The 113,765-nt window shown below is 43.2% G+C and overlaps 2 protein-coding genes and 1 pseudogene across 4 annotated transcripts; 2 read left to right on the forward strand and 1 right to left on the reverse strand.

The window, feature by feature from the left end:
- Positions 1 to 6,033: 6,033 nt before the first annotated feature.
- BPIFC (BPI fold containing family C) lies at positions 6,034 to 52,333 on the forward strand. The gene is made up of 15 exons (XM_025399980.1): positions 6,034 to 6,157; positions 10,289 to 10,409; positions 15,896 to 16,024; positions 17,246 to 17,401; positions 17,536 to 17,599; positions 20,191 to 20,251; positions 25,402 to 25,493; positions 27,154 to 27,330; positions 28,893 to 28,946; positions 30,121 to 30,291; positions 31,243 to 31,310; positions 46,748 to 46,790; positions 49,020 to 49,083; positions 50,181 to 50,257; positions 51,761 to 52,333. The coding sequence occupies exons 1-15, from the start codon at positions 6,034 to 6,036 to the stop codon at positions 51,881 to 51,883; spliced, it is 1,524 nt and encodes a 507-aa protein (XP_025255765.1). The 3' UTR covers positions 51,884 to 52,333.
- A 1,635-nt stretch (positions 52,334 to 53,968) lies between these two features.
- Positions 53,969 to 80,912, forward strand: RTCB (RNA 2',3'-cyclic phosphate and 5'-OH ligase). Of its 3 annotated transcripts, none has more exons than XM_025400757.1 (12): positions 53,969 to 54,187; positions 57,406 to 57,484; positions 59,481 to 59,548; positions 60,944 to 61,043; positions 66,408 to 66,564; positions 67,470 to 67,626; positions 69,152 to 69,311; positions 70,993 to 71,168; positions 72,039 to 72,227; positions 72,938 to 73,048; positions 74,536 to 74,655; positions 80,396 to 80,912. In XM_025400757.1, exons 1-12 carry the CDS (start codon positions 54,095 to 54,097, stop codon positions 80,501 to 80,503), a joined length of 1,518 nt encoding a protein of 505 aa, XP_025256542.1. In that variant the 5' UTR covers positions 53,969 to 54,094; the 3' UTR covers positions 80,504 to 80,912. The 3 variants fall into 3 exon arrangements, 2 of the variants coding, with proteins under 2 accessions (XP_025256542.1, XP_025256543.1); XR_003121588.1 differs by having other exon boundaries at positions 53,981 to 54,187; positions 72,039 to 72,231; XM_025400758.1 differs by having other exon boundaries at positions 53,981 to 54,187; positions 74,536 to 74,659; positions 80,396 to 80,489.
- Positions 80,913 to 93,147: 12,235 nt separating this feature from the next.
- On the reverse strand, positions 93,148 to 94,555 carry LOC112633792 (annotated as a pseudogene).
- Between the last annotated feature and the right edge of the window lie 19,210 nt (positions 94,556 to 113,765).

Consider the following 113,765-nt stretch of genomic DNA (forward strand, 5'->3'; position numbering starts at 1 on the left):
TAGGCCCATCTGCGAGTTTCAGGTGTTTCCTAAACTGGACTGGCATTTTCTTATTCCTAGTTGTCAGGATGACTCACACAAGGACCATTTAATTTAAGAGTATTATTCTGACTGTATATTTGTATAGAAAAATAATGACTACTGAGATTTTGAATCTTGGAAAGAAGCAATTCACCAGAAGCAACAAAATAGATAACTTGCTAGCAGGGTTTTTAAGTGATCCTGGATCCTAGTAACAGGCAGCTAGCCCTGCCTGCACTTGTCAGCCAAATTACTTAACCTTTTAGTAGTCATCACCTTGCTTGACAAGGTTCCTTTCCTCCCCTGCCCACAAGTTATCATCCTAACTGAACAATTCAACCAAAAGTTAGGTACAATTCACCCCTTCACACCCCAGTAATTTATTTCACTCACAAAATTTCTAGAGGAAAAATACGTTTTCCTGTCTGCAATGGTGGATTCCTGGATCTCCATCAAAGTGTACCACTTCAGAAACTTTTTTTAACCAAGAAGGGAAAACAGGTTTTACTGCTGGCAGGGAATTTAAAACTCCAGTTGTGTCCGAGAAAATAAGAAGGGATTTGCACTGTGATGCTTGAACGTTTCTAGATGCTTATTGAATTTTTCCACCTTGAAAATGGCGTCAAGCAACTTCTATTTAAAATTCCCAGATGAAAATGAAAGCCCTCGCATATATAGAGTCATTCAATAAAAATAAATTCATCAACACTAGAATTAGGAACCAGAAGAACAAGGTTGGGTTCCCAGGTGCCTCACTTACTGTGGGATCCTGGACGAGTCATCAGATTCTCTAAGCCTCCATGTCCACGTGTCTAAAATGGGAGTAAGATAATAATAACATCTACTTCAGACAAGTGTGAGTTTTGTAAAGGGTAAAGAAATAAAAATGTATTATTTTAGTTGTTATTCTATTCACAAGTAATATCTCTTCTTTGGTTTATTATGTTCTTTTTCACTGTGGAAATGGAGAGCTCTATATTAAAAATATGGTGGTTTGTTTTTTCCTCTATTTTCCTAACCATTTGTAGAACCCTTCTTAGTTAACTGGAATCTTTTAAGTCACTCAGTTGATCAGTTAGCACATATTAATTGGGGTTCTTCCATGTGCCAGGCAGAGATATCATGTCTGCCTTAATTTGTACACAATCTAATAGGTACAAACATTTTGGTCTTAACATTCTTTCCCATTGCTTTCCATTGCTATGAAAATATTTTGGTTTGTTTGTTTGTTTGTTTGTTTGTTTTTTGAGACGAAGTCTCGCTCTGTCGCCAGACTGGAGTGCAGTGGCACAATCTCGGCTTACTACAAGCTCCGCCTCCCGGGTTCAAGCGATTCTCCTGCCTCAGCCTCCTGCATAGCTGGGACTACAGGCGGGCGCCACCACGCCTGGCTAATTTTTGTATTTTTAGTAGAGACGGTTTCACCGTGTTAGCCAGGATGGCCTCGATCTCTTGACCTCATGATCTGCCCGCTTTGGCCTCCCAAAGTGCTGGGATTATAGGCGTGAGCCACCGCACCCGGCCTATTTTGCTCTTTTAAAACAAAAATCTCTCTAATGCCTGTCTTGGCATAACACACTCATTTACAATTTTTAGCCAGCAGTGATATTAGCAAGACTGCTTTTCAGTTTGGCCTCGCCATATGTTAAAATGTGGAAATGCTTCTATACCAGTTGGTCAGTAGCCACTAACCTGAGTCCCAGAAGTGTTCTCCTCACTCGCATAATTCATCTCTACTTATCCCCCTTTCCAGGACACCTTGACTAACCCCCAAGGGCAACTAAAGGATCAAGAAAGGCCCAGCACAGCAGAAGACCAACTGGACCTAGCAACTGCAGGAGGTACGTGCATCCATTCAGAGTGTTAAGATGCTGTTACTGTCACTCTGCCTTCCAGGACTTCGAGGGCTTTACACCCCCTTATCCCACTCACCACATTTCCTCCAACCTTCAGATCACTCATTGCTTGGCCAGAGATCGTCTTCTCCTACCCAAATCCCTTCCCCTCGGCTCTCAACCCTCCCATTTCCCTGTGCTTCCCTTAGTGCTGTCTGCACTCTGACCATCCTCAAGTGATCCTTTCTTAGCTCTGCTCCCAACACTGCTGCCCAGGTTCCTTCTGTAGCTTGTCCTGTAGAACCCAAACCAACTCTTCAGGGTGGAAATATCACACTGGATTCATAAGGCCATATCGGTGGTAAAATATTGAAATGCCTTAACAGCTAAGGGTAAGAAGCCATTACTCTGAGTGTCCCCCTCCTATTCCCAGTGCCCCCAACTACTCTGGCCCTTCCTGCAAGATATCCCCTGTCCTCCCCAAGATCTGGCACTCAACTTCCTGGCCCCTGCTCCAGGAATGTGGCCAACATCTGTTTTGATGGATGCCTGCAGTTTACTAGTACATAAATACTTTGTTTACCATCTCTGTGAAGAAGTGTAATACATGATAGAGTAAGGTAAGGGATATTCCTTCATTTATTAATTCATCAATTCGTTCTACCAACACTTAACAGTCACTCACTGTATCCCAGGCACTGAGCCAGACCTAGGACCTCCAAACCAGATGCAGTCTCTGCCTTCATGCACTTATATTCTGGCAGGGAAGGCAAATAATAAACCAAAGAAGAAACACACACACATAAAAAAACACACACACATAAAAATATATATATTTTTATCAAGGGTTCAAGAGGAAATGAAATTAGCTCAGAGAAGTCATAAATGGCTTTAGAAAGAAGACAGTGTTTTAAATGGGCCTTAGGGATATGCAGGGTTTCTGCAGACGTAGGTGGAGGGGAAAAACATAGGCAATAGCATTAGGCAGAAAACGTGGCATGTGTTTAGGGACCAGTAGTTCAGTTTGGCTGGATGGTGGGGTGTAGAGGGGGCTCCTGGGAGATCAGGTGAGGGATGTAATTAGGTTGACTCAGCCAGCCTTCTCAGACCTGAAGATGAACTTATGCACAGACAGGTTAAGACCTTGTTTCTAAACCTTTTGGCCTCCAGCAAAATACCCACATGAGCATTCACTAATCTGAGCACAGGCCCCCTGTATAAGTTGGGGAGTTTTTGCACTAGACAAAATTCCAGCCCGATGGGTACATAGGATAGCCCTTCCACCTCCCACCCAGCTGCGTACACTGGTGTGGGGTTTTCCTAAAATGCTTTCCACTGGCTCTACTTTGTGCCAAGAGGCTAGCATCTCTCCAGAGGGGCGCCTTTTCCCATTTCACACAAAAGCCCAAAATAGGCTAGCAGTGGCCTTGCCTGGACACTTCCATCCCTAATCAGACTTCTCTGTTCTTATCAAATAAATTCTCTAGAAATTCCCTTTGTCTACATTGCCCCGCTCCCACCTCCATGGCCTCGCCTTAAAGCCTACCCACCCCCCTTAATCAAACCTCTCACCTACTTTGGCCAAGTGCTCCACCTCTTACAATGACTTCTTTTCCTTCACCCAGGGTGTGCCTGAATCCTAGTCCTCTCTGAATCCTTACTTGGCCACCTGGCCGGACCCTTCCCTCTGTCTAAACACATGGCCTTCACAGTTTCCTCTTTTATTTTATTTTATTTTGAGACAGGATCTTGCTCTGTTGCCCAAGCTGGAGTGCAGTGGCATGATCACAGTTCACTGCAGCCTCCACCTCCCAGACTCAAGCAATTCTCCCACCTCACCCTCCCAAGTTGCTGGGACTACAGCTGTGCACCACCACCCTCAGCTAATTTTTTATTTTTATTTTTTATTTTTTTGAGACAGAGTCTCGCTCTGTCACCCAGGCTGGAGTGCAGTGGCATGATCTCAGCTCACTGCAAGCTCCGCCTCCTGGGTTCACGCCATTCTCCTGCCTCAGCCTCCCGAGTAGCTGGGACTACAAGCGCCCGCCACCTCGCCCGGCTAGTTTTTTGTATTTTTAGTAGAGATGGGATTTCACTGTGTTAGCCAGGATGGTCTCGAGCTCCTGACCTCATGATCTGCCTGCCTCGGCCTCCCAAAGTGCTGGGATTACAGGCGTGGGCCAACACGCCTGGCCTAATTTTTTATTTTTTGTAGAGATGGGGTCCTGCCATGTTCCCCAGGCTGGTCTCAAACTCCTGGGCTCAAGCAGTCCTCCTGCCTTGGCCTCCCAATGTGCTGGTATTATAGGCATGAGCCACCACACCTGGCCTACTTCTTCCTCTCTGACCACATCCACAGGGTCACCTTCCTGGGCCTTCCTTGATTTGTTTCATGTTTGTGTGTTAGCACAGTGGTACCTGCCACCTGTGAATCTTTTACATGTGTAAATGCAGCAGTGATAGCTTACCCAGATTGTAACTTCCAAACTAGAAACAAGGCCTGTGAATGCATTACTCACTTGATTTTCATTAAAAGAAACTCAAATTACTGCTGCTGTTGGGGGCCCGTGCTTCATCTCTCAAGAAAATATGATGGCATTAATTTGTTTGGTCTATTCAACAAACATACATTAATCATTCATGTATGCCAGGTATGGGTGATATAACGGTAAAGAAGATGTGGTCCCTCTCTGCAGAGAATGTTTATTTAACCAAAAATTTGTTGTGTGCCTACTATGTGCCAGATATTGTACTGGACTCCAGAGTTATCGAAGTAAGACACAATCCCCTTGACAAAGGGATAGACAGGTAAAAAGACAGTCACAATACTAGATGGTGTATACTAAGATCCAGGGCTTCCCCAGATGCTGGAGAACCCATAAGGCACACATGGCCCAGTTCAAAGCTTGTGAAAGAGACTTCATTCATTCATTCATTCAGTCTGTCATTCAGTAGTTCCCTAATGCCTGCTGTGTGCCACTTGCTATTCAGGGTGCTGAAGTGACGAAGTCCTTCCCCACGAAGCCTAAAAATTCCAGTAGAGGAGACAGACAATACACACATCAGTAACTGGAGACTACACTAGATGATGATAAGTGCTTTGGAGAAAATAAAGCAATGGTGGTCATAATAACAGGGCCACAGGGAAGGTGTCCGTGTTCTGCATAGAGTGGCTAGGAAATACTTTGCTGAGATGACACTTGAGGAGGTATCTGAAGAAGTGCAAGACCTGGTTCTTTGAGGAAGACTAGGCCAGGAAGAGGGGAGAGCAAATACAAAGATGCTGGCATACAGGCTACTTAGATCATTAAAGAAAGATCAAGTTAGCCAGTGATGCTGAGACCATGAGAGCCAGGTGTATGTGTTAAGGACAGAGGTCAATGAGGAAGTAGAGGCACAGGGTCATTCCATCAGCTACAAGGCCCTCTACACCTTGTAGCTGATGAAATGACTTTGGCGTTTACACTAAGATGGGAAACCACTGAAGGGCTTTAATGGGGGTGGGGAGTAACATGATCTAACTTTCATTTTAAGAGACTCACTCTGGCTGTGATGTGGAGAATGGCCAGAAAGGAGCAATGGCCAAAGCAGGGAGACCAGTAAGGAGGCTATCACAAAAATCTATGTGAAATGGTACTGGCTTGAACCAGGGTGAGAGGAGGAGTCCTGCCTGCAAACAGACAACATGGTGTGTCAGATGTTCTAATGGACGCATATGCATTGTGTAAATTGTGGTGGGATCCCAGAGGAGAGTGTGATAAGCCCAGGGTAAAATGACTTGGTGAGGGAAGTTTTCACAGAGAGGGACATGGAGCTGGCCCTGAAGGATGCATATTCACCACTAGTCTGTGAAAAGCTTAGGTCAGGGGCCATGTATGGGTCAACACTACACCCTCAGCACCTAGAACACATTCTGGTGTGTTCAATAAATGATTGCTGAATGAATGGATGGATGGTTGGGAGAGTGGATAGATGGGTGGATGGATGGATGGATGGAAGGATAGATGGATGGATGGATGGATGGATGGATGGATGGATGGATGGATAGATGGATGGATAGATGGATTGAATTCTGGAAGTAAACAATACAAATGAGAAAACCTAGAAATGTTGGATTTCATTGACCAAAGAGAAAGTCAAGAATAATAAAGGAACCATAACTGTTGCTTAATTTCAGATGTGTACAAAGACAATCCCAGTCCTCTGGGGATGTTTCCTCCTGTGGCATCTCTGCCTCTCATCCTCTCAGACCATTTACCCTGGAATCAAGGCAAGGATTACTCAGAGGGCACTTGACTATGGTGAGTTGGATGCTTTCAGAAGCCAGACCTCAGGCCCACTAGGTGGGGTCTGTGACCCAAACTCAACAGCTCATAACTTGGGCTGTCTCCTGACTGAGACAAGCTCTACTGTGGGGTGATCCAGTACCTTATGCAGAAACTCCTAAGATGGCTGAGAAGAAAGTGCTGCCTAAAAAAGAGCCAACTTGATGGGGGGCATGTCCAAACACAGCACAGATCCTCTCTCTCTCTCTTTCCCACATATAAACATAATGAAAATCTAAGGGTTTCAAATAAGACACATTTATGGGATAGAGGAAAGGAGATTTGGAAGTAAAAGCAACACCTTGTAGCTTCAGAAAGGGCTTGGTTTCAAAAGGGACTTAGACTTCCCTAAAATTGGGTGAAAGTGTAATATGGGTGACTGTGTTTTTCTCTCTCTCTCTCTTTTTTTTTTTTTTTTAGACAAGAGTCTCGCTCTGTCACCCAGGCTGGAGTGCAGTGGCGCGATCTCAGCTCACTGCAAGCTCCGCCTCCCAGGTTCATGCCATTCTCCTGCCTCAGCCTCCTGAGTAGCTGAGACTGCAGGTGCCCACCACCACACTAGCTAATTTTTTGTATTTTTAGTAGAGACAGGCTTTCACCGTGTTAGCCAGGATAGTCTTGAGCTCCTGACCTCGTGATCCATCCGCCTCGGCCTCCCAAAGTGTTGGGATTACAGGCATAAGCCACCGCGCCCGGTCTGACTGTGCATTTTTCTGAGGAGAGGCTCCATAATATTTATTGGATGTGCAAAGGAGTCTGAGACACCGAAAGGTTAAAAGCCACTCCTTTAGAGAACGTTTATAAACACTAGAGAGAGGCAAATGTTGGGATGTGATTTTCCTTGGGCTTAGATGAGGTGGGAGCAGATTGTGGAGAGGGAATGGACTGCAAAAATCAAAGTATATGGACCTATTTTCTCCTGTGAAATTTTTCTTGCGATTAGCTAAAGGTAGGTTGATGGATCTTTCTCAGTCCTCTTTAACTAAAGCAGTCAACCTAAGCATTGCAAGTCTAACCAAGAAATACCTAACTAAGCCTAACCAAGAAATGCTTCTTCTACTATACCAGCAAAAATAAATAAAAGAGGGAAGGAGGGAGAGTAGGAAGGATGGAAGGAGGGAGGGAAGGAGGGAGGGAAGGAAGGAGGGAAAGAAAGAAGGAAAGGAGGGAGGGAGGGAAAGAGGGAGGGAGGGGAGGGAGGGGAAGGAGGGAGGGAGGGAGTATTTGAAGGCAACTCCTTGTTTTTCCCCTAGTACATCATCTAGTGCAGGAGATCTAAAATTGAGCCATTTTGCACAAACGTTGTGTGAACAATGATGTGTGTAGAAATACGTACCAGGAATATATGTGCGTGTGTATGCATGTGTGTGCATCTTGTTACTATACTGATATGCTGATGTGCATAGAAATATATATCAGAAATAGATACCCTGTAACAGTATTAAAGTTGTGCAGTTTGGTTTTCACCCTCTAGAGCAGAGTCACTAAAAGAACAGATCTGAAGTCTATCCACATGGCTATAAAGGTCAGTTCTGTGGTTTTCCTTGATATATGGCCTTGGGCCAGTGGATTTTCTCATATGGAAAATGGGGTGATAAAAATGGTGCCTACCTACCTACACTTACTGTGAGGTGAGGATCAAACAGGATCATCCATGGGCTATATTCCCATCCACAGGAAATACGGCAAGGGCTAGTAGAGAAGGGCAGGCTTTGAATTCAGAATCATTTCTTGAGCATCTACCATGGCCAGGCTCTTTCAGTGTGCTTTCTGGGCTGTATGTTGATCTAATTCCACCCACAACGCTACAAAGAAGCTGTTGTCATTTTATAGAGGAGGAACATGACATTTCCCAAGTCTCACAGCAGTAAGGGACTCAGGCAAATGACATTTCCCAAGTCTCACAGCGGTAACGGACTCAGCAGAACTCAGGTCTGTCCTGCCGGATCTTGAAACCTATGCTCTATCATCTACTCCCTGTTCCTCTAGGCTCTGGATAATGCTGCTCACTAGCTGCGGGCTCTTGGGCAAGTTGCTGAACCTCCCCGAGCCTCAGCTGCCTCCTATGTGAAACAAGGATAATAACACCTTCTCAATGGGTTGCTGTGAGGATCTGAGAAGAGAGGAGAGAAAGTGTGTGGAGTCCTAGCATAGATAGGCACTCAATACAAATTAGGTATTTTCAAAATTTTATCAATGATTTGTGTCTCCACATTTTCTAGAAAGAGATCTGATGTGTCTGTTATTAGTAGTATCTGCAAGATATTTTTTAAAACCGAAGGCTAGGTGTGGTGGTTCACACCTGCAATCCCAACAATTTGGGAGGCCGAAGTGGGCGGATCATGAGGTCAAGAGATCAAGACCATCCTGGCCCACATGGTGAAACCCCATCTCTACTAAAAATACAAAAACTAACTGGGCGTGGTGGCGTGCACCTGTAGTCCCAGCTACTTGGGAGGCTGAGGCAGGAGAATCACTTGAACCCGGGAGGTGGAGGTTGCAGTGAGCCGAGATCACACCACTACACTCCAGCCTGGTGACAGAGCGAGACTCTGTCTCAAAAAACAAAAAAACCAAAAAAACAAATGGAGATAAAAATGAAAATTATAGTACCTACCCATAGGATTGTTGTGGAAAATACATGAATTAACATATGTAAAGCACTTAGAATGGTGTCTGGCCATAGCAAGTATGGCCCAACAGGTATCAGCTACTGTCATTTTCACATGTATAAACAGACCCCTCCAACGTTATTATTGTCCCCACGTCATAGATGAAGAAAGTAAGGGACAGCGAAGCTATGTAACTTGCAGAGTCACACAAGCTATTCAGTGGGAAAGTTGGGAATCGAACCTAAGCTCTCTGGTAGTACCTTTGGCTCTATCTTCACACTGTTTATATCTATCTTTGCATCACCATATGGCAATATTTTTTTCTGGCATTTTAGAGGATAAAACCTGCTCTTCGTCATCCCCAACAGGGATGGAATAACTGGAAAGGAACTTAAACTGCAAAATAAGGGATAAAGGCAGTATTTCCTCCTTGAAAAGGGTGAAAGTAAATGTTCTTCATTAACTATGGAAGTTACTTTTCTCAAGCTCTTTAATGTGGGAAAGGTCTCCTTTCTCCAGTGAGCTCAGAGAAATGTGTTCTGTGATGCTTCCATATAAAGAAGCTGATGGGTTATTCCAGGATGAAACAAAAGCAGTGGTTAGTAACTTTTTAAAAATACCAGGAGAAATCTGGTGAAAATGTAGATTCTCTCCCCCCAAAAATGAGACACATATGCACACACAAGTCACCCACAGTTTTTTATTAGAATTTCAGGTGGTTCAGGAGTTTCCTACAGCCCATGAACCTCAGGCCAAAAATTCTTGAGCTTAAAGAATCTGAAACGAAAGAAGAGTGTAGAATAACCTTCTGGGACTGTCCATAGCACACAGATTCTGGAGCCAAAGTGTCTGAATTTGACCACTGGCTCCCCAGTGGTCTTTAGCTGTTCTTTAGCTGTATGATTTGGGCAACAGTGAACTTGTCTGAGGCTCAGGGTCTTATTCTACTGCCCAGGCTAGAGTACAATGGTGCAATCATGGCTTACTGCAGCCTCGACCTCCAGGACCAGGCAATCCTTCCAACTCAGCATCCTGAGTCACTGGTACTATAGGCACGCACCATTATGCCCAGCTAATTTTTAATTAATTTTTTTTTTTTGTAGAGACAGGGTCTCAATGTTTCCCAGGCTGGTTTCGAACTCCTGGGCTTAAGCAATCCTCCCTCCTCAACCTCCCAAAGTGCTGGGATTACAGGCATGAGCTACTGCTCCTGGCCTGAAGAAAATGTTATACTTTTCTTCTCACACTGTCCTGTGATAAAACTCTTTAGTCCTCCCGACATAATGAAAATTTCTCATGGTCTTGGACAAGTTCCTTAGCCTCTCTGAGAACCAGAGTTTTCATCTGTAAACCAGGGACAATAATACCCACTTTGTGGGGTTGCCGTTTTCTAGGTTATCTAAGGGCTTGTCTTACTCAATAAATTGTATTTGTGTGGTTAATGTTATTATGATCTTTGTCATTATCAACAGATACTGTCTTGTTTCCTTCACAGGTGTTCAAGCTGGAATGGAGATAATTGAGCGAATGCTAAAAGAAAACAACCTCCCAGATTTAAGCGGTTCTGAGTCTCTTGAATTTCTAAAGGTTGATTACGTAAACTACAATTTTTCAAAGTAAGTAAAAGAGAAGAGCATTTTGCCTCTTATAAGAAACTCAAAGGAAACAGTGAAGGAATCCTATGGAAGCCCCGCGATTTCATCAGAATCCAGCCTTCTTATCTTTTTCTGTTCTGCTATCCTTAGCTCTGGTTTCTATTCTCAAGTTTGCCTCATGGCTCAATATGGCCACTGCAGTTCCAGCCATCAAATCATGTGTCAGGCAGCTAAAAGGAGGAAGAGACGAGGGCAAAGGGGTTCTTAAAAGCTGAGTCAGTCTTCTTTATTAATGAGTTTTTCTGAAGCTCTACCCTAATAAGATCCTGCCTAACCAACAATGGACAGAACTTAATTATATGGCCACATTTATTAGCAAGGGAGACTGGAAAACTAGTTTTCCAACCAAACAACTTTGTCCTTCCCAATAAAATCAGGGATGTTTAGGGAAGAAAGTGAATTGGAAGTTCAGACAGCAACTGACAATCTCTGCCGTAGTCTCCAGCAAAAGCCCCAAAGGCCGTATAAGGAGAGGGTAGCTTTGTCCATCTGGAGCTCAGTCTGAAAGGTCAAGGGAGAGTCGAGCTTTTCTAAGGGGTTCTCTGTGTGACTGTGATTCACAATTTGCCCCAATTGTTAAAGATTTTAACAATCCAGTGATAATTCCCTGCCCTCCGACCCTTTGAAGTGATCATTCCCCTGCTGTCAATGATAAAACCAAGAGGGTTGTTGTTTTTTTTTTGAGATGAGATGGAGTCTCACTCTGTCGCCCAGGCTGGAGTGCAGTGGTGCTGTCTCTGCTCACTGCAAGCTCTACCCCCGGGTTCATGCCATTCTCCTGCCTCAGCCTCCCAAGTAGCTGGGACTACAGGCACCCGCCACCACGCCCGGCTAATTTTTTTTGTATTTTTAGTAGAGACGGGGTTTCAACCTGTTAGCCAGGATGGTCTCGATCTCCTGACCTAGTGATCTGCTACCCTTGGCCTCCCAAAGTGCCGGGATTGCAGGCGTGAGCCAACACACCCAGCCCAAAACCAAGAGGTTTTGACAACAAGGAAGAGAGATGGTGACTTAGGGAAAGTTCCTGGCTAACGCTCTGGTCTGTATAAAGTTAGCCATTCAACAAGTATTTATTGAGCACCTACTACATACCAAGCCTTGTCCTAGGAATAGGGGATATTAGGCTGGGCGCAGTGGCTCACACCTGTAATCCCAACACTTTGGGAGGCCGAGGTGGGAGGATCACTTGAGCTCAGGAGTTTGAGACCAGCCTGGGCAACATGGTGAAAACCCATCTCTACTAAAAATACAAAAAAATTAGCCGGGCATGATGGCGCACACCTGTAGTCCCAGTGACATGGGAGGCTGAGGTGGAAGGATCACTGGAGCCCCAGAGGTCAAGGTTGCAGTGAGCCATGATTGCGCCACTACACTCCAGCCTAGACAGAGTGAGACCCTGTCTCAAAAAAAGAGAAAGCAATAGGGGATATTGTAGTGAACAACATACCTGCCCTTAAAGTCCAGTGGGAGAGATGAACATTAAATATATATTTACAAAACATTCAATTACAATCATAATGCCACAGCAGAAAAGTACAGGAAGAATTGTATAGTATCATGTGTAGGTGGAGACGGGGAGAAACAGGTATTTTCATGCATTGCTCGATAGGGTAGATAAATCAATAGAACAGTTTTAGGCCTGTGCTGTCTAAACAGTAGCCACTAGCCGCAGGTGGCTATTAAACACTAAATGCAACTAGTACAACTGAGGAAATATATTTTTATTTATTTAATTTTCATTAATTTTAATTATAAAAACTGATGCTCAGTTTGACTACTGAAAAGCTTCTAAGTATGTTTGCAACAATTTTGTAAGATTACTTTTTCAACTGAAAATGTTACCAAATCTAAATACGGGTTGAGTATCCCTTATCCAAAATGTTTGGGACAAGATGTATTTCAGATTGGTAATTGTTTTGAATTTTGGAATATTTGCATTATACTTCCTTACCAGTTCAGCATCCCTAATCCAAAAATCCAAAATGCTCCAAGGGGCATTCCCTTTGAGCATCATGTCAGCTCTTAAAAATTTCAGATTTGTGATGCTAAACATACATAGGTCAGTATCTCTCATAAAAGCCAATGTTTGAATTGAGGTGTATCATGAGTATAAAATACATACCAGATTTTGAAAATTTATTTTTTTAAAAAAAGAAAATATCTCATTAGTAATTTTTATATTGGTTACATGTTGATATGACAATGTTTTAGATATATTGGCTTAAGTAAAAATATTAAGAAAATTAATTTCACCTCTCTTTTACCTTTTTAAAATGTGATTACTACAAGATTTTAAATTACTGTCATGCATTGCTTAACAACAGGAATATGTTCTGATAAATGCCTTATTAAGCGATTTCATTATTGTGCAAACGTTATAGGGTGTATTTACACGAACCTAGATGTTATAGCTAACTACACACCTAGGCTGTATGAGATAGCCTAATGCTTCTAGGCTACAAACCTGTATAACAAGTGACTGCACTGAATACTGTAAGCAATTGTAATACAATGGTAAGTACTTTTATATCTAAACATATCTAGTCATAGAAAAGGGACAGTAAAACTACAGTAATCTTATATATATGTGTGTGTGTGTATCTATGTGTATATATGTGTGTGTGTGCTTATATATCTATCTATCTATATGCTCTTTGACCCAGCAATTCCACTTCTCAGCATCCTCCTTAGAGAAGTACATGTACACGGCCGGGCGCTGTGCCTCATGCCTGTAATCCCAGCACTTTGGGAGGCCAAGGTCAGCGGATCACAAGGTCAGGAGATCGAGACCATCCTGGCTAACACGGTGAAACCCCATCTCTACTAAAAGTACAAAAATATTAGCCGGGCATGGTGGCAGGTGCCTGTAGTCCCAGCTACTCAGGAGGCTGAGGCAGGAGAATGGCATGAACCCGGGAGGTGGAGCTTGCCAGTGAGCCAAGATCATGCCACTGCACTCCAGCCTGGGCGACAGAGTGAAACTCCTTCTCGAAAAAAAAAAAAAAAAAAGAGAGAGAGAGAGAGAAGTACATGTACACAAGCAGAGTATGTATGAGGATGTTCACTGTGACATTGTATATAATACAGAAGTGCTAGAAAGAACCTAGATGTCCACCAACACAGGAATGATTTTTTTTGAAAGGGTACATCCATCCACAGTTTGAAATACTCTGCGGCAGTTATAAAGAATTGGTTAGACCTGCATGTATCAAAATTAAAATATTTCCAAGATATAGCAAATGAATCTCTGCTTCCTCTTCCCACAGTGGGACTCAGGATGTGTGACAGAGACTAGGTAGGAAAGGATGCATAGAACAGGAAATATTATGAGTAAATAATTGTTTCTTATCAGTTATCACATTTATGTTTTAAATTTTTCCTAATCTTTGTTCACAACAATGCCTTTCTTGGGTGCAATAATTCACGGATGAACTCATTTTGTCTCCCCCACCTACCTGTGAGTAGCACTTCTTCTGAGTGATTGACTGAATGTGGTTAAGTGTCTTGCCCAAGTTTTTACAGCTGGTACTAAACTTGGCTCCAAGTCAAGCACCCTTTGCGCAATCTGTGAAGTGGCATAGCCTCGTGGTGAAGCGTACAGTCTGAAGTCAGACTAAGGAGGGTTCCAGGTCTGGTTCTGCCACTTATATATGACTTCAGCCACTTTTCTTATCTTCTTATCTCTGAAATGGGGATTGCAAAAACAGCAACCGCCTCACAGGATTACTGTGAGAGTTAAAATGAGCTAATGCATGTAATGCACTTACCACAATGCCTGGCAGGTAGCAATCACTCAATAGATGTTCATAATAATTTTTTTTTTTTTTTTGAGACGAAGTCTCACACTGTCACTTGGGCTGGTGTGCAGTGGGGAGATCTCAGCTCGCCACAGCCTCTGCCTCCTGGGTTCAAGCGATTCTCCTGCGTCAGCCTCCTGAGTAGCTGGGACTACAGGCACGCACCACCACACCCAGCTAATTTGTATATTTTTAGTAAAGATGGGGTTTCCCTGTGTTGGCCAGGCTGGCCTCGAACTCCTGACCTCGTGATCTGCCCGCTTCAGCCTCCCAAAGTGCTGAGATTACAGGCGTGACCCACCGCACCCGGCCGTTCATAATAATTTCTTATAATGCATGTGGCCATCTACCTTTGCAGATTACATGCAACTCACTGCCTCCTAGTTACCCTTTTGACAGCCCAGAGAATCCTAGGGGAAGTCAACTCTCTAAGTTTCTCCACTAACAAAGATACTGTCCACATAGAGGACCTTTGGAAATAGGAGGAAGGCACATTTCTGATTGTCCCAATGACAGGTGGGGAGGGACACTACGACTGGCATATGCACCAAATGTCCTGTAATGTGTATGACAGTCCTCTACAAAAATAGCTGTGCCAAGGGCTGGACGTGGTGGCTCACACCTATAATCCCAGCACTTTGGGAGGTCGAGGTGGGCAGATCACGAGGTCAGGAGATCAAGACCATCCTGGCTAACACGGTGAAAGCGCATCTCTCTAAAAATACAAAAAATTAGCCAGGTGCGGTGGCATGTGCCTATAGTCCCAGCTATTCGAGAGGCTGAGGCAGGAGAATCCCTTGAACCCAGGAGGCGGAGATTGCAGTGAGCTGAGATCGTGCCACTGCACTCCAGCCTGGGTGACAGAGTGAGACTCTGTCTCAAAAAAAAAAAAAAAAAAGAAAAGAAAAAGAAAAAAATAACTGTGCCATGCAAAATACGAATATCACCCCTTTTGTGAAACACTGGAACTGCTGAAGAAAAATAATGATGGCAATGTTGTACCTTCTTTTTGTCTTTAAATAAACTAAACAAGTAGATTGTTTGATTATTTACAAATATATTTCTAGGCCAGGCGAGGTGGCTCATGCCTGTAATCCCAACACTTTGGGAGGCTGAGATAGGAGGCTTGCTGGAGGCCAGGAGTTCAAGACCAGCCTGGGCAACATAGTGAGATCCTGCCTCTACAAAAAAAAAATTAGCCAAGTGTGATGGCACATGCCTGTAGACCCGGCTATTTGGAAGGCTGAGACAGGAGGATTACCTGAGCCCAGCAGTTAGAGGTTGCAGTGAGTTATGATCACACCACTGCACTCCAACCTGGGTAACAAATGAGACCCTGTCTCTAAAAAAAAAAAGAGAGAGAGAGAAGAAAAATTACATATATATATATATATATATATATATATATATATATATATTTCTAAACTTGCTCATTTCCCTCATCAACTGGATTCAAGGGACTTCCTGGTAAGAGTTTGAGGAGAATTAGGAGGCAGTTCCCAGAGACAGCCCTGCAGACAAGAGGTTCTTTTCTCTGTAGGAATTCACAATGGCCCCAATGGTAAGAGTTCTGCAACTGTGTTCCCAAGTTTGCTTGATTGAAGAGAGAAGCTGGAAGAGTTGCCCTAACTTCTGTTTCTGGTTTTACAGTATAAAAATCAGGGCCTTTTCATTTCCAAATACCTCATTGGCTTTTGTGCCTGGGGTGGGAATCAAAGCACTAACCAACCACGGCACTGCCAACATCAGCACAGACTGGGAGTTCGAGTCTCCACTTTTGTGAGTATTCCACTGAAATGTCTGCAGCTGTTCTGGGGGAACGTGAGCAAAAATGGAAAATGTAGAAATTCACCAATGTTTTTGGCAGTAGACTTATTTCCCTCACTATTAACAATCTTTCTCAAGAGAATTTTTTTTTTTTTCCAGGTGAGGCTTAAATTAGGAAATCCCTGCTAGGGGATCGGGGTGAAAAACATTCTTCCCTTAAAGGTAGAGCATATGATCAAATGTCATTTCAGATTCTCTAAGAACTAGAAGTCCCTGACTATCAGAGAAACAGATGCATGCTCAACCTTTTAGATCACCCACAAATCACTGCATGATCTTGAGCCAGCCATTCAACACACTTCCCCATCTGCAGGAGTAACTGATGGGAAGTGGAGCCTTTCTCCCTCACACAGAGGTTGAAGGTTGGTAGTCAGCGTAAGCCCAAGCCCAAGTGGAAGGGCCTTTGCACCCTTGTGTAGAAGGAAGAAATCAGATTCAAAGTACTTTTACAGGCCAGTTACAATGTGTAAATCACTGTTCTGGGCGTAATGTTTAGGTCTGCCTTGGTTGGTGCCACAGGAAAACACATTCTTTCATCCACTAAGTCAGTCAACAACCATTTATTGAGTGCCTACTATGCATTTACCCCCATCTCAAGAACTCCAGTCTTGTAGATTGTAGAGAAATGACACGTTCCCCACAGCAACATAGATTCATGTATTCATTTATTTATTCAATGACTCGTCAACCATATATTGAGTACTTACTCTGTCAGGCCACATGCTAAGTCTTGGGGACACAGAAGTGAGTAACACACAATGCACTCCCTCAAGGAGTTCACAGACTACATCTAAGCCTCCCTTTCTCATCTGTGTCCCTCCTGAATAAAGTGTTGCCAGTCTTACCCTTGCTTTTCTCTCCCCAAACAAACATTGTATATGAAGGGTGCTCAATGCAAGCTCAATCACTGTCAGGGCCAGAGCACTCAGGGTGAAATCATTAGAATATCCCCATAGCTGTTAGCTTTCACATATTCAGTACTTCGACTGTTCTGTGAATATTCAATCAGCACCCACTCTGCTCCTACCTGTCATAGGTGCAAGGAAGTCAGAGGTGAACATGACAAAGTCACTGCAGTCCAGGAGCTACCCAGTCTCTGGATGATCAGAGAAACAAGGTCCATCTCTGTGCCTGACTCAGGCTTGGATAACTTTGCACTTTTTCTCTAAACAGCCAAGACACAGGAGGAGCTGATTTGTTTCTCTCCGGAGTCTACTTTACTGGTATCATCATCCTAACCCGAAATGACTTTGGTCATCCTACACTGAAGCTCCAAGATTGCTACGCCCAAGTGAGCCATGCCCATGTCTCATTTTCCGGAGAACTCAGGTGAGTGAGAGCCCTCGGTTGGGCAGTGGCTAATCAGAGGCTGGATACTCAGGCATCGCCTAGGGAAGGTTTATAAATGGCTGATTATGGTCTCTGAGTAACTTCTTTTTTGTTTGTTTTCATTTTTTCCTCAGTGTTCTGTATAACTCCTTTGCTGAGCCCATGGAGAAACCCATTTTAAAGAACTTAAATGAAATGGTGAGTCTTTAGAGGTTAGACAGCCACAGTAAAATGCCATTAGTAGCAGTTCTACCATCCTTTAATTAATTAATTTTTTTTTTTTTTTTTTGAGACAGAGTCTCGCTTTGTTGCCCAGGCTGGAGTGCAGTGGCGCGATCTCGGCTCACTGCAAGCTCCGCCTCCCAGGTTCACGCCATTCTCCTGCCTCAGCCTCCTGACTAGCTGGGACTACAGGCGCCCGCCACTTCGCCCGGCTAATTTTTTTGTATTTTTAGTAGAGATGGGGTTTCACCATGTTAGCCAGGATGGTCTCGACCTCCTGACCTCGTGATCCGCCCGCCTAGGCCTCCCAAAGTGCTGGGATTACAGGCGTGAGCCACCACACCCAGCCAATCCTTTAATTCTTAATCAAGAAAACTTTATTGAGCACCTACTCTGTGCTAGGTACTATCCAAGGCACTTTCACACACATTAAATATCCTTTGCAGCTTAATAACAGTTTCTCAAATCCCTACTATGTGCCAAATATTGTGGCAGGTGCTTGGGATGCAGAGATAAAGAAAACAACAGCACATCTCTCAAATTTCTTACCATAGGGTGGGCAAACAACCAACAAGAATTTACTTATTATGTGCCTATTATTGCATGCCCATGTACCATGGACTGGGGTCTGTTGGGAATAGGAAAGAGGGATACACTTGTCTATTCAAAAACGCAAACTCGGGCTTGTGAAACAATAACTAACTGAGTACTTGAACTTAGTACACAGTTACATGATCATTAGATTGAACAGGACAGCTTCAGAGAAATGGAAAATTGTAAAGAAATAGGGCCTGGAAGTGTCCCGGGAGATAATTTTTAGAGGATACAAAACTTGAACTAGATCTTAACATATAGGCAGGATTTGTATATGTAAGGAATGAAGGATAAGAAAAGGCATTTCCAGGAAATACAATGGGAATGAGTTAAGAAAATACAATAAATTAAGATCACTTCCAAAGCTGTAAGTATTCCAGTCTCAGAAGTCAGTGTCTGAAGAAGGGAAAGATGGAATTGGCTATGCACTGTCTTTCCAATACTGACCACACCTTCCCTGAACCCTTTATCTGTATTTTGGGGGAGATAAGGACAGGGATGACAAGGACTAGAAAAGAAGGAAGACTCTTCTGGAAAAGAAGGGACAAAGACAGTGTGTGGCCACCTCCATCTCTCTAGTGCTCAGCTCAGTGCTTGACAGACACTAGGTGCTTAATGAAAGTCAGTAAGGAAATCAACACTCAGAAGCATCAAGCAGCTCATCCCAGGAGGTGGCACAGCTGTCCAGGACTCTGAAGCCTTGTGGTCCTTCTCCATCATTCCCTGACAGATGCTGAGTGCCAATGAATGTGCACATTAGAGAGTCCCTGGCAAAGTGCACTGTCATTCTCAAGGACCCCAAACTTGATCATTCCTCTGTTTGAAACAAGGCATGGTCCTTTGGCCTCTGACAGGAGGCCAGTGAAGAATGAGTTATGCCACAGAAGCCAATAATTAAGTTTGCCTGAAATTGATATATGGCTTAAAGATAATAGATGCTTCTGTGATTCTCTCTGTGCCACTGGAAGATAGAAAAGAATGCTGAGACCACAGCTGTCTAGCTGTGTAAAACCAGAGTTCAAATCCTGGCTATGCAACACCTGGCAACTCACTTAACCTCTCTAAGCTTTGGTTTTCCCATCTGTAATTAGGGGACAGTCATGCCCCCGTCTCAAGGCTGTAGTAAAGGTAAAATGGAGTTAAACCAACAACAGCTGACACTTACTCAATGCTTACTATGAGCTGGACAATTTTACATGGATTACTTCCATTTCTACTCACAGCAACGTGATGAGGTGGATACAATTATCATCCCTGTGCAAATGTTGCAGGATGTGTAAACTGAGGTCAAAGAGTACAAGTAACTTGCCAAGGGATTAAACCTTCGGCCCCAGGCACCCAAGCCTGTGCTGCAACTGCTATGCCAAGCACATCAATGAGCACACAACAGGCACACCAGTGCTGATACCTCTGCCTCTTCCTAAAAATATTAATCTGACTCAAGACTAATTTTCAAATTCCAAAAAGATGGCAACAAAATAGATCTCTAAGTAGATCTCTGATATAATGTGCTCTCCAGCTACCCCAGGGGAAAGGTAAAAGCTCCAGCTCTAACCATTCCAGGTAGGGCATGCAGGTGCTCCTAGAGGAAATGGCAAGCTGGCGGCACCCCCGGCAGTCAGGAAAGACACAGAAGCTCCAGCAGCAGGTTCCTCGGATGTAACAGCACGGACTGGGACGCATGCCCTGTCATATCACAGAAAGAAAAGCCCAGGGCTCACTCACTCTTTACAGGGCTGATTGGATGTAGTCCCAGTTGCTACGAAGTTCAGCTGGCATTCAGTGACATACCACCCATATCTACATAAAGCGAGGCCCATAGACATCAACAAATTTAAGAGAAAGTCTCGATGACCAAAGGGATAATGACTGCTAACCAGAAGGCCTTTGTTTGCAGGGTCTAGGCCTATCAATAAGGGTTTCCAATACAACATGATAACTTGCTTTTTTTCTTTTTATTCTTTTGTGGCCAGCTCTGTCCCATTATTGCAAGTGAAGTCAAAGCGCTAAATGCCAACCTCAGCACACTGGAGGGTGAGTCTTAGAACTGTCTTTTCCAGATGGTTGTCTTTCCACCTTCAAAAGCTGGTACTGTCTGGGTTTGCTTTTCAAGGCTGTATAGCTCGAGCTCTCCATCCTGCTTCACATTCTGCAAATTAGAGCCCCAGGAAGGTGCATGGGAGGGCGTGCCTTGTGTATAGAGCATGCACACTTTGGCTAATAACTAACTTCACTGCTGCAAGAGGGGCGGCTCCAGGGAGATGAGATGTAGGTTCAGGAATTAAACCCTCACAAGCACTAACCCAAGCAGTGGCATTACATCCCTTCTCTTCAGAGAGATTAACACTAATCTTGACCAGGTTATTCTAGGGTTCTCAGCCTGCAGTGGCTGCCCTGAGCATCAAGTCCACGCACCTTAGCATGGACTACAAGATTCACCACACCCCATCTCCTACTTTCCTCTCTCCGCGTCATCTTTCTCTTTACCTTTCTCTGCCTGGGCAATCAAACTGTTTCCACTGCCCTCCTCACCCCTTGCCTTTGCTTTTGCTGTTTTCTCTGCCTGGAAGAGCTTCCTCTCCCCTCCATCCTTTCATTCCTTTAACACGGGAGTTCCCAATCCCTGGGCCATAGACAGGTTAGAAACTGGACCGCACAGCAGGAGGTGAGCAGTGGGCAGGTGACTGAGCATTACTGCCTGAGCTCTGCCTCCTGTCAGATCAGTGGCAGCATTAGATTCTCATAGGAGTGCGAACCCTATCGTGAACTGCGCATGCGAGCCATCTAGGTTGCATGTGCCTTATGAGAATCCAATGCCTGATGATCTGAGGTGGAAGAGTTTCATCCCGAAACCGTCCCCCACAACCCCAGGCCATGGAAAAATCATCTTCCATTAAACTGGTCCCTGGTGCCAAAAAGGTTGGGGACTGCTGCTTTAACAGATATGTATTGAGTGCCCATTTCTAAACCTGCAGAGCTTAGCCAGCACTGTGCTAAACCCTGGAGGATTTAATCCTTTCCATTCTCTACCTCTCTTTATATGTTGTGTTCTCTCCTCTTCGTATTTAAGACCCAGCTCAGACATAGCCTCTTCCAGGAAACCTTGACAGTCCCCACTCCATACAGTTATGCCTCCTCTGTGCTCACATGATACTTTGGACATCTCTCTCTCTCTCTCTCTCTCTCTCTCTCTCTCTCTCTCTGCACTGCATCCATTCATTCACCAACGGCGTGCTGAGCACCTGAAACAGACTGAGCACTGTTCTTGGTGCTGGGGATGCAGCAGTATTCCTAGGCAACACGCATACCTGCCGTCATGGGCCTAGTGGGAAGAGACAGACGGCAAGCAATATAAATAAGTAAAATCTATGGTATGGCAGTGATAAGTGGTAAGAAGAAAAATAAACAGTGGAGGAGCTGGAGAGGAATTTCCATTCTAGACAGAGTGACCAGGAAAACCACCACTGAGCAGATGGCTCTACTAGAAAAACCCAAAGGGAGTAGAAAGTGAACTGCTGCTCAATCTAAATGAACAGTCCAGATTGAGGAAACCGCAGGCACAAAAGCCCTGAGGCTGAGTATCTCAAGTGTGCTGGGGAGGCTGTGAGAAGGACACACTAGGAACAGGGGGTTGGGGGGGAGCAGGCAGTGAGGCCAGAGAAAGGGAAAAGGGATGGTTTGATCTTCAGGGATGTGTAGGGACTGCAAAGCCCACCTCTTAATCTAAGATGGGATGCCTTTGAAGAGTAAGGCCGGCATGACATAACTTACAGTTTAAGGAGATCAGTCTGGCTTCTGTGCTAAAAAATATAGACAGGAAGGAAGGGGGCCAAGGGCGAAAGCAAGGAGACTACTTAAGAGATGAGTGCGGTGACCCATCAGGTAATGATGGTGGCTGGCCTAGGGTGGCGTGATGAAGATGGTAAGGCATGTTCGGATTCTGGATATACCTTGAAGATCAAGACAGTGGTATTTGTCCAACAGATCAAATGTGGGTCACGAGAGGAGTGAAGGGTGACTTTGGTGGGTAAAAGTCTAAGCAACTGGAAAATTGGAAGAAGGGATTTAACATTTATTGAGATGGGAAAGAACATAAGAGCAAGTTTGTAGCAGGACCATGAGAAGCTCAGTTTAGATCAGCCCTTGCTGTGTTGTATTATAATATCCTATTGATATGTCTGTCTCCTCCCCAAGACTATGAGTTCCTTGGGTGCAGGAAGTTTGACTCACCGCTGTGCCCCCAGCGTCAGGCGCAGCACCCAGACCATTAGGTTAAGAAACACTGGATTGTGGCCAGGCGAAGTGGCTCACTCCTGTAATCCCAGCACTTTGGGAGGCCAAGGTGGGAGGATTGCTTGAGGTCAGGAGTTCAAGACCTGCCTAGGCAACATAGTGAGACCTTGTTTCTGTAATTTTTTTTTTTTTAAATCAGCCAGGCATGGTGGCGTGCACCTGTAGTCCCAGCTACGGGGAGGCTGAGGTAGGAGGATTACTTGAGCCTAGGAGGTTGAGGCTGCAGTGAGCCAAGATCATGCCACCGCACTCCAGTCTAGGTGACAAAGTGAGATCCTGTCTCAAAAAATGTACATATTAGACTGATAAATGGATGCAGATGGATGAAAGAAAATGAATGGATTGGAGATGTAGAACGAAAATGAGATATAGTGAGGAAAGAAGTAGCCAAGGATTGCCATGTTCTAGCTTTCCTTGAGCAAGTTCCTTTACCTCTGAGCCTCACTCACCTCGTCTGTGAAATGATTGCTGTACTTCAGAGTAACGACTTGAAAGCATTTTAAAAACTGTGGCAATGGCCAGGCACAGTGGCCCACACCTGTAATCCCAGCACTTTGGGAAACTGAGGCAAGTGACTCACTTGAGGCCAGGAGTTCAAGACCAGCCTGGCCAACAGGGTGAAACCCGGTCTCTACTAAAAATACAAAAATTAGCCAGAGGTGGTGGCGCAGGCCTGTAATCGCAGCTATTTGGGTGGCTGAGTCAAGAGAATCGCTTGAACCCGAGAGATGGAGGCTGCAGTGAGCCGAGATTGTGCCACTGCATTCCAGCCTGGGTGACAGAGCAAGACTGTCTCAAAAAAAAGTGAAAACTGAAAACTAAAAACTATGGTGGCTTAGGATAATATTGTTCCTTTATCTTAGCAAGACACTTCATCTCTTCTTGCTTTTCATCTCCATCTATGACATGCAAGAAGAGAGAAGGCGTGATGCTCAGCTGTTTCTAGAACAGGGAGTAGGTCTTCATATTGTAGAACACACGTCAGTGGTCAGGAAAGCAGCTCTCCAAAGCCAAGTGGGAAACCTGAGCCCTGCATCACTGCACATACAACTAGCTTCAGACAGTAAAATCTGTGCTTTAATTTTTTTTTTTTTTTTTTAGATGGAGTTTCACCAGGCTAGAGTGCAATGGCGCGATCTCAGCTCACCGCAACCTCCGCCTCCTGGGTTCAAGTGATTCTCCTGCCTCAGCCTCCCGAGTAGCTGAGATTACAGGCGTGTGCCACCACACCTGGCTAATTTTGTATTTTTAGTAGAGGTGGGGTTTCTCCATGTTGGTCAGGCTGGTCTCGAACTCCCAGCCTCAGGTGATCCGCCCGCCTCAGCCTCCCAAAATGCTGGGATTACAGGTGTGAGCCACCACGCCCAGCCCAATCTGTGCTTTCTGGAACTTCACCCAGAACTTCACCCAACACTGTACCCTGGTCCTCTTGACTTCTGCTTTATTCTGAAAATGATAATACATAAAATTATTTGAATTAGTAGCACTGTGCCTAAGAATTTCCTTGGCCTCTCCAATTTAGTGGACTTTATTTTCTCTCACACAATCTGTTTTTAAAAATATTTCTAGGCCGGGCGCGGTGGCTCAAGCCTGTAATCCCAGCACTTTGGGAGGCCGAGACGGGCGGATCACGAGGTCAGGAGATCGAGACCATCCTGGCTAACACAGTGAAACCCCGTCTCTACTAAAAAAATACAAAAAACTAGCCGGGCGAGGTGACGGGCGCCTGTGGTCCCAGCTACTTGGGAGGCTGAGGCAGGAGAATGGCGTAAACCCAGAAGGCGGAGCTTGCAGTGAGCTGAGATCCGGCCACTGTACTCCAGCCCGGACGACAGAGCAAGACTCCGTCTCAAAAAAAAAAAAAAAAAAAAAATATTTCTAATGACAACAGTAATGCATACTCCTTGTAAAAAAAAAAAAAAAAACAACGAAGTTCTAACTGCAATTTATAACATCAAACTGAAAAGTCTTTCATTATACCAACCCAATATATATGGCTAAATATTGGTATGAGTTTTGTGTTTGTACTAATTTCCTTTTTAAAAAATAACTTATACAGGGCTGGGCACAGTGGCTCACACCTGTAATCCCGGCACTTTGGGAGGCCAAGGTGGGTGGATCACTTGAGGTCAGGAGTTCGAAACCAGCCTGGCCAACATGGTGAAACCCTGTCTCTACTAAAAACACAAAAATTAGCTGTGTGTAGTGGCGGGTACCTGTAATCCCAGCTACTGGGAAGGCTGAGGCATGAAAACTGCTTGAACCCAGGAGGCAGAGGTTGCAGTGAGCCAAGATTACACCACTGCACTCCAGCCTGGGTGATAGAGTGAGATTCTATCTCAAAAAAAAAAAAAAAAGCTATACATGCATTTTGTGATTGTATATGTGTATACCTAAAAAGGTATACAAAAGTCCTCCCTTATCTGCAGTTTTGCCTTCTGCAGTTTCAGTTACCCGTGGTCAACCACGGTTTAAAAATATTCAATATCTCAATGTGAATTTGAGAGAGAGAGAGAGAGACCACATTCACATTCACATTCACATTCACATTCCTTTTATCACAGTGTATGTAGGTGTTGGTACTGTCCACACTTTCAGGCATCCACTGGGGTCTTGGAACATATGCCCTGCAGATAAGGGGGACCACTGCATACCCAAATTTTAGTGATGCTTCTCTCAGATTAATTCACTTGGAAAAAATGTTCACTTTCTTCTTTTGATTCATCTACTTTTCCTGGGTTTTCAAAAGATAACATGTATTCCTTATGAAAAGCAGGAATTGATCTTTTAAACAGAATTTAAAGTTATATTGTTCTAGATAGACATCATTCATATATTATACTATACTTTTAATGAATATGAATTTTCTTTTTTCTTTGTTGGTTATTTAGTTTTAACCAAGATTGACAACTACACTCTGTTGGATTACTCCCTAATCAGTTCTCCAGAAATTACTGAGAACTACCTTGACCTGAACTTGAAGGTAACTTTATCATCATCAGAATCCTCAGCCTGGCTGTCAACAGCCAATATTTAGAAAACAGTGATTATGGACCGGGTGCAGTGGCTCACAACTATAATCCCAGCACTTTGGGAGACCCAGGCAGGCGGATCACTTGAGGCCAGGAGTTTGAGACCAGCCTGGTCAACATGGTGAAACCCCATCTCTACTAAAAACACAAACAATTAGCAAGGCATAGTGACACACAGCTGCATTCCCAGCTGTTTGGGAGGCTGAGGCAGGAGAATTCCTTGAACCTGGAAGGCAGAGGTTGCAGTGAGCTGAGATCTTACCACTGCATTCCAGCCTGGGTGACAGAGTAAGACTCTGTCTCAAATAAACAAAAAGAAAAACAAAAAACAATGATTCTGTACAGAAGGAAATATATATACATCCTCTTTGAATAATTTAATTTTCTTTCAAGCAACTGCCTCATGTTTACACCTTTTCAAAAGATTCTTGAACATTTTGTTGATAAGCAAATGATTGTATTGTACAACATATGTCTGCCCTCTTCAGGAGAAGGATCATATGTCTTTGCCTCTAGGAGTAGGTTTGAGGCTAGGAGGCAGCAAGTAGAGCGGTCTGTATTTATTGGAACTTAACACATCAGTAGGTGGTACACGTTGGCACTTCCATTACTAAGTGTCAGGCTAGTGGATTTAACTGAGGGCTGCTGACCTCTGTCAGGGCCATAAGCACGTGGAATTAGTGTTCACTGATCATGGAAAAACGATCATTGTGCTTATGTTTCATTTTGCTCCAAAGCTAATATCATTGTCTTTTAAAAAGCATATGGGCTCATACTTCACTCACCAGAGTCTTTCAACTCAGTTCAATGTTGGACAAGACAATATTTTGTAATAACGCCCTACAGCTAATGAGAGCAGTGCTAGAAATGCCACAAAAATGATTTAAACCATTTGGAGTCTTGGGTCCTTCTTTCTATGATTCCCCAGGTACTCAGCAGACACAGATTTTGAAGGTCAAGTGTTTGACACCACTTCACAGCACCTCAGGAACGACTTTTACTCAGAGTTGTCCATCCAGCTAAATACACCTCCTTCTTTGTCTGAGAAAAGTTCGAATAAGGGTTCTCATTGGGTTACACCCTGGGGTGAAGAGACACACCTAAATATGCCCAAGAATCCTAAGAGCTTTGAAAAAATAGTCACTGGTCAAGGAGTCAGAAAGATTCTTCTTCTTCTTCTTTTTTTTTTTTTTTTGACAAGGTCCCCTTCTACCACCCAGGCTGAGGCTGGAGTGCAGTGCCGCAGTCACAGTTCACTGCAGCTTCAACCTCCCTGGTTCAAGGGATTCTCCTCACTCAGCCTCCCAAGTAGCTGGAACTACAGGTACATGCCACCACACCTGGCTAATTTTTGTATTTTTTATAGAGACAGGGCCTGCCATGCTGCCCAGGTTGATCATGGAAAAACAATCATTCAATCAATTCAAACTCCATTGCTCCAGTGATCCACCTGCCTCAGCCTCCCAAAGTGCTGGGATTACAGGCATGAGCTACCGCACCCGGCCCGAGCTTCTGGAATTCTTGTTCTATTTCAGAGGGTCCACCTTCTTAGCCTTCTTAGAATTTGAGTTTTGACCCGATACACTGGTCTTTCTCTCTGTTTTCCCACAGGGCGTATTCTACCCACTGGAAAACCTCGCCGACCCGCCCTTCTCACCAGTTCCTTTTGTGCTCCCAGAACGCAGCAACTCCATGCTCTACATTGGAATCGCCGAGTATTTCTTTAAATCTGCGTCCTTTGCTTATTTCACAGCTGGGGCTTTCAATGTCACTCTCTCCACCAAAGAGGTGAGGAGAGTTAACTGAGGATGTCAATGGTCATCCTCATTGGAGGATTCAGCCTTTCTATAAGTATCCTGTTATAGGACGTTTACGCCATAATTTCGATTCCTGGGTTGTCACTCTCAGGAAGACAGTGGAGGAATGAAGGAATTGTGGGATGAACACGGTTATGGGCTGAGCATCCCTTATCCAAAATGCTTGGGACCACAAGTGTTCTGAATTTCAGATGTTGTCAGATTTTGCGATATTTGCATTATATATACTTACCGGCTGAGCAGCCCTAATCTGAAAATCCAAAATCGAAAATGCTCCAATAAGCATTTCCTTTGTGTATCATGTCGGCATTTAATAGTTGGATTTTGGGGCACTTTGAATTTCAGATACTCAGATTAGGGATGTTCGACCTGTATTCGCTGGGGAGTTGTCAAGTTTCCAGTTCTGCTACCTTTGTTTGTTCATGATACCTCACCACTCACCACTGTACTAGATTCATCTCAGATAATACCAAGACCCCTTTCCATCATGTATTGCCTGTGACCTTAGAGGTCATTTCAATTTATATAACTTCTATGTGCCAGAATGTCTTCATCTGGAAAAGGCAGATAATAATAGTTCCATACTCAAAGAGTTGATATGGGCATTAAAAAATTTAAATATGTGTCAAGCATTCAGACCAATCCCCAACACAGAATAAGTGCGATATAACTGTTGCTCATCATCATCATCATTATTTCCTGTATTATGCTAACATAAAGAGTTACCCTGGTTGTAATTACAGCTGGTTTATCTACAATGATTAGTAATAATACAGATATTCATTGATTCTCTGTCATGCACCTCCGTTTTATAATGACAGCACTATCTCTAGCCAGCCAACCAAAACCTTTTATTGAGCATCTCTTTTTCAATCTTCTCATTCTATATGTCTTAATTATACAAGTAGATATAAAGCTTATGTTTAGAATGGTAAGTATGGCAGCTACCTTACGATGCTGACAATTAGACACTTCTAGTTGCAGACTTGAAAATCATTGATCTGTGAACGTAAATTCCTTAAGCATCTGGTATCTCAGTAATCCCTAAAAGTGAGGACAATAACACAAGGCTTATTGTTAATGACTGTAGAATATGTACACATAGATTGTAATATATATATAAAGAATGTGTACACATAGATTGTAATATATATAAAGATATATACACACAGATAGAATGTAATATATATAAAGAATATGTACACATAGATCGTAATATATATAAAAATAAGTTTTTGTGCTATATATGTACAATCCATGTGTAAATATTCTACAGTTATTAACAATAGACTGTATCGTTCCCAGAGTTAAAAGAAATATAACTTCCTGTGTGACCTTGGGCAAGTCACTTTACTTCTCTGAACTTCGGATTCCCTATGATTGGGCTATAAAATGATAGGTCGCCTTTAAACACTGAGTATTTTATGGTGTAACAGCTTCACAATTCATAAAATTGTAGGGAACACTACATTTTCCCTGAAAAGACAATCCAGGTAAAATCCTAACAGTGACACAATGGACTTTATTTTCCAGATTTCCAACCATTTTGTTCAAAACTCTCAAGGCCTTGGCAATGTGCTCTCCCGGGTAAGTGCCCGGGGTTTGAGTCTTGATAGTGTATTTGGCTCCGTTGCAATTACTTCTGGAAGACTTGTGGGTTCTATGTATTCCTTTTTGGATAAGTCCCTCTGTCTCTTATTGGGAGTTTTTTCTCTTAATCAACTATCCACGAATATTTACTGAACAGTACAGTTTAAAGTGCAATTAACATACAAGTTAGAGTATAATTGTAAGTTCACAAAATAAATCACCTGTGTCTTCCACAATATTCCACCACACTTGAAATAATTAGTTTAAATAAAGGATTTATTAGTGTAAATGAAGGATTCGATTATTAAATGAAGGATTAGTGCCAACACTTGTAACTGTAGTAAAGCAACCGTTAATATTGTGCCTTCGTAGCACACTAAGTATTGAACATAATGAACCTACGGGCTAGGAATTGCCCTTGAGGGCAAAGAGATGTTCATGTAGCATCCTGGTTTTGGAGCAAGGATCTTGAGTCAGATAGACCTAGATTTGTTTTTGTTTGCTTGTTTTTTGAGACAGGGTCTCGCTCTGTCATCCAGGCTGGAGTGCAGTGGCACGATCTTGGTTCACTGCAATATCCGCCTCCCCGGCTCAAGTGATCCTCCCGCCTCAGCCTCCCGAGTAGCTGGGACTACAGGCACAAGCCATTACGCTCAGCTATTTTTTCTGTTTTTTGTAGAGGCATGATTTCTCCATGTTGCCCTGGCTGGTCTCAAACTCCAGGGCTCACGTGATCCACCCATGTCAGCCTCGCAAAGTGCTAGGATTACAGATGTGAGCCACTGTGCCCAGCCCAGACCTAGATTTGAATCCCAATTCTACCACTTATTCCCCTAGAACCTTGAGAACATCATTTAACATCTGTAAGACTCACATTCTCCACTATGAAACAGGGATGCTGATAGAATCTGCCTCACAGGGATTTTCTGAAGATTCAATGTGATAATACATAAAGCCCCTGGCACAGTGGGTAGTATCAAGTCTTATGTTCAGTAACTGCCAACTGTTATCATCGTTTGATTTGTGTGTGTGATTATGATTATTAAAGAGCTGTTTTTCTATTAAAACTGCACGATGTAAGATTTAGTCACCACAAGCCGTCCTAACCTTGTGATTTCCCTTCATCAACTCACGTCTCACAATCTTTCTTTCTTTATTGGAATGTGGGCAGATTGCAGAGATCTACATCTTGTCCCAGCCCTTCATGGTGAGGATAATGGCCACAGAGCCTCCCGTGATCAATCTACAACCAGGCAACTTCACCCTGGACATCCCTGCCTCCATCATGATGCTCACCCAACCCAAGAACTCCACAGTTGAAACCATCGTTTCCATGGACTTCGTAAGTCTGGGGAGACAGTGGAGCAGCCTGTAGATGCCAATCCTGCTCCTGCTGTGGACTGTTGGCCAGCAGCTTTGAAATGTTCGAAGAGGGTGGGGATGCTCCATTGATTAAGAGTGAGGATGGAGGCTGGACACGATGGCTCATGCCTATAATCCCAGTGTCTTGGGAGGCCAAAGCAGGAAGATTGCTTGAGGCCAGGAGTTAGAGACCAGCCCGGGCAACATAGCAAGACCTCATCTCTACAAAAAAAAAAATTGTTTAGCCAGGTGTGGTGGCGTCGTGCACCTGTTGTCCTAGTTACTCGGGAGGCTGAGGTGGAAGTGTGGCTCTGAACCCAGGAGTTTGAGGCTACAGTGAGCTATGATTGCACCACTGCACTCCAGTCTGGGCAACAGGGTAAGACCCTGTCTCAGTGAGGTTGGAGTTGAGGGAAGGGTATGTGTGGCAGGATGGGAGGCCAGCACTCACACTCTCATACATTGTAAAATCTCTTTCCAGTCTCTACTTCATGCACACTCTTTCCACCACCTACCTCAGTTACATGGAGAGCTGGAATTCTTTTTTTTTAATCTAAATAAGTCAATCAAGGTAGAATTCATTTTTACTTGAGCAAATGAAGGCCAAATGCAATCTGATAGAAGGATATAATAAACCTAACAAAAATGTCATACGCACATAGGCACACACACACACGTACATAGAGAAGAGAGATTAGGAGAAAAAAAATAAATCAAAGGAGATCATCAAACAAAAAGTCTTTGCAGGTAGCTTCCCTAACTTACAAGACAGAATTTTCAGAGATATTTATTCCCAATGTCTTTTAGATTTCCAATGTCTTTAGACTAAGAGGGAAAGTTGGGCTTATAATGTTTCAACTATTGGAAATTATATTGGTGGCCAAAATTGACACTCTCTCATCTTAATAATAAATGCTTTTATTGTCTATAGGTTGCTAGTACCAGTGTTGGCCTGGTTATTTTGGGACAAAGACTGGTCTGCTCCTTGTCTCTGAACAGGTAAGATCAATCAATTGGGACACCTTAGTAATAAATGAGTCAACTGACCAGAGACAAAATGACCATTAAAAAAACAAGTGATCTGTAATCCCAGCTGCTCAGGTGGCTGAGGCAGGAGAATCACTTGAAGCTGGGAGGCAGAGGTTGCAGTGAGGCAAGATCATGCCACTGCACTCCAGCCTGGGTGACAGTGAGACTCTGTCTCAAAAAAAAGAAAAGAAAAAAGAAAAAAAGTGAAGTTAACCATCGTGTGAACATGAGTCAGTTAAGCACCTCTCCTGTAATGGGCCAGATGACTTTGAAGTATGTACTTTACTAAAAATTGTACTGTCAAGCTTTTCTTTTTTCCATTACAGTAACATAAAAATAAAATAGGGAACAAAATAATTACAAATATAATTGTGTAATATGTCCAGGTGCCATCTTACAGGCTCTTACCTGTAATCCCAGCAATTTGGGAGGCCAAGGTGGGAGGATCACTTGAGGCCAGGAGTTTGAGACCAGCCTGGGCAACAAAGTGAGACCTCATCTCTACGAAAGCTTTTTTAAAAATTAGCTAGACATGGTGGCGCACCCCTGTAATCCCAACTACTCAGGAAGCTGAGGGGGGGAGAATTGCTTGAGCCCAGGAGTTTGAGATTACACTAAGCTATGATCATGCCACTGCACTCTAACACGAGCAATAGAATGAGACCTTGTCTCTCAAAAAATATATATATATCTCATATATTTTATATTGTATATTTTATATACCTACATAAATTAAAGTACATAAAATATTACATATTTAATAAACATATTTTATATACTATATATAAAACAAAATATTTTATAAAATGTTTTATATAAATATATAAAATATATTTCCTATATTTTATTTTTATTAATTTTATATAAACATACAAAGAATATATACATATAATTCTGTAATAGAAGTGTACATTCTAATGGTACAGCAATATAAACTACAGTTCTTCTTTATCAAATTCATAGAGCATGCTAGTGAGGAAAGAGCATAAAGCTTTGGGAGTTAAGGAACCAAGTTTCCAGTTCTTACTCACAGGATCTATGACCCTGATCAAGTCTGTTAACCTCCTTGAGCCTCAGTTTCCTGTAAAGATCTTTATCTTATCTGTAAATAAGGAAGCTGAACTGGATCATGCCTAAGGTATCTTCAGACTGACCATCTGATCCCATTGCTAGAATGTAGAATTTAACAAGATCTGCCCCGTGGCCTGCCTGCCTGTCAAATGCATGTGACGCACGGTGAAAGGCCATGTGCAGGCCACATACGTAGATCACTGAACACGAAATGCCATTCGGCAGAACCATCTGCAAAGCCCATTTTCCTCAGGCCTATAAAGCTGGAAGTTGAAGTCATCTATCAGACTACCTGGGGGGAGAATTTACAGAAAGATCAGGTGGCCCAGACTAAATGTATGCAAGGAAGAAAAGGAAGCAATGAAACAGACGTAAGCAGAGTCAGAAAAGATCTGAGAAACCAGCAGACGGGGAGTAAATCAATCACAAGTCAACGTGGTAGTTATGAAGACTATTGTGGAAACATGGAAAATGGCCAGGTGCGGTGGTTCACGCCTGTAACTCCAGCACTTCGGGAGGACGAGGCAGGCAGATCACGAGGTCAGGAGTTCGAGACCAGCCTGGGCAACATAGTGAAACCCCGTCTCTACTGAAAATACAAAAATTAGTCGGGCATGGTGGCACACGCCTGTAGTCCCAGCTACTTGGGAGGCTGAGGCAGGAGAATCACTCGAAGCCAGGAGGTGGAGGTTGTGGTGGGCTGAGATTATGCCACTGCATTCCAGACTGGGCAACAGAGTGAGACTTCATCTCAAAAAAAAAAAAAAAAAAAAAAAAACCATGGAAAATGGAAAATGTTTTCAATAAAATTATGTTAAATGGAAAACACAGAATACAAAACTGCACAAACACAACAGCCATTATTTGTGTAAAATAGCTTTGCATCTGGAAGAGGGAAATTGCTTTGCATCTGGACAAGGAAGTGAATCATAAAAATGAAAAGTTGTGTTAGAATATGAGATTATGAGAGGTTCTTTTAAAAAATTTTCTTTTCTTTTTTTTTTTTTGAGATGGAGTCTCGCTCTGTTGCCCAGGCTGGAGTGCAGTGGTGTGATCTTGGCTCACTGCAAGCTCCGCCTCCCGGGTTCACGTAATTCTGCTGCCTCAGCCTCCTGAGTAGCTGGGACTACAGGCGCCCGCCACCACGCCCAGCTAATTTTTTTGTATTTTTAGTAGAGATAGGGTTTCACTGTGTTAGCCAGGATGGTCTCCAACTCCTGACCTTGTGATCTGCCTGCCTCGACCTCCCAAAGTGTTGGGATTATAGGCGTGAGCCACCGCGCCTGGGCTTCATTAAAATTTTCTTTGTAATTATAGTGCTTTTCCAACAAAAGGAATACAATTTTATTTATTTATTTATTTATTTTTGAGATAGCATGTTACTCTGTCACCTAGGCTGGAGTGCAGTGGTGCAATCTCGGCTCACTACAACCTCCGCCTCCCAGGTTCAAGGGATTCTCCTGCCTCAGCCCACCGAGTAGCTGGGATTACAGGCATCTGCCACCAAGCCTGGCTAATTTTAATATTTTTAATAGAGATGGGGTTTCACCATGTTGGCCAGGCTGGTCTTGAACTCCTGACCGCAGGCGATCCGTTGGCTTCGGCCTCCCAAAGTGCTGGGATTACAGGTATGAGCCACCACGCCTGGAAATACAACTTTAAAAAAAAAAAAAAAAAAAAGCCAGTATGGTTTCCCAGAGAGAAAAGCTTTTATGAAGGCTTTACTCACATTTACCAAGCCCTTCAAAGCAGTCCTGACTTCTTCATTAGCTTCTCTTAGGCACAATAGGCACAGTGCCTAGAGCTACAATACTTTAAAAAGCCCACGAAAGACCGGGCAGGGTGGCACACGCACTTTGGGAGGCCAAGGTGAGAGGATTGCTTGAGCCCAGGGGGTCGAGGCTACAGTGAGCTATGATCTCAGCCTGAGCAACAGAGCAAAACCCTGTCCAAAAAAAAAAAACCACACATGAAAATGTTTTAATATATTTAACAACAAGAATTTTAAAAAATGAATACAATTTAGACTTGATCATACTTATCTTTATACCAAAAGAGTTATAAAATATAATTTTCAATATTTTTTTAACAGAAGAAAGGCCCCCAAAGACAAAAGTGCCTCAGGCCTCCAGAAGTCATGAAGTGGCCCTATTTCTAGGGAATCAGGCTGATGAAACTCTGAACCATGAAGAGTGATCTTTATTTGGCAGTTCTTTTTTGTTTTGTTTTGTTTTGTTTTTTGAGACAGAATCTCGCTCTGTCACCCAGGCTGGAGTGCAGTGGCGTGATCTCGGCTCATTGCAACCTCTGCCTCCCAGGTTCAAGTGATTCTCCTGCCTCAGCCCGAGTAGCTGGGACTACAGGCACACACCACCATGCCCAGATAATTTTTGTATTTTTAGTAGAGATGGGGTTTCATCATGTTGGCCAGGATGGTCTTGATCTCTTGACCTTATGATCCGCCCACCTTGGCCTCCCAAAGTGCTGGAATTACAGGTGTGATATTTGGCAGTTCTAATACTGAGGATGAAAGCCAGAGAGCAGGAGGGTGAGGGGGGAAGGAACCAAAGGTGAGAACTTGGCAGCATCTGAGATTGGCCATGAGAGGAAGCAAGGAGAGAATGTGGATAGCATTGCTTGAGCATTGGGACTGCGATGCTCAGTCTGTTGGAAAACAAAGAGGAAAGGACCAGGAGGAAAGCAAAGGCTGGAAATGGGGAGTGATGCGGGGCGGGGCACAGGGGCAGGGCTGCTAATTGAGGCAGAAGGTTCCTAGAGAAGATAGAAACAACACTTACATCTGAGCAGGTGTCTGGTTTACTGGCAGAATCTCAAGGAAGGATTTAATCGTGATTCAACTTCAGGCTTGTGGCAAGAAGGTGCAAAAGATTTTAAGAAACATGGAGACCAGGTTCACTTTTCTGCTTAAATCAAACTGATCCTTATCTCTTATGTTTCTGTAATACTAGTAAGCAACAGCACGTTCAATGGCTGTTATGTTTATTTATGAGAGTAACTGAAAAAACTGTTTTAAGCCGATAAATTTACATTATCCCGGAAATGTGTGAATTCATTCTCTTGGCTTCCTGCAGTCCACAGAGTTCTTTGACCTCATGAATGTGAACCCTGAAATTAGGACCCCTGGCTTGTTGTCTGTTGCCCAGCAGTCTCCTGGAGATTCTCTGCTGGGCAGGCTTCTGGTGTTCTGATGCCTTTGCTGGGTCTGAGCAGGACTGGCTACATAATTTGCAGGCCCCAGTGCAAAATGAAGATGCAGAGCCTCTTTTCAAAAGGATTAAGAATGTCTTTCTTTTTTTTTTTTTTGAGACAAGAGTCTTGCTCTGTCACCCGGGCTGGAATGCAGTGGCACGATCTTGGCTCACTGCAGCCTCTGACCCCAGGTTCCGGTGATTCTCCTGCCTCGGCCTCCTGGATGGCTGGGATTACAGGCGCACGCCACCACACCCGGCTAATTTTTGTATTTTTAGTAGAGATGGGGTTTTACCATGTTGGCCAGGCTGGTCTCGAACTCATGACCTCACGTGATCCGCCCTCCTCGGCCTCCCAAAGTGCAGGGATTACAGGTGTGAGCCACCGTGCCCGGCCAAGAATTTCAAGATGGAGATGTCAGGGCATTAAACCAAGCACAGGGGCCTTCCAAGCACAAGTGAGGTTGGCTCCTGCATGGGGTGTTATAGCAAACCTCAGGCAGTGAGTAGGCTGGGGCAAGGCAGGTGGGCTGGGTTTAAAGCAGCCAAACCAGGAGGCAAGACTTTGCAGAGGAGTCAGGGCTGTGTTGAAATGACAGCCCTGGGCTCTGGCAGTAGGATCCCTAGCCCTGCCTCCCATGCAGGCTGCCCCAGCTGGCTCCTCCACTCCTGGGTTCCCCAAGCTTTTCAGGACGAGCTGGTTTGGTCTTGGGTGATGTCAGAGAGACGCAGCAGGAAAAGGATCAAGTGGGTGGGGATTGTGGAACATTCCTGAGAAGAACCAGGGAACATGAGGGCTCCAAATTACTCTCCCCAAAACAATGACAACATGGCCTTTCTAACTATCTCCTGCCTGAATGTGCCTCTTCCTGGAGCTGCTTGGGGCTGGCTGCATAGACAGAAAATAGAGAAATCAGAGACAAACCCAGTGTTGGTGGTCTAGACAGACCGTAGGATCACAGGCTTTGAAGTCAGACTGGCTGGTCTGGTTCTGATCCCAGCGCTGCCACTAATTAGCTGTGGCATCTCAGGCAAGTTTCTTAACCTCTCTTGGACTCTGTTTCCTCCTCTGTAAAATGGTGTAATAAAGCCTACTTCGGGAGAAGGCTGTGAGAAGTATGAGAGTTAATATAGGTAAAGTGTGTGGTAGCCATTCAATAGCTCTGTGATCTTGCATAAGTTATTTAACCTCCGTAAAGTATAAAACGAGGATAGGACCTACCTCCAGGACCATTCATTTAATCTATTGACCATTTCTGAGCACTGTGCCAGGTCCTGGAGACACGGAGTTGTAAGGCTTAAATGAAATAACAGAGGCACTGGGCTTGGCATGGGACCTAGGAGATGGTAAACACCCAATAATAAAGAAGAGTAGGCTGGGCGCGGTGGCTCACGCCTGTAATCCCAGCACTTTGGGAGGCTGAGGCGCACAGATCACGAGGTCAGAAGACTGAGACCATCCTGGCAAACACAGTGAAACCCTGTCTCTATTAAAAATACAAAAAAAAAAAAAAAAAAAAATTAGCCGGGCGTGGTGGCGGGTGCCTGTAGTCCGAGCTACTCAGGAGGCTGAGGCAGGAGAATGGCGTGAACCCGGGAGGCAGAGCTTGCAGTGAGCCGAGATCGCGCCACTGCACTCCAGCCTGGGCGACAGAACGAGACTCCGTCTCAAAAAAGAAGAAGAAGAAAAAAAAAGAATAGTCATGAACTGTACCAAAAAATGACTATTTCTTAGCTGTTGGCTTTGACTATGATTTCAAATTTAGAGCTAGCCTCAGCCAGGACAAGGAGGTGCTCAGTGGTACCAGATCATTTCCAGAGTCCCCCGATTCAGAACATGCCTCACTCCCCTGTATCCTGCCCATGGAGCGCTAAGAGAGAAATAGTCTTTTTTTGCATAATTCATGACTATTGGAGAAATAGTCTTTTTTTGCATAATTCATGACTATTCTTTATTATTGGGTCTTTATCGTCTACTAGGCCCCGTGCCAAGCCCAACACTTGTATTATTTCATTTAAATCTTCCAACTCTGTGTCTCCAGGGCCTGACACAGTGCTCAATAAATGTCAGTTGATTAAATGAACGGTCCTAGAGGTAGGTACTATTATCCCCACTTTACAGTTTGTAGAGATTAAATAACTTACTCAAGGTCACAGAGCTATTGAATGGCTGAGCCAGAACTTGAACCTGGGTGAGTCCACTTTGAAAACCGTGAGTGTTTACTTACCACAGTATACTGCCTTTGATGTAGTGAAGAGCTACAACTTAGAAAATAAGACTTAAGGCCAGGCGCGGTGGCTCATGCCTGTAATCCCGGCACTTTGGGAGGCCGAGGCGGGGAATCACGAGGTCAGGAGATCGAGACCATCCTGGTTAACATGGTGAAACCCTGTCTCTACTAAAAATACAAAAAAAAAATTAGGTGGGCATGGTGGCAGGCACCTGTAGTCCCAGCTACTCAGGAGGCTGAGGCAGGAGAACGGTGTGAACCCGGAAGGCAGAGCTTGTAGTGAGCCAAGATTGCGCCACTGCACTCCGGCCTGGGTGACAGAGCAAGACTCCATCTCAAAAAAAAAAAAAAAAAAAAAAAAGAAAGAAAGAAAGAAAAAGAAAAGAAAAGAGAGAAAGAAAAAAAATAAGACTTAAGGCCAAGTGCGGTGGCCCACGCCTATAATTTCAGCACTTTGGGAGGCCGAGGCAGGTGGATCACCTGAGGTCAGGAGTTCAACACCAGCCTGGCCAACATGATGAAACCCTGTCTCTACTAATAATACAAAAATTAGCTGGGCGTGGTGGTGCATGCCTGTAATCCCAGCTACTCGGGAGGCTGAGGCAGTTGAATCGCTTGAACTCAGGAAGCAGAGGTTGCAGTGAGCCGAGATCGTGCCATTGCACTCCAGCCTGGGTGACAAGAGCAAAACTGTGTCTCAAAAAAAAAAAAAGAAAAAGAAAGAAAGAAAAGAAGACTTAAGATTCGGGAAATAAATACCCTTGCTTGAAAGAGGAAACCCACGAGCATGGAGTCACGCTAAATTGAAACAGGCAGCATGCCCTTTTTCAACATTCAGCATTGATAAAAGAAAGAGAAAACACTCAAACTGGTTGTCCTGAAATCAAAAAAATACACAGCACTTTTCTCGTTATATCAAGGAATCAAGGGGAGAAAATGGTAAAGAAAGTAAAAAACTAGGAATTCTAATAACACACTTGAGCTCTTTGAGCATGTCTAGTTAAGAGCACAGTCTCGGCCAGGCGCGGTGGCTCACGCCTGTAATCCCAGCATTTTGGGAGGCAGAGGCAGGTGGATCATGAGGTCAGGAGTTTGAGACCAGCCTGGCCAATGTGGTGAAACCCCATCTCTACTAAAAATACAAAAACATTAGCCCGGTGTAGTGACACACGCCTGTAGTCCCAGCTACTCAGGAGGCTGAGGCAGGAGAATGCCGTGAACCCGGGAGGCGGTGCTTGCAGGGAGCGGAGATTGCGCCACTGCACTCCAGCTTGGGCGACAGAGTGATACTCTGTCAAAAAAAAAAAAAAAAAAAAAAAAAAAGCACAGTGTCTGGAGTCAGGCATATCTGGATTTGAATTCTGCCTCTTCCACTTGCTACCTGTGTGACCTTAGGCAAGTTACATAGCCTCTTTACGTATCAGTTTCCTCATCAGCAAAACAGAACACCCCTCCATAGGGTTGTTGTATGGGTGGATGAGATAATGTATGTAAATTACTTAGCACAACAGTCAGCGTATAGTCATTGATCAAGAAATATTTGTTCCTAGTAGTACTAGTATTCCATTCTCTTTCCCCATTCTAAAATCAAAATTTGACCAAATAACCGGGAGAAATTGATCCCAAGAGACATGACAAGTCAGGATGGTTTTTAAAGCTGTGGAGTTTTAAACCAGACTCACTGCTCTATCTACAATTGAGAGTTATTCCAAACATACTTCTCTTTGGAGGCAACCTCAGTACAGTTTGGCCCACATAGTAGACATGTTTTAGATTACTTCAGAGGCCAAGTTAAATGACACGTTCCCTTGGTCTTCATCCAGATGACTTAATTCTAACCCTCTTAATCCCATGCAGAGCTCAAGGCAATCAGATGTACATTATTGTTGGACCATTTATAACTTAGGAGGTTTTTTTTTTTTTTTTTTTTTTGACATTGCATTGATTGAGGCTTTGGACATTCCAAATTGAACTCCACCATCAACACACATGCACACCACACACACACACACACACACACACACACACACACACCCTACAACTCCTCCCAAGCAACATAGTCCGAGAATGCAAATATAGCTGACTACAAGCAGATGGAATCACTACCTAACTATACTCCTCAAGCTTGGGCATATAAACATTTCCCAATGATGAACAAGCCATTGGAGCTCAGACTTGGCACCTGGGTTGACCCCCAACTCCACCCTTCCTCTAAGCTACTCTTGAAGCCATGGCAGAAGAATGCCACAGTGGGGTAGCCCCTGTCAGAGGAGGAAATCCCAAATGGAAGCTTCTTCCAGAATTTCCAGGCTGCAGGAAACAATGAAATTCAAACATTGGATAACTCTTACTCATCAAGAGGGTCCTTTAATGCTGGAATGGGTTCAACACATTCTTCCCCTTAAAACTTTTCATCATTGGATTAAATCCACAGCCTGAGGTTTTCAAGCTCTTCATCAACTGGTCCTGCTTCTCAAGCCAGCCAACCTTATCTTCCTCAGCTCACTAAAACGAATATTCTGCTTTAGACTGGCTCACCTTCAAAGTGACCCCAATTCCAACAAACACTCCCCAACCCATGTCCTTCGTCTGCTCATTTATCCACATATCCATCCAGTAAGAATTTACTGAACACCTATTATGTGCTCTGCACTGTTTTTAACACAGAAGGACAATGGTTTCTATTTTCCAGGTCCACAGCCTGGTGGGAGAAACACTACCGGGTGACAAGGGGCATGCCAGAGAGGTCTACAGAGTCTTCTCTCAAAGGGAAACTTGTTTTCCCCCCATGATATGCCTCATATCACACACACATGCACGCTTACACACACCTACACACAACTCTAACCTACACTGGTTTCTTTATCTTTTTGCACTTTTTTTTTGAAATGGAGTCTTGCTCTGTCACCCAGACTGGAGTGCAGTGGTGTGATCTCGGCCCACTGCAACCGCCACCTCCCAGGTTCAAGCAATTCTCCTGCCTCTGCCTCCCGAGTAGCTGGGATTACAGGCATGCGCCACCATGCCTGACTAATTTTTGTATTTTTAGTAGAGACGGGGTTTTGCCATGTTGGCCAGGCTGGTCTCAAACTCCTAACTTCAGGTGATCCGCCCATCTCAGCCTCCCAAAGTGCTGGGATTACAGGCATGAGCCACCGAGCCCGGCTTCACACCCTTTTTAGAGCCTCTGCAGCAAGTCTCTGTGGTGTATAAACTTATGAAGAAGCACCTGAGTATACGTTGCTTTGTGTTGTTCTCTAATCACCTCCTACAAATGACTTCTCGCCATCCCTCATAATCATAGATAGAGGTTAAATTCTTCACATTGCCTTGCACTTTTCCTGAGCACAGAATGAGCACCTGGGTAGCTCCTTGGCCTGCTGATCTTTTCTCCATGCTGCAGCCAGAATGATCTTTACAAAACACAGACATCATCTCCTTTCTTAAAAAACCTTCATTGGATTTCTTGCTCTGAGGATAAAGATGAAAATCATAACACAACCAGAGGCTCTGAGCCTGGTCAATCTCGTCTGCCTCTCACAGTGCCCTGCTGTGCTCTCCCAGCTATCATTTCCCTTCTTGGGACTTTTTTTTTGCAACCCTGCCTGGAACCCTCCCCACTCCCTTCCCCATTTTGCCTTTTGAATCTTACTCATCCTTCATATTTCAGCTCAAGCAGCCCTCCCCTGGAAACCTTCCTACATCTACCAAATGAGATCAAGTTCCTCTTTGTCTTTTGACTTCATGAAATTGTTTATTTCCTTAAGAGCATTTATCTCAGTTGTAATTAAACCTTAATTAGTGGGATGATTTGATTAATGACCGCCACCCCACTAGGTTGTAAGCTACATGAGAACAGTGGTTGTGTCTAGTTTTGCTCACAATGCTGCTATTTCTAGCACCTGTCCCAGTACTGACACATAATAAATATTTGCTGGATGACTCAATCCATGAATAAGTGAACATTAAATGCCTAAATGTACCAAGTTCTCAATCCTGAGAATACAAAGATAATTAAGACTGGATCTCTACTCTTACGGAGTTCAGAGTCAGGGGGCAAAGACATAAACAAAAGTTCAAAGGGTACTGAGTGGTGGGATTGATTTTCAACGTCTGCCGTGGACACAGAGTTGGAGGAATAACACTGTGAGTGCCATGGCACTTGATCTTGATGCTTAATCTTGACACTTGGTTACCATTAGGTCATATTTCCTATATTCACCCAGATCATGAAGGGCCTTCACCATGCTTAAGAGTTTGCACTTTAGCTCTGATTTCAATCCGGGCAATAAATCTTCCATAAAACTTTTTAAGTTTTGTGTTTTAATCGACACATAGCAATTGTACATATTTATGGCGCACAGTAAAAATAGACTATGCTTTTGTTTGTTTGTTTTTTGAGAGAGGGTCTCACTTTGTCACCCAGGCTGGAGTGCAGTGATGCAAATATGGATCACTGCAGCCTCAACCTCGTGGGCTCAAACAATTCTCCTGCCTCAGCCCGCAAGCAGCTGGGACTACAGGCTCACACCAGCACAGTGGGCTAATTTTTAAATTTTTTTGTAGAGACGGGGTTTCACCATCTTGCCCAAGGTGGTCTTGAACTCCTGAGCTGAAGTCATCCACCCGCCTCAGACTTCCAGAGTGCTAGGATTACAGGTGCGAGCCACTGCACCGGGCCGGCTACACTTTTACATGTCTGCAAAGTAGGGCTATTTGAGCTCCCTTCCTCCCCAGTGACTCCATGGTTCTGCAGTAAGAATCAGTTCCCAGTAGCAGGGCTTCAAGTAATAGCTTAGGGACCTGGCAGAGGTTAAAAGGTCAAAGGACTGGAATTGGATGCCACCTGGTGGCCTGAGTTGAGCTTCCCTGTTTTTCAGTGCCAGGGGCAAGGACAGTTTGCCTTTTTTTTTTTTTTTTTTTTGAGATAGGGTCTCACACTGTCATCCAGTCTGAAGCGCAGTGGTGTGATCTCGGCTCACTGCAACCTCGGCCTTTCAGGCTCAAACAATCCTCCCACCTCAGCCTTCTGAGTAACTGGGACAACAGGCATGCAACACCTGGCCTGACTAACTTTTTTTTTTTTAATTTAGCTGGGGTTTTGCCATGTTTCTCAGGCTGGTCTTGAACTCCCGGGCTCAAGTGATCTGCCCGCCTTGGCCTCCCAGGGTGCTGGGAGAGTTTACTCTTTGCTCTGCCTCTTTCTCTGCATTCAGTGAAAATCGTTCATCAGTACTCAAAAATGGTAAGTGTGCCTAGAGAACTAGGAAAGAGACAGAATTAATATGTCCATAGGAGGAAAGGATAGCCTGGTTCAAAGAAAATCCCTGACAAGCTCACCCATAGCAGGCGGTCTTGGGGTGGCCAGGCATGGCTTGGACTTGGGATGAAAGAAATGAAAGGAAACTCACAGGTGTAGGCTAATTTCTAAACTGGAATAGGTTTGCCCATGATAAAAGGTGGTGCAACCAGAGGGAGGAGTCCCCTCACATTTCCTCAGAACTGCCCTCAAGGATGCCCTACAGATTCTGGTGCTCATTTTCCAAGGCAATCAGTTTGAGCCTCCATGCCACTGATAGTCTTTCTGTTCTTTGCCAGACCTGTGTCTCTTTTTGATTCTCAGTTATCACTCTGAAGCAATCTCAAAGCCTAATTGTAACAAACATGATACTGGCTGAGCAAGAGCTATCTTACCTCTACTGTGAATATCCGCTCTTTAAATGCAGTAACAGAAAGATTTTTTTTTTTCTTCTTTTTTGAGACGGAGTCTTGCTCATTCGCCCAGGCTGGAGTGCGGTGGCGCAATCTCGGCTCACTGCAAGCTCCGCCTCCTGGGTTCACGCCATTCTCCTGCCTCAGCCTCCAGAGTAGCTAGGACTACAGGCGTCCGCCACCACACCCAGCTAATTTTTTTGTATTTTTAGTAGAGACGGGGTTTCACTGTGTTAGCCAGGATGGTCTCGATCTCCTGACCTCGTGATCCACCCACCTCGGCCTCCCAAAGTGCTGGGATTACAGGCTTGAGCCACCGTGCCCGGCCCAGAAAGATTCTTAGAGGAGGTAACCCTGAGTTAAATCTTAAGAATTAAAAAGAGTTCACCCAGGGCCAGGAGTGGTGGCTCATGCCTGTAATCCCAGCACTTTGGGAGGATGAGGTGGGAGAGTCACTTGAGTCCAGGAGTTCAAGACCAGCCCAGGCAACATGGTGAAACCTTGTCTCTACAAAAAATACAAAACTTAGCCATGCATGGTGGCACACAACTGTAGTCAAAGCTACCTGGGAGGCTGAGGCAGGAGGATTGCGATTGCCTGAGCCTGAGCCCAGGAGGCAGAGGCTGCAGTGAGCTGAGATTGCACCACCGCATTCCAGCCTGGTTGATAGAGCGAGACTCTGTCAAAAAAAAAAAAAAAAAAGTTACCTGGTCAAAGAGAAAGGGAAAGGGGGAAGTCCATAAAAAGAGAACATCATGTGCAAAGGCACAGAGGACAGAAATATCATAAAATGTGCACAGAAATATCCACAGTTGTTAGGATCTTCTTTGGCCTAGTCCCTCTAATGAATGGAGACTCCAGCAGAAGATATATTGCATTTATTCAAATACAGTTCACATTAAATATAAATTATATTTAACTATGATGGGGTTGAGTTGCGTGACTCGTGGCCATAATGTTACCTTTTGTAGGCATGTACTGATGTTAATTTTTCAGGATTTTTTGGTATATGTTTTGAAGCCAATACCTTTTTTTAAACCTCAGGTCTATATGGCACCTGATGAATAAAACAGCATAGCACTGAGCAGTTCAGAGTTAATGAGGATAAAATTCAAAGTAGAGAATGAAGAGATGAGAGCAGAGAAGCAACTGGGAGCCAAGGTATAGGAAGGCTCATGTGCCATATAAGTGACTTGGACTTTATCGCAGCACTACATAATGTTAATTAGTATTAACAGCATTCATTTACTTACGAATACTTACGGAGCCTGGAACTGTTCTAGACAAAACAGATAAAATCTCTACCCTCAAGACACTTACATTATCACAAGTCATTAAAGAATTTTGATCAGGAGAGTGTCTCCATCAGACATGCCTGGAACATAGCTCCCCCTGGGGATGGTGTAGAAGATGGATTGGAGAGGGTCAAGAGTGGAAACAGGGAGATTTGTTAGAAGGCTGATGCAGAAGTAGGGCTCTAGACCTGTGCAAAAGTGAGCCATAGAAAGCTAAGAAGAAAAGCAAGATATGAAAAAGAGAGCTCCAGGATGGGCATCAGGAGATCCAAGTCCCAGTAACAAATCTGCCATTAATATTTCTCCTCTTTGACCCTCAGTTTCTCCATCTGCAAAATGAAGGAGTCTTTTCTATTCATTACTATTTCTTCATAGTACTATTATTATTGCATAGAAAAATCACGTGTGTATATTGGGAGGACTACTTATGGATCAGCTCTTGGCAAAACTGGGAAACAGACAACATTGGCCTTGAGTTTCCTTATGAAAATTCCCATAAAATATCAAGCAACAGGACACGCTGTCACTCAGCCTTACCAAGCTGGGAGAGGGGTCAGGGGGGAGGACTCCCTTCTACTTGGACCTACAGCAAGTGCTTTGTTGATATTTGAAAAAGAACATCAAGGACATTATGTGCTCTTCTAACTGTTAGCATTTCTCTTCCTAATAAAAGTGGCTCATATTTAGAGTGATAAGGATATGCCAGGCACAGTTCTAGGCATCTTATGTGCATCATTTCATTCAATTTCATTCTTTTTTAATTGTATCATTTAATGGACATGTCATAATTTTACATATTCATGGAGTACCTAGTGATGTTTCAATATGTATCAATATGTATAGTGATCAGATCAAGGCAATTAGCGTGTCTATTATCTCAAACAATTTGTTATTTATTTGTGTTGAAGGTGTTCTATCTTCCCTCTAGCTATTTGAAACTATACATTATTATTAACTATAGTCATTTCACATATTCTTATTCATATTTCATAGTTGAGAAAATTAAGATCCAGAGAGATTAAGTAAATCTACAGAGTTAAAAAGAGGCAGAAATGGGGTTACTGACAATTACACTGTACCTTTCACATCAGATAGCTTTCTTAGCTAATGCTTCCCTTATGTGCAACAATTGAACAGCTAAAAAAATGGTGTGAGTAATGTGGCTTTCTGAGGGGTGGGGCCTAGACTGGTCACAGGATTTAGTAGATTGGGATTACAAGGGCTCAGGGAAGTGACAAGGCTGAGTTCAGAGCCAGAAGACCTGAAAACTGTTTCTTAAGATTGTTCTACATTCCAAGTTGCCAAAATTAAGTCCCGTATAGCAAATGCACTTGGGGAACCCACCCTGGTTACAAATCCAAGTCCTAAGCTATTCCTGATCTGCTTCTTAAGCAGCAAAATATAGGGGTAGAAGATGTAATAGAACTCGATGCCTTCCCAATTTTATTTGTGTGTGTGTGTTTTATTTTTGTCTATTATTTTTTTTGACAGGGTCTCACTCTGATACCCAGGCTAGAGTGCAGTGGTGTGATCTTGGCCCACTGTAGCCTCCACCTCCTGGGTTCAAGCAATTCTCCTGCTTCAGCCTTCCAAGTAGCTGGGACTATAGGCGCATGTCACCATGCCCAGCTAATTTTTACATTTTTTTAGTAGAGTCAGAGTTTCACCATGTTGGCCAGGCTGGTCTCAAATTCCTGACCTCAAGTGATGTGCCCGCCTTGGCCTCCCAAAGTGCTGGAAGTACAGGCGTGGGCCACCATGCCCGGCCTTGTTTTTTTTTTTTATAGTGACTTTTGAGCTGAAAATATCCTTTTACTTTTTGGTTTCTTTCTACTACGGCTGTTGTTTTTAAATCTACCCTCCTTTAAACTTTTCTTGTTTTCTTTTAGATTCCGCCTTGCTTTGCCAGAGTCCAATCGCAGCAATATTGAGGTAGGAATCTGAGCTCTTGGGGTTACCGGACACTGGAAGAACAAGGATTCTCCTACTATATATAATAGCGAGTTAATTGTTTTCTCTGCCTCGGAGTCCTTGATTTCTGCATAATTGTAGGACTTGACTTTGAAATTCTGTATGCAGCTACTCATCAATTGAGTCCATTAACCATTCAAGAGAGGAACTCTACAGTTTACTTTTATTTATGCAGAAATACTTTTTTAAAAACTCAAAAGACTGTTGAGACACTGTATAATGCTCATATAGTAAAATGCTCATATTAGTAAAATATATAAGACTATACATTAGGCATTCTCAGGGAATGCCTGTTTTCTCACTAAAATAATCCTCTACAGTTAGAGACGAGAATCCCAAAGGAATATGTAAATTATTAAGCCATGATTAGGTTTACGCTTTGAACACTTTCTGCTCATCTCCTAAAATTAGGTCAATGCTGCTTGTATGGAGACCTTTGTGGGAGGGGGGTTCCCAGCCTGATGACTTTCTGATGGGAAGAGGACACCCCAACATGTGACTTGGAATCCCCCTTCCCTCAAGCTTCAGGAAGATCAGCTAAATCACTACCTCATAGTGCCATGGATGGCACTACCAGAGAGAAGTTAAGTGGATTTTGGTGTCAGAATGCCCGGGTAGAATACTGCCTAGTTCATGGGCAGCACTACATAACGTTAATTATTAGTATTAGCAGTATTCATTTACTTACAAATACTTATTGAGCCTGGAACTGTTCTAGACAAAACAGATAAAATCTCTACCCTCAAGGCACTTACATCCTAAAGCAGTGGTTCTCAACTAGTGATTCTCAGCTAGGAACATTTGGCAATGTCTGAAGACATTTTTGGTTGTCACATCCTGGGATGGAAGGAGAGATGCTAATGACACTTGGTGGGTAGAGGCCAGGGATGCTGCTAAACATCTCACAGTGCACAAGACAGCTCCCAACAACAAAGAATGATCCATCCCAAAACGTCAAGAGTGCCACTATTGGGAAACCCTGTTCCAGAGTGTGTGTGATTGTGCTTATGTGTGCGTGACAGGCTGAGAGTAGCAGAAAACAAACAAATATAGTTTTTACTAAAAAATACTATAGAGAAAAAGAAATTGGAATAGGCAGTGTGAGTAGGTATGGAGCTGAAATTACAACCTTGGGGTTTTTTGTTTGTTTGTTTGTTTGTTTTGAGACGGAGTCTTGCTCAGCCACCCAGGCTGGAGTGCAGTGGCGCGATCTCCACTCACTGCAAGCTCTGCCTTCCAGGTTCACGCCATTCTTCTGCCTCAGCCTCCCAAGTAGCTGGGACTACAGGCGCCTGCCACCATGCCTAGCTAATTTTTTTGTATTTTTAGTAGAGATGGGGTTTCACCATGTTAGCCAGGATGGTCTCGATCTCTTGACCTCGTGATCCACCCGCCTCAGCCTCCCAAAGTGCTGGGGTTACAGGTGTGAGCCACCATGCCCAGCCCAACTTTGGGGTTGTTGACAGGATTAGCTGAGATTATACATGAAATGCACTTAGCACATTGACTACATAGTAGGCATTAAAGAAACAGTGGTCACTATTTTCATATTTGCAGTAACTATTTCAGTTATTGTCACTTCTGTGTTTTCATATTTACAATAATTATTTCAGTTATTGTCATTTTTATGTCAAGAGGCAGTGTAGCATAATAGTTTCATACATAAACTCTGAGGTCAAACTGCAAAAGTGAATTCCCACTGCCCATTTTCACTCTGGTGATACAGACATACCCACTGCACTCCATCCTGGGCGAGAGTGAGCCTTCATCTCAAAAAAAAAAAAAATTAATTTAAAGAAAAAGATAAATTGGGTGTTCTGGGGACGGCATTAGCTTTGGAGCATGATGTAATGCAAGGGAACTCCTGTGGCTGAGACTCTTAGTAAGTAAGGGAAGATTGCTAATTGGGAAATCTAATAGTTGTTCTTGATTGTCTTGGTAGATATCTGAGCTGCCACGTTTGCTGACACCATGTAGTCCCTCTGAATTTGTATCACCAAAATCCAGTGCAGAGGGAAGCAGAAGTGTCCATCTTCAAGAGGGAAAAAGTTAGAAAACCCTGAAATATGATTTTCTACAAAGCTAGTATATCCCTCTGAGAAGATCCTACTGTACTCTAGCCTGGGTAACAGAGTAAAAAAACAAAAAAGCCCAATCTGGCAACTGATTCTATTTCCTCTTTTATTTTAGGTCTTGAGGTTTGAAAATATTCTGTCCTCTATTCTTCACTTTGGAGTCCTCCCACTGGCCAATGGTAAGGGATTATTGGGAAACAATGTGACTGTAACATCGGCTAACATCTAACATCTGCATCAGCTGCACTGGGGATTGTTTGGGACTTTTCACCCTGAAGCTTGTACTCCTATCATGTTATCATGAATCCAGGCCAGCGTCAGAATTTACAAAGTTTGTACCATCAATGACGTGGTTGCACAATTATTCTAGATCCAAGCCCTGTTAGCAATTCTATTTGCAAACTCAGCAAGATCAGCTAACACTGGTTGAGTTAAAGAGATTGAAACCATGCTCCTTAGGCAGTAAAGAATCTCCTTCCAGTCAACCAGAAATGAGATTATTTTCCCTATGGGATATCTCTGTGGGTCTTATGCAAGGACCACTAACTGGATAGACACAGTTTTCAAGAATGATAATCCTGGGCCTTCTCCTTGCATAGCAGTTGTTCATAAACTGCAGTATCTGGGGCCTGGCCCAGTTAAAATATTTTTTATATTAGACACCAAAATGTTCTCAAAACCCACTAATTAGGTATTTTCAAAATACACATTGGGCAGGCTAAAAATGGACAGCATTTCTCTACTGTCCAAATGAACATAATTGTAGGTGCATTTTTTATTAATCACGGATTAATGAGCAATTCTTCCAGGAAAATTCTAGGGACATATCAGAGAGACGCAAACGTGGAACCAGGGAGAATGAAAAGGTCAATTATTAAAAAGCTATCCACGCTGGGCGCAATGGCTCACGCCTATAATCCCAGAACTCTGGGAGGCCAAGGCAGGCGGATTACCTGCGGTCAGGAGTTCGAGACCAGCCTGGCCAACATGGTGAAACCCCATCTCTACTAAAAATACAAAAATCTTAGCCAGGCATGGTGGTGGGCATCTGTAATCTCAGCTACTCAGGAGGCTGAGGCAGGAGAATCGCCTGAACCTGGGAGGCGGAGGTTGCAGTGAGCCAAGATCATGCCATTATATTCCAGCCTGGGCAACAAGAGCAAAACTCCATCTCAAAAAAAAAAAAAAAAAAGGTGTCAGTCAGTCTCTTACTAAAAAGCTTGCTAAAACCTCTGTGCTTGTGCCCAATTATTTTTTGTCTTGTTCTATATTTTAGCAAAATTGCAGCAAGGATTTCCTCTGCCCAATCCGCACAAAATCTCATTCGTCAATTCAGATATTGAAGTTCTTGAGGTAAGAATGCAAATCTCACCTCTTAACTGACTCATTTCTTTTTATAGTAGACTAAGCCTCCTCCTGTTTTGCTTGTTGTTGTTGTTTTTGTCCTACTTTGCTTTTTCCCAGACCAAGGAATTTTATAAACATGTTTAGCTCTTAAATTACAATTAACAGAAAGTATTTACAGTTGAGTTTAAAAATCAGACCAAGATCAATTCCACTTAGCAGCCAAATCCACAGTACAAGAAGACGCCCTTTAGCACGCTTTATTTTACTTATTCCACAAGACAATGTGTGAGGCTGGGATTATTACTCCCATTTTACAGATGAGGAAAGTAGGACTCATAGAGGAGTGGCTCAGGCAGCTAGAAAGGAGCATGGCTGGGACAGGACTGGCTCGTCTGATTCTCACAGTCAGACGACTTTCCCCTGAACCAAAGACACCCCTCTGAGTTCAGGAATCGAATTGTTTTCTGGCTAATCATTATGAACTCACTTCAGAATACCTTTTTTTTTCTTTATTTATTTATTTTTGGCATTGTTTGTTTGGGGAGGTGGAAATATGTTTCTAAAGAAATTCTCCAATCCTGTACAGTCCAGGGGTCCCCAACACCCAGGCCCAGGACCTGTCTGGGTGTGTGGCCTGTTAGGAACTTGGCTGCACAGCTGGAGGTGAGCCGCCGACGAGGGAGCATTACTGCCTGAGCTCTGCCTCCTATTAGATCAGCAACAGCATTAGATTCTCATGGGAGCACAAACCCTATAGTGAACTGTGTGTGTGAGGGATCTAGGTTGCACACTCCTTATGAGAATCCAACTAATGCCTGATGATCTGAGGTAGAACAGTTTCATCCTGAAACCATCCACCAATCCCAGTCAGTGGAAAAAGTATCTTCCATGAAACCGGTTGCTGGTGTCAATAAGGCTGGGGACCACTGCCCTACACTACCCCGTATGCTCTCCCATCTCCCTGCTTCTCCCCCACTGCTTCTACAATGGCTAAGTCACATCAGGTGACAGTACTCCAACATGGCCTTTCCTTTGTCTGGGGCATTCACAAAGCAGGGCAAGGGTAGAGGAGGCCCTGCCTCTGTAGGACCTTGTAAAGAAACCATCTCTCAGTCGGGCATGGTGGTTCATGTGTGTAATCCCAGCACTTTGGGAGGCTGAGGTGGGCGGATCACTTAAGGTCAGGAGTTCGAGACCAGCCTAGCCAAAATGGTGAAACCTTGTCTCTACTAAAAATACAAAAATTAGCTGGGTGTGGTGGCGTATGCCTGTAGTCCCAGCTGCTCGGGAGACTGAGAATCACTTGAACCCAAGAGGCAGAGAATCACTTGAACCCAGGAGGCGGAGCTTGCGAGATTGCACCACTGTACTCCAGCTTGGGTGACAGCCTTTGGGACTCCATCTCAAAAATTAAAATAATAAAAAAAGAAGCCAGCTGTTCCTCACACCTCAGACAAACCCAGACATGCCCAAGGTTTGATGTTATCTTCATTGTCACATCCTTTCCAGGGTTTCCTTTTGATTTCCACCGACCTGAAGTATGAAACATCCTCAAAGCAGCAGCCAAGTTTCCATGGTTGGGAAGGTCTGAACCTGATAAGTGGACAGTGGAGGGGGAAGTCAGCCCCTTGATTGCCAGTTTGCAATTCACCCCGGGAAGTAAATGGTCCTTAACCCCACAACTACTGTAAACCCAGAAGGGGAAGACAGTATACACTGGAATTGTAAAGCCCTCGTGAATTGCTTAGGTTGAAGGTTTTCTTTCTCAAGCCTTCAGGAACCCAGAATAAGGCAGAATGTGTTAAAGGGCTAAATAGAGGTGTATGAATGTGAGTGTATGCATGCCACGTGTGCCTGTGTTTATGTTTGTTTGGGGCAAGAAAGATTCTAGGAACAAGAGCTAGGCATGTATTTCTGACCAGGTGGGTAAGAAACTCTTAAGTCTGTATTTGTATTGGTCATTCTCAGTGGAGATCCCTTAGGCCCTCTAGGGGTTTTCCCCTACCCGCATATTGGATTTCATGTTTTATATTCACTGTTACTGTCTTCTGTGTTTAATTAAAATTGTTTTCTATCAACTTCAGTCTTGGTTTTTTTATTTGAGAAATGTCCTGCCCTGAATTTTTTAAAAATAAAATAAGAGGCCAGCCACAGTAGGTCATGCCTGTAATCTCAGCACTTTGGGAGGCCAAGATGGGCGAATCAGGGGTCAAGAGGTTGACACTATCCTGGCCAACATGGTGAAACCCAGTCTCTACTAAAAATACAAAAATTAGCTGGGAGTGGTGGTGTGTACCTGTAGTCCCAGCTACTTGGGAGGCTGAGGAAGGAGAATGCTTGAACCTGGGAGGCGGAGCTTGCAGTGAGCCAAGATGGCGCCAGTGCACTCCAGCCTGGCGACAGAGTGAGACTCCATCTCAATAAAATAAAATAAAATAAAACAAAACAAAATAAAATAAAATAAAATAAAATAAAATAAGACATAGAAAAGGGAAGAGACCTAAGGTTGCACAGACGTCAAGGCTTGATTTTAAAAGAGAATTCTTTACGTCTGAAATCTTTCCAAGAAGAAACAGGGTAACCACAGGAAACTCTGAAAGTTGCATGACTTCAAGCTTTAGGATTTTTCACCCACCACAGATTCAGTGAAATGGCAGTGCAGAGTACTAAACTCAGACAATTCATAATTGGGAATGATATCAATGTGTCAGAGCACCTAATCAGTGGGGAGAAATTGGGGCAGAAGAGAAGAAGAGCGGAACCAGTGTAGGTAATGCGATAAATGAATGTAAACTACATACTGTTTTTTTTTTTTTTGCAGCACTTACAGTCTAGTGGGGGAATGGAAGGAGGAGAGCTGTTTACAGAGTGCTTGCCGTGTGCCAAACCCTGTGCTGATTACTCCTCCGGTGTCACTTCATTTAGCCTTCTACTCAAGAAAGAAGTATGATCCCATTTTAGAGATGATGAAACAGAGATAAGAAGGGTTAATCACACCAAGCCAGTAAATGGCACAGATAGAAATGGAATCTTGCAAGTCTTTCTAATCCCAAAGTTGCAGTTGTTGACATGAGGCAGAACTCGAAACTGAAATCACTTAAAGCTCACTTACCACTATGAACAAGAGGCTCACTTACCACTATGAACAAGAAACATGGCGTATAAAAGCATGATTAAAGTGGTCTTGATCATCAAAGGATGCTAGACTGAGGAGTTCTGGCGATCCATAAGGGCTGTGATTTGATCATTTTGTAGTACATGTCTGGCCATAATAGATGCATCCACAAATGTTTGTTAGAATAAACGATAAGCTGCCATGCTTCGTTCTTTGGGATGCTCCTTTCCGATAAAAAAAAAAGTTATTTGATGTATATCCAGATTCATTCCGAAACATAAATGTTCAGCTATGGTATTTATTCAAACAGGTTTTTCTTTCTCAGCTGCTGGCTTATCTTTTTCCCCTCCCAGCTGAGGGTGTAAACTCCAAGCGTTTGCACCGGACCTGACCCAGACTCAAGGTGTTTGCATAAGCTGCTGAAAAGCGTCTCCAAAACAAAAGATAACTACATTAGAATTTAAACTCCTGGATTTCGCTTAGCTGTAGCTTAGAGGAAATCGACTAATAAAGATCCTAGCTATACACTAGAGGACAATACAGCTTAACCAGAGGAAAGACGTTGGCCTGAAGAGTTTCGAGCCTCGGCGCTTGCCGTTGCTCATCCCGCTGCGGCGCTGGTCGCGCCTGCGCTTTGGTTGTTGGAAGGCGGTGCTCTGGGAAGCCAGACAACGCGGCAGCCGCTCTTCAAAGCCGAGCCGGGAGTTTTCGCTACCGTTGTCGCCGCCATGAGTCGCAACTATAATGATGAGCTGCAGTTCTTGGAAAAGATCAGTAAAAACTGCTGGAGGATCAAGAAGGGCTTCGTGCCCAACATGCAGGTAAGTCAGGAGAGTAAATGGCGGGGCCTTCCCTGCTCCGTCCCCGGCCCGGCCGGCATCCACCGCGCCCTCTGGACCTCCCTCGACCACTGGGTCCGCCCCTGCCCCTTGCAGAGTTTCTCTCATCCCCTCCTTCTCCCCTCACGGTTCTGGGGCCGCCCAACGTGTTCCAGCACCACCTCCCGCCAGGAGAGGTCCCCGAACCACGAGGACAAGCTAAGCGCAGTGGATATGGGGAATCCAAATAAATACGAAATTGGGGTTTCCAAAGCGTTTTCACAGATCAGTCTCATAAACGCATCGTGAGCTGGTTTACGTTCCTGGTCTTCAAGGTGGAAATTGCCAGCCCTGGGTTCATTTGCTAGGACTGGAATTCATCTCCTCTGAGTCATGCTGGTTATTTATATAACGTTTACAGACCTTTGTTCACTGAACCAAGTTTTCAGCATTCAGTATTCCATGTTGGTTTTTAATTAAGCGATGTCATTTCTTGCAGTAGCACAGGGGAGGGCCTGATTGATTTTAATACTTCACAGAAGGACCTCGAGGATCTGTCGGTGACATAGTTTCCTCTACCTACCTAGGAAGAAGCTCAGCCAGGACTTGATGTCCAGTTTACTAGTTTTTCCTCTGATGTCCCAAATGGAGACTTGAGGGCTTGGGATCATCAGACAGTTTGAAAGCCTGGGCTCTGTATCTCTCGGCCTTCATCACCATCTGCGCTCATATTTTTCATTAACGTGAAAAAAGAAAACGTTTGTGAAGTTTTGCAACGTATTTTTAAATAGTTTTTGAAATCCCTGAAGATGCCAAGTAAATGCCTCAAAGGTTTACCGTCTCACGTCTTGGTAAACAGCTCCCAATAGCCACTCCCCTCTTTTATTCGGAATCAAAGCTTATTGAGTTTCCCTTGTTGGCAAGTCATTTACACTGAGGGAAGAAAAAGCCCACAGGGATAAATCTGTGTTCTATTTGCTGTTTGGCCACTTTCTTTGTATGGAAACCCATACCCTGAAGGAAGGAAACATAAGGGGAGCACAGTGGTTCATGGCCTGTAATCTCAACACTTTGGGAGGCCAAGGCGGGAAGATTCTTTGTGCTTAGAACTTCCAGACCTGTCTGGGCAATATAGTGGGACCACGTCTCTACCAAAAAAAAATTTAATTAGCCAGGCGGGGTGGTGTGCACCACAGCTACTCAGGAGGCTGAGGCAGCGGGAGCCCTTTAGCCTGGGAGATAGAGGCTGCAGTGACCCGTGATCATTCTAAACTGCACTCCAGCCTGGGTGACAGAGTGAGTCTCAAATAAAAAAAAAAAGAAAGAAAACACCATGACATGATTATCTGTAGGATCTAATAATGCAGCCTTCATTATCTGGCAGGTGTTCTGACTTAGCCTTTGATGCACACACTGCTGCTCATTGATGGGGCAAGTCTAATTTTGCTAGGCAGTTCTAGTGTAAGTATGTATACAGCACTTTACTACCACCTTTTCTTTGGGAATAGAGACTTGGAATGTTGATGCATTGCTCTTAAAACGCTATTGACTTCTAAGCATGAATTGTGCTTCCATCCTCATGGGAGCAGTGAATTTCACACGGATAATCATCTGTTACTAAATCTCCATTTCTCCCCCAAGGCCCACATGCACTTGTTGGACTAAAACTTTCTCTTTGTTCCCTTAAAAGGCTTCCCTCCCATCTTTATGTCATTTTTGCATTTGGCTCCTAAATGTTCTGCTGCACCAGTGATGTCTCTTGTCTTTAAAGAGCCAGCTCTACAGGATCTCTGTGAAACCTCTCCCAGCTCCCTAGACTGTTGAGGCACTTCCTCATCAGATTCTTCCATAGCACTGTGTACTTAATGTTATGGCACTTGCTTCGTTGCACTCTGATACTCTTATGAGAATATAAGGGCTGTATTGGCTGGGCACGGTGGCTCACACACCTGTAATCCCAGCACTTCAGGAGGCCAAGACGGGCGGGTCACGAGGTCAGGAGATCGAGACTATCCTGGCTAACACGACGAAGTCTCTACTAAAAATAACAGAAAAATTAGCCAGGCATGGTGGGGGGCGCCTGTAGTCCCAGCTACTTGGGAGGCTGAACCCAGGAGACAGAGCTTGCAGTGAGCCGAGACTGTGCCACTGCACTCTAGCCTGGGCCACAGAGCGAGACTCAGTCTCAAAAAAAAAAAAAAAAAAAAAAGAAAAAAGAATATAAGAGCTGTATTGTGGTGTACTGGGAGCTCCTTGAAAGCAATTTTATCAATTTTATCATAGTCTTTGTATCTCCCCTAGTGCCCGGGACAGTGCTTCATGCATAGTAAATCCTCAGTTAATGTTTGGTGAATTAATAAATGTGACCCTTAAGAAATTGTACTGGAAACATTTTCCATCAGTGGGTATTAATTGTTATTTATGCAATGGTCATGAAGTCATCTTTCTGATAAAAACTACATTCAGTTGATTAAGTGTTAAATCTTTGGTTCTCTGTTACTGGACAGCTCCTTCAAAATATTTGACCTATGATTAAAATGTCCTGCTCTTTAGTGTTACATAAGTATGTCGTCCATTGCCTTTTGTGTGCCGCCTCTATTGTCAAGCTTTAAAATTACGCAGATTTTTAAAAAAATTATATAGCTTATAGAACTGAGCACACAGCTACATAGCTGTATGTTAAATTTTTCTTCTCACTATTTACCTAACTAGAGATTTGTAAGTCACCACTAGAGCAAAATAAAGTGTAACTGGCTATTGGCTTAAACACAGAATAAATATACTAAGGTTAGATGACTATGTTTTATGTTTAGAATTTGAGTTTTTTATTGATCTGGGTTTTTTTTTTTTAAATTTTCAAAAATCCATTGATATTTTTGAAGCTTGAGGATTAAGACCTTTGGGCTTTGTGAGAGCATAGTTGGAAGATTTTTCTTTATCACACAAAAAGATGCTTGATCTGTTGAATTCTTAAATGTGGTTTTGAGGGTATAAGAATAATTAAAACAATTAGTGGACATTGCAAAATTTTTCTTAGGATATATTTTATGATGGGAGCAGCTCGTAGCCTTTGATAGGAAGTTTTCTGCATGCTTAAGGTAATGTGAAAGTGTTTGGTAAAGAGTAAAGCACAGTAAATATTGCATACAGCGTATTCTGTCCAGTGCCTACACTTGCCATACATGTACTCAGACATTGCTTTTCACTTTCCTTGGTACCAGGTTGAGGGCGTTTTCTACGTGAATGATGCTCTGGAGAAATTGATGTTTGAGGAATTAAGGAATGCCTGTCGAGGTGGTGGTAAGTACATTAGAGTGTCACTTGTATTAGTACAGTAGTGCCTTCCCTGTGGCCTGAAAAAGTGGTAACTCAATTACAATTTTGAAATATTGTCAGGGAATGATTACAACTTAAGGTAAGACCAAAAGAACTTACTTATTTGTGATCACATTGTTAGCCAGTTGGCGTTACAGAAAGGATTTGAAGCTGGGTAGAACTCGTTTCTCAGCTAACCTTGAACAATAAGAGCAAGTGACCTACCATTTGTTTTACACTTACTATATTCCAGGCATTTTACTAGGTGCTTTGCATAGATTATCTCATGTAATACTTGAAGTAACTCTAAAAGGAAGATACTATCTCCAGCTTATAGATGTGTAAGTCAGAGCTCAGTGAGGTTAAACTTAATAACAGAAAACGAAACACTGAATGTTCTCACTTGTAAGTGGGAGTTGAACATTGAGAACACATGGATACGGGGGGGGATCATCACACACCGGGGCCTGTCAGGGTATTGGGGGCTACGGGAGGGATAGCATTAGGAGAAATAGCTAATGTAGATGACAGGTTGATGGGTGCAGCAAACCACCAGGGCACATGTATACCTATGTAACAAACCTGCACATTCTGCACATGTACCCTAGAACTTAAAGTATAATAACAAAAATTTTAAAATTTTAATTTGCCCAAGGTCACAGCTTTTTGATGACAGCCAGAATTCAGATCCAGTAATGCCTGATTTTAAAGACAGTGTTCTTAACCAGTACACTAATTAGGCTTACTGAACTTCGGTTGTCTCATCCATAAAACAGGAATCATTACACCTATCTTGCAGGGCTGCAGCAAGGTTTAGAGATAAAATGCATGAAGCTCTATGATAATCTAATGGTGATAGTGTAGAAATCATCTAGTGTTGGGCCGGGCACAGTGGCTCACGCCTGTAATCCCAGCACTTTGGGAGGCCGAGGCGGGCGGATTATGAGGTCAGGAGATCAAGACCATCCTGGCTAACACGGTGAAACCCCATCTCTACTGAAAATACAAAAAAATTATCCGGGCATGGTGGCGGGCACCTGTAGTCCCAGCTACTCAGGAGGCTGAGGCGGGAGAATGGCGTGAACCCGGGAGGCGGAGCTTGCAGTGAGTGGAGATCGAGCCACTGCTCTCCAGCCTGGGCAACAGAGCGAGACTCCATCTCAAAAAAAAAAAAGAAATTGTCTAGAGTTACCCCTTTCATTTTTTAGATCAGCAAACTAAAGCCTTCCCTCCCCAACCAGGGTATGCTCACTTGTCTAAAATAACACAGCTGCCAAGTGGCAGAAATGGGACTGGAGCCCCGTATCCCTTCATGATCTCAATCCAGTGTTTTCCAGAGCTTCCACATTGCCCTTCTTTGTCACTTAGAATAAACCAGCATTGATTTTCTTTATAAAGGGAACTACTGAAAGAATATTTTTTTCAGGCCAGGTGCCCTGGCTCACGCCTGTAATCTCAGCACTTTGGGAGGCCGAGGCAGGTGGATCATGAGGTCGGGAGTTCGAGACCAGCCTGACCAACATGGTGAAACACCATCTTTACTAAAAATACAAAAGTTAGCTGGGTGTGGTGGCCCACGCCTGTAATCCCAGCTACTCAGGAGGCTGAGGCAGGAGAACTGCTTGAACCTGGGGGGGTGGAGGTTGCAGTGAGCCGAGATTAAAAAAAAAAAAATTTTTTTCAGATATTAATAACGTAAAATTTGGTATTTGTATTTTACATCCCAGTACAACATTTGTAAGCAGCCTTCTCATGGTATATGCAGAACACTGACAGCACATTTGTGGCTATCTTTCCTGTTTGTCTGCTTCCTTCTTGAAGAAGCTCCCTTCCATCTTGCATCTCAAATATCTTTCTAGGCTTTGTTGTCTTAGTAGCCCTGATGACTACCTCTTCATGTTATACAGTCTAGAAACGTGAATATAATTAATGCTAAAACTCAAGTGTGTTGTCTTTTCTAATACCCAATTTTTGTCTTCAGGTGTTGGTGGCTTCTTGCCAGCCATGAAACAGATTGGCAACGTGGCAGCCCTGCCTGGAATTGTTCATGTAAGTCCGAGTTCAGAGCTTTAATCATTTATATTTCTTAAAGTCCATTGAATGGATGAATGGCCATGCCTGATAATGGTGTCATTTAGACAATGACCTTTGGACAGCCCGACATAACCGTGAAGCCCGGCTCAGTGGCTCATGCCACCCGCAACACTTTGGGAGTCCAAGATGGAAGGATTGCATGAGCCCGGGAGTTCAAGACTAGTCTGGGCAACATGGCAAGACCCTGTCTATACAAAAAAAATTAGCCAGGTGTGATGTCACATGCTTGTAGTCCCAGCTACTCAGAATGCTGAGTGGGAGGATCACTTGAGCCCAGGAGTTCCACACTGCAGTGAGCCATGAATCACGCCACTGCACTTTTAGCGTGGATGACAAAGTGAGACCCTGTCCCTAAAAATAAAAATAAATAACCATGGACCTAAAGAAATAATTGAATCTGGATGGCATTTCAGTTTCTGGATGCCTTTGGCTAGAATCTGTAAGTGTTCAAGAACTTTTGAAGTAGTTTTTATGTTTTGTTTCTTTATCATGGTGACATCATTATTCCTGGATCAGTGCACCTCCATTGTAAGTTTCATTGTAAGTTTCACTTCATTGTTTCAATGTAAGTTTCATTTGGTTGTAAGTTTCACTTCCCATACAGAGGATCATTGAAGAAGTAATGGCAAGGAGTTTAAGAGTTAGCACTGAAGGGGAGGAGGAGAGGACAGCATAGCCCCTAGCAGTCTAACATTTGTATTCTATCATTAGAGGTAGATGTTGAAAATGGATCTATTCGGCAGACATTTTTGAGGTCTTCTTTATGCCAGTTACCATGTTGGGCACTTGGTAGAGGGAATGAAATGGTATGGCTTGTGTATATAAGGAAGTTGTTAGTGTCTGGGTGTCTGCATGTCTGCTGTGTTTGACCTGCATGCTTCCTGGGTCAGCGTCCTTTCCTAGGCTCCGCATATGGGAAGTCTATAGTATTTATACCATCAAATGGATTACATTTGGCTGTGATTACTTAAACTGATGACCTCTATAAATCAGTTATTTTCCTCTTAACCTGACAAACCAACATTTGTCAGTGTCTTAATATTATTTTTAAAATGTAATAGTACATTAAACTTAGTATGTGTTACTCCTGTATCATGTTATTTTGAGGCTTTTCTGTTTTGGATTTCCTTAACATTCAGATCTTATAAAAAGGTTTTTTTCTCACCGTATTTAGCTTTGTGATTAGGAGTTCTTACGATTTCCCTGAATAGAGAAGATTTTGTGAAAACACAGTCTTAATTTAGGGAAAGCTTCAGCCTGCAGCCTCTTTGAGAATCAGTGTCAGGTCCATCAGGGCAACCAGGGTGGCAGGTCAAGACACTTGTATTTCACTTTCTAATTCTCTTTCAGCGATCTATTGGGCTTCCTGATGTCCATTCAGGATATGGATTTGCTATTGGGAACATGGCAGCCTTTGATATGAATGACTCTGAAGCAGTGGTATCCCCAGGTAAGATTACTGTGCACATCTGCTGTTAAGTGTGTAGCTTTGGCCAGGCACGGTGGTTCACGTCTGTAATCCCAGCACTTTGGGAGACCGAGGCAGGTGGATCACGAGGTCAAAAGATCGAAACCATCTTGGCCAACATGGTGAAACCCTGTGTCTCTACTAAAAATAGAAAAATTAGCTGGGAGTGGTGATGTACACGTGTAGTCCCAGCTGCTTGGGAGGCTGAGGCAGGAGAATCACTTGAACCCAGCAGTCAGAGGTTGCAGTGAGCCGAGATTGCGCCGCTGTACTCCAGCCTGGTGACAGAGCAAGACTGCGTCTCAAAAAAAAAAAAAAGTGTAGCTTCTCTCTATGGACCATAGCCTTTGTGAAACAGAGCACTTCTCTCCATGTGCATGACTGAGTCTCATCATGTTCTGTCATTTTTCTTTGAGGCTATTACAACATCAAGCAAAGCATATTTTCAGTGAAAATTTTGGGAGGCTCCTACCAAACATCATGGTATTCAGGCTTTGGCTACAAAACAAACTGGCAATTTTTTTTTTATCTTTGTAACTCAGTTACTCCATGGACACATCACGTCTAATAATGTTAATGACCATAGAGTATTAGTAGATTAGATGAGTTCAACTGTGTAAAATATTTAGAACAGTGCTAAGCACATAGAACATATTCAGTAATATTGTCATTGTTATTTAGTGATAACATTGAATATACAGAAGGCTGTACATGCCTTCTGCTGTGGTTATGGGGTGCTTTCAGTGAATATTCTATACCAGAAATATCTTTGCTGTTAAAGAGTATGAATTTAGAAATGAAGTTTAAATGACATCTTGAGAGTTCTGCTTCTAGCAGTGGTGGATTGGGTTGTTTCAGACCAATCCCTGCTGAAAATAATGAGAAAAGTTGGGTAAAAAACGTTTTCTGAAATCTGTTTGAAGGCACAGAAAATCTGCTAAGGCAGGAAGAATTTGCGAGGTCAACATCTAGAGGAAAAGAAGAAAAAGGTCCAGATATGTGAGCCCTACATGTAGGGCTGTTTTGAGATGACTGCAAATTTCAGTCAATAAGAATATACATGATTTGAATGATCCAAAAACAAACTTGACACTTGACCTCTAATATACATGTGTGGTTGTGTGTGTGTGGTGCAATTGCATTGCAGTGCAGCCAAGCAGTGCAGAGTATACATTTTTTTCAAATGCACAGTTTACCAAAACTCACCACATGCTGAGCCGTAAAGCAGGCCATCAAATTTCAAAGCATTGAAATCATATAGACCAGGCCGGGCGCAGTGTCTCAAGCCTGTAATTCCAGCACTTTGGGAGGCCGAGACGGGCGGATCACGAGGTCAGGAGATCGAGACCATCCTGGCTAACATGGTGAAACCCCGTCTCTACTAAAAAAAAAAAAGTACAAAAAACTAGCCGGGCGAGGTGGCAGGCGCCTGTAGTCCCAGCTACTCGGGAGGCTGAGGCAGGAGAATGGCGTGAACCCGGGAGGCGGAGCTTGCAGTGAGCCGAGATCCGGCCACTGCACTCCAGCCTGGGCGACAGAGCAAGACTCCGTCTCAAAAAAAAGAAAAAAAAAGAAATCATATAGACCAGCAGTTCTCAAACTTTTTGCACTCGGGACCACTTTAGTAAAAATTATTGAGGATTGATCTCAGACTCTTATCAATGTTTATCTTATTAAAAATTAAAACGAATGTTTTTAAGACGAATATATACATGTCTCATTATCCATTAGAACAAAGATGTTATGTCATATAGCTTCTGAGAAATCTCACTGTACAGTCATGGGAGAATATGAATAAAATAGACAAATAATGTCTGAGTATTATAAAATGAATCTTACACACCTGAAATGGTCTTCCCCCTCGCCCCCACCCCAGGGTCTCTGGACCATGCTAAAGAATCCACTCATATAAGAGGGTATTTTCTGACCACAGTGGAATTAAATTAGAAATCATTTAAATAAAAACTAGACCTAGCACTTTGGGAGGCCAAGGCGGGTGGATGGCTTGAGCTCAGGAGTTTGAGACCAGCCAGGGGGCAACATGACAAAACCCCATCTCTAAAAAAAAAAAAAATACAAAAAATTAGCCAGGCATAGGGGCATGCACCTGTAGTGCCAGCTACTTGGGAGGGCCAAGGTGGGAGAATCACTTGGGCCCGGGAAGCAGAGGTTGCAGTGAACTGAGATCACGCCACTGCCCTCCAGCCTGGGCGACAGAGTGAGACCCTGTCTCAAAACAAACAAACTAGAAAAACTTTGGGAGGCCAAAGCAGGAGGATCACATAAGACCAGAAGTTTGAAACCAGCCTGCACAACATAGGGAGACCCCCATCTCTACAAAAAGTTTTAAAATAGCTGGGTATGGTGGTGCACACCTGTAGTCCTAGCTACTCGTAAGGCTGAATCCAGAGAACCAGTTGAACCCAGGAATTTGAGGCTACAGTGAACTACAATACACTACTGCACTAGTCTGGCGTAATCTCAAAAAAGTATCTCAAAAAAGAAAATCCATATATTTGGAAATTAGTATGCTTTTAAATAACCCATGAGTCAAAAACAAAACTATGGAAATGAGAAAAAACTAATGTAAGTAGAAGATACTTATGTCTAAAAATTGGCATTGAGTTGAATAAAGGAAACCCTTGTATGCTATTGGAGGGAGTGTAAATTGGCACAGCCATTATGGTAAACAGTATGGAGATTCCTCAAAAAATTGAAAATAGATCCATATGATCCAGCAATCCCATCAGTGGGTGTATATCCAAAGGAAATGAAATCAGTATCCAAACAGATACCTGCCCTCCCATGTTCATTGTAGCATAGTTCACAGTAGTCAAGATTTGGAAACAGCCTGAATGCATTATTCAACCTTAATAAAGAAAGAAATCAGTCCTTTAAAATCGAAGGGAAAAGACAGGGAATCCTGCCATTGACTACAGCATGGATGAAACTAGAGGATATGCTGAGAAATAGGCCAGACACAGAAAGGAAAATACGACATGATTTTGCCCATATGTGCAATCTAAAAATGTTAAACTCACAGAGAGTAGAATGGTGCTAACAGGGTGGATTGGTGCTAACAGGGTGGATGTCAGTCAGAGTATACAGAATTTCAGTTGTAAGATGAATGAGTTCTGGAAATCTAATGCATAATGTAGTGACTGTAGTTAATAATAATATATTGTAATAGTATATTGTATTACTTTTAATGGCAAAAACCACAATTACTTTTGCACCAGCCTAATACTTATAGTGCCAGGCAATTGAGAGGCTGAGGTGGGAAGATAGCTTGAGCCTAGGAGCTGGAGGCTTCAGCTGAGCTATGACCTAGCCTGGGCAACAGAACAAGACCCTGTCTCTAAAATAATATATTGTGTACTTGACATTTTCTAAGAAAATAAATCTTAAGTGTTCTTACCAGAAAACAGAAGGGGAAGTAACTGTGAGATCATAAATATGTTAATTAGCTTGATTGTGGTAATTATTTTACAATGTAAATGTACATTGTGTACACCTAAATATATACAGTTTTTATTTACCATTTATTTGCCAGTCAGCTCTCAAGCTGGGGGGAAAATGATTTAAAACATACTTATGGGCCAGACGCGGTGGCTCATACCTGTAATTCCAGCACTTTGGGAAGCGGAGGCAGGAGGGTCACTTGAGCCCGGGAGTTTGAGACTAGTCTAGGCAACATGGTGAAAACCCATCCCTACAAAAAATGCAAAAGTTAACCAGGCGTGGTGGCACACCTCTGTAGTCCCAGCTACTCAGGAGACTGAGGTGAGAGGATTGCTTGAACCCGGGAGGTCGAGGCTGGTATGAGCCATGATTACTCCACTGCACTTCAGCCTGGGTGACAGAACAAGACCCTGTCTCAAAAAAATTAAAGCCAGCAGGGCATGGTGGCTCACGCCTGTAATCCCAGCACTTTGGGAGGTGGGAGACCATTCTGGCCAACATGGTGAAACCGCATCTCTACTAAATATAAAAAAAATGAGCTGGGTGTGGTGGTGCACACCTGTAATCCTAGCTACTCAGGAGGCTGAGGCAGGAGAATCACTTGAACGCAGGAGGCAGAGATTGCAGTGAGCCGAGATCGCGCCTCTGTACTCCAGCCTGGTGACCGAGTGAGACTCTGTCTCAAAAATAAAAATGAAAAATCAAAGTACTTATGTCTAAAATTTTGAGGTTACTGTCCTTTTTGAATGGAAACATGCAGCCTTAAATGCACAAATTAGGAAAGAAGAAAGGCTGGAATATCAGTGATCTTAGAAAGCTAAAGAAAGAACAACAAATTATACCCTAAGAAAGTAGAAAGATGGAAATAATTAGGAGTAAAATTAATGAAATGAAAAGTTATATGATAGAAAGGACCAAGAAAGGCAAAAGTTGGTTATTTGAAAAGACTGAAAAAAAATTCATGAACCTCTGAAAACAGTGGTCAAGAGAAAAAGAGAGGCACATTTTGGTCTCTGTTTTACATGTTACTCAATGTTCATTGCTGCCTCCTTGGTCCATAAAGTGCCTTTAGTATGTGTGTTATTTTCGATTATCTTGGTGTCATCAAGCTTTCCCCAGCAGAGAACCACTTTGTTGTCTACTTTAAAGCATAGTTGCCAGGCGCGGTGGTTCACGCCTGTAATCCCAGCACTTTGAGAGGTCAAGGCGGGTGGATCATGAGGTCAGGAGATCAAGACCATCCTGGCTGACATGGTGAAACCCCGTCTCTACTAAAAATATAAAAAGTTAGCCAGGCGTGGTGGCGGGCACCTGTAGTCCCAGCTACTCAGGAGGCTGAGGCAGGAGAATGGCGTGAACCCGGGAGGTGGAGCTTGCAGTGAGCGGAGATCACGCCACTGCACTCCAGCCCGGGCGACAGAGTGAGACTCCATCTCCAAAAAAAAAAAAAACAGTTATCTGTAAAAGAATGGGTATCTTTGGCCGGGTGCAGTGTGGCTCATGCCTGTAATCCCAGCACTTTGGGAGGCTGAGATGGGTGGATCACGAGGTCAGGAGATTGAGACCATCCTGGCTAACATGGTGAAACCCCGTCTCTACTAAAAAATACAAAAAATCATCCGGGCATGGTGGCGGGCGCCTGTAGTCCCAGCTACTCGGGAGGCTGAGACCAGAGAATGGCGCAAACCCAGGAGGTGGAGCTTGTAGTGAGCTGAGTTCGCGCCACTGCACTCCAGCCTGGGTGACAAGGCAAGACTCCCTCTCAGAAAAAAAAAAAAGGAAAAAAGAATGGGTATCTTTATAGCCCTATATCAATGGCAAGAAACTGCAGGTAACAATGCCTTGGACCAGCTGGTTTTGCTATAAGTTTTCTCTATTTTGTAGGTGGTGTCGGGTTTGACATCAACTGTGGTGTCCGCTTGCTAAGAACCAATTTAGATGAAAGTGATGTCCAGCCTGTGAAGGAGCAACTTGCCCAAGCTATGTTTGACCACATTCCTGTTGGGGTGGGATCAAAAGGTGTCATCCCAATGAATGCCAAGTAAGAGCACACGTTTCCAGTACATGATATGGGAGGGATAATAACCACATGACCTTCAACTTCCTTTCCAGTGCAGTACACTTGAGAGATGAGGATTGTTCAGTTACTTTTCAGGAAGTAGTAAGAATTGTTTTTTTAAGCATGATGTTCAGCCCATTTATTGGAGACATAAGTCAACTGATGTTGTAACAGCCTTCGACATTTGTGGATGTGTTTGTAATAACATCATATCCACCAATGTTTATTGAGCACTTTCTATGCTCAATCCAGGAAAAGTGTAGTTTTTCCTGGCAGTGTTTTAGATGTTTTAGATGAAGATTAAAGCTTGTACCCTCTAAGGATTTAATGTACGTGTACCTCAGCTTCAAAATGGAGGTGCAGTAAGCCATTCAGAACTTCTATGAAGATGGGAAAAGAGCTTAAAATTTAACCTGTGTTGCCTGAGGAATTCTAGATACCTTCATTTATTTGACTGTAATTCTTCATAAATCATTAAGGTGTGTACCTGGTTGAATTAGTGGTTAGAGAGTGATAGCTGATTAAGGTTACAAAGTTGTTGATGTTGTTGTTTTTTGTCTACTTAGTAACTACCTCATGGAATTCAGGATCAGAGAGGCAAAACTGAATATAAAAAAGATTTGAAAATTAACAAGTAGCCATATAAATGTCAAGTAGAACTACAATGATGTCTAATAGGGCATTTACCATTTTATATTGCAATTATTTATATGACTGCATTCCTCAAAAAACCAGTTACTGAGAGCTTAAACTTTGTGTCTGACTTAAGGCCTGAAACACAGGCGATAGTAAATGTCAAGTTTTCCTCTGCCCTTTAAGATGTGATCATCCTTAGGTTTTGCTCTGCCTTGGTTGTGAAATGACTAGTACCTTTTATACTTATCCAGAGACTTGGAGGAGGCCTTGGAGATGGGGGTGGACTGGTCCTTAAGAGAAGGGTATGCCTGGGCTGAAGACAAGGAGCACTGCGAGGAGTATGGAAGGATGCTGCAAGCTGACCCCAATAAGGTTTCTGCAAGGGCTAAGAAAAGAGGCCTTCCTCAGGTAACTCACTTTGGAGGGGCAACATATTAATTATTTTTCATATTTTGTTTTTATTGGGGGAAATATCTATATCTTACATTTAGCAGACATATTCCCAGGTTTTTTTAATGGTATATCAAAAAATACAATTGGTTATGGTATATCAAAAAATACAATTGGTTTATGCTTCATTTTTATTCTAAAGAAACCATCAGGGATGGATACGGTGGCTCACACCCGCTTTGGGAGGCCAAGGAGGATCACTTGATAAAAAAGAGACTAGCCTGAGCAACATAAAGAGACTTAGTCTCTACAAAAATTTAAAAAAAAAAAAAAAAAAAAAAAAATTAGCCAGGCATGGTGGCAAATGCAAGTATCCCAGCTACTCAGAAGGCTAAGACAGGAGGACTGATTGAGCCTAGGAGTTTGAGGATGCAGTGAGCTGTGATCACGCTACTGCACTCCAGCCTGGGTGACAGAGCAATCAGGAGCTTGCAAATATTCAATAAAATAAGAAATAATGAATTAGAAGTGAATGGGAGAAAAATAGAATGTTTATAAGGTTCATACGTCAAAATTATATATATACATACTTTGACAGTCTACAGATGGTATCCATGAGATACTAGATGTTTGAAATTACAGCTAGTTGTGAAGGCTTTGCCACTAATTCAGTGTGACATGTGGGCAAGGCTATCTTCTTCTGGATCTCATTTTCTCATAGAAAACTGGGATGGTTAAAACCAGGCAACCTCTAAAGACTCTTCCAGCACTGACATTCTCTGGTTCTCTAAATCATCTATTAATATTAGCTCTAGTTGTGGTATATGTTCTTTCAGTTATAGATAATGGTGGATGTCCATGAACTCATAGATGTTTCAAAGTCATTTGAACTTGGACCTTGTCTAAGAGTCAACATTCACCAACATTTATCCCAAAATTTGATTCTTCGTGATGTTTAAAATATCCCATGAACCATTTAAAAGCTTGATTGTTTGTTTGTTTCTGAAGCTTTTTTAAAAAATTAATTTATTTACTTTATGTTCTGGGATACATGTGCTGGTTTGTTACATAGGTATACATTTGCCATGTTGGTTTGCTGCACCTATCAACCCATTATCTAGGTTTTAAGCCCCACATGCATTAGATATTTATCCTAATGCTCTACCTCCCCTTTCCTCCTACTCCCCGACAGGCCCCGGTATGTGATGTTCCCCTCCCTATGTCCATGTGTTCCCATTGTTCAGCTCCTACTTACGAGTGAGAACATGTGGTGTTTGGTTTTCTGTTCCTGTGTTAGTTTTTTATATGTGTATACCAAGCATATCATGATATAATACAATTTAGGAGCTAGTCTACGTTATTTTGTTGTGCAGAATATTGTTGTAAATGAAGCACTTCTATAGCTTAGGAATTTTTTTGTTACAGAAACACTGTTTCTATGGTTATTTTGTTGTTAGTTTGTTTTTATCTTTTTGGTTTTTAAATAGATTTTTTTAAAAAACTGGAATCAAAACTATCTTACCAGACATTTTTACATTTGCAGTTGGGGACCCTGGGAGCAGGCAACCATTATGCAGAAATCCAGGTTGTGGATGAGATTTTCAATGAGTACGCTGCTAAAAAAATGGGCATCGACCATAAGGGACAGGTGTGTGTGATGATCCACAGTGGAAGCAGAGGCTTGGGCCACCAAGTAGCCACAGGTATATTCTAGACTTCATACTAAAATGTACGTTTTATGGGCAACCAGATAGAAATTTAAGAGCGAAAACTCTGAAATATACTGCATGGGTTTTATCTTGAGTCCTCAACAATCAAATAACTTGAACAAATTAACTTCACTGGGCCATAACTTTCTTGTCTAAGAAAATGAGTATAATAATGATTTCATATAGGATTATCATGGAAAGTTAATAATAAATGTAAAGCACTTAAATCAGTGTCTGACATTAGTAAGCACTCAATAAATGTTAGTTGCATTTATCATTATGTTTACTCTTACGAGTTACTATCTGGCCAAGAAAGAGCAAGAAAATATTTAAAGAGTGGAATTTATGAAATAGGCATTCATTTGGCAGATAATGTACGTATTGTATACCTGCTCTGCAACATTAGGTGTTATGGTGGATTTGCTGATGAAATAGGCTGATACTTTGCACTCAGATTGTCTCATGAAGTAAAAGGTCATGTCCGTTTAGAAGAAAAAATAAATATTAAAAGGTAGCAATTAATAATATAGGAGAGTCAAACAAAACACATTTAGGAAAAAGATTTTGGAGATGGCTTCATGGACCCAGTGTTGAGCTCAGCCTCACAGTTTGGACAATTACACACAAAGGACATTGGTGACAAAGGCAGCATGAACAAAAGCAGGAAGCAGCGAAATATTGGATAGGTCCTTTTGGATAGTGTGTGAAATAATGTATGAATTGTGACAGTTACTACAGGACTGAATGAAGCAGGATGAATGCAGAAATGAAAACAAAAAAACCCAAAATAAGCTGTTTTAAAGGAGTCAGGGGGCTTCTTGCTTCTAGTGAGCAAGGGCCTTGAGCTTCTATAGCCCTTCGTATTTATTGGGTAGAAAAAGCAGGGAGGAGGAGGTAAGGTTGGTCAGCTGCTTGATTGATCGCAGGTTCATATTATTAATAACAGGCTTCACATGTGTCTAATCACAAGAAACACGTGCCTGGGGTGTGGCTGCCCTCAGCATTCCTTCTGGGCGGCAGACACGGTTGTCAGCTTGCCAACATCCTGCATTCGTAAGAACAGTTTACTGTTTACTCATGGTATACTGAGTTGTTCACGACCCTCATTCTTTCAGCTTCCAACAGTGAATAAATGAAAAGGTATACAGATGTCTGGAAATTGTTATAAGCTTTAAATTTCATGTTATAGATCAGCCTCTAGTGCATTGTATTGTGTGAGAATTTAGTAATTTGTGCCAGCTTGACCCTTTAGACTATTTAATCTAGCAGATGTATAAAGCATCGACTAGTGTTTCAGAACACTCCCCTGGATTCGATTAATCATGAAGGCAACAGAATGTGTTTTACTACTACTATTCCTATTCATTCACATGTTGAGAAAGGAGTAATGAAGACCATACTGTGGCTATTTGTTTACACATCCCATTCTCTTTCAAGTTCCTAGAGGGCAAATGCTGACTTTGTGTCCCACAAACTGTCTCTGCACTCTAAACGATTCTCAAGTACATCTTGACTGAGCAAATAGATGAACTCAGAAACACATTAAAGGGAAAGTTGGCTTTCAGTTGGCTTTTTTGTGGAATGAATTTGAATGTAGCCTGCCTTTCTGCAGTAAATCTAAACTGTTCATTTCAGGGAAAGCTAATTCATTTGGACTTTGCTGCTCTTGTTCCAGATGCACTGGTAGCTATGGAGAAGGCCATGAAGAGAGACAAGATTATAGTCAATGATCGGCAGTTGGCTTGTGCTCGGATCGCTTCACCAGAGGGTCAGGACTACCTGAAGGGAATGGCAGCGGCTGGGAACTATGCCTGGGTCAACCGGTCTTCCATGACCTTCTTAACCCGTCAGGTACAGTCGACGTTGCTCTTCTGTTTCAAGTCATTCATGATGATGTTAAGTGCTTTAAAACATAGTGCAGTCTAGGCCGGGTGTGGTGGCTCATGCCTGTAATCCCAGCACTTTGGGAGGCTGAAGGGGGCGGATCACGGGGTTAGGAGATCGAGACCGTCCTGGCTAACACAGTGAAACCCCGTCTCTACTGAAAATACAAAAAATTAGCTGGGTGTGGTGGTGGGCGCCTGTAGTCCCAACTACTCGGGAGGCTGAGGCAGGAGAATGGCATGAACCCAGGAGGTGGAGCTTGCAGTGAGCCGAGATTGTGCCACTGCACTCCAGCCTGGGTGACAGAGCGAGACTCCCGTCTCCAAAAAAGAAAAAACATAATGCAGTCCAGTCAAAGCCTGTGGTGTTTGGTTTTGGAAATTCACATAGTTAATGTTCAAAATACCAGAGAAGTGTCCAAGGTTTTGGTGTCATCTTAAACTAAATCATCAGAGTATCAAGCATGAGAAGTGAGAGAAGAGAATCCAAATTATTCCTAGAATTTGTCTTGAACAGCATAGAGAATCGAAGTGCCATTGACTAAGATTCAGAAGGCTGGGGAAGAAGCAATTTTGAAAGGTGGGATCAAAAGTAGCCAGGCAGCTTTTCAACCAAAGATGAAAATGAAGAAGATGAAAATGATGTGGTGGCATTTGCTATGTGGTCTAAAAGACTAGCTTTTGTCCTTTACTTGAGATAATCTTACGACTACTTTTGAGCTTTTAAATCTTTTACTCCCTTCAGAACAGACTACCTGAAATCAGTGAGATAAGTCATGAAGAGCTGAAGATGAGTCCTGAAGTTCTGGCTGCTTTTATCTTCTGTGTTTTCTTCTAGGCTTTTGCCAAGGTCTTCAACACAACCCCTGATGACTTGGACCTGCACGTGATCTATGATGTTTCTCACAACATTGCCAAAGTGGAGCAGCATGTAGTGGACGGGAAGGAGCGGACACTGTTAGTACACAGGAAGGGATCCACCCGCGCTTTCCCTCCTCACCATCCCCTCATAGCTGTTGATTACCAAGTACGTAGCACTGCATTTGTAGTTTTAAGCAGTGGAAGCACGATTTAGATCGTCGCAAATGTGAATTATATTTAAAATGCAAAGCAGCAATTGTGAAAAGAAAACACTCTGTCACCCATGAGAACAGTGATTCCCAATCTTCCCTGAAGCAGTAGCCCCTCCCCCCATCATTTGTGCTTGCAGTGGTGCCATGTGCTAACTAGAAAGCGCTGCAGGAGGTGTATTTTACTCCACTCCTGTGAATTGAGGCCTTTGAATTAGTGGAAGACGGGATTAACTCAGTTACAGAACACAGTACACTCAGTCTGTTTCATTCCTCCTGTCCTCTTGGTGTCTGGCTGTGGTGGAGTTAGAAAGACCTCATAGTCTGCTCGCTCCTTTTACAGATGAGAAACCCAAAACAGAGAAGACAAGCACCTTGCTCAGGATGGTGGTTCTAGCAACACTTCCCTACACTTTTGGATTTTGCTTTGCTTTTATTTTGACTCTTCTGCATTTTTACTGGTCCTCATATTTTCACTGTCATCCACTTCCTTCCCCTCCGAATTATCAAAGAATCAAAGTACTATCTTAATATAGTTTACAAGCCGCGTGTTTAGAAGTCTGGGTTTCTCCTACAATCCTACAGTGCAAGAGAAAATTTAAATTTTATGCATACAAAGCTTATGCTTTTCTGAATTTTAACATGTTTCATTTATGTGCATCCTCAGCTCACTGGACAACCAGTGCTCATTGGTGGCACCATGGGAACCTGTAGTTATGTTCTTACTGGCACTGAACAGGGCATGACTGAGACCTTTGGAACAACCTGTCATGGAGCGGTAAGGAAAACAGAAACTTCCTTAGAAATGCTCTCTTCAGTTTAGCTATTGTTTTCCATTTTGACGGGTAAATGTAGCCGACTGAACATTAACAGAGTTGAGACTTGGGTCTATCATGTCTTGTACTTCAAATTGTTCCCCATAATGTATACTATTTAGTAAACTGACTGGGGTCATCTAGTATCTCTACCTTAGTGAGATCTGGTAGGGTTAGGGACCGTTTCTTGTCTCTGCAAGTCCAGAATGGGAAATTGTCATACTAGCTGAGCTTACCGTAACTAGTTTATAAGTGGTGGAACTTTAACGGATGCAGATATCACAGTTGATCTCAGCAATTGGCTGAACCTGCTCATTTGTTTAATTTACCCTTTCCTATTATGTAGGCCCACTCAGGACTGCAAGGATAGGCCCTAGTTGCAAATTAGAGCCCATGTACAGTCTACACACACACCCATTTCAAAACACGGCCTCTCATCTTCTAAGCCCAGGGGTCAGTAAACTCTTCCCATAAAGGGCCAGACCGTAAATATTTTAGGCTTTTGGGACCAGGTGGTCTGTGTACCAGCTATTCAGCTATGCCATTTCAGTGCAGAAGCAACCTTAAGTACTGTGTAAATGGGCAATGCTGTGTTCTAATAAAACTATTTTAGGCCAGGCGTGGTTGCTCACACTTGTGGGAGGCCAGGGCAGGAGGAGCACTTGAAGCCAGGAGTTCAAGACCAGACTGGGCAACATTAGCGAGACACTGTCTCTACAAAAACTTTTTTAATTAGCCAGGTGTGGTGCCACACCTGTAGTCATAGCTACTCAGGAGGCTAAGGCAGGAGGATTCCTTGAGCCCAGGAGGTTAAGGCTGCAGTGAGCTATGATTATGTCACTTCACTCCACTCTGAGTGACAGAGGGAGACCCTTTCTCAAAAAACAAAATAGTTTATTTTAAAAAGCAAGTGGCGGGCCAGATTTGGCCCATACACTGTAGTTTGCCAGCCCCTTTTCTAAGCCATCCAGAGTGTTGAGCCAGTGTTGAAATGGGAAAGAGAAACTGTCCAGAATACCTTCTTCTAGGACAGACCTTCACAAATGTATTTAATCCTACTTTTTTCTCTGATTGTTTCTCATTTCTAGCTGCCTCCCAACTCCTAATTTTAATGCAGTGGTTTTCAACAAAGGTGTTCCCGCTACCCCCACGGGGACATTGGCAATTTCTGGAGGCTTTTTTTATTGTCATGGTTTAGTGGGAGTTGCTATTGGCATTTAGTGGGTAGAGACCAGGGATACTGCTGAATACCCTGCACAGCACAGCCTCCCAACAAAGAATTCTCTGGTCCAGAATCTCAAAGGATATGGTGAGGCTTAAAAGGCCTGCTACCAGTTTGATAAAGTAGAAAAAGGTGGTTTTTAAAGCTCCTTTTTAGTGTAAGAGAAAATCAAGGAAAGGGCATATAATCTTAGGATTTGAAGTGAAGTTCATTCGTTTCCCATTCTAGGGCCGTGCATTGTCCCGAGCAAAATCTCGACGTAATTTAGATTTCCAGGATGTTTTAGACAAATTGGCAGATATGGGAATTGCAATCCGTGTTGCCTCACCCAAACTGGTTATGGAAGAGGTAAGTGAAATTCTGATAAATACATGAATATTTATTGTTCCCCATTTGCAATTTATGTCATTCTACAGAGATAGCAATTTAGGATATTACTAACAGAAATTGTTTGTTTGGGTTGTTTTTTTTTTTATGACCTCAATTTTCTCTTATGTTCCTTGCTTAGCTTATTTCAGTTTTATATTTTCTTTTATTTTGGCTGAAATTATGAGCCAGGTCCTTAAGAATGATTTTTACTGTTCATTTTATAGTCTCCATCTACATACTAAGTTTTTCAAAAGTAGTTTGAGCTGACTCTTGCTTTTGCACAATTGTATACTTAGGTTTCAATTTGAAAGCAAATTTGAAAAAGGAAGGCATAGGCTGGATGTGGTGGCTCACGCCTGTAATCCCAGCACTTTGGGAAGCCGAGGCAGGCGGATCACAAGGTCAGGAGATCGAGACCATCCTGGCTAACACGGTGAAACCCTGTCTCTACTAAAAATACAAAAAACTAGCCGGGCGTGGTGGCGGGCGCCTGTAGTCCCAGCTACTCGGGAGGCTGAGGCAGGAGAATGGTATGAACCTAGGAGGTGGAGCTTGCAGTGAGCCGAGATTGCGCCACTGCTCTCCAACCTGGGTGACAGAGCGAGACTCCGTCTCAAAAAAAAAAAAAAAGAAGACATAAATGTTTGAAGCAACTTTTATTTGACTTACAGGAGAATAGATTTTGTTTAAATTCTGTACATATGTGTACATATATGTACATATTTAAATTAAAAGCAATATAATTCCTTTCTTAATGATTTAAGAGAAAGGAAAAAGTCATCCAGAAACTCAATGCCCTAACACAGTTATTACTTTATCTTTTAGAATACTTACTATTGTCGGCCGGGCATGGTGGCTCATGCCTGTAATCCCAGCATTTTGGGGGGCCAAGGCAGGCAGATCACTTGAGGTCAGGAGTTATAGAGGTCAGCCTGATGAACATGGCGAAACCCCTACAAAAATACAAAAATTAGCTCGGCATGGTGGTGGACGCCCATAATTGCAGCTACTCAGGAGGCTGAGACAGGAAAATCACTTGAACCCAGGAGGCAGAGGTTGCAGTGAGCCAAGATCATGCCACTGCACTCCAGCCTGGATGACAAAGCAAGACTGTCTCAAAAAAAAGAAAAAAATACTTATTGTCATAGTTTTTTCCTATTTTTTTTTTTGTTTTTTTTTGTTTTTTTTTTTTTTTAGGCGGGGTCTTCACTCTGTCCCCCAGGCTGGAGTGCAGTGGCACCATCTCGGCTCACTGCAAGCTCCGCCTCCCGGGTTCGCGCCATTCTCCTGCCTCAGCCTCCTGAGTAGCTGGGACTACAGGCGCCCGCCACCGCGCCCGGCTAATTTTTTTTGTATTTTAGTAGAGACGGGGTTTCACCTTGTTAGCCAGGATGGTCTCGATCTCCTGACCTCGTGATCCGCCCGCCTCGGCCTCCCAAAGTGCAGGGATTACAGGCGTGAGCCACCGCGCCCGGCTTTTTTTTTTTTTTTTTGAGATGGAGTCGCCCCATCGTCCAGGCTGAAGTGCAGTGGCACGATCCGGGCTCACTGCAAGCTCCACCTCCTGGGTTCACGCCATTCTCCTGCCTCAGCCTCCCCAGTAGCTGGACTACAAGTGCCCGCCACCACACCCGGCTAATTTTTTGTATCTTTAGTAGAGACGGGGTTTCACTGTGTTAGTCAGGATGGTCTCGATCTCCTGACCTCGTGATCTGCCTGCCTCAGCCTTCCAAAGTGCTGGAATTACAGGCATGAGCCACCGAGCCCGCCCTTTGCTAATTTTTTTTTTAAACTAGTCATAACTATAGTTAAAAAACGTTTTGTAGTTATTTTTGAAATTTAGCATATTATTATAAAATTGTTTTTGTCACTTTTTAAAATCATTGCTGAATATTCCACCAGCTGAGTACCTTACTTTCTGCCTGTAGTGGACATTTAAGTAGCTTCCAAATGTTTGCTACTATAAATTAAATTGTAATGATTATCTTCATGCATGCAGCTTTTTTCCAGTTGTTTTAGTAATTAGAACAAAGTCTCAAAAGTGGAATTACATGGTGGCTCATGCCTGTAATCCCAGTACTTTGGGAGGCCAATGCAGGAAGATCTGTTGAGGCCAGGAGTTCAAGATTAGTCTGGGCAAAGGTTAGTCAGGTGTAGTCCTAGCTACTCAGGAGACTGAAGCTGGAGGATCGCTTGAGCCCAGGATCTTGAGGTTACAGTGAGCTATGTGATTGTGCTGCTGCATTCCGCACTGGGCAGCAAAGCAAGACCCTAACTCTAAAAAAACAAGGAAACAAAAGTGGAATTACTGAGTCAGAGTATGACAAAGACTTATTTTTTTTTTTAAATAACGATTCATTTTTCCCATGATCTTAAGAATGCATGTTTAATTTAAAAGATTTGGAAAATACTGGCCAGGCGCGGTGGCTCACGCCTATAATCCCAGCACTTTGGGAGGCTGAGGCAGGCGAATCACGAGGTCAGGAGATTGAGACCATCCTGGCTAACACAGTGAAACCCCATCTCTACTAAAAATACAAAAAATTAGCCGGGCGCGGTGGCGGGCGCCCGTAGTCCCAGCTACTCAGGAGGCTGAGGCAGGAGAATGGCATGAACGCTGGAGGCGGAGCTTGCAGTGAGCTGAGATCACGCCACTGCACTCCAGCCTGGGCAACAGACCAAGACTCTGTCTCAAAGAAGAAGATTTGGAAGATAACAAAGAAGAAAACAGAAAACATTTAGAACTCAATCAGCCAGAAATAAGTACAGTTAACATTTGCATTTTTAATTTTTTGGTTTGGTTTTGTTTTTTCATCAGCACCATGTGATTATTTCATTCACTCATTCAACGAACACTTATGAACCATCTGCTATAGTTAGGTACTGTTCTGTGTGCTAGAGATACTGCAGTGAATGAAAGAAACATGAATCGCTTCCTTGTGGAGCTTTCCAAATAATAAAACATACAGTGTGTTAATGACTGTACAAGTTCTATGAAATAAAAATGAAGCAAGGAAAGGGGGTAAGGAAAGGTGGGGAGGGTACAGTTTTAAACAGGTGGTTGGAGAAGACTTCAGCGAGGTGACTAGAACAAAGACTTGAAGAGAGAGAGGAAACAGGCTACCTGGGCATCTGGAGGTGAGCTTTCGAGGCAGAGAGAACAGCAAGTGCAAAATCTGTGAGCCGAATGCAGGAGTGTTCAAGAAACAGCAAGGAGGCCAGGCATGAAGAGCAAGCCAGAGGGTGATGAAGTCAGAGAGGTAGGGGGCACCAGAGCATTTGAACTTTTGCTTTTACTCTGATTAAAATGAAGAAACGCTGGAGGATTTTGAGCAGAATAGTGACGTGATGTGACAAATATGTTTGCATGTTGATGGGAAGAATCTACAAGAGAAATTAATGATGCAGAAAAGAGGGAAGAAACTGCTGGAGAAGTGTCCTTGAATAGATGAGAGGAGATAGAGTCTGATGTACAAGTGTATGGGGTTGCTATTTGCTGGAAGCATAGATAATTCATCCTTTAGAAAAGGAGAGAAGAGGCTGAGCACAGTGGCTCACACCTGTAATCTCAGCACTTTTGGGAGGCTGAGGTGAGAGAATTGCTTAAAGCTAGGAGTTCAAGACCAGCCTGGGCTACAAAGCAAGACCCCATCTCTACAAAAAATAAAAGGATTAGGCACAGTGGCACATACGTGTAGTCTCAGTGAGCTGTGATTGTGCCACTGGACTCAACCTTGGGCAACATTAAAAAGTAAAAGGAGGCAGGGCGCGGTGGCTCAAGCCTGTAATCCCAGCACTTTGGGAGGCCGAGACGGGTGGATCACGAGGTCAGGAGATCGAGACCATCCTGGCTAACACGGTGAAACCCCGTCTCTACTAAAAATACAAGAAAACTAGCCGGGCGCGGTGGCAGGCGCCTGTAGTCCCAGCTACTCGGGAGGCTGAGGCAGGAGAATGGCGTAAACCTGGGGGGGCGGAGCTTGCAGTGAGCCGAGATCCCGCCACTGCACTCCAGCCTGGGGCACAGAGCAAGACTCCGTCTCAAAAAAAAAAAAAAAAAAGTAAAAGGAGAAAAGGTATAGATACAGATACGTGGAGAAGATAAAGTGAGCGTTATTTTGAATATTCTGGCTGCTATTTTTTTCAGTGTATTACATAGTAAGGTCAGCAAGTGAGAGTGAGGATCTGAGAAAAGGTATGAAATATTCATCTAGGGGAGAGATAGTCATTGGCCCAGTGGAATTTTATCTGATTTCCAGGAGCTAGAAATGGTCAAGTAATGCTGGGGAATGATTCAGGCTCCCGCAGATAACTACAGCCAAAGGTAGTTTGTGGTACGACGTAATGACTGCAAGATTCACAACTGGGAGTGCCTAGGGAGAAAGGGAGAATAGAAACGACCTTGAAAGCCAGGAGCACACCTGTCCCACTCCTGGGACCAATGGCATGACCTGGTTTGGGAGAGAAAACAGCCACCACTTCAGAAAGTTGGAGGTGAAAGTGATGTCCTCGGGAAAGATCCATGTTTCAGTAAAACAGGAAGATGAAGGGAACGCTCAAAGAAGGGAAGGAGGGGATTCTGCTCCTTCTGGAGGGAGTTCCAGAGGCCCCAGTGAGAAAGTTTCAGAAACTGGAAGGGAATGGGAGATGGGATAGAAAAGGATATTATGTACAGAACCATATGGGAATCAGCATGGCTGGCCTAAGGTTGTATGGACAGGAATGAAGATAAAGTGAGTGTGTGATGAAATTAGTGCTAATGGGCCGGGCGCGGTGGCTCAAGCCTGTAATCCCAGCACTTTGGGAGGCCGAGACGGGCGGATCACGAGGTCAGGAGATCGAGACCATCCTGGCTAACACGGTGAAACCCCGTCTCTATTAAGAAATACAAAAAACTAGCCGGGCGAGGTGGCGGGCGCCTGTAGTCCCAGCTACTCGGGAGGCTGAGGCCGGAGAATGGCGTGAACCCGGGAGGCGGAGCTTGCAGTGAGCTGAGATCCGGCCACTGCACTCCAGCCTGGGCGACAGAGCGAGACTCCGTCTCAAAAAAAAAAAAAAAAAAAAAAAAAAAAAAAAAAAAATTAGTGCTAATGGTGGCAAGGCAGTGTGGGTAGGATGGAAGGGTGGGAGTGTTGCTAGAAAGTCACAGAAATAAATTGTGTGTGAGTGTAGGTACACATATATACCCACATACACACGGGCACACAGTTTTAGTTTGTTTTATACATACATGAATTTTATCACTTACTGTGAAGGTACTACATGTTCATTCCAGAAATTTTGATAACTGCAGAAATATATAAAGAAAAAATTAAAATTGCCAGTAATTCTACCATCCAGAGATAATTACTACTAACCTAAGATGGTTTGGAGCCGTTCCTTCCTATCAGGTTCTGGCGTGTGTTTTCTTTAACTACATTGACTACATTTCCTAGTTCTACATGTAATGTAATACATGTAGTAATACATGTTCTAAGTAATACATGTTCTTTAGAGACATTTTGAAAAATACAGAAAAAATATAAGACAAGATGAAAGTGTTTTGGAAGCTACCGCTGACCAACATCAGGCTTACTCCTTTTTCAAATTTTTGCTAATTTGATAGGCAAAAAACTCTCTGTTATTTTACTGTGCATTTATTTAATCACAAGTGAAGTTTGGTGCTTGTAAAGACTGTGTTTTTGGTGGACTTGTACAATGTTTAATTCCTCTCCTGCAGGCTCCTGAGTCCTATAAGAATGTGACAGATGTGGTGAATACCTGCCATGATGCTGGAATCAGCAAGAAAGCCATTAAACTGAGACCAATTGCTGTGATCAAAGGATAGAACCTTGGACAGCAGGGCTGCCAGACACCACCGACCCTCTGAAGTGGAAGTGGACTGACATGCTCTTCTGACATCAGACTCCAGGCGGGACAAGTTCCAAAGTGTGCAGCTGTAACTGCTCGTGCCAAAATGGCTGATGCGGAGGCTGCTGCTTTCAGGGGCCTGTGCTTATAAAATAACCTTCCAGGAAGAGGCACATCGCCCACCTTTGGAAAGGGAGGAATATGCCTTCTCCTTCGTTGTTCCACAGAGTTTTAGGAAAATCTGTTAGGCATGGGTAGGTGTCAAACTGCCTTAGGCAGTCATACAGATCTTTAGCCATCAGATTGAACTTCTTTACACCAAGCTCTGTTTACATTCCGAGAGGTGTCATGAAGAAAGTTCTATTAAATAAGGTTTCGGAATGTTTGCTTTTGTCTGTTGCTTTTGTCAGTTTGTCCATTCATCCACCCATTTGGGCACCACCCCTCTTACTAAATACCCTCTTACTTGGAGAGCACCCAGGGGATTGTAATCAGGCTGTTAGATGAATAGATAGTGTAACACATTGAAGAGGGAGTATGTAGAGGTTTGAGGAATAGAGGCCCAAAGACAAAATTGTTTTTCCTAGCCTTGCTACCTTTCTTATTCTAAATACAAGGCAGAGTTTTTGAATCCATGGGGCCGGGTGAACAAAATGTAGGTGATGGTGCTGGTGATGGAGGGGGCAGCAGAACCCGCGACCTGGCCTCCCTCCTACACATGCCTCGCAGGGCGCTTTATTGTGCCTGCTGCTGCCTGTGTAGAGGACAGCTCCACTCCACCCCCAGGCGTCTGTGCTGTCTTGGCAGAGGCAGGCCTGGCCATGCAGCAGGGCTGTACAGACCCCTGTGGGCTGCAGCTTCCCACTGACGTTCTCTTCCCAAAGGCCCTGGCACATAGCACTGAGCACCTGGGCACTCAAAACTGCAGCTCCAGGCAGATTTGTGAGCAGGTTGCTCATCAAAACTCCAGCTCTGGGCCACTTGGTGCTTGGGTTGGAGAGGCAGATGTGGGAGAAGCAGAGATAGGAAACCACTGTGCTGGGGATGGTTCTCTTAGGGGTCAGCCCTGGCCACAGCCTCCCCTATATTTTGCTAGGGACCTATGGCCCCATCTACAACTCCTTTCCTCTTGCAGAGAAAGCCCCCAGATCTCAACTTTCTCATGGGAATAATACGAGGTATGAGACCCAGGGATTTTTTAGTCTCTCCCAAGCTACAGTCCACATACTTCCTCCAGCTATGTTTGGGGGTCAAAAGACCCTTCTTCAGAACCCTAAATCCACCCAGTTTATACTTGTTCCTGGGCTTATGTCATCCTAGTCAGAACCTGGGAAGATGCCACTGTACCTGGAGGAGGCCATGAAGCTGTCACATGTAAAGTTCTGTGGATATGACCTGCTGATGCTCTCTACTGTGAGTATCTGACGCTTCAAGTAGAATTAAAGCCCAGGCATTGTCATCTGCTTTCTTTACTAAATTATGCCAAGCCACTGGAAAAGTGACTGCACAAATTACATTTTTCATACATATCTGTTGAATGAATGAACCTCAACCAGAACCTCTCCAGATACCTGAGTGAGCCTGGGGCCCCTCCTTCAGGACCCGAGGGACCCCTGTTCTGTCTGTGTCGAGGACAAAGACCAGTTAGAAGAATTACAAACATCCTTTACAAATGCAAAAACAGACTTGCTTTCTGTGTGCTTTTCCAGACAGAGGTATATGGGCCATTGAGACAGGATGCCCAGAACTCCATTGAAGGGAAAGAGAATAATAAATGTGAACCATAGCATGCCCAGCAGCCCCTTCACAGAGCCAGGCACTCGGGACCTGCTTGCCATGCCTTAGGCCATTTAGTTCCTACAAGAACCCTATGAGGTTCATCTCACTACTTCACTTTACAAAGGAGCAAACAGGCTTAGAGGACTTTGGTGACATCCTCAAGACACAGTCAGAGACAGTCACCACTGTCAGTTGGAGGCGATGGACGTTTCACCTGGTAAACAGTTCCTCCATGAAGCTCCACACAGTGATAAAATCCCAGGAGGGGCCCAGTCAGATGGCATAGGAGGAGACGGTTCTACCCAGAAATGCTGGAACCAGGGCTTTCACCAGCTTCTTCCCTGTACCTATCTGGAATGTTCGCACCCTGTAAGTCTCATTTTCATACTGGGGTGACAAGAAGAGACATGTCATTGACAACACCATGAACCACCAGAGGACTGGGATCTGGAGCTCACACAAGGAATCCCCAACCCTTTGGGGACTTGTGGATGAGGAGGACATGGGTGCCCATGGTAGAAAAGGTTCTAGACTTTCAAAGTAAAATTTGACCTAAGACTGGAGAATGGGGCTGGGCACGGTGGCTCATGCCTGTAATCTCAGCACTTTGGGAGGCTGAGGCAGGTGAATCACAAGGTCAGGAGTTCGAGAACAGCCTGGCTAATATGGTGAAACCCTGTCTGTACTAAAAATAAAAAAATTAGCCGTGCCTGGTGGTGTGCGCCTGTAGTTCCAGCTACTCGGGACGCTGAGGCAGAAGAATTGCTTGAACCCGGGAGTCGGAGGTTGCAGTGAGCTGAGATCGTGTCACTGGACTCCAGCCTGGCTGGCAAAGTGAGACTCTGTCTCAAAAAAAAAAAAAAAAAAAAAGAATTATGAAAACATTAGTGTCTTCAAGGCATTGTCACAGTGTTTGTCAGCTGTGGAGCAGCGGCACCTGCTGTATTAGTTAGTAGCCTACAAGAGCATCACTCCTGTGAGTCCTCAAAAATCATCCTCATGGTAGAGATGAGCGGACGCAGGCTTTTGGGTGTCAAATGGCCACGCAGCAGCTTCTGGGTCAGAGCTGAGCATCTTCCAGAGGGAGGGCTACATGAAATCCCCTCTAGGCCACCTGAAGCTCCACTTCTGATACGGAGGGAAAGGACCTGGGGAGACCTCATCCTCTCCCCATTTTAGAGACAGTGCACAGGAGAAGACCCTCTAGAAGAATGCTTAGACTTAATATAATTGGATTTCATCCTTTAACATGAAAGGGAATCTGGAGAAACAGCTAAGGCCATTTCAGCCCTTGGCAGGGGGAAAATGCCAGAAGACTCCAGGGTGGGAGAAAGCCCATCACAAGGCCCAGGATCTGAGAGGAGACTCGCTTCTTCCAGGTCCCATCTCCTATGCTCCCTCCTTCCGTAAGACCTACTCAAAGGCCCCACTGGGCTTCTGACCACTCACCAACCCCCTGTTCTTACCTGTTCTTACCAACTTCTTACCTGTTCCAAATTATGCAAAAAGAGTGCCCCTTCATCACCCTGGGAAGACCTGGAGGCAACTCAGGCCCTAGGTTTGAGGAGACAGTGCTGGACCAAACCTCCTTGACCTTACCAGTTCTGTGACCCTAGAGAAATTTTTGGTGTTTTGGGGCCTCCCCAGCCCTGCAACATGCACAATGGGGTTATGCTAGCATCTCCTTCCTACTGAACTCATCAGGTGTGTTTGAGATAAATCTTATAAAACTCATCGTTTGGTGTCCCCCGTAGATACTGGACACACTTAGAGATGGAAGAATTTCAAGGAGTGAGGGGTGAGAGGTAGCATGGAATACAACTCCAATGGGCCTGGGGTCCACAGTGTGATCTCGGGAAAGGCACTTTTGCTCTGGGCCTCGTTTTCCACACTGCACAAGTAGAGGTTGAGATTAAATGAAATTCAGCCATCATCATCCTCTGACACTGCACTTTACAGTGCCTTCTGATTCTATTTAGAACCAGACCCTGTGCCTCATCTCAGCCTATGGTGGGCAGTGTCCACAAAGGCTCACAGCACTGAGGGCTTAGTGACTCCCTTCTGAATAGAATACAACACAGATGATGGGATAGCACTTCTGTGCTAGTTCAGGCTGTTAGAGCAAAGAGCCATAGCCTGGGGAGCTCACCAAAGACAGAATTGTATTTCCCCCAGTTCTGGAGGCTGGAAGTTGGATATCAGGTTGCCAGCCTGGTCGGGCCCTGGTGAGGACTGTCTTCTGAGTGGCAGATTGCAGACTTCAGGTTGTGTCTTTGCCTGGCAGAGAGAGGGGAAGAGAGCTCTCTGGGGTTCCTTTTAATAAGCCAGCAATCCCAATCATGTGGGCTCCACCCTCAGGACCTCATTACCTCCCACCTCCTGATACCATGAGATTGAGGGTTAGAATTTCAACATACAAACATAGGATCAGGCGTGGTGGCTCAAGCCTAGTATCTCAGCACTTTGGGAGGCTGAGGTGAGAGGATTGCCTGAACCCAGGAGTTTGAGAGCAGCGTGGGCAAAATAGGGAGCCCCTGTCCCTACAAATTTTAAAAAAATATATTAGCTGAAAATGGTGGCACATTTCTGTGGTCCCAGCTACTTGGGAGGCTAGGACAGAGGAACCACTTGAGCCTGGGAGGTGGGTGCTGCAGTAAGCCATGATGGCACCGCTGCATTCCAGGCTGGGTGTCAAAGCAATACTCTGGCTCTAAACAAGTAAATACATTTGGAGTGGGGAGCATTCGGCTCACCATTCCTTGCCTAGGCCTCCTCATCTTCCCAGCCTCTGGTAACCACTATTGAACTTTCCGCTTCTAGGAGATAAATTTTTTGGATTCTGCATGCCTGAGATTATGCAGTGTAGATCTCTCTCCAACCAGGGTCATTTCATAGTTTACCTAATGTCCTCCAGCTTTCTCCACCGGGCTACAGAGATGATAGGATTTCCTGGAGTGTTATGGCTGAAGAGTATTTCTCTCTCTCTCTCTCTCTCTATATATATATATATATACACACACACACACAGGGCATTTTCTTTATCCCTTCGCCTGTGGGTGGACGGATAGGTTTATTCTGTACCTTGGCTGTCGTGACTAGTGTTTCAGTCACCACGGGAAGGCAGTTATCTCTTTTGAACATGAGGATTTCACTTGCTTTAAAGATATACCCAGTGGTGGGACTGGTAGCTGAAATGGTAGTTTTGAGAAACCACCAACTGTTTTTCAGTGTTTAGAATGATTTAATTCCTACCCATAGTGTATGAGAGTTTTCCTTTCTGCACGTCTGCCCTGGCCATCCCCTTCAAAAATTATTGCTTTTGTTTTGGTAATATGCTTTTTTTTTTTTTTTTTTTTTTTTTTTTTTTTTGAGATGGAGTCTTGCCCTGTCACCCAGGCTGGAGTGCAATGGCACGATCTTGGCTCACTGCAACCTCCACCTCCCGGGTTCAAGCGATTCTCCTGCCTCAGCCTCTTGAGTAGCTGGGATTATAGGCACGTGGCCCCACATCTGGCTAATTTTTTGTATCTTTAGTAGGGACGGGTTTTCACCATGTTGGCCAGGCTGGTCTCGAACTCCTGACTTCGTGATCCACCTGCCTTGGCCTCCCAAAATGCTGGGGTTACAGTCATGAGCCACCACACTTGGCCTGGTAATAGGTATTTTTAGTGAAATAAAATAGTAACTGAGTGTGATTTTGATTTATGTTTTTGTGAGAATTAGTGATTGTGAGAAACTTTTCATTTGTGTCAATTTCATGTCTTCTTTTCAGACAGGGTCTATTCAGGTCTTTTAGGATTGGGTATTTGAGGTTGCAGGGGTTTTTCGTTTTGTTGATGTTGCTGTCTATTTCACCTTAGTAGTGTCAGTTTGTCGTGCGTGTTAGATGAGAATCTGTTTCAGAGATAGAATTTTCTTCCAAAATTCTCTCTCAGTTTTTAGGGTGCTTAACTCTTGGTTCATTGTTTCCTCTACTCTGTAGAAATTCCAAAGTTTTACCTAGTCCCACATGTTTATATTTGCATACATTCGTGGTAATTTTCTATGCACCCATTTCCAATCCCTTATCATCGCCCCTTCTTCCCCCAAGCTCTAGTAACCACTGTTGCACTCTCTAGGTCTTTGAAATAAAGTTTTTTTTTTTTAGATTCTGTATGAGTGAGATAATGAGATAATACAAGGTTTGTCTTTCTGTGCCCGGCTCATTTCATTTACTGTCACATCCTCCAGGTATAACCACAGGGCTCCCCATGAGGTGATGTCATTGAATTTTCCTGGCTGAAGAGTCATCCATTGTGTACACATGGGAGTTTATTTTTTCATCTGCATATGGACGGTAGGTGGATTCATTTCCCTGACTCCCGTGAATAGTGCTGCAGTCCACACCAGAAGGCATCACCTCTCTCTTCCATGTGCCAATTTCATGTGTGTTGAATGTATTCCTAGCAGTACAGTTGCTAGTGGAAATGGTCGTTGTAGTTTTAATGTTTGGAGGAAGCCTCACGTTGTTTCTGTAGTGTAGGTACTAGTTTACTTCCCCAACAAGTGTGGAGAAGAATTCCCCCTCTCTAAAAATCCACACCGGCCGGGCATGGTGGCTCACGCCTGTAATCCCAGCACTTTGGGAGGCTGAGATGGGTGGATCACCTGAGGTCAGGGGTTCAAGACCAGCCTGACCAACATGGTGAAACAATGTCTCTACTAAAAATACCAAAAAAAAAAAAAAAAATTTAGCCAGGCGTCGGGGTGGGCATCTGTAATCCCAGCTACTCAGAAGTCTGAGGCAAGTGAATCGCTGGAACCCAGGAGGTGGAGGTTGCAGTGAGCCGAGATCGTGCCATTGCACTCTAGCCTGGGCAACAAGAGCAAAACTCCATCAAAAAAAAAAAAAAAAAGAAAGAAAGAAAGGAGAGGAAAGGAGAAAGCAAAGGAGAAAGGAAAGGAAAGGGGAAAGGGGGAGGATATCCACACCAGCATTTGTCTTTCTTTTCATGTTTTTCTTTTAATCTTTTTTCGTAGCATTCAATTCAACTAAAGAGAGATGATATCTGATTGTGGTTTTGATCTACATTTTTCTCATGATTACCGATGCTTGCCAAGTTACTGTGTACTTGTTTTCAATTTTATGTCGAAGACTAGGCGAAGGGACCTGAAGACATGAGATTGAGGCACAGGAAAAAGCAAAGATTCTCTGCATCACTGATCTTCACAATAATGTGGATCAAGACCACACTCAGATGCTGCCTCACTACAGTTAGAACAGATATTACCGAAATTGTATGGCAATTTCACTGCCATTGTGTACATGCATATAATGGGAGGGTTGGAGGGATGTTTTGATCTATATATATGTAGCATGAGGATGAAATTACAGTATTTGGCATCTCTGTGACCTTCTATAATTATTTCTCTGTGAAGAGAGCATTCAGAATCCTATTTTCTAGCTCATTTTTTTTCTAATGCAAAACATTTTAATAGGTTTTCAAATATGCAGTTTTTAGAATTATGTAACTATCACTTATAAAAATTGGTATATCACATTAGATGATTCTATAAAATCATCTAATATATAAAATAAATATATATAAATATGTATTTTATATATAATGAATAAAATAAAAACACAAATCACACATTGACAATAACCCCTGCAGTCCAAGCATACCCCCACAATGGTTCAAATTACACTTAAAAAAAAACTCTAAAGACATTTATACATTTAAACCAAAGTAACTGTGACCAGACTAAATACATTCATTCATCAAGTACAATAAATTTAGCATTGCTGTTTATAGTCACTAATAACACAATTTTAGGTGCGATTTCACATGCTTTCATAAATCTTCCAGTACAGTTCCCATAGTAAAGTGTCTTTGTGCATACCATTTTAATTTATATGCAGGTGCATCATACATCATACTTAAAACTATTTCACATCACAAACTGTTAATATACATTTTAAGTGGACAGCAGGTAAAAAATTTCAACCTCAATGATGATGAAATTTAAAATTAAAGTCTTGAAAGCCTATAGTGATTTGTTTACTTGCATAAATACCATTTTCACTTAGTACAGGCTATTAAAATAAGCAGAGAATTTAAGTATTAACTCAAAAAAAGAGAGAGGCTCCAAACCTTCCTAAGAAATTAATGCGTTTTCAAAGTAATAGTATACTGAGTCTGTAAGTCAAAAGGAATTTCATATTTATTCCCAAATTTAAAATACCAGTGATGTGAAGAGAAGATTGAGGCCTAAAATTGTTGTACCAAACTGTAAAATAAAGTAAAGAAGATGCAGCTCATTTGCTTGGGAATATGTAATGGAATATTTTTCACAGTAATGTTATGTTAAACACTAAATGGACAGTCTAAATAAATGTACCTTTGCCAGCAAGGAAAGTGAAAAATTAAGGCTTTTTTATGCTATCTGTAGCTGCTACCCAAACTTAAATAGAGGTTACAATACTGCAAAATATTACTTCTAACTTCTTTAATATATTGTTAGATGCTTCATTTCAACTCCATACTTACTATCTTATTTAGATGCATATTTTTCTATATCTCTAATTTAATTAAGTCCCCAATCCCGCCCCATCTAAACAGAATGCTGAAATGGTTAGGGCTTTATCTGTTTGGTTCACGGTTGTAATACTGGGGGCTAAGAATACTTAACACATGCCATAAATCCAAGAAATATTTTTGAATGAACTAAGAAGCCTGGCCTCCACAGGCAACCGTATTTGTTTTTCCCAAGCATTAACAGATAATTGTTACCTCTTTAGATAACCAGATTGACAATTATTAAAAAGGAATCAATGTTTCCTAGGCTATGAAAACGTCAAAAACATGTAATAGGAAAACTGAGGGTACAAACGTATCAAATCAAGACTAAAGGCACTGGAGAAAGAAGGTAAGCATTGTAAACAATTTTTAAAACAAATCAAGTTTTAAAGTATAAAATGCCAAACTACTAAGAGAAAATGTACTAAAATGATGACAATGCTTTACCATAGTGGACACAATTCCTGTAATATCACAAACAGAATTCTTTCGTTATTCTATCATTTTCTTTCATCCTGCATCTTCTATAATATTCCAAACCCTAGAAACAAATATATTTTCAGTTGCGTGAAACAAAAAATTCCAACTGAAATATCTGTGGAAATTCCTTTTTCTTAAACGATGTTATAAATTTGATACATACACTTGATAGACATTAGAACGTCATTTTGGAAATCATAAAATACTAAATTATGCTCAATCAAAATACAGACAAAGGTTCTTACTCAGTTGAACACAGTTTAGTGCCCCATAAGAGCAAATTGTAGTGTAAAGAAGAAAAGTAAGTACAATCTTTCTAGATACACAAAACAAAGAATAATGAATACTGAGTTGAAATACTACAGGCTCCACATTACAGTCATTTAATATACACATTTTCATAACTGTTTCTTGAAAAACTATTTAGATAAAATATATTTTTAATTTTTTTATTATACTTTAAGTTCTAGGGTTTCTAGGGTACACATGCACAACGTGCGTGTTTGTTACATATGTATACATGTGCCATGTTGGTGTGCTATTTAGATAAAATATTTATCATTTATCATTGATTTTATTTATTTGAATCTATGCAATGTCCACCCATATTAAAATATCAATTCATGTAAATACTTTATTATAAAACTATTATGCAATTTAAATTTTTATTAGAGAAAGGTATTATTCACATCTACAATTTCTTAAACTCCTTTTTAAATGAGTATATTCCATAAGAAATACACTAAAATCATTACTTATGTTTCATAGGGGAAAAAAACTATGAGAATCCTATTAACCCAAACTATATCCGTATTATACTTATTTTTTAAGTATTTACATGTTCAAATACACGTGGTGAATAGTGATCATTCATCCCCCACAGTGGTAAATTTCAGCATAATATTAAGTGACTGAGAGAGACTGAAATAGTCACATGTAGATTAGATAAACAGATACTTACTCTGTTATACCTAAGCTTACTTATAAAGCAACATAAAATGAACATTGGATAACAATGATAACAAATGTAAACAAACAGAATTAAATGTTAATCCCTTCCCTGAAAAACAACAGATAAAAGGGCTTCTTGCTTTATTAAAAATAAAACATGATCTATTGTATCAAAAAGGTAAGACGCTGATTTACAAAATTATACTTCCAAATACAGATAAAAAAATCTTGAACAGTTTCTCAGATTTTATTGAGCTAAAATGTGCAAAAAATCTGATAATACTTTTTATTAAATTCATTGTACATAGGCTGATATCATCCCATACAAAAAAAGCCTCAGTATCTTGTTAAGATTAAAAATAGTGTTTAATTGTCTGAGCTTAAGATTTATTGAACCACTATACAAAAAATAACAAAAGTCCATATTGTAAAAGAAAAAAATAAAACTAAAAATTTCCTGATGATTATGACCTGAAATTCATCCCTATTAAAGCATAAGACTATAGCCAATATCCATTTGAAAAGTGAAGAAAAATTGGAAGTACCTATGAAAAATAACCAATTCTAAATAAAAATATAAATCAAATTTTGCTGTTACAAAATGCACATGATCTTTTAAGTTATTCAGGTTTAATAGTTTACTAAGCATAGAATTCATAGAGCATTTATTTGGCACTTCTGTTTGGACTCGGGTATTTGCAAAATACTCCCAGAGTGGGTTGGGAAGGTAAGATAAACATAAAATTGTGATGCTTTTCTCCACACCTCAACAAAGGTGCTTGGATTTAAAAATACAATTTGCGGCTGGGTGCAGTAGCTCACGCTTGTAATCCCAGCACTTTGGGAGGCTGAGGCAGGCGGATCACGAGGTCAGGAAATCGAGACCATCCTGACTAACACAGTGAAACCCTGTCTCTACTAAAAATACAAAAAATTAGCCAGGCGTGGTGGCGGGCACCTGTAGTCCCAGCTACTCGGGAGGCTGAGCAGGAGAATGGCGTGAACCCGGGAAGCAGAGCTTGCAGTAAGCCGAGATCGCACCACTGCACTCCAGCCTGAGCGACAGAGCAAGACTCTGTCTCAAAAAGACAAAAAAAAAAAAAAAAAAAAAAAAAATTGTAACTCTAGAAGAAAAAGAGAAGAAACAATTTACAACTTCAAAATGTTTTCCAGAAATAGGACAAAACTGCTAACTACTTAGAAATGTTATTTGTGAATCAAAGTGCAAGTGATGCATTAACATCAAATGTATTTGAAGACTCAAAGTTTTAAATGTTTTCAATGACACATAACTAGCTGATTTTTTTAAGGTGGTGGGTATGAAACAAAGATAATACAAATCTGATTTTTCCAGGAGCCGTAGCACTGCCCCTGCCCCCATGAAATTAAATTGTAATTTCACTATTGAACATGAAATAAAACTGTTTTGAGTGAGAGTGAAATAGAAGCAGGAATTTAGATACACACCAAATGCCATATGATGGACTAATTTAAACATAGTATTTTTGGTAACAACCTAACTAGATATTGTCTTTCATAGCTTACCATAATTCTGAGAAATGACTTTTAACAACATACATTTACACTACCATTTAACTAAACAGGAACATACAAATACATAATTTTTTTTTTTTTTTTTTTTTTTTTTTTTTTTTTTTGAGACGGAATCTCGCTGTCACCCAGGCTGGAGTGCAGTGGCCGGATCTCAGCTCACTGCAAGCTCCACCTTCCAGGTTTACGCCATTCTCCTGCCTCAGCCTCCCGAGTAGCTGGGACTACAGGCGCCCGCCACTTCGCCCGGCTAGTTTTTTGTATTTTTTAGTAGAGACGGGGTTTCACCGTGTCAGCCAGGATGGTCTCAATGTCCTGACCTCGTGATCCGCCCATCTCGGCCTCCCAAAGTGCTGGGATTACAGGCTTGAGCCACCGCGCCCGGCCATAAATTTTTAAAGAAAAAAATTCAAGTTATTTAGAGGAAAAATAAAACTTCAATTATTTACTTTTTTGAAGTTGCATTTAGATAAAAAGGTATATGGTTTATGCTACTTTTCACAATGTAATAAATTTATATTCCAATTTTCTCTTAAATGAAAGACTGTAAAGAAAAATATTTTGTTTGTTGAAAATAACATCTGTCTTCTCCTAACCCCAGTAAGAAGAGTTAGTGTGCCTTTAATTTCAAGACTTTTGTTTTTGTTGTCATCCATGTCAATTGTCTTTTTCATGAAGTATAATATTTTAAGAAAGAGAGAGATGTAAAAATCAAAGAGAAAACATGCCTTTGGAATGCAACAATTTTAAATCATTTCACTGAGAAGCACCCTTTGATATGCTGGTCTGAACTTTTAATATAAAACCTAAACAGTACTTATTTCTGAAGTAGAATTTTCTCCAGTTTTAATAACTTCATACATAGCAATACTAAGGACATCTACCTGTGCTTTCGAGATTTTGGTAGGTGTTCTAATAATGTAATAGTTTAGATATGGCTTGTTGTCAAGGTTGGGTGGACAGAGATCTCATGAACTGGCTACAGAAAGCTAACTAAACTCTTCATGACTGATTAATGGTTTGCATTTTGCTTGAGCCAAAAGATGTTTAAGCCATGTACCACCACATTCCCTGCTTAACGTTCCTAAGTTTCTTTACTCTTCATAGTTTTCTAATGAACAAACAATTAGTTTTCCTGAGTAAGATTATGAAAAAGTTAACCTTTCTTCCGAAAGTATAAAGACAAATAAAATGTCAACTCACAATACAAATTTTTTACGTAGCATTACAGGTGCAGAGATATTGGCTGCTGCTCTTCATTATGATTGACCTACCCCTTAAAAAGACTGCAACAAATGATTCAATTGTCTAAAATACTTCAAAGTACAGAAACTAAATGCTTTAGCCCATAAACATATCCCTCATCTACTGTGTTGCTAGGGAACACTTGAGCAAAGTCTGTCATTCCCACTTACACTTCAGCAATCTCTTGGCAACCAGTGGGAAGATGGTAGAAAACTTTTTCCAGATGGGAAAGTACATTTCCATTTAAGTGTTCCTGTGACATGCTTTCCACGCATTGTCTTGCTTCAGATTTTCAACTTTCAATGAAGTCTGACTGTAATGCTTTTTTGTATACATTTGCCTGTGACGAGCATCCATCTTTGACAAGCTTTTGCCTCCTGAAGCCTCTCTTTTTCCATTCACTGTGGAACTTAACACATGAAAGTTATTGTACTCTAGTACTTCTGTGTCTGGCAGTTGTCCTTTGGACAAAACCTTTTCTGCCAAAGTTCTGTCATTCAATTTTGGAGTGGTTGACTGAGATGAACCTTCATAAACGGTAATGAACTTGCATAAAAATTAAGCTGCTTCTGGGCCGGGCTTGGTAGCTCATGCCTGTAATCCCAGGCATGGTGGCAGGTGCCTGTAATCCTAGCTACTTGGGAGGCTGAGACAGGAAAAATCACTTGAACCTGGGAGGCAGAGGTTGCAGTGAGCCAAGATCGCGCCACTGCACTCCAGCCTAAATGATAGTGCCAGACTCCATCTCAAAAACAAAAGTTAAGCTGCTTCTAGTTTTCAAACCACTGCAGTTTTCTCAAGCTTCTGAATGCTGGCAGCAACAAACAGCATCTTTTCTTAAGCAGTACCCATTATGAAAAAAACTGGAGACTCCATCCTTTATGGTTTCTTTTGTTAAGCTTCTTCTTAATTCTAGTTTTGTGTCTCATAGCTATGGGAACAAACATGATAAACCCTCATGCCAAGGACCAGGAACCCAATCTCTTCCATTAATGGGTACTTGCTGACCTGTTGCTGAATGTTCTCAGATGAGGCAAAAGGATCATAGCTTTTTTGCTGTTATCTTTACATCCATTATACAGGGCTTATTAAATGTATGGGTCGCATCTTCCAGTTTTAGGTATAAATTGTTTGGTGCGGTGGGAGGTGACCGGATACCATAATATGTTGGCAAATATTTTCGTAGCTCTAGAAGAACGACATCAGTACAGTCAGCAGCATAAACCATATTATAGAATTCCAGCGCTCTTGGGCCCCTTGGAGGCGGCTGTAACTGTTTCACAACCGTGTCATCTGGATGTTGCAGTATACCCACTTTGTCCACGCAGCCGTTTAGGAAACGGAGTCGGCCGTCCGCCGGCCGCAGGGTGCCTTCAGGGGTGGCCTCGATCGCCGGTGGGGTCAGCATTTCTGGGGGACCCGGGGCCTCGACCCGGAGGTGGGGTTGGCAGCTCTGTTGCCATAACGGAGAGCAGAAGCGGTAGCGGCAATGAGAGCAGGAAAAAAAAATAGGGCGAGGGAGGGGGCGCCGGAGAACCCCGGGGCCGCTCAGGCGCCAGGAGACCCGGGGGTTGCCGCGGCTGGTGCCCACTGAGGCCCGGGGAGGGGGCCCCTGACGCCGCGGGGGCGCGGGCGCTCCTCTGCCCAACTCTCGGGGGAGCGCGGCTCTCGGCTCCTGCTCCTCTGCCGCTGGTCCCGGCGCTACCCAGTAGACAGCTGGACGTGGTGGCCGGCGCCTGTAGTCCCAGCTACTCGGGAGGCTGAGGCAGGAAAATGGCGTGAACCCGGGAGGCGGAGCTTGAAGTGAGCTGAGATTGCACCACTGCACTCCAGCCTGGGCCGCAGAGCCAGACTCTGTCTCAAAAAAAAAAAAAAAAAAAAAAAAGAAAAGAAAAGAAAAGAAAAGAAATTATCAAGTTTTACCTGGTCCCATGTGCTTATATTTGCATATGGTAGTGGTGATTTTTGTGCTCCCATATCCTCCCTGGCCATCCCTCCTCTTCCTTCACAAGGTCTGGTAATGACTATTGCACTCTCTAAGGCTTAGAGATAATGTTTTTTAGATTCTGAATGAGTGAGATGACTCAAAAGTTTGTCTTTCTCTGTCTTCCTCTGCCTGGCTCATCTCATGTACCATCGTGTCCTCCGGGTGCAACCGTGTGGCTCCACGTGGTATGATTTCCTTATACTTTTCTGGTTGAAAAGCATTCTGGTATCTACGCATAGGACAGCTTCTTTATTCCTTATCTGTAATGGACAGGTAGGTTGATTCCTTATCGTGGCTTTTGTGAATAGTGCTGGAATTCATACAGGAAAGCAGATCTCTCTTCTGTGTCCTGATTTCAGTTGCTTTGAGTGTATACCTAGTAGGAGAGTTGCTGGTTGAAACAGTAGTTGTAGTCCGAAGGTTTGGAGGAAGGTCCAAGTTGTTTCTGTAATGTGTATACCGGTTTACCTTCCCACCAACTGTGGAGAGGAGTCTCTGGAAACTCACACCAGTAATTGCCTTTCTTTTACTATTTTTCATCTTTTTGGGGGTAACATTCATTGCAACTAGTGTAAGGTGCTGTGAGTGTGGTTTTCATTTTCTTTTTTTCATGATTAGTGATGTTTACTGAGTTACTGTGAACTTGTTTCACTTTGATGTGTAAGACTGGGTGAAGGACCTGAAGACATCAGATTGATAAAAGAGAAGGTAAAAGCAAAGATTCTCAACATCACAAATCCTTACAAAAACATACATCAAAACCATACTCTGATACTGTCTCGCTCCAGATAGAATGAATAGTACCAATATTTGATGACAATTTCATTGTTATAGAATTTGATAACAATTTCATTGTTATAGTCTATAACAATGAAAAATATATATATAAGGAAATATATAAATGAATGAATATATAATTAAATATATAAAATGAAATATATATATATATATTTTTTTTGAGATGGAGTCTTGCTCTGTTGCCCAGGCTGGAGTGCAGTGGCGCAATCTCAGCTCACTGCAAGCTCCGACTCCCGGGTTCATGCCATTCTCCTGCCTCAGCCTTCGGAGTAGCTGGGACTACAGGTGCCCACCACCACGCCCAGCTAATTTTTTGCGTATTTTAGTAGAGACGGGGTTTCACTGTGTTAGCCAGGATGGTCTCGATCTCCTGACCGTGATCCGCCTGCCTCAGCCTCCCAAAGTGCTGGGATTACAGGTGTGAGCCACCGCCTCCTGACATTTTGATATATTTTTATGTAGCCTCATGATCAAATCATCATATCTGGCATCTCTGTGACCTCCCACAGTTACTATTTCTCTGCGGAGAGAACATTCTGAGCCATTCTTTCCAGCTTATTTTGAAAAATTTGCTTTGATACTGTGACCTGAGTCACCTTGCTGTGGTATAGAATGCCAGAATGGATTCCTCTCATCTGAGCGTCACTTTGTACCCATTACCAATCTCTGCCCAGGCCCCCTCCTCCTCCCAACCTCTGGTAACCACTATTGGATGTTCTACTTCTAGGAGTCAATGTTTTTTGGATTCCACGTTCCTGAGGTCATGCAGTGTGGGTCTCTCTCTACCAGGCTCATTTCATTTCACCTATTGTCCGCCAGGTGTCTCCACATGTCTGCAGATGATACGATGTCTGGAAGTGTTAGAGCTGAAAAGTATTTCATCGTGTACATGTACTGCAGGTCCTTTATCCCTTCATCTGTGGATGGACAGGTAGGTTGATTCCGTATCTTGGCTACTGTGACTAGTGCTTCAGGAAACGTGGGAAGGCAGATAACTCTTAGACACCGGGATTTCATTTCCTCTAAATGTGTACTCTGTGGTGGGATTGCTAGCTTGAGTGGTAGTTATACTTTTAATATTTTCAGGAACCTACAAGTCCTTTTTATAGTGTCTATTCTTTTTTTTTTTTTTTTTTTTTTTTTTTTGAGACGGAGTCTTGCTCCGTCGCCCAGGCTGGAGTGCAGTGGCCGGGTCTCAGCTCACTGCAAGCTCCGCCTCCCGGGTTTACGCCATTCTCCTGTCTCAGCCTCCCGAGTAGCTGGGACTACAGGAGCCCGGCACCATGCCCGGCTAGTTTTTTGTATTTTTTAGTAGACACGGGGCTTCACTGTGTTAGCCAGGATGGTCTCGATCTCCTGACCTCGTGATCCGCCCGTCTCGGCCTCCCAAAGTGCTGGGATTACAGGCTTGAGCCACCGCGCCCGGCCTTCATAGTGTGTATTCTAATTTACACTCCCACAAAGAGCGTACAAGAGTTTTCCTTTCTGCAAGTCTATTGCCTTCTGGCCATTGCCTTCAACAATTTTGATTTTTGTTTTTCGTAATATTCATTCTAAGTGGCGTGAGACCGTATCGGAGTGTGGTTTTGATTCACATTTTTGTGAGGATGTGTTACTGTTGAGAAATTTTTACCTGTGAGTCAGATTCATGTCTTCTTTCCACACATGTCTGTTCAGGGCCTCTTAGCTTGGGTGTTCCTTGTTGTTTTTCACTTAGTAGTGTCAGTTTATTGTTATGTGTTAGAAAACAACCTTTTTTGGATATAGGATTTTCCATAATTCTCTCCCAATCTTTAGGATGCCTTATTTTTAGGTTTATTTTTTCCTTCTCCCTGTAGAAGTTCTAATGTTTTCCTATTTATGTTTTCTATTTATGTATGTTAGTGGTGATTTCGCATGTTTTCTGTTTATGTATGTTAGTGGTGATTTTGGTGTCCAACCCCCCCACCCGCTGCCACAAGGAAAATGTACACACATACGTGTGTGTGTGTGTATAATGTGTGTGTTATGAGGGGAACTATGCCCGCAGACAATGCAATGGCTTGGCTATATCTATATATATGCATATACACCATATGTATATGCATATACACTATATATATGCATATACACCATATGTATATGCATATACACTATATATATGCATATACACTATATATATATATATATATAGAGAGAGAGAGACAGAAAGAGAGAGAGCCAAATCATTTACAGCAGTGGGGAGATTGGACACCAAAATCACCGCTAACATATGTAAGTAGAAAATATGCGACACTAGGAAAACTTTAAAACTTCTACAGGGAGAAGGAAAATATAAACCTAAAACCAAAACATACATACATATGCCCACAGGAGCATTTCCCACGTTTAGGAAAAGATGTATCTAAAAGAACCATCTGAGGGAGCCCCAGCTGCCATCTCTGGGTCACACTGGGAACATCACAGTCTCTCTAGCCTCAGTCAAGTTTCTGTCCTGGGAAACCCTGAACTCTTGTTCCTTCTATGACCTTCAGGCTAGATCCATCTGTCCTGTTAGCAGGAGATGGGCTTCGACTCCAGGTCAGATTGAATGCACATATTGTGATAGCTTTGAATATCACTTAATAGCAGAGTGTACATATATCATCACAGATGGGAATGGAGAATGATATATATATGTATACAATATATATGTTCACATAATCATATATATGGTTTTCTGTGTGTATATATAATATATATAATGTATATATGTATAAAAGAAAAATTTGAAGTTACACAAAATATAAAGAATAACCCAACAATCCCTCTGCACACATCATCCAATCTCAACCATATCCTATTTATCTGTTATCCTAATCCCTCATAATGATATGAAAAAATTCAAACATTAAATCACTTCACTGATTTCTGCTTCACTATATGCATACACTTTTAGTGTTCCCAAACTCTTTTGTATTAAACTCTTTTTCATTTCGTCTCTTAAGGATCTGGCTCAGATTCTAAGTGGCATGAGACTGTATCTGAGTGTGGTTCTGATTCACATTTTTGTGAGAATGAGTTACGTTGAGAAATTTTTGCCAGTGAGTCAAATTCATGTCTTCTCTCCTGAGAGAGACCTTGGAGTCACGCATAGACTGTCTGTCCTGCTGGATTCTCTATATTATTTGAAGCCGATACAAAGGCCCCACTCTGTACTGGGGGTGGAAAAGAGGAACAGTGAAGGAGCTCCTGTCAAGCCCTTTTCAAACCCTTCAGTCACTCACCTGTGCAGAGAAGGGGGAGAAAGGGAGGTCAAGCCAGTGCAGGGTAGCCCCAGAGTCGCTTCCTGAGACCCCAAGCATGAGGACACAGCTCCCCTACAAATCCATGATGCTCCTTCACTACTGTGTGAGATGGATCTTATTCATTTGAGGATGTCCCTCATTCCTGAGTGTCCCCAGGCTCACTGAAGTCTCTGCATGAGCAGCAAATGACCTGAAGATGCAGGAGAGGGTGCCCAGTACAGGACCTGACTCGGAGGCAGAGGGAGCCTGATGCTGGGAGTCCTGTGCATGCTGGGAGATTATGAACACAGTCACATCTCACTGTGGACATCTCTCTCTGTTTGTCCAACATCCTTGGAGTCACAAACATCTGCTTCCTTTGAGTCTCAGGAGGGAAGCCCGGTTTGCAGAGAGGCCGACTGAAATGAGCAGTTATGGGGGAGGTGACCTCACTCTCAGAGCTGCTCAGGAGAGCTGGGGATGGGATACATGGGACCCAGTGACCAACAAGAAACTCTCATACCACATACATCTCTGAGTCAGGGCTAGACCCTGGGCTTGGCATAGGTGAGGTCAGCACCTCCTTCCTCCTCCATCAGCTCCCTGGAGAGATACTGAGCCCCCAGAACTGATTGATGCCACTGTATACATGATCCAGGTGAGAAGCTTTGAGTACTGTATGAAATTAACATTTTAACAACAACAAAAAGACATTTTCACATTTATGTGTCCTAGGGAAATTAGGTGTTTACTGAAGAAATGAGAATAGCAGTCACTTGCTGATCGAGACTTGGTGCAGCAGTGACAGCACCAGGCAGAGAGAACACGGGAGGTTTTAGCCTCAATTACCCATGGGTCTGGAGCGCCACGTAAACATCACTGATTTCCGCACATCCACTACAGCAACAGAGAGCCTCATCCTCAGGTCGCATTCCAGAGATGTGCAGAACCCCTGCATTGGTCAAGGCATCTTTGGACTCAGCGAAGCCCCTGCATTTCTCTTTTTGTTTGTTTGTTTTTTTGAGACAGAGTCTTGCTCTGTCGCCCAGGCTGGAGTGCAGTGGCGTGATCTCAGCTCACTGCAAGCTCCACCTCCCGGGTTCAGGCCATTCTCCTGCCTCAGCCTCCCAAGTAGCTGGGACTACAGGTGCACGCCACCATGCCTGGCTAATTTTTTCTATTTTTAGTAGAGACAGGGTTTCACCGTGTGAGCCAGGATGGTCTCGATCTCCTGACCTCGTGATCCACCCGCCTTGGCCTCCCAAAGTGCTGGGATTACAGGCATGAGGAACCATGCCCGGCCAAGCCCCTGGATTTATAATCCCCACGGTGGACTTGAGGAGTACAGTTGAACCCAGAGAAGATTCCCTGGCTTCTGCTGATACCAAGTGGTCACAAAGTCATCAACACTAAAGCCACTGCTCAGGGCACAGGCAAGTCTCGCAGAAGTTCTCAGAGATCAAGATAGGGAGGTGAGCGACTCAGTACAGACTGGGAGAGCAAAGCAGGAACAGAGGTGCTCATGGGTGAGGCAGCGAGGATACAAGTCTAGCTCTTCGAAGAGAGGAACAGAAGGCACTGACCCAGGCTGGGGTCTGCCCAAGACATCTGAGGCCTGCCCCACGGCCTCAGCCACAGCTGCAGCAGGTGCCAGTTCAGCCTTCCTCACACCTGCCAGCATCCCTGTAATGAAGTAGTCAACCCCACCAAAAATGTGTATGGTTTCTCTTGTCTTCACTCAGGGGCTGTCTCTCCCTATGGGTCCTAGTGCCCCTCTCTCCCTGGTCAGCCAGTAGCTGCATGCGCAGCCAGTTCCAGGCCCTCAGCCAGCACATCTGCAGGACTGGCTCCCCAGTGGACACCACTGTCACCCCACAGACACCCCTCCCCTTTCCTAGCCTCTCATTGTAGGGTCACCTGCTAGCTCCAGTGGGAGCCTCTTTCCATCTTCCCAGATGCTTCCTACACCCCTAGGTGGCAGCACAGCCTCAGCCAAGGACACTACCACCTTCCTGCACTGGGGTTCTGTGGCCCCACCCCAAATTTGAAACTTTCCACTAACCCTGGAGCCACTGCTTAGCCCATACCTGGGCCCCCTGAGGGGCAGCAGCACAGACCCCCGCCTTTGACCACTGTCTCCAGTTTGGAGGCCTGGCACCTCCAACTCCAGTCCAGCCCCAACCTCTGCTGTGGGAGGCCAGCCAGCCTCGGGCACCAAAACACGTTCAACCTCGGGGGGGCCATCACTCACCACTTCTACCTTGACCCCACAAGCACCCACCCTGCCATATCCCCCCGGGCCCATCCACTGCCTCTGGCTCTGCAGCTGCCACCTACACATCCAGCGCCATGGCCAATATTTGGACCCACGTACATTCTGGTAAGATGAGAGGGACAACATTTTTATCCCATTTTTCCACGGATCAGGAGCGCTTTCTGTTTATGAGGCTGTGTTCAGCTGTATGCCAGAGACAATCAGCCTCACCCATAATGCTGGCGTCCAGAGGTGGACAGAGGGGTTCTATGGACAAACCTGCATCTGGATAATGAGGCTCAAATCTCTGAAGGTCCATCCTCCCTGTCCTAGGTGACAAACACAGTGGTTCTGCCCCAGAGTCCATTGTACCAGTTGCCATGGTAACTCCCGATGTCTCTACTGCCGCTTGTGCAGGAGAAGGTGACCTCGGGGTCTGGGGCACAACAAGAGCTTTACAGGGGGATTTCTGCATGGACAGGTTGGGGAGTTCCTGCTCCCTGATGTCCCACAACCCTCCCCGCCACCTGGACTGTTGAAAAGCTCCGATGGTAAAAGGTAGGAGAGGAGAAAACACTAGATAGTTTCTGTGATCTCAGAAAATCACCCATGGGGGTCCCCGTGGTCCTGAGTGGGATCAGCTGTAGGAAAGTCACATCCATGAAATCAACATCCCCCAACTCCCCCAGAGCAGGCAACGGTGTTTTTCCAGCAATGGTGGAGCCTTCCCTTCACCTTCTCACGCCCCACAGAAAGGTTTGCTGGCCTCGGGCCCTCATTTCCCCCCATCCCTACCTCCCACCTCCTGACCTGAACACTGAAGGTGCAAGTACCTACCTGTGAGTGACTCAGGCCAGATCCTCGCTGGAACTCCTCTGGGACCTGTGTCCTCACCTTAGTGCCTCATCCCTGGGTCACAGCGGGCCTCAGGCAGCCGCAAGCACAGATGATCGGGGTTGGAGGGAGGTGACTGGAGAGGAAAGAGGAGGTTTCTGGTCTGATCCCTCAAAGACAGAGTCCATGCTGTAGAGACTGTCTATCTGCTTGAATGCTCTCCAGCCTCTGGCCAGAAAGAAAACTAGGAAAGCCTCATTTCCCTTCATCCAAAAAATCATAATAATAAAAAGTCAGCTCCACGGGCTCTGGGTTTTGCTCATCTAGATAACGGGCAACACCGCAGTGGTATCTCGAGGTGTTTGTTTTTGTTTCCAGCATTCCTGAGACTTCAGAAACATTCCGTGGAGAACTGAGAAGAGAGTATTGTCTGAGCCAGAAAGTGCGTCCCTGTGGAGTTTGTATATGTGAGTTATTTTAATATCTAAACCTTGTCAGAGAACAAGCCTCCGAGCAGGCGGAGGTTTTATCCCACCTCCCCACCTGTGTGTGTCAGCGTGCAAAGCACTGCGGTGCTCGATCCCACAGTAATAGCCTCGTCCTCAGATTGGAGCTCAGATATGAGCAAAAGCCCTTTGCTGGACCAGCCGTCCATCAATCCAGAGGAGCAACTCGGGACCCTGGAGCCCTGGTCATGAAGTACATTTTGGTAGTGGCTCAGGAGATACCAGGGAGGGCTCCCTGGCTCATGCCGGTACCAGTATATCCAATAGAAATCAGCATGGAAGCCAGTGCTCAGGGTGCGGGGGAGTGTGGCTGGTGCTCCCAGAGATGCAGAGAGGGAGGGCGGCTGAGTCAGCACAGGCTGGGAGAGGGAACCTGCAGACACAGGCGCACATGGCTGCTGGCTCACCTATCAGCATGAAGTTGCTGGAAGATCTGAGCCAGAGGGGTCTGCTGAAGCCTGGGGGACCTGCCCTGGACGTGGGAGGCCTGTCCCTACCTGAGAAGTGAGAGAGGAGCAGCAGGAGGACAGGAGCCATGGTGGACACAGCCCTTCTGAGGTCCAGAGCTGGAGTGGGCTGCTCCGGGCCTTTCTTATCCCCTCCACTGACCTCACAGAGGAGGAGTTATAGGTGCCAATGTGTCTCCCACATTGCCTGCCTCGACCTCACTCCGTGTATTTATTCAAGTCCTAGGGGCTGGCGAACCGGGGAAGTCTGACAGGCCAGACCTGGGAAGAAGTGGGTGCTGGAACCACACCCAGGGAGGGCACAGCTTCCAGGTCAGCCTCAGTGAGTGCAGGCTCCATCGCCCAGCCCTGGGGAATTTGTGGGGTAGGAGGGGGTTGGCACAGCTGTGGCTGCCCACTGCGCAGACCCTGGGAGAGACCCACAGTGTCTCCTGCTGCTCTCTCACCAGACTACATTCCCTCAGTAGAAATCATGAGAGTGGTGTCGGCCTGAGAGCCTGGTGAGTGTCAGTCTAGAAGCATCCATGGCCACGCCCTGGGTCATGCCCCAAGTTACTGATACTAAAAAACATCATTTTTTTTTGTATTATACTTTATGTTCTAGGGTACATGTGCACAATGTGCAGGTTTGTTACATATGTATACATGTGGCATGTTGGTGTGCTGCACCCATTAACTCATCATTTACATTAGGTGTATCTCCTAATGCTATCCCTCCCCCCTCCTCCCACCCCACGACAGGCCCCGGTGTGTGATGTTCCCCTTCCTGTGTCCTATTGTTCTCATTGTTCAGTTCCCACCTATGAGTGAGAACATGCGGTGTTTGGTTTTCTGTTCTTGCGATAGTTTGCTGAGAATGATGGTTTCCAGCTTCATCCATGTCCCTGCAAAGGACATGAACTCATCATTTTTTGTGGCTGCATAGTGTTCCATGGTCTATATGTGCCACATTGTCTTAATCCAGTCTGTCACTGATGGACATTTGGGTTGATTCCAAGTCTTTGCTATTGTGAATAGTGCCGTAATAAACATACGTGTGCATGTGTCTTTATAGCAGCATGATTTATAATCCTTTGGGTATATACCCAGTAATGGGATGGCTGGGTCAAATGGTATTTCTAGTTCTAGATCCTTGAGGAGTCGCCACACTGTCTTCCACAATGGTTGAACTACTTTACAGTCCCACCAACAGTGTAAAAGTGTTCCTATTTTTCCAGAGCCTTTCCAGGACCTGTTGAAAAACATCATTTTTCAATACGTTTTTCTTGTGTTACTAGAAGGACATGGGCAAAGTATCACCCCCATCCAATGAAAGGAGGCTGCAGGGAGGCTGCAGAGGGCTCTGGGAGCAAAGTCCTGGGCAGCTCCTTCCACGGAGGCCAGGGAAGGAGGTGATGGTGACTTGGGTCTCACTGGGTTGTGGGGTCCTGCTCTGGAACAAATACTCACACAACATTACTAGGGAGAGATAGGGCTTTGGAAAAAGAAGAGACATTTTAAATGCCGTGACATGCTGAGGGGATGACAGAATACATCATGGACGAGAAGACTGAACAAGTGAAGTGTAAGTGTCAAGTCAGGTAAGGATATTGGAGTCCAGACTGTAAGGTCCTTGTGTGTCAGAGTGAGGGGGTTAGGTTTGATTCATTATCTGGGGTTGTTTCAGGTTGTGAACTGGAGGCAGAATAGATGAAACTGACAATTTAGAAAGACATCCTTTGGTGTCAGGTTCAACAAAGAGCCTGAAGGCAGCCAAACAGGGGAGGGGTTATCAGGAGGGTTGATGGTTGATCCCAGGGATCTGGAGGAGGAAGGAGAAAGAACCCAGGAGAAACCACAGGGTAACTGTGTCCCTAGAGGAACGGTGAGAGAGGGATGGGGATAAAGCTGAGTGTTGTAGACGGGTTGACCAGGTGGGTTTTATTGTTATTAACTGTCTTGCAGAGAGAGAGAGAGAGACAGAGAGAGAGACAGAGAGAGACAGAGAGAGACAGAGAGAGAAATTCTCCTGAGAGCTGGCGGGGCCAGGCCACACTGTCCACCTAACTCTGCTGCTTATTCCAGTACAGAAGGAGGTGACCATTAATCCCAGATGGTGGGGCTGGCTGAGTGAGCACAGACTTCAGGCAGGACCCTGGAAGGGAAGACGGGGCACGCAGCTGCTGGCACAGAGCCTGACACAGGAAGGCACAGCCACTCTTTTATGATGATAAGTGACACATCCCTGCCTTGACATCTGAGGAGCCTGTGCTGTCTCCTTTGCTGACACCCAACTGTGCACTTTCTCAGGAGAAAACCTGTATCAATAGTCAATAATAAATTGTACCTAGATCAGTCTCCTCTGCTGATACCCAACTGTGCACTTTCTCAAACCTGTTTCAATAGTCAATAATAAAATGTACCTAGATCACCTCTCTACCCGTTGCTGGAACTTTTCCCTAGTGTCCTTTATGAAAGAAATACCTAGTGTCTTTATGTAAGAAACTATTTCAACATTTCTTCAAATTATCTCCTGGGTTAATTGCTGAGTTTTGTAATTATTCTCCTATAGATATGTTTGAAGTTTATCATTTTTAGCGAGACTAGAATAATAAACATTCTACGCTACTTTTAAAATTACATAAGCAATATATTTGATCTTATTAATTATAACCTTGATAATTGTATTATTTATTCCAATAATTTTTAACAATGTTTTAATTTTCTTCATATATAGTTGCCTTTAAAATGTTAACACATTTATGTAAACTTTTTTTGCTCTTCTAATATCCTTGGCCTCTTATTTCTCAGAAACAAATTTCTACCACAGAGAAGAAATATTAGAAGTTATATCAAAAATGGAGTATGTTGTGAATTTTAAAAACCTTTTAAAATATGGCTTTTTAAAAATTTTATTTATTTTTTAATATACTTTAAGTTCTGGGATACATGTGCAGAACATGCAGGTTTGTTACATAGGTATACACATTCTATGGTGGTTTGCAGCACCTATCAACCCATCATCTACATTAGGTATTTCTCCAAATGTTATCCCTCCCCTAGCCCCCAACCCCCTGTCAGGCCCCGGTATGTAATATTCTCCTCCCTGTGTCCATGTGTTCTCATTGTTCAACTCCCACTTAAGAGTGAGAATATGCGGTGTTTGGTTTTCTGTTCCTGTGTTAGTTTACTAAGAATGATGGTTTCCAGCTTCATCCATGTCCCTGCAAAGGACATGAACTCAATACCATTCAGGACATGGGCATGGTCAAAGACTTCATGACTAAAACACCAAAAGCAATGCCAACAAAAGCCAAAATTAACAAATGGGATCTAATTAAACTAAAGAGCTTCTGCACAGCGAAAGAAACTATAATCAGAGTGAACTGGCAACCTACAGAACGGGAGAACATTTTTGCAAAAGATGGCTTTTAAGTAATTTTACACAGCAGGTTGTCTATTAATATGTAACATGCTAACAGATCTCTTTGATCAACCCTATTTCCTTGAGATTAAAAGTAGATTTGGCATTTTCTTCAAGAAGCTATTTTTATTCTGTTTCTGTAATGTGAAATTTTACTTCACTATAAAGTGATCTCTTATGTCTGTCGTTAAAATAAATCAAATCAGAAACTAAATCCAGATCTGGGAAAACTACACTTTATTTTATTCATCTCTGATGCATCTTCTAATTTTTTTTTTGCTATGAATGTCTATGTGGATACTCTTCACTAAGAAAAACAGATTCTTGGCCGGGTGCGGTGGCTCATGCCTGTAATCCCAGCACTTTGGGAGGCCGAAGTGGGCGGATCACGAAGTCAGGAGATTGAGACCATCCTGGTGAACACGGTGAAACCCTGTCTCTACTCAAAATACAAAAAAATTAGCCGGGCGTGGTGGTGGGTGCCTGCAGTCCCAGCTTCTTGGGAGGCTGCGGCAGGAGAATGGCGTGAACCAGGGAGACAGAGCTTGCAGTGAGCCGAGATCGCACCACTGCACTCCAGCACTCCAGCCTGGGCAACAGAGTGAGACTCCGTCTCAAAAAACAAACAAACAAAAAACAAAAAAACAGATTCTTTTGGAATACATTACCTTTCTACACGACATTTATTTCTTTTTTTTTTTTTTTTTTTTTTTTTGAGACGGAGTCTCGCGCTGTCGCCCAGGCTGGAGTGCAGTGGCGCGATCTCGGCTCACTGCAAGCTCCGCCTCCCGGGTTCACGCCATTCTCCTGCCTCAGCCTCCTGAGTAGCTGGGACTACAGGCGCCCACCACCGCGCCCGGCTAATTTTTTGTATTTTTAGTAGAGACGGGGTTTCACTGTGGTCTCGATCTCCTGACCTTGTGATCCGCCCGCCTCGGCCTCCCAAAGTGCTGGGATTACAGGCGTGAGCCACCGCGCCCGGCCGACATTTATTTCTTAAAATTGGTAAGAGCAACATGTTAAATGCTAGCAAAACTAAGAGCCCTCAGTTCGACTCCCCATCCTCGCACTCACAAAATTTACTTCTAAGCTCACTAGACGCAAGTTCCATGAAGCTAGAGTCTGTTTCATTCATCAGTGTATACCCAGCACCTGACAAAGGAGTACATGGTACAGAGTGAGTGTTCAACAAATATTCGTCAATGATTAAACAATTCTAACCAGCAAGTGAACAGAAACACATGACTTTGAATAAAATGGCATGAGATAGCAACTGTTTTGTTATGCAACAAGAGTGTTTATAAAAATTCTAGGATTATCATAAGTAGATAAAAAATTAGATAAAAATATTTCCTCCAAAAATAAAGAAATTCTCATAATGGAGAAAAATGAAAAGCTATAATATTTAATCCTACCATTAAAATACTAGCTAAATGGGCTGGGTGTGGTGGCTCACGTCTATAATCCCAGCACTTTGGGAGGCCGAGGCAGGCAGATCACGAAGTCAAGAGATTGAGACCACCCTGGCTGACACGGTGAAACTCCGTCTCTACTAAAAATACAAAAAATTAGCCGGGCGTGGTGGCAGGTGCCTGTAGTCCCAGCTACTTGGGAGGCTGAGACAGGAGAATGGCATGAACCCAGGAGACAGAGGTTGCAGTGAGCCGAGATCGCGCCACTGCACTCCAGCCTGGGCAACAGAGTCAGACTCCGCCTCAAAAGAAAACAACAACAACAACAAAAAAAGTCTAACCTACAGTAGCTATTAGATAGTTAACATGTGTGACATCCTCATGATTTTGTTCTGATATATGTATTTCACTCAGCATTGTTGAAATCAACTGGAATAAAAGCCAAATAAAAGCATTCTTTTATATATAATTTCAAAAATTATTGTTTGAAATTTATCAACAGAGTCATAACATCATTGTGTTCTTAAATTAGACAATTCTTAGCACATATAAAAACCTCTATATTAACCTCTTTCAACTAGGACAATGTCAGGATTTATCAAAATTCTTCACCATCATCAATGTTTTATTTCAAAATCTTGATTGTTAGGTACTGTAAAAATGCACCCTAATCAAATGATGTGGTTTTGGTCTGGGAAATTCAAGGAAAAAAATACTTGTACAATTAAATTTCATATCCTAAACATTTAAGTATTTCGGCCTGCCTCTCTAAACTTAAGATATCAGTTCCTCTAATAGGATGGGTACATTTTCTCACTGTATTTCCTACTTCTTTTTAAATTTTCTCCTCCAATTGGGCATTCAGAAATGTGAATCTGTTTGTTGCTTTTTTTTTTTTTTAGTTTTGCTGCATTTCTGAGTATACAAATACACATATAACTATAGTATCAATGTGTGTGTGTGTGTATATATAGATATAATTTGTGTATATACATATATTTGTTCAATCTGGAAGCCACTGAAATTTTCTGTTTGTAACAACACAGAATGACCTATCCTTTCAGCACCTACCCCCATTATACCCTCTGTTTTATAATCGCTGGACAAAATATAGCATCATCTATATTAATGCAGATGGTATATGTCATTCGTGACATATTTATTTGTTCTAGAAATTTGTACTTAACAATGATAGACATTTGTACTATAATATTTATATCATGAAGGGTACCTATTCTCTTTGAAACATAGCAACTCTCTCATCTTAACCCTAAAATTTTCATTTGTTCTATTTATGTTAGGGCAGGTCATGTTCCTTTCAACAGCTTGTTCTCTTGAGCGTATCATAAAAGGATTTGTGATTGGGTGTTGATTTATCAGCTGGAATACACATGTAGTTATACATTTTGAAAGTTATCTAAAATTCTGCATTCAGAAACACTTTAATTATATGTGTTAGGCAGGGCGTGGTGACTCACGCCTCTAATCCCAGCACTTTGGGAGGTCAAGGTGGGTGGATTGCTTGAGTTCAAGAGTTGAAGACCAGCCTGGGCACCATGGAAAAACCCTGTCTCTATGAAATATTAGCTGAGCGTGGTGTTAAGAACCTGTAGTCCCAGCTACACAGTAGGCTGGGATGGGAAGATCACCTGAGCCTGGAAGGTCAAGGCTACAGTGAGCTGTGATCACGCCACTGCACTCCAGCCTGAGTGACAGAGACCCTGTCTCAAATTTAAAAATTATATGTATTCACCCAAAGTGTTCACCCCCCGAGAAGATGCACTGGTGAAAATATAGTAATTTTTTTGCTTTAAATACTCAGTGAATGGCCAGCCATTTACATATACAACGGTAGACAAATTCCTCTGTGAATTCACAAAGTTTGGGAGATAAATAATTGCATAGTAATATATAGAGATAAGTGGAAAAATTAAGTTTGATAATTATATTGTAGAGAAATATGATTTTTATAACAATATCAACTAACACTATCTTTTATCTAATTCTGAACAGTTTATTGGTTCTAGAAACAGTAGATCACTCAGGAATGGTAGAAATATGACTTTTTAGGGAACTACAACTTTTCAAAAATGTGACTTTAAAAAATGTCACTTTTTACAGAAATATGACTTTTATAACTGAATATCCATTTATGCTGTCTTTAATTCTGAACAGTTTGCTTATTGGTTCTAGAAATACTAGATGACTCAGGAATGGTAGAAATATCTGGCAATGGAATTTCAAATTGAGAATGGAACTTCTGGTTGTTACTAACATATCGGTTTTGCCCCTGCTCAGTTTGAAATTCTTGCCATTGAGTATATTTTGGGGTACACAATTTCTCCTCCTAAAACTTATTTTAATAAGCACAGAATAATAATTAATGAGCTTGGGGTTTTTTTTGGTTTTTTTTTGAAGTAAAACACCTAATCTTTAATGACACTCCTGTGCGTGTGAAAGCACTCTTGTTGGTGAAGCAGAAAGTGGACCTCACAATACGCATTGTGACTTTACCCTGAGACGTTGATGATGCTCCCGTCGCCATGGTTATGTGATTGGGTATGTCTTGCCCTCGGTCCTAACTGCCACTGTCGGTGCTGAGTTTTTCAAAGCTCATAGCAGGTTGAACATGCTTGCTGTCATTTTCACAGATTCTGGTCTTTCTTATGGGGAACTTGAGTTCCTGCATTAAAGGTATGTTGACATTGGCCTGGTGAATGCTGTTCTCTCCAATGTACTAGTTAATATTTTAAAATATATTTCATTAAAAAATTCTCCTCTGTATTTTTCATACGCAGTTATACATGTGTTTTCTGGTTATCTTTTATTCCTCAATTTATATATTTGAGTCTAGTATCAAGCAGGATGCCTTTGAACTTTTCCTTCATCTATAAGACGTGTCTTATTCCCTGTTATATCTGGCACCCCTCAAACTGCCCAATTAGGTATCCTTCTGGGAAAAATATGGCAAAGTATGTTTTAATTGCAGTTTTTACCTAATTAAGAACCTATTAAAATCATTAATTTTAAAAATTAGAAGCAAAGCTAGAATGATGCAGATGTCTTTGAGGCTTTTAACACAACAAAGCGTATCTATCTTTGTCTTTTGTTGTTGTTTTTTTGTTTGTTTGTTTGTTTTAGAGATGGAGTCTCGCCCTGTCGCGCAGGCTAGAGTGCAATGGTGTGATCTCGGCTCACTACAACCTCCGCCTCCCGGGTTCAAACAATTCTCTCGCCTTAGCCTCCTGCGAATAGCTGGGATTTCAGGCACTCGCCATCATGCCCGGCTAATTTTTGTATTTTTGTAGAGACGAGGTTTCACCATGTTGGCCGGGCTGGTCTTGAACTCCTGACCTCAGGTAATCCACCTGCCTCAGCCTCCCAAAGTGGTGGTATTACAGGCGTGAGCCACCACAATGGGCCCTGGCCTGTTTTTAATATGTCCTTCCTCTCTCCTTTTTCATGAAATGTGTATTCAGTTTAGTAAATTTGGAATATGTCATTTATATTCACATATTCACTTTTTGAAAAGAAGTAAGAATGTGTATTGTCTATGTGTTAGTGTGTGAAACAAAACACACTTTTATTTTTATGATTGGGTTTTATCCAAAATCATAGAGATAACAATTACAGTCAATCACCCAACCTACTTACCTTTCCAAAGGTAAGTATAATCAAGTATAATCATTTTTTCTCATCCAAAGAGTAGTTCGCATTTCAACAAAGATAGAGAAGTGAAATGAATCGGTAAACACTACTAACCAAGAACATACAGATTTACTCACACCGGGAAACACATAGGTCATATACATATACGTAAAGATACATTTAAAAATAATAAGATGATAATCGTAGACGTTTGCGTATAGAGTGTAGCTTTGAAAAACTGTTAATACTGTTTTTGATGGATTGTGTGACTTAGTTCTCCTGACTTATCATTTGGAGTTCTTTCCAAGGAGGTTGTTGCTTCCATGACTCAGAAACAATAGAAAGTTAGAGGCACTTAACATTTGTTAAGAATAAATAAGGTGGCCGGGTGCGGTGGCTCATGCCTGTAATCCCAGCACTTTGGGAGGCCAAGGCAGGCGGATCACCTGAGATCAGGGGTTTGAGACCAGCCTGACCAACATGAAGAAATCCTGTCTCTACTAAAAATGCAAAATTAGCTGGGTGTGGTGGTGCACACCTGTAATTCCAGCTACTCAGGGGGCTAAGGTGCAAGAATCACAGAACACAAGATGCCACTTCACAATTAGCCTCAGGTGTTACCCTTGTGGCAACTGTCTTATACGGCTGGGTTAAAGAGCCTCAGTGCTCATATGGGGTCATCTCCTCACCCTGCCTTCCCTCACTGTGGGTAGCTTGGGCTGAAATTAGACCTCACCTTGCTAGGTGATCTAGACCTGGCTGAAACTAGGCCCCCTCACGCAATGATTGCAAACACAAGGGATAGGAAGGGAAGACTAGAAGGAAAATGTACGATTTACAGTGGACATTTTAACATGTATTTCAGTATTTTCTAGTTTTTGATAATTGATTTATAACGAAGAATTGAATACATATAATTTAACCCTGGTACCTGATATTGAATTTAGTTCCTCAATAAAAATTTACACATAAACAGGGGCTGAACCCTATACCCCAGATGTTAAATGTTACAGCAGCGGATGGGGGTCTGTGGAGGCTGAAAGGGAGGTGGTCAATGTCAAGGAGTCAGTGGCAGTTCTGCTGGACTTTAAAATGGGCTGAGGGAGTGACAGGACTCTGTGGTTGAATGCTAGCATGTATTTTAGTATTTGCTCATTTGTAGTTTGATTATTTCGTGTTGCTTTCATTTGCTATTACCTGGAAAGACGAAGGTTCTATTTCTCATTTCCTTTCTGCCCATCTCTCTGCCTTCCCTGGTCCATGGAAGAGGATGGCCCAGGAGAAACTCGATTCATGCTGGTTAACCAACCACATCCATAAGTTCTAGCCCTTGGTTCATGTCACCACCAATGAACTGACAGTCATGCTGCATCCTTTCAGGTTCCCCAGAAGATCAACAGAAGGTGGATTCCAAAGACTGGGCAAGTGAGGACCCCTTCTCTATTACCAAGGTAAAGTAGCCTGTCTTTGCCTAAAATATGTGTTATTTTCTTGGTTATTTCATTTTTCAATTGATATCAGATAGGGAGAAACGATCAGGTGCATTGTAGGTGTTAGATAATGTTTTCTTGGGGATGGAGGGGGTGCACCTCACCCACTGACACCTGATTCAAGAGGAAATCCTGAACTGGCAGGGCCGGGTCACACACGGCATGTTAGGGGACACTTTCTTTTTGGTTTTTTTTGTTTTTTTTTTTTTTGAGACGGAGTCTCGCTCTATCACCCAGGCTGGAGTGCAGTGGCGTAATTTTGGCTCACTGCAACCTCCACCTCCTAGGTTCAAGTAGTTCTCCTGCCTCGGCCTCCTGAGTAGCTGGGATTACAGGTGTGCGCCACCATGCCCAGTTAATTTTTGTGTTTTTAGTAGAGACGGGGTTTCACCATGTTGGTCAGGCTGGTCTCAAACTCCTGACCTCGTGATCCACCCGCCTCGGCCTCCCAAAGTGCTGGGATTACAGGCGTGAGCCACCGCGCCCGGCCAGGGGACACTTTCTTCTGCAACAAGTTTTCCACTTTAGATTAAGAATTTTGGCCGGGCGCGGTGGCTCAAGCCTGTAATCCCAGCACTTTGGGAGGCCGAGACGGGCGGATCACGAGGTCAGGAGATCGAGACCATGCT

The sequence above is a fragment of the Theropithecus gelada genome, chromosome 10, assembly GCF_003255815.1.
Source record: "Theropithecus gelada isolate Dixy chromosome 10, Tgel_1.0, whole genome shotgun sequence".
Classification (NCBI taxonomy): domain Eukaryota; kingdom Metazoa; phylum Chordata; class Mammalia; order Primates; family Cercopithecidae; genus Theropithecus; species Theropithecus gelada.

Coding starts and splice junctions, on each gene's coding strand:
- BPIFC (XM_025399980.1), top strand. CDS start 6,034: ATGTGTACAAAGACAATCCCAGTCCTCTGGGGATGTTTCCTCCTGTGG. Junction 16,025..17,245: donor GAGTTCGAGTCTCCACTTTT/GTGAGTATTCCA, acceptor TTCTCTAAACAG/CCAAGACACAGGAGGAGCTG. Junction 17,600..20,190: donor TAAAGAACTTAAATGAAATG/GTGAGTCTTTAG, acceptor TTTTGTGGCCAG/CTCTGTCCCATTATTGCAAG.
- RTCB (XM_025400757.1), top strand. CDS start 54,095: ATGAGTCGCAACTATAATGATGAGCTGCAGTTCTTGGAAAAGATCAGT. Junction 54,188..57,405: donor GCTTCGTGCCCAACATGCAG/GTAAGTCAGGAG, acceptor CCTTGGTACCAG/GTTGAGGGCGTTTTCTACGT. Junction 73,049..74,535: donor GAACAACCTGTCATGGAGCG/GTAAGGAAAACA, acceptor TTCCCATTCTAG/GGCCGTGCATTGTCCCGAGC.